General features: G+C 39.7%; 2 protein-coding genes and 1 long non-coding RNA gene across 5 annotated transcripts in view; 2 read left to right on the top strand and 1 right to left on the bottom strand.

The window, feature by feature from the left end:
* The window catches only part of LOC122875000 (bromodomain-containing protein 1-like), a 15529-nt gene extending 407 nt beyond the window's left edge, over positions 1 to 15122 (top strand). Inside the window, exons 2-12 of one of the 2 annotated variants that reach the window (XM_044193659.1) lie at positions 2214 to 3604; positions 4291 to 4447; positions 4542 to 4670; positions 6327 to 6455; positions 7677 to 7989; positions 8957 to 9715; positions 9908 to 10034; positions 10955 to 11085; positions 11751 to 11845; positions 12156 to 12310; positions 13405 to 15122. In XM_044193659.1, coding sequence (XP_044049594.1) covers positions 2232 to 3604; positions 4291 to 4447; positions 4542 to 4670; positions 6327 to 6455; positions 7677 to 7989; positions 8957 to 9715; positions 9908 to 10034; positions 10955 to 11085; positions 11751 to 11845; positions 12156 to 12310; positions 13405 to 13615 — 3579 coding nt within the window. In that variant the 5' untranslated portion in view covers positions 2214 to 2231 and the 3' untranslated portion in view covers positions 13616 to 15122. The remainder of the gene's footprint in view (positions 1 to 2213; positions 3605 to 4290; positions 4448 to 4541; positions 4671 to 6326; positions 6456 to 7676; positions 7990 to 8956; positions 9716 to 9907; positions 10035 to 10954; positions 11086 to 11750; positions 11846 to 12155; positions 12311 to 13404) is intronic. The other variant, XM_044193660.1, reaches the window with a different exon arrangement.
* Positions 15123 to 61642: 46520 nt separating this feature from the next.
* Positions 61643 to 65722, top strand: LOC122875049. Its single transcript, XR_006377732.1, has 3 exons — positions 61643 to 61852; positions 63650 to 63750; positions 65518 to 65722. It is a non-coding gene; the product is annotated as an uncharacterized LOC122875049 (long non-coding RNA).
* Positions 65723 to 90749: 25027 nt separating this feature from the next.
* Positions 90750 to 141891, bottom strand: LOC122875261 (chemokine-like protein TAFA-5). 2 transcript variants are annotated; one of them, XM_044194209.1, is made up of 4 exons: positions 140276 to 141397; positions 122562 to 122711; positions 109578 to 109705; positions 90750 to 93553 (listed from the first exon to the last, which is right to left on the bottom strand). In XM_044194209.1, exons 1-4 carry the CDS (start codon positions 140364 to 140366, stop codon positions 93545 to 93547), a joined length of 378 nt encoding a protein of 125 aa, XP_044050144.1. In that variant the 5' UTR covers positions 140367 to 141397; the 3' UTR covers positions 90750 to 93544. The 2 variants fall into 2 exon arrangements, with proteins under 2 accessions (XP_044050144.1, XP_044050143.1); XM_044194208.1 differs by lacking the exons at positions 90750 to 93553; positions 109578 to 109705 and adding an exon at positions 118780 to 119360 and having other exon boundaries at positions 140276 to 141891.
* Between the last annotated feature and the right edge of the window lie 2288 nt (positions 141892 to 144179).

Raw genomic sequence — 144179 nt, 5'->3', positions numbered from 1 at the left:
GCCACCTTTTCCAATCAAGGCAGTTTCTTGTTGTGTTGGTCGCCATATTTCCTCCCCCCTCAGTTAGATGTAATGCTAGCAGGCTAACGTTAGCCCAGTTTGTGGACGGAGTGTCCTAATGCGTTTAACCGGCGACCGGAAAGGCCGTCGCCTGATGGGAGGACACCGCCTGGTCGTCTTTTTTTGTAACAGACCTGTATTTGGTTAATAACTTTGAAGCAGGTTCGATTAATCACACAGATCAACATTGTGGTAAGGTTGAGCGGAGCTAACGATAGCCGTTGCTAGCAGACACCGTTTAGCACACAGTCAAACGGAGACTGAACGAGTTGAAGCCGCTGCTGTTAGGCATTGGTATTCAACAACAACCAGCTCTCAGCGGCTTCAGGCAGGCTAGCTGTGCCCGCCGTAGGCTCGCTGTAGTCGGTGTGAAGGCGTGATGCTCTCGGCACATTTCATTCATCCCGTGAACGTTATCAGTGTGTTTCCGCCCCCTGTACTGTAACTACATTCAGCAGCCAACTGTAAGCATGTTGATCTCTTACATTAAAGCTGCACATGTCCCATGTGTGCCTGTGAGGGTATAAATGCCGTTGCATAGTTACTGTTTTAGTTGCACAACAGAGGAGGGTTGGAATCAACTGTATTGACCAAGAACAAATGTAACGTTACAGGAGGATACACACAATCAATGATTCGTCGTAAAATCGTTTAGCAACGACATCAGCGACATTTTGCGAATAATTGTTAAAATGATTTACTAAGCAAAATTCCAGACATTCTTTAGGTTCAGGTTTCTTTGTCCTCTATGGGAGTTAACTGAATATCTTTTGGTTTTGTAGTGTTGGTCAGACAAAGCTGGACATTTAAATATGTCAAATTGGGCTCTTGGAAACCGTGATGGACATTTTCACTCTTTCCTGACATTGTATAAATCAAAATCAGTTAATCGAAAAAATAATGGATTCATTAATTTGAATAAAAATAGTTGCAGCGCCAGTGTTACAAACATGGGATTCATGTCTGTTTTTTCAGTAGCTGTCAATGGTATAATACACAGTGCAGAAAACAAATGTACAGGATGCTGCTGCTTACAGATACAAAGATATGCAAACATAAACATATCTGTTTTACTTAGGCAATAAATATTATATGAATAATAACTCTACATACAGAGGTGGTTTTAGGTAGAGCTGAAAAGATTAGCAAATTAATTGACTGGTCGATTAACAAAAAAAAATAGTCTGTTTTGATAATCAATTAATCATTCAAGTCATTTTTAAGCAAAAAATGCCAAGCATTGGATATTTCCAGCTTCTCAAATGCAAGCATTTTGAAACTTGAGTCAACACTCAAACATTAGTAACTTTTAATACCAAACCAAGCCCTACCATGAACTGAAAAAGACACAGCGCTTCTTTTAGACTTGTTACAGTTGTTGTTGTTTTTGTACAGATCACAAATCAAGGGGTCTCACGCTCATCTGGGAACCCTCTTATAGAAAGGTGCTGACGGCGAGCTGCTGATTTCTTTTGAATAGTTTTGTATGTTGTTTATGGCTGGGTATCAAACCTCAATACTTTATTAATACGGACTGAAATTTGTCTGTAGCCTCTAGTATCGAAAGTTTGCATCAAAACCATGGTCAGATTCTGAGTCTTGTTGACATTCTTTGATTGAATAGTTCCTGATTTAAACCAGGAAACTCTTTTAAAAGTATTAAAGTATTGGAAATAGTTTTCGTATCAGATTTTATTTCAATAGAAAATGGTGTTGCAGGTTAACAGTCTGTCGTGTACATGTTGAAATGTTGTAGGCAGCTCATTGAAATCCATAACACTTCTTTAAACGGGACCCTGGGAACAAGTATTTAAAACACTGTAACTAAAATGACTGACTCACAGAGATTTGAAGTTGTGTATTTTATTTCTACATATTTCTCTGGTCCTCTATGATTGAAGACTGGAAGAGGTGGTGATATACTTGTAGAAACACACTAACTGCCCGACATTAATCCTGTAAGGCACCATTGAGGGTTAAGGCTGTTAATCATTAGTACAGGTTCTGTTAGATCCAACACACACTGCTCTGTGTGCCGGTTGTTGCTTCACAGGGTGAGTTAATGTCATGAAAAAACATCGTCATTCAGTAGCTGCTGCCACAACATCACGTCAGCGAGTCACTGATTGTTGTTTCACCTGTTCCGTTTTCAGGGTCTTTACGACTTCAAAATGAAGAAAAAAGGTCGACATCACCGCCCGGCGGTGCTGAAAAGGGACTCCTCTCCCATCAAGCCGTCGCCCAATAGGGAGACGCTGACATATGCACAGGCTCAGCGAATAGTGGAGCTGGAGGTGGACGGCCGCGTGCACCGGCTCAGCATCTACGACAAGCTGGACGTCATCACCGATGACGACCCCACGGCTCAGGAGATCATGGAGTGCAACAGCAACAAGGAGAACAATGAGAAGCCCCAGCAGGTCCTGGTGCGCTCTGTGCGCCTCAAAAACAACCAACAGAAGAAGAATGCGGCGCTCACGGCCTCGCACGGCGGCATCGGCACGCACGGCAGTGCCAGTGGCCTGTTGGAGCCAAAGGTTAGAACGGTTGAATACAATCTGCCAGTGGTGCCGAGGAGGCCGACGGCGTATTACAAATACACAGAGAGGACGGCGGAGGAGCTGGACGAGGAGGTGGAGTACGACATGGACGAGGAGGACTATGCCTGGCTGGAGCTAATCAACGAGAAGAGGAAGAGCGAGGGCATTAGCCAGGTGTCGCATAACCTGTTTGAGTTCCTCATGGACCGGTTCGAAAAGGAGTCTTATTCAGCCACGCAGGGTCAGAGCGACCTGCAGTCGCTGGTGGACGAGGACGCTGTCTGCTGCATCTGCATGGATGGAGACGGAGCCGACAGTAACGTCATCCTCTTCTGCGACTCCTGCAACATTGCCGTGCACCAGGAGTGCTACGGCGTGCCGTACATTCCCGAGGGCCAGTGGCTGTGCCGCCACTGCCTGCAGTGTCCGTCGCGGCCCGCTGAGTGCGTCTTCTGTCCTAACCGAGGCGGAGCCCTGAAGAAGACCGACGACGACCGCTGGGGCCATGTAGCGTGCGCTCTGTGGGTGCCTGAGGTCGGCTTCTCTGACACGGTTTTCATCGAGCCCATCGATGGCGTCCGCAATATCCCGCCAGCGCGCTGGAAGCTCACCTGTTACCTGTGCAAAGAGAAGGGTGTCGGAGCGTGCATCCAGTGCGATAAGATCAACTGTTACACCGCCTTCCACGTCAGCTGCGCCCAGAAGGCCGGCTTCTACATGAAAATGGAGCCTGTCAAAGAGGTGACGGCATCCGGCGCCACCAGCTTCTCTGTGAAAAAGACCGCTTACTGCTGCAGCCACACGCCTGAAGGCTGCGACCGCCGACCGCTCAACATCTACGAGGAGTCGCACCCGAAAAACGGAGCCTGCCACAAGAGGGCCGACAAGAGGGGGAAAGCCCGAGCCAAGGGCTGGCAGAAGAAGAAGAGTAAGAGAGCGGAGCCCGAACCAGATCCTGAACCTGAGACCCCCACCAACTCTGGGCCCAGTATCACCGCTTCGAGGTAGGCAGGCAACCAGGACTCCCAGAATGCATCTCTCACATTAATTATTAATCAATGCTCAGTCGACTCAAGTCTGTTGAACTTCAGCTACATCAATAATTAATGATCAAGTGATCAAGTTTTTGTTTTCCCAGCGTCCTGATCCAGTATTACTGCAGTTCAGTGCACACTAGTGGTTTTCACTGGTCCACTCAGTTCAGTCCACTCAGACTGAGACCTGATTCCAGGTCCAGATTTTTTAAAATTAATTGATGTACGTCATGTTCAATAAGGTTTTCCATAGGCCTGTTCCACAATTCTAGACCCATTAAGACCTGCAGTGCACACTAGTATGTCAACATTAGTAACAGTCAGTCTAGCTTAGCTAAGAGAACCTTGACAATTGAATAACTTTGCATTAATATGGTTAATTGTGGTTTAGTACAACTTGGGTCTTATTTTGTCCATCATTTCTATCAGTAATAACATTGTAAGTTAATATCTGTAACACGGTGATATCACTAAAGAGAAACACAACGATCAGAGAGATTACTGAGTGCAATCTATTACAGATGTAAAGGCACAGACCAAAAATATAGTGCTCCTTAGCTTGTGTTTCTGCTCAGGTTATCCCCTCTGAATACTGAATGAAACAAATGATGAGTATTTATTGATTTAATATCTCCTTCTGTTTCCCCGTGGGTCAGTTTCGACACCATTCTGAACCAGGTGGCGGTTCAGAGGAAGCGTCTGTTCGTTGAGCGGGTGCTGAGCTACTGGGTGCAGAAGAGGCAGTCGAGGAACAACGTGCCGCTGATCCGGCGGCTGCAGGCCAACCCTCAGCCGTCCAAAGCCAAGCAGATGGTCAGTGCTGCTGACACTCAATGGCTTCTGATAGTGGAGCATTATCCTTTTTAATGTAGTTCTCACTGAAATGAAGTTTGTGTGTTTTCTGCAGGACTGTGTGGAAACGAACAAGGCGCTGAAGGAGCAGCTGAAGGAGTGGCACCGCCTCCGCCACGACCTGGAAAGAGCTCGCCTGCTGCTGGAGCTCATCAGGAAGAGAGAGAAGCTGAAGAGGGAGGAGGTAGAGTCATTTCATCATTTACTGCTTCTGTTTCTCTAGCTCAAGCAAAATCTATAAATAATGACAATAGGTTTCCTGTCTGTATATATTAATTTCCAACCACCTGCCAAACAGAAACGCCAACCAGCCACTTCACACAGAAAGCCCAGGGGCCTGTACTACGAAGCAAGTTTAACATACCCAGGATATCTTTTCGTTATCTGGCTTCACTAACCCTAGCAACCGCGATCACACTATGCAGGCACGGTGGTTATCAACACGATCAGTCAGCCCAGATTTTCCCAATCTAGTCATGAGTGCGTTCACATAAAAGGGGTGGCGTTTGTAGCATATGACTACATGGACAAGTCTACTGGCAGCAGGAGACGAAGAGCAAAATATAATATTAGACAAATACGAAGAAGTTAAACACAGCTGGCAAAAAATCGCTGACTGTGTGAATGCCTAAGTTATAATATCACTGCCCCATCATTAGGACACGAGTAGGTCTGACTACAATTACATTTATAATAATAATAAAGTTTATTTGTATAGCACTGATCAAAACCAGCATTACCAAGTACTTTACAACTAAACACAAAAATAAAAATTATTCCCTATGCCTGCCTGTGAATAAACAGGCAGGCATAGGGAATAAAAGAGGAGTAAAACTTAAAAACAACGGATGATTAAAAACCATAAATTAGACACCAAGGATAAAATGTAAAGCAATGGGTGAATTAAAACTTAAAATAGAGCAGTGCAAGATTTAAGTGCAGCATCAACAATAAAGTATAATGGAACTCAATAGTTAAGAATTAAAATAACCTAAAAATTATAAGACGGTAGGAAGATTTGTGTATTCCATTAAATGAATGTGTTGCTTAGATGTATTATAGCGTTTATGATCATTTTAGCCTTATTCTTTGAGCTGCAACCCAAGCGGCGTGACATAGACTTGGGAGTAGGGTTGCATGATATGGTAAAAAAATAATATTGCGATTATTTTGACAGATATATTACGATTAGTGGGAATGATCCTTTGTGCATCAAAATTTTTATTTTCACTGAAAACAAATATTAAAATCACAATGATGTGACATTTGTTGAGGTCTGTATCAAACAAACATGTTTTCTTACATCTGGAGAACAAGATTTGTAGGCCAGGGCATCTCTGCAGCACTTCAGTACTTCATTATAATGCTGTTTTGTCACACATTTTACCTTTTTATCAAAAAATTGCAGCTTCTGTGATTTGGATATTGCACTTGGCCATATTGCGATAAATATAACAACATAATTCAAAGCGTGTGTGGGCTTAGTCCATAGTTGCTGTCAGTTTCACCAAAAACCTCCCAAGTTTCAATGATAAGTTGGATTTGTGTTCTGGTGTGTTTAGACAGAATGTGTTTTGCTCACAAATTTGACCTCTCGACTGTTTGTGTAATTTTTTTTTATTTGCCTGAAACACCCAATGCACTGACTGTCACTGGCTGTTTGTAACAAATAAACACTGATCGCAAAAACAGTAACATTCACACAAAGAAAGTGACACAAATTCACTTGACGTTCAGCACAAACACATAGTCAGGTTTGTAAACACTGACCTGTTCACGTGTATTGAAGCTTTGGGTTAGTGTCCATGCTGAGCTGTTTGGCTGTGTGTTCTCCCGTCAGATGAAGCATCAGCAGTCGGTGCTGGAGGTCCAGCTGACCCCCTTCAACATCCTGCTGAGAGCTGTGCTCAGTCAGCTGCAGGAGAAGGACCAGTACAGTATCTTCGCTCAGCCCGTCAGCATCAAGGAGGTCTGCTTTACTATCCATCAATAACACTGTGATACTGCTATGGTTCCATAATGTCCAGGAAAGGTTTTTAAATGTGCAACAAATCTGGATTTTGATAATGTAACTTTATCCAAGATCACCAGGTTTATAGCTAGTTAGTCAATGCATGTATACATTTACATATTTTCCACTGCATTCATTCAGGTGTGGTGCCAAGGTGATACCCTATGTATCATTTTGCCTTATTTATCTGTATTGTCATACCTGGAGCCCAACTGACTTTTTTTTTCTCAGCCCTGTTCATTTGCTGCTGTAAGCTAAAGATAGAGCTACAGTTGATACTAACACATCACTTCCTGCATGTGTTTTAATGCAAAGGCAGGGGTAGACCTTTATTGTGAAACAACCACAGGAAGTGTTGACATTGCTAGCAAGGTCAGCTAATGAATGCTTGGTCATCACTTGGTTAAATTTTAATCAAAAATAGATTGTGACAGTTTTCAACACTTGTTGTCAGTTTGTGAAAGAATTAAGAAATTCTGCATCAGGTAGAATTTACTGTTTTTAGCAGTTTTTACCTGTTGAAGGTCTGTGGAGTGAAACATTAATAAAGTGAGTTTATGGACAGCGTGGAAGATATTTTTTAGCCAACTAACCTGTCTAAGACTTTCTGGTGTGCAAAAATTTTGCAGTAATTGTTACATTGCATGAATGAAATGGTTTGTTGTTATGTCTCAGGTGTGATTAAGTAGAGCAGATAAAATAACAATATGGACTGACGACAATTAACTTGTAACGTGATGGCTGCTCCACAATGTTATAACTAGACAATGACTACTTTGTAAAACCTTGTGAAAAGTAAAAACTTGTAGTAATGAAACCCTCACTGTGGTCCCATACCTGGAAAAAACACCATGACAAAAACGCTGTCGGCCCTTTTAACATTCTGAACACAGTGGCATGCTGAGAACTCCTGAACGCCTCATAAACCACAAACAGAAATATATTACTGTTACATATATTCATGTTAATGTATGTTGTGGAGAGTTCAATCTTGACCTTTTGTAAACAATATATGTAAGAATGACCTAAGCTCAAAGGTTCATTTACTAGTTTTTGAAGCTTTCCATCATACCTCAAGGTCGTCTTAAGATGAGAGAAATGATGTCTGAAACGATAGTGAATCCCTGTAAATCTTCTCAGACAATCTACAGCTTCCAACGTGTCCCCTGTCTCCTGCAGGTTCCTGACTACCTGGACCACATCAAGAACCCCATGGACTTCTCCACCATGAGGAAACGCATCGACGCTCACGACTACAGGAGTCTGGAGGAGTTCGAGACCGACTTCAACCTCATCATCGCCAACTGCATGTCGTACAACGCCAAGGACACGTTTTTCTACAAGGCAGCTCAGCGAATGCTGGACCACGGAGGAGTCATCCTCCGCAGGGCACGCAGAGAGGCCGACAGAATCGGCTTCGACTTCCCCAGCGGGTTGCATCTTCCCGAAGCCCCAAAACTGGAGGTGCCACCCCCCTTCACCTGGGAGGAAGGTAAATCGATTGACCATTTAAAAAACAGAAAATGACAGTGTTGATAATTGATTAACCGTTTGTCTTTTTTTTCCAGTAAAAAATCTCCAAACATGGTCAGGTTCCAGTTTCTTCGCTGTGAAGATTTGTTGTTTATGTGTTGCACATTGTAAACTGAATCTCTTTGTGTTTGGGCTGCTGGTCAGAAACAGTTTTAAGAAGAGTTCTCCCAACTTGTTTTGGGCATATTTTTTGGACGAAACAACTAATGATTAATCTAGAAATTAGTTTTAAAAAAACTAGTTAAAAGTCAAGTAATTTCCCCTGAGGCTTGTTGTAGATGATCAGTGATTACATCAGCTGTAAATAATTAACGTTAGTTCCGTAACAGTTAAAATGAAACTTCTGGCTGTTGTTTGGTAAATTAAGTCTTTACAGCAGGTGTCTATACTAACCAAAGATCATTTGTTAAAGATAGAAGCTCCACTGTATCGCCACTGTACGACCACGAATGGACTGTAAAACTAGAAATGGCTAAAATATCAGAAGAAATTTTAAGTGTGTTTGCTTGTGTTGAAAATTGCAGGTGCAAACACTTTAAACAGATTAAAATGTCTTAAAATGTGAATACCTTCCATGTGAAGTGTTGTATGGGAGTTGCACTTTTAGTTGAAGCACTTAAAGGAGTTGAAGTGTGTGCAGTGACATGAGCTGAGTTGTCAGTTGAAGTGTAATGGCTGAAATTTCAAGTTAAAGCCCTGTAGGCAGTTGAATTGTTAACATGTAAGCGCTAGTCATTGAACTAACAGTTGTAGAGTAAAAGCTGAAAGTGTAAGAAATGAAAGCAGCTGATGTGTTATTTGACTTATAAGCATTGAGGAGAGTTTAAGTGTCACTTACAGTGTAGGAGGTTAAAGCAGTTGAAATGAAAGTGCTGGAGTGATGTAATGAAGATATCATCATGTGACTCTCTCTCTCTCTCTCTCAGTGGACCGCCTGCTGAGCCCCGCCTACCGTCAGCTGACCCCTCTGGAGGATCAGCTGAAGGAGCTGCTGGAGAAGCTCGACCTGAGCACGGCTATGAAGCACAGCCCGTCCCGCAGCAAGAGGCTCAAACTGCTCAAGAAGACCATCATGGAGGTCCGCAGCGAGATGAGCCTGAAGAAGTCCCTCCCAACGCCGCCGCCTGCCACCCCGGAGCCCGAGCCGACCCCCCCCGAGTCAGAGGAGAAACCACTACCTGAAACCCTGGCAGAACCCTGCATGCCACAGGAGAAGTCTTTACCTCCGCCAACATTAGAGCTGTTAACCTCACTGTCGCAGCTCGACACCTCTCCCAGCGACTCGGAGCAGCCAACTCTGAAGGCCGTCAAACCCAGCATGGACCATACTCCCATGGAGCTCGATGGCGACACCGACACGTCTACCTCAGTGCCCCTGGATGCTCCCAATGGGCACATCCCGGACCCGCTGCTCCTCAACGGCGACCTCCAGACCGAAGCCTCTGGCGCCTGCAACCGACGGACCAACACCCTCTTCCACAAGTCCGAGAGCGCCAGCCCCCAGAAACCACCCAAGAGCCAAGAGGCATCCGTTGTGTCGCCGCTGCCCATGGGCACCAAAACCTTCCTGTCAGTGGTGATCCCTCGACTGGAGACACTCCTCCTGCCGAAGAAAAGAACACGCAGCAGCAGCGCTGACGGCGAGGAGGAGGACGAGGAGTCGCCGATAAAACGCCTCGGCACAGGTACTCACTCAGAGAACAGGTGTCATGTTTTGATTCCAGAGTAAAATCACAGCAAAAAAATCTACCCAGTGACAAAATGTTAACTTAAATGTTAAAGAAATAATTTTAATAATCAGGGCACTATTGTACCCTAACCCATAACCCTACACTACACTGACAAGTTTCCTGTGTTTTTTTTTTTTTTTTCTTCAGGAATAGCTAACGGTTTTGTGGTGGAGGAGGAGGAAATCTCACCGTCTCCTCGCCTGCTTGAGCCTCGCCGGCGCTGTGCCTCCGAGTCGAGCATCTCCTCCAGCGGCAGCGTCCTCTGCAGCACAAGGTGAGTTCAGGAGGAAATATCTAGAGCCATGCAGTTTACCAATAATACAAAGTTCCAGTTTATTCCAAATTGGGACTTATTTGAATAGTTTTGTCCATCATTTCTATCAGTAATGATAACATACTTCTGACCACGCTAATAGCTGAGATCTGGGAACACAGTGATGTGATAGGAATGATGGCGAACACTGTGAAAATAAGACCCCAGTTGTATGAAAACAGAATTTCTCTATAACACACTGCTCTATACTGGAAGGTCTTAAACTTTGGTTTTGGACCACACATGATTTGTTTCCCACGTGTATATTTTTACATATAATGTAGTTTTTAATCTCAACAAAACTTGAGCTAATGCCTTTTTAGAGTGTGGGATTTCCCAAACCGAATAAATACCACACATATAAACACAAAACTGCCTTGCTAGCTCGATTTTGTTGTAACTAAGATATCTGCTGAAAATGTTTTTTTTTTTCCATGGACAGATTTAATTACTACGTCCACGAACTTCACATGTATTTTTAAGCTAGTAGCGTCGTGTCACCGACTCACCTGCGCAGCTGATGGAGGAAGCCGGAACATCAAGGCGGAACAGTTTCCACGTGAAACATTTCCAATAACTTCAGAGCGTTGTAAAGTCAAAATGTATTGAAAAAACATTTACAACATGGTTTTTATCTAACGAAATGTTCTGCATCAATCCATGTTGGCGTTTAACCTTTCAAAAACAACATTTTCACTGTGATCACAAAACTGTTTGCTAGCACCTGGTGGAGTAATATTTTTAGTGATGAGCCCGGTGTTGTGTCATGCTGATTTGAGCACGTTCTAAATGTCTAGTTGACCAATCAGATTGCTTGGTCGGAACTACTTGTTGTACAATAAACAGTTTATCTTATCTAGCTTAACTCTTGTCTCTTTCAGCACCGTCATTGTGTCTAAAAGTGGTAAGGGGCGGCCGACGGCAGCCCGACGGAGCACCGTGGATGACAAAAGCACTCTGAGGACCTGCATCGAGAACGGAGAGTTCACCAAAGCTGCCAAGATCTCTTCGGGTGAGTCGAGTGCCATCTGATGAATGCGCATGAAACGGCTTGGCACGCTTTGATTGGTCAACTCTTCTCTCTGTCTGCTGAAGACATTTACTAAACTTATACTGTTTATGTGCTAGCAAAAATAGTTTTTTATTTATCGCTCCCTTACTTCACTTTGTCTACCGTTCTACCCGTGTGACCCAAAGAGCAGTGAAGTGGGTTATTATTTTGAGATGATGTATAAGTATTTTAAAAGAAAATCTTTAAAATGGCATTTTACCTCCCACCTCGCCACACTAATGGAGGTTTAAGCCGTGAAGGAAGCGGTAAATGAACAAAGAGTCTAGAAACAGGAAACCTATGATGGACATGGTGGAAGTGAAGTTAAGTCCGTTATTTTCTCTGTGGGTTCAGTGAATTATAGGTTCATACCATCAGCAAACAATATCCAATCACTGTTTTTTGAAGGTAATCTTTAAAAAACGTGTGTGTCCTCTCTTGTGTGCATGGCTTTGTGTTCAGATTGGTTTTGTGTGTGTGTGCGTGTGTGTTCAGCTCCTCTCTTGTGTGCACGGCTTTGTGTTCAGACTGGATGTGTGTGTGCGTGTGTGGCTGTGTGTTTAGACTGCTTGTGCTCTGTCTGTTGCAGTGAATACTTGATAACGTGATTGTTGTTGTTCCTGTAGAGGTGTGGAAGCCCACCGCTGCTTCTCCATTTGTTCTGGAGCCTCTTAAACTAGTTTGGGCTAAATGTAGTGGATATCCCTCCTACCCCGCCCTGGTGAGTGAGTGTTAGTCCCCTCTGTGTCTCATTACCCATCTGCCCCTCTGCCATTGTGCGTGCTGTAGCTCGTGATTTGTGCTCACAGCCATGCGGGAGCTTCCAGCTGGCCGATCATGGACTGCTTGGTGTGTGTGGAGTCGGCCGCTTCGCTCAGAGCGTTTTCGGCTCGACTCGGCCTTGCATGCTTGTGTCTCTGAGTGCGGGCTTCTTCTGTGCGGCCGCTGCCACCAGAATATACTCCACACTGTTGTCGTGAGGAGGCCGCTTCACTCAGTCTCCATCCCTCTCTGTTTTTTGGCCTTTGCAGATCATGGACCCCAGAGCGCGGAGGACGGTGTGTCAGCACAACGGGGAGGAGCTTCCCCAGCCGCCCCTGGACGTTCTCAAAGCCGGAGAGCGGATGCAGTTCAGGTCCGCAGAGAAACTCTTCCTCGTCCACTTCTTCGACAGCAAGCGCAGCTGGTGAGGAACTCACCGACTCATTTAAAAAAAAAAAAAGAGTTAAAGTGTGGAAATAATCTGCCTAAAAAGACAAAAATAAAGCAGGGCTGTAATGTGTTTGTTTCTTTGTCTTTGTTAAAACTCTGGCAGCTGCATTTTAATTTAGAATTTCTTTTAGTAGACCTGAGAAACGACTGCTCGAGATGAATGCATGGATCAGCTTTTCAAGATCCTGCTTTGACATGAGTCCTCTTACTATAGCTATATTTTTTTAAAAGATGATAAAAGGCCGGCACAGTGATTGATTTAATACAACTGGTAAAATTTAGATCTGAGTTCAAGAAACCACCCAAACATCTGGCCTCTCAGTTTGCAAAGATAAGGAGTTAATGTGTGCAATGATTTTGTGTTTTTCATTTTGGGCAACAAAGATCATCACTTCAGTTGTGTCTTTTATTTAGCAAGAGATAATTCAGGCACATCCAGTCACTGTTTAATGCACTGACATGCTGAGTCATATAGTCATCTGGGGAAAGACAAATGTATCATCAACATAAATGTGGCAAGTTCATTTATACAGCCCAATGTCACAATTTGCCTCAAGGGGCTTTGCTATCTGTACAACATACATAACAACACCCTCTTTCCCTAGACCCTCGATTCAAATGAATGTGTGGTAATAAATATTTAATTATATTTTTTACAAGCATAGTGTAGTTGTAGAAAAATAAAAAGTGTTGATGCGAATGTCATTTAGGATCTTAATACAGTGATGGGGGTGAAATTGAACATGCCTTGGATTGGAATTTGTCAAAACATTGATTTTAAAGTTTGTTGATTTAAAGAAATGTATTCAGTTGTTAGAGAATTTTCTCAGCAGTTTTTTCTGTAAAGCATCAGGTCTGTAGTTATTGACATTAGTATTTTATACAAAGCTGTGTGCACATATTCAACACTGCAGTGAGACTGGAGCAGTATGAACTAAATGCAGCATCACTGTTTAGTCCAGGAGCGAGGAGCAGTTACAAGCTGTGAGGTCACTGATGTAGTCTGGAGTGAGGAGTAGCTTTCCGTCCTTCCAGTTACACACTGACCTCTGTCTTCTCTCTCCTCAGGCAATGGCTTCCTAGATCCAAGATGGCTCCCTTCGGGATCAACCAGACGCTCGACAAAATCAAGCTGACAGAGGCTCGCTCCTCCTGCGTCCGAAAAGCTGTGCGGCTCGCCTTCGACCGAGCCATGAACCACCTGAACTGTGTCAGCGGCGAGCTGGAGCCGAGCGCCAGACTCGCGCCGTCACGAACTAACCCCCATCACCACCTCTGAAATCCTCCCATCATCCATCTCTTGTCTTTGCCCTTTCAGCTTTTTGTTTTGAACACCGTCACAGCAGAGACATTTAGTTTCTGTCTCATACGCACAACAAACACACACTTGTCATGTTTACCATTTCCTGCTAACTGGAACCGGTTCGTTTTCATGTCTCCCCGCACATCTCTTCCCCCCCACGAAATACTGTAGCTTGTGACGGCCATCTTGTTTTGTCAAAGAGCTATGCAATGAAAACGACTCGGTTAGCGGGTGCAAAAAGTTGAAAGGAAAAAGAAACTCAAATCGAGGCTGTGAGGACCGAAAAATCACGGGTCTAAACCTGTTGAATGTGTCAGAGTTTGACCTCTGACCTCCTTAAATGTGCTGCAAGACTGCTGCAACAATGTTACTGCCACAAAAATGTCCATCAGTGTGCGTGTGACTGCAGCAGCTCCTGTAAATATCCTGTACAAGGCCTGACACTAATTTATTCACTCCCTCAGTTTGTTTTGGTACATGGTGTTCAGATATTTATACAGTTGGAGGTGATGATCCACGTCCTCGCCGGCACTCACGGTGTCGGCCTTTATTCTGGTGCTATCTCTACAGAGAAAAAAATAAACATGCATACTGTATTGATCATTTTTATTTCAGCTCCTTTTTTACGGTTTTTGTAAGTTATTGAGTTCTCAAGCTTCAAGTTCTCTCGTCTTTGGCATTAATTTTGTTTGTGTGTTTGCATGTCTCCATGCATTTTTTATTTTTTATTTTTTTTATTTTACCTAAATGTTTTTACTGGACTACTTTTTTTGTTTGTACATATTTATATAAAATCTATATAGATGCTCTCAAAGTTTAAAATGCCTAAAGTGCATCATTCACACCAAAACCAAAAAAAATCTGCTGCCCACAAGTTTCCCACTAATGTGGGGGTTTTTGTTTTGTTTTTTTAGTTGTCTTTTTTTTCAGGTTTTCGGCCTTTCTGTTTGTGTGCTGTGATGAGTTCAAGTCTTCTGTAAAATGTCACAGAATCATCTTTTCCACCTGAACTGACCTACAGTCAACTGTAGGAGGGAAGAGAATGTGCCTGTACTAATTTATTGTAAAGGAGAAATTGTATATGCATTACTTTATAGAGAGAGTATTGTAAGAAAATACTATGGGCACACGAGGAGCCATATGTAGAGGCCCTTCCTCTTCTGTTGTTTTGTGATTTTTTTTTTTTTAATTTTTTAAAAATTTTTTATTTTAATTTTTTATTTTTGGATTAATAGCATTAAATCTGAGAGGTGAGGTGATAGCGTTTGATGTTTTATTTTGGCAGGGTAGTGATGGGTAGACTTCCTGTTTTGTTTGGCCCCTCTGGATGTGGATGTTGTGTGTAAATAGATTTGGTACTTTAGCTGATTCTCTGGGAAAAACCACAGTTATAGCCAACGGGAGCAGAAACCAGCCGACGGCAGGCCGGTGGGATTTTTATACTAAAACACTGAAAAATTAAAATATGATATTGAATCACTGATTGAACGTGTCCTGGTTTTATTATTCTTTTTATATTTTTTAATTAGATTTAAATTTTAATACAGTTTAATATTTATTTGTATTATTTTTCCATTATCCTGGTTTAAGTTTTGTTTTTTTTCATTTTTTTATTATTCGTATGATTCATCATTATTTTTATTACCCGTATGTCCGTTTTTAATTTTTGGTATATTTCAATTTCATTATTTTTATTAGATTTTTTTCCCCCCCATATTACCATAGTTTTATTTTTTCTAATGATATGTTATCCTGGTTTAATTTTTATTCATTTTTTTATTATTATTTAAAGTTTTTTGGTGAAGTACCCACTAAAAATTAAACACTGTAAATTTATTTCGGACTGTTAAAGACTATTGAGACTAAATACGGTCACTTTCCAGATCAGAGAGGATTTAAATTTTGATTACATTTAATTTATTGTCATTGACACTGACTTAGATTGCATTATAACCTGGATTCATGTTAACACAAAGTTCAGCTGTACATGTGTCCATCCTCACAGAAGAGATTTTCTAAGCTTTCCCAATTTAGGATGGTCTGAGCTCCAGATGAGGATAAATAATGAACATGTAACTTTAAGAAAACACATTCTTCCAAAGTGACCTTAAGATGTTAAAAATCAAGACTATCTTTAAAACGAATTTAAAAAAACCCTAAAACAAACACATTAAATATAACACAACAATAAACTGATGTAAAACTTAAGCAACCTTCCTGCATATCATTGACTGACCACAAGGTGGAGCTTTTGTTCTGTCTCTGAAACAGCTGACGACAGAAGTGAAGAGGAAACACTGCAGTCTCACAACAGTTAAAACTCAGCAGGACGATTAAAAATGCAGATTTTTGTTAAATCAAGATTGTTTCAACATGGATTGGTACGTGGTACTTTTTTAAAGTATCTTTTAGACATTTAGCCTTTTATTTGACAGGAGACAGTAAGGAAATGACAGGAAATGAGGGGAGAGATGGGGAACGACATTCCACAAAGGTCCCTAACTGGAATCATTTTACATAGGATTACATGGTCCGATTCAAATTCACACCAGATGCGAGACATCGGCGGTGTGTCAACTCTACTCTCTAAATGTTTAAGTGTTTTACGTTGACTCCATTTTCCATTAAATCGTCTCTGTCCTCAGATGCAGAAGGAGGACTAACTATTCACCAGGCTGAGTAAAGGCCTCAGTATGATTCAAAGTACGGTGCATTTAGAAAGTATTCACCTCCTAGAAAGTTTTCGTGTTTTATTGTTTCACAACATTCAATTGAGGTAGATTATTGTTGCTATTTTTTTTTTACATTGATCAACAGATAAAGACCTTTTTAAAAGTGAAATCAGATCTCTACAAAATGATCTAAATCGGGTTTTCAAAGTCTGACACCGTGAACAATTTATTTTACTCAACAAATAAAAACAAAATATATTGTGCTTGTTTTAATAATCATATGGTTTAATCAAGTCAAGTCATATTCATTTGTGTTTTATTTTGCCGATTTTGAGGAATTTCAGTTAAAAGTTAGGCTCAATTTGGATGGAAACTGAAATGTTTCAAAATTTGAGAGGCGTGTGCTGGATCCACCCACAAGTTGCAATGGGCCTTAGCTTGCTGCAACAGCAAGTCAAAACCTGTGTAAGCAGCAGAAAATGGCGATTATTGGTTGTGGCGTGTTACCAGTCACACTCTGTTGTTAAACTCATTGAGGTGGAACTCGACCAATTAGTTTTGATTTGTAAGGCTTTCATTCAGTTAAAATCTGTAGCTGCTGTTGGTGTTTCAATATCCCTGTTGGTTGGATTTTCACTGTCCTGTATCTTGTGAATATCTGTGAATATTTTGCTGATGACTCATCATTTTCTTCTAATTAGCAGCAGATATTTTGGGCGTCCTGAGCTTGCCGTCCGGCTCAGCCACACACACACGCAAACTCTCTGGGTCTCTGGGGGTTAAAACGTCTTTGAAGTTGGAGATAATTATCCATGCATGCGGGTAATTAACAGTGTCCGGCTCATAAATAAACACATTTCATCTGCACACACACCAGTAATGCAGCAGACACCACTGGAACAGAGTCTGTCTCCTGCAAAAAGCTCAAAACTGGCTGGAGAAGTCAGCAGTGCTTGGTTCAGATGCATTTTGTAAGGGGTCAAAGCACCTCTGGAACCCTTTTATTCTGCATATTATTTTTCTCCCACATCAGCTTTTGGCACTGTCTGCAAAAGAGGTGTTTCTATTATTTCGTCCACCCTATTTATATCAGTCAGGGTAGGCTGAATAACAGAAACACCTCTCTGTATAACACAATACAGATCAACAGCACTGTGAACTGCAGCCTCCAAAATGATCATACAGTTTGAATCAACAAAAACTGAAAAAAAACTATAACCTTTATGAAGGATTTTTAGCTGGACTATTGTATTAGACTGCATTAGTTTGAGCTTGGTGTACCTGATAAACTAGCAACTGAGTTTATACTGGTGTAGATGACTGATGAGGAGCAGGTAAGCAGGCAAGAAGCTGATCAGGTGACTTGTAAAGGCAGGAAACTTGCCTGTCTGCAACAGGTGGAGAATAATGAGCTGTGTGCCAATTCCATACTACATACTAATTGTAAGAAAGCAAAGAAAGGTTTATATAAATCTTTAAACAACTGAATACCTACTTGTGAAATTTTGCAACTAATACTACTGTTGAAATTTAAATTGACACCGAAAATACTAAACAATACTTTAAAAAACTATTTGCAAGTGGCTCAAATACAGTAATACAGTCTAATAATTAAATCAGGTCAAAATATCAAGTTGCTCAAATTTGAAATTCAGACACCAAAATTTAAGATTAAAAGTTCAGATGAGTGACTGACTTTATGGGACATAAACCTGTTCACACACTACATTATGGGGACTCCCCTGCATTGTGGGGACAGACAGCAGGTCCCCACAAAGCAAACTGCTAAATGTCACAATTAGGACTTGGTTGTGTGGCAGAAACAAGTTCAATTCAATTCAATTTTATTTATATAGCGCCAATTCATAACAGAAGTTGTCTCATTGCACTTTTCCTATAGAGCAAGTCTAAACCGTACTCTTTATAAAGACCGAACGCGCTCTCATAAACATGTTTCTGTGCAGACCTGCAGTCAGACATCGACACAAACCCTCCTCTTGCTGAAAACAAACAAGTAGTCGACTCAGCTCACTGCCGTCTCCGTCCTCGTGAATGGTAATGCATGGCGGCGGCAGCTGCTTGTCACCTTTGAAGTTTTGATGCTATTAGCAGCAGAGCTCTCTTCGCTGAAAACACAACAATGGAGGAGTAATTACACAGCAATTATGGCTTTACAATGAAAAGAAATGTGTTCTCAGGCCGCGTTCGTCTGCCGTTAATTGTTTGGAGGAAACAAAAAGGTTTTGGTCTGGTAGCAGGAACGTCAGCTGCCTCGGGGAGCTGCAGCGGTGGCAGGAAAATGGTTAGTGTTTGTATTGCTTAGGGTGGTGTTACAATGTTCTTTAATCCTGGACTCACACAGAGCTGGAGATAGACAGGAAGAGAACAAAACACAGCGAGGCACAATGATGATGAATTCTAGTTTTTAAACTGAAGGTTTTTACTCAAACATGACAATTTTGGACAGAATTTAAACCACAAAATGTGTTTATCAGATCTTTATTGTCCTTCAAGGGAGACATAACTAACCATCATGAGATCATTTTCACTGAAGAACACATACCTTTGCATACCTTTAAACTTAAAAAAAGTCCCTAAGTATTTCTTCTGGTCAGTCTGTTCTTATAATATTAATAATCATCAAAGTTTTTAATAACTTAATGTAATGTTTAGCTTATGGTCAGTAACTGTGAGGCATTACATTCAGAGAAGAACAGAGAAGCATGAGACTGAGTTAAAAAGCAAAGCACCCGGCTGCCATACATGCCGCTAAAAGCAACTAGATGCAGGTAATTAGTTGAAAGATACCAACTGGGTGGGACCCAAAGTAATAAATATTTACATAAAACCAACACCAAATATTAACAAAATACAAAGCATAAATATTTACATAAGTTATAATGAACTTACACAACAATTAATATAATTACACAAATCAGTACTATTTCTGCATCAACTCCCCATGGAAGACAACCTGTGCAACAACTTGGGGTGGGCAATATGGCCCTAAAATAATATCACGATGTTTCAGGGTATTTCTGCGATAATAATATTCTTGACGATATGACAAAATCCTGACAAATATTATCTATCTATCTATCTATCTATCTATCTATCTATCTATCTATATATATATATATATATATATATATGTCTGGAGGAGGAGGCTTGTTGTTAATGATGTAGCCTGTCGAAACAATCGAAACCAACATGGTACCGAATGACATCGGCACCAACAGGTGCACTTACAAGCTTTTACTAAACAACGCCATAAGTAGGAGACACTCTCTCTCTCTCTGTGTGTTTCTATGCAGAGCATGGGAGGGGTAGAGCGAGGGGAGATTGTCCACTAGTTGGGCAGCCCGACCGAGTAAAGTCTATGTGTGGTCTAAACACTGCTTGATACTTCTGAAACCAAACCACTTCCACTACTGAAGTCGCTCCCCTTTTTGGAACCAACTCTTCCTCCACCGTGGAGCCGGTAGCAATGTTACTTTCGCTTTCGGCCACGCTTGTTGTTGCTGTGCATAACGGTACGATGTCATTACATCAACAAGTCGGAATGTTGCCATTATCATGATATGATTTTTTAAAAATCATATTAAAAATTGTACCGGTCTTATCGTGAATGAAATGATACGGCACACCCCTAGCAACAACCATATCGTCCAAACTTTATAATGAATTCTGGCTCTGGCACAGGAAGATGATGTTACCATTCTTAATCCCGCCTCCAAAGCTCTGATTGGTCGGTTGTTTTTCCAACTAACACCTGTTAATGAACACACCAGGTCTGTAGAGTTGCGAAGTGAGAGAAGTGTTTTTCCTCATTCGGTTTTCCCAATTCAAATTTTTCTCTTAACGTCCTCAATGTTACATAAACACGGGACTCTCCCGCATAACGTAAAAATCCTACAGGTTTACGTTATGGCCACCAGTTTTGTCCGCCAGTTTGACATGACAGATGGCTCTAGATAGATACAATACCCATGAGCCTCAGCGGTCATTTTTATGGTGAAGAAGCCAGTCAAGAGGCGTGAATCAGAGCAGCAGCAAATTCAAAAAGCTGTCGTTGAATTTGTGAACAAAACACTGCAAAAATACATTTATTTATGCTGCACATTTTAAACTCAATTTTCTCAACATTGTGATCTTTAGCTTCCGCGTTACAGAATTGATTGTTTCTTCCTGAAATACGCTTTGGGAGTCGTAGGTAACTCCTTGTTCTAAGTGTTTATGTAAACAGGCTTTGGCTTTTTATCATAAAACCAGGTATTTTCTAATACAGTTGTTCATCTTTTGTACTGATAATTCAACCATGAGAGTTGGCCGATGCAAGCTGAAGAAGTGCAGTGCTACAGGAAAAATTAAGGGAATTTTTACTTCTAGAACCAGGGGTTCAAAGTCAATTTGAATCAGTTATGTGGGGAGAGATTCAGAGACTGGAACCAGGTTTTTTCCACTTATTTCGACAAGCTAAGACTTCACCGGTTCCTCTTGGGAAAAAAAATAAATCACCGGACATACTGAGCAGCATTCAGGTGTCTCCTGATTCTCTGGCAGCATGAACATCCTGTAACTTCACCACAGTTACTGCTGAAACCTGCCACCTAAATGTGTGTGTTGCTCCACACTGTATTTAGTCGAGCCGTTATTTAAATTGGAGCTGTAACGAGCTGGAAGAGAAGAAGTTTCAGGCTTCATTAGAAGCACTCTCTCACCTTTTAACTACTGCTAGAGCGAGCTGCTGGAGGGGGCTGATTGACAACACACTAATTAACCAATCAAGGAGTGCAGGGTGAGCAGGCACCTGTGTGGTCACTCCGAGTGCAATTACCTTCTGCCTGCTCCCCTGCTTCCTGTTCAGCCAATCTGTCGACCACGGAGAGCCTAATGACCCGCTAATAAGACAAGCACTCTGGCGTCCATCTTAATGGTAATCAGCCGACCCCTCCCTCCTCACTCTCCTCTCAATGCCACTGTGATGTGGCCGTTGATCATGAAACCGGTCCTCAACCTTTCGTCACCTCGGCTCGCTGAAAAGCCACGCGGCGTTGGAGAATATTAAGGAGGAGATATGATTTAATTCTCTCTTCTGAAAGAGAAATGAGTCGGGGGAAGACAGCGGCCTCTCAGCACGAAATGAAAAACCTGCTCTTGGATTTTTCCCCTCTCTTCCCCTCTCATCTCTCGATCCCCAGGTCATTATCGGACGTGACAGGATGAAACTGCCGGGTCCAACTGTCTGTCCTGCTGCCTGGAGACAGCTTCACACCAGAGAAAACCTTGTCGCTCCAAAATAAGAAAATAAGTTAGTTAGTGAAGATAAGGGGGAAAAACATCTGCTATAAATTCTGAATGTTATATAATTTTTCCTGGGGGATGAAAAAGCTCTAAAACTCAAAAAAGTTGATAAAGACTTCACAGCAAAAAAAATAATAAAAAGATTTAAAACATTAAAAGAAATCTCAAATCTCCTGCATCACGATCTGTGTGTTCGGTATGTTCCAGTTTTTGACTAACTGTCAAAAGAATCTCACCTCAAGGTCCACTCAGTAGCTGCTCCAGAGCTGTCACTCGTATCACAGGATCTTCCTCGGCAAATGGAGTTGCCTGGTTATCATGAAAATTTTAAAGGTTTCATTCCTCTGAGCAACTTCAGTATTTCTCGTCCATGTTGGTTTAAAGAATAGCTCTGGTGGTATTCAGTGTTTTTCTTCTTGTCAACAAATCCCACGTGCAAACTCAAACCAACAATAAATGTATCCTACTAACAAGCATTGTGTGTTTATCCAAAGCATGATATATCTTATTCCTCTGTGTGACGGCCCTCTGGCCTGTTTGGTTGTGTCTTGTTTGCTGCTCTCTTGCAGCTTCGTGTAATTGGTTAAGCACCACAGTGGTGGGCCGACTGACAGACTGCCATCCCTAGAGCCATGGCAGCTACTATAACATGGTTAAAGAAATAAGTGATTCACAAAATTAATAATTCATGCTTTTTTCATGGTCTTGAATTAATAAATTCATGCTCTATAACTGGTAATTAGTGGGGAGGCATCCGAGAGAAAGAGAGCGGTATGCACAACTGGTAAGCGAGTGCCAAAGGTGAGGATGGCGGGCACAATGTGTGCCCATCACTGTTGGCTGCAGAGGCTTCACCGGCCAGTACAAGCACCTTAGCATCACAAAGCTGCACAGGAAGAGCCATCAGAAACATCACTCATGGCACAGAAAAGGCATCACGATGACTGCGGACCACACACGCTACTTGGACACAAGCTGGGGCCTGATCAACCCAGCATGGTCGCCTGGGCGAGGGTATCTCATGACCCAGGTTACTGATTTCTGTGATCTATCTGCATGTGTGAAAGAACAAATGCGTCTTTTTCTTGCTGTCTATTAGCTTAATCTGTGTTGTCAAATTAGTAGTTCTTGCTCTCAAACTACTTAATTTGTGCTCTCAAATTAATAATTTTGTTGGTCTTGAATTACCTACTTCAGCTGCATGAATTATTAATTTGTGCTCACAAAAGAAGTAAAATGTAATAATAATAATACTCCTGACATGATGCTTCTATACTTCCAAACGTTGGTGTCTTCAGATCATTTTCTAAAAGTTCTCCGTCATCATTGACACTAAACCAGAAAAACTCTTCTTCTGCCTCTTTAATGGCAGTTTGCAGACAACAAAATGGATCCAGTGGTCTTTGAGGAGTTTCTAGGAGTCCTTCAGCGTTCTGACTGTAATAGTTACAGAATTTTCACATTCAAAGCTTCGAATTCAGGATCATCACACATTTCGATAGTTTTTTAAAATTATTCTGGTAACTCTGTCCAGCCCCCAAACCTTCCAGCTCTCACTCTCTGCTGTCTCATCCATCTACTGCTGCCTCAGAAACTGTCTCCATCTCTGTGAGTGCTTATTACGACCCTCTGTGATTTGGCGATATCAGCACCGATTGACCTCATCCACTGGCTGGAGGAAGATGGATCGGGCATCAAACGTTTGGAAAAGTGATTCATCTGCACTTCAGAGCCAGTACGAGGCCAGAGCGTCTGAGCTGAGACCTGACTGGTTTCTGTCCCTGAAGAAAGTTCACGTGTCGCTCAGAAGTTTGACTGAGCAGAACACCGTTTTGGTTCTCTGGTTCTGGTTCAGAGTTGAATGAAATTTTTATTATTTATTTTTTACAGCTGCGACATTAATCTTTCCTCACTCCTTGTCTTTTTTATGCTACTGTCTTTGGTCTTTGGTCTGTCTTCTGTAATGTAATGTGATTATATGTTTATTAATTGCTTGCATCATCTCCTGCTCTGCACCACTTGCCTTACCCCTTTTAGCTTTTTGCTCTGAAATGATTTTACATATTGTTTGCTTTATTGTCACTGTAACAGCTAATGTAACATCTGGCAAAGGGATAACCAACTGTAACTTTCAGAAACTGATGATCTGTCATATACGTTCCCTTCACGCAGCGATTGGCCAGCTGTGTGGAAGTGAGAAAGTTGGCACGGTTTTAACTTCTTCCTTCGGCCATCTATTTTTAAATCAGGGCAGCTAATGTTAGCTAAATGCTAACATGTCGATGTTTTCGCATGATTACCATGTTCACCATCTTAGTTTGGTGTGTTAGCATGCTAACATAGGCTAATTAGCACTAAACACAAAGTGCAGCTGAGGCTGATGGGAATGTCATTAGCTAACCTGATGAATCCTGAGGGGAACATGAATGTCTGAACCAAATTTCATGGCAATCCATCCAATAGTTGTTGAGACATTTCAGTCTGGACCAAAGTGGTGGACCAAATGACGGACACTGTCATCCCTACAGCCATGCCATGCTCTAGCGGTTGGATTCAGATTTCTGAGTGGAGTGAAAGTTTTCTATTTGGCTTCAGTTCTTTTTCACTTTTAGTTTTATTCTTGAGCATGGATGTGGATTGTATATGTGTCACAAAAAAATGTAAATGTAAGGTCTACTTACTAGCCTTTTTGGAGCTTCTAATGGTATCTCGCTGTCTTGGCTCAGCCTGAGCCAGTTCCATTAACTGATGAAGACATGTGATTGAAACCTCAGAAAAATCTAGTAAGTGGACCTTTGAGGTGAGAATATTTGTCACATAGTGTAACTGAGTCACTCGTCTTTTTGGGAATCTGTGAGAAAAACTTTCAATCCAATCAAAATTTAATAAAAATTTAATTATGGCCCCGTGTTTTTTCATCATAAATGAGTCGAGAGAAGATTGTTATGGGGATACTACTGCTGATGTTTCTCCATGAAATAGGTCCCTGCGTGCCCACTGACAAATGCAAATCTCATCTCATAAATGATCTATGTGAGGGGCTTTGAGGTAATTCGCTTTAGAGATAAAAATACCCTCGCTTGATTCTTAGCTCTTAGAAACCCTTCTGGAAAGTTTGGAAGCCAAACAGCCAGCGGCTTGACAGTCGGAGCATGCTCTGTTCAGACATGACATCATGAGATGACATCACCAAAGTTTTTCTCATCACTGCAGGTAAGTTAAGGTGTACGTGTGAACTTCGGTACGTACAAGTGAACGCATCACTGTTCATACCGCCAAGACGTTCAGTGCTGATTCTGACTGTCCTCTGCCATTCAAAAGTTAGTTCAGTCTGCTCAAGCTGTAAATGTTCAGTTAATTACAAAACTAATCTACACACACACTGTTTATAAGCTAATAACTCAGCAGCCACTTATTGCGACAGTGCAGAACTTGACAACCCAGAACTTGAACTTTTAAGAACCTTGTGAGTCTTTGGTACGAGGTTATTTTTGTGTTTCCACTATATTGTTCTTTTGTTGTTTTTTTTAAATCAAGCCTCTGCTGGATTCCTTGTCAGCGAAAACAGTGAACCCACTTTTTTCAGTGTTGTCAAGTTGACTTTCAGCAGATGAGAGGAGAACCTGTTGGGAGGCAGAGAAGAAGTGAATGAAGGGGGGGCAGCTTTTCTTTCCCGCAGTGAAACATATCACCTCATTGCTGGTAATGTCTTGTCATAGTTAATGTTCGCTGCAGTCTGCTGTCATTTAGCGGCGGGGTGGAGGTTATTGTCGGAGCCTTCCCACATCCACTGGTCCAGAAATAGCCACCAAACAATTGAATCAAAATGAAGTTTTATTCTTTTTTTCACCACCGCTGCGGCTCTCCATGCCATCGTCCTCCATCCCTTCCTGTTTTGAATCGGTTAACCTTTCTGTTCGGGGCGGCGCGGTGGGGTCCTGCTCCACAGATTAGCTGCTGATGCATTTATCAAGGGATGACAAATGAGCTGTCCTTCCAGATGCCTGATTACTTGACCTTTATTCCACAGGAGCTGGGCGGTTAGCAGGGAGGGGCAGGGGGGGGGGGGGGTCCTGATGGAGCTAAGTGGTGCCAGTCTTCTATTCGCCAGCCTATTGAGAGGGGAAACGCCTGGATGCAACGCCTCGACGCAGACGTGAACACGAATTAAGTAAGAAGTTATTAAGATTGGCCGCTGCTGAGGCGAGGTAATTGAAATTCTCACTTTCCCCAGAAACAGGCACATCAGTTTCTATTTGAGGCAGAGAGGCTGATGAGTATCACACATTAAAGCCTGGGGAGGAAAATTGTACTTTTAGTGGCCTCTGATTCAAGATCATTACATGAGTGGGACCTGGGTCCCTGAATGTGGCGTTTCTTCTTTTTCCTTCTGCCAGCTCATTTCTGGTTTCGTCGGGCAGCAGATTGTCATTTACAGCTCTAATTGTGTGGGTTGCTGTTTCTGCACACAGCGAGCAGGCCTGCTGGTTATCTTGGTTATCTTCAAAGTCTGCATCCACATGTATAGGCTGCTGTTAATGCAACCAACATACAGAACCTGCAGAACATGAAGAAACCTCAACTCTGCTGGATCCATCTTTACACCCTAACATTGTTTAAGAAAACCACACAGAACCTTAAATTCTAGTGAAGTTCCCAAAGTTTCCAAATCTCTCAGCATCATATAAGTACGTATAAGTAACATCCAGGGGTGGAAAGTAACTAAGGACATTTATTTAAGTAGACAAGTACTGTACTTAAGTACAATTTTCAGGTACTTTTACTTTACTTGAGTATTTTCATTTTCTGCTACTTTATACGACTCTACTACATGTCAGAGGGAAATACATTTATTTGATTGCTTTAGTTACTAGTTAATATGCAAATTCTGATTAATAATATAAAATAAAATCCGCAAATAAATGTATTATTATTAGCAAAGATAATACTTTTTGCAGCTGCAACACTAAAGTGATGAACACATTAATGCATCAATAATTATAATACAATAATATAATATACATTTTTTCTGAAATGGGCCATTCTGCATACTGAGTACTTTTACTTTTGGTACTTTAAGTAAAGTTTGATGCTAATACTTTTGTACTTTTACTGAAGTACAATTTTGAATGAAGGACCTTTACTTGCAACAGTGTATTTCTACATTGTTGTATTGGTACTATTAAGTAAAAGAGTGCTTCTTCCACCAATAGTAACAGCTAAGGAAATAGAAAGATAAAAAATAATAAATACTGAGTAAGTGAACAAATGCAAACACAAAAAAGAAACACTGGTTTTCACATAGACCAAGGTTAATATAGCCGCATTTAATAGTATTTTGGATTTTGTTTCATCATAAAAGCTCTTTCAGACCAGCATTTAAAATGTGAAAATGTCCCAGTGAAATCAGTTCATTTCAATGGAATCACTATGATCAGTGCATTTAGCAAATCTATGTGAATTTTTACACGTCAAGTTCAACTCTGACATGCAAATCTGCGTCGTTGATCGATAGGTAACCGCCTTGACAGGGCTACATTTGAGGGAACAGAGAGCTGAGACTCAAAAATGGAGGAAGCTATTGTAGCTTATTAGCATCCAATTTTATTCAAAGGGACACTTCACCCCAAAATCAAAAATCCATATTTTTCCTGTTACCTGTAGTGTATTTATCCACCTAGATTGTTAGGAACTATTTTCTTTCTACCGATAGTTCCCACATGAAACTGCTCACAACAAATCTGTTGATTACCTTGAGTAACTGGGTCATGATTTCTGGAAAGAGCATCACAAGCCGAGTGCCATATAGTCCCTATATTAAAAAAATGCAGACTCTGTCTCTAGCTCTCTGATCTTGACCTTCTTGGAGATATCGACCATAGATCTCTATGATCAATATCTCCAAAACTCTGCAACCCACACCAAAACACTCTAGATGGAGAAATAGCACTACAGGTAAGAGAAAAAATATGGATTTTTGAATTGGGGGTGAACTGAAATTTTATCACTTCTATGATTAAAGTCTGGTTTAGGTTAGGGAAAGATTGTGGTCATGATTATAAGAAACTGGCGTTGACCGTCGGTCAGAAGCCATGGTTGTGAGTAGTGGGAGTGCTGAAAAATCATCAACAATAATATATATTGTTGTTCCCTTTTTACTCATTTACTTATGTGCAGGCTAGTTCATGAATAGTGTTTGTGGCAGGATAGAGCTGTAGAGAGAGAGTTGTATTTATGTGTTAATTATCAAAATGTGTTTTATTTATTTATCACTTTTAATTTAATCAATCTGTTGATTTTTGAGTTTTTCTATCTCAGGCGAACACATAGATGCGTTTCAGAGGAGTTTTTCAAGTGTCACTGAATCTAGATGAGAGAACAGACACTGATCATCCTGACCTGACGAGAGAGAGAGCCAAGATAAATCCAGATGGTTTACTCATTTAGAAGTCTACCTTTAATAATAATCATAACTTTATTTATATAGTACCTTTAAAACTTATCTGTCTTATGGTGTGAGCAGAACCATCTGCAGCTCAATGCGACAAAGTCTAAGGAGCTGGTTGTGGATCTACAAAGGTCAGTGTGGACATTGTAGAGGATTACAAGTACCTGGGAGTACACATGGACAATAAACTGGACTGGGCTGAGAACACTCAAGCTCTGTACAAGAAGGGCCAGAGCCGCCTCTGTTTCCTGAGGAGGCTGAGGTCCTTCGATATCTGCCGGACAATGCTAAAGATGTTCTATGAGTCTGTGGTGGCCAGTGCTATCCTATATGCTGTCGCATGCTGGGGCAGCAGGCTGAGGGTAGCGGACGCCAACAGGCTCAACAAACTGATCCGTAAGGCCGGTGACATTGTGGGGGTGGACCTGGACTCTCTGTGCTGCTGGAACAAAAGAGTTTCCCTTCGGGGATCACTAAAGTATTTCTGATTCTGATTCTGAAAAACAAAAGTACAAAGTGCTTTACAATGAAAGCAAATACAAAAAGTGAATAAAACATAAATAACATAAAAAACACAAGATATAAAAAGATAAATTTAAATAATTACAACAAATACAAACAAGATACAGTTTGTCTGCCTATGATCCTGAGGAAGGAAGTTCCACCGCTGACAGCAAAGGCCCCATCACCTTTAGTGACAAGTCAAGATTTTGGAACCATTATCAGGGAACCATACAATATAGGCCATATTAGTGACTTGGTTGCTCTATATTAAATATAAAATAGATGAAGTAACTGTAGATCAAAGTTTGGGGGTTTGGCAGAGTATTTGTTTAATGATGTTAGTGTTTAACGTCATTTTATAACTCTCTAAAAAGAGAGGGAGAGAAATAGAGCCCAAAATGTCACCTTCCTCAACCATCGTGTGCTCTGGTTGCATTACAGGTAATGTGCCGGCTTCTGTCTCCTCCTGCTCTCTCTGATCACAAATACTTTGTTTTCATGCAGAATTCACGATATAGTTGTTCTCATTTACATATTTTTCAGTTTCTGTTTCTCAGACAACAGAACGAGCATGAAATTTGATTTTGATACTATGTTGACCAGCAATCATTACCAAGCTGCTGCACTGCAGAGAAAATCATTATTTGACGATCGTGACGTCGTCAAACAAAAACGCAGGTTTATTACAGCAGCCGTGCTGTGAGATCGGCTACAGTGACATTTAAAATGCTGACAGAGAAGGTTAGAAGCAACAAAGGGTTGTCATATTCCTTACAGGGAAAAAGCATCTGTTAAATGAACTCTAAACTATATTATAAATGCACTTCTTAAACGTTTCCAGTGGACATTGAAAGCTGTGTACATTCAGCATTACAGGTTTGTTGGTAAACTTCAAGAATAAAATTTAGGAACTTAATCTGTCGGCTTTAAATGTAAAAAAAACCTTTCCAAAGTATGACATTTGACAGAAACATTTTATTATTTTTATTAACTATTTTCTTTTCTTCAAGTGTTTCTATGACATAAAACATGTAGTATTTAAATGTGTTACTATTATAAGTTTCTGCTCATTCTGTGAAGTCCAGTGTCTTCAGTCACTTTTCTCATAAAGTCACTTTTCTCTTACAATAAAACTTTCCAAATTGTCCGTCGACTAACTTGAGCAGCCGTCTTCACTTTGAGCATGAGGAGTATATTTTTTTTAATCCGGTGGGTTCTGGAGAGTGAGGTCAGGACTTCATCGAGGGCCTCAGGGGCCCTCGGAGCCCCTCTCTCGTCTCTGCAGCAGATGAGGGGATCAGCAGGGTGTGAAATGGCCGTGGTGATTGCTCCGAGGCCAAGGGGCCTCCTGCCCATTCACAGCCCTGTCAGCTCTCTAATAGAGCCGGTGGAGATTGGAGACAAACCCACAGTTACTGACCCCCACCCATCACATTGTTAAAGGTATAGTCAACCATAAAGAAGGAAAAACTAGTGAAAAGTGAGCCTTTTCATTGTATTTATTTGCGTGTTTTTTTCTGCTACAGCATAAACATCTGCTCTGTTAATCATGTCCTGTGTCCTCCTTTGAGATACAAATCAGAACCCAAAAAGGAAAAATTCTGCAGGTTATTTTGCAGCACATTGAACAGCATGTAAACATACCTGCAAATGTCGCTTTGATCTAGTTAGATGCTGGTGTGGTCCTTACTCTTCAATACCACTAACAACACGCTGTCTGTTCGTGGCTTGTTTGTTTCCTTTGTCTCTCAGTCCCCTGCTGGGACTCAGCCTGCCAGCTGCAAGACATATAAAAAAAATCTCATTTTTGAAAAAAGGGATGCCTAAATGTGATCTGAACAAAACATAAAATGTGCAGTTTGCAGGTCAGGCTTCTTGAAGTCACAGTGAAACGGTGAAACAGTGAAAAGTTAGATCGTCTTTAACTTTAGTAAAGTGACATATTTCCAAATTAAACCAGAATATGTGGTAAAGTTACGAGAAGGATTCAAATGAAATCCTTCAGATTTTGATTGGATCACTCAATGGGCGTGGTGGAGCTGTAGAGGACTGTTAGACTCCACCCACATCTCCCTCACCATGTTGTTAGAAAGATGGATGATGAGCGAGAAATTAATACATTAGACCTCAACCATATTCTTTGGAAATGTAAACAAAGTTTTTGTCAGATGATATCCAAACACACACCTCTGACATATGATACCACTCTGGTCACCTGTGGTTTTATATTATGGGCAGGGTTAGCTAGTTGCCCCAACTCAAATTTGTATATTGATAAATGTATGTTTACGCTCCTGAGGTCAAAATGACTCAAAGATATTTCAACGTTTTACAGTAAAAATATATAATAATAACATTTTTGGACATACATTTTGCAACAAGACATAACTGAACAATTAATACTTAATCACTGTGTATTAAAGTTATAATCCTTAAGATTTAATTTGATTTAGCGACACCCGTGGTTACTGTGGTAACAGCAAGTGCGGTTTCTTTGTTAGAAATGCAGCAGAAAAGCGTGCTTTGCTGGCATGCTTGAATGCTTTTAATGTGAAGTAGCAGGAAATGTTCAGTTTGCATTAGCAGTAACTTAATAAAGCTCTGAGACGGTGTAAAGAGAGCGAACAGTAAACAGTGAGGCTGATATCAATGAGATAATATTACGCTTGATTACTTACATGCGTGGTTACCTTTGAATCCCTCGTGGGAATGGCAGACTCCACCACTAACAATAAAAACTATGATACAGAAACTATTATATAAAAACATTTAATAGCTGCTGCAGAAAGAATGTCGACTATAAATAGCATCAAAAATGGGGTTTGATTTCATAAAAATCTTTGAATTAACTTTAAATAATCACTTCAGATCATGTAAAGTCTGTACTATGTTCACTGGAAGTTTTTGGGGTCTTTAATCACTCCTCCTGTCCACAGTGGCCGTGAACTGGTCTCTTAACACAACTAGTCTGTAAGACAGTGGTTCCTGAGGAGGGTGCCGTGGTGTTTCACCGCATCAAAAAATTAGGTGATATTTACATTAACTACATTTTTATATTACATTTATTAGTTTAAAATTAAACGATGTGATGTAGACAGAGTACTAACAGCATTCTGACTTGTTAATGCAAAGAAATGGGGCGCTATTATGAAACAAAAAAAAAAAAGTCTTTCCTTTTGGTTTCTGATTTTTTCTCAAAGGAGAACACAGAACATGTGAGTCACAGAGCAGTTATGTGTGCTGTAGCAGACAAAAACCTAATTAATTTTAGATGGAAATGAACGCACAGACATGAGATGATGAACTATTCCTTTAAAAGAGGTCAGAGTGGATTGAACAGATTGGATGCTTCAGTAGACATTTTCAGAAAACCTTATCTGAAAATATAAAAAAAGAAGTAAATATGAAGCACTTTGTAAAACTAGTTCTTAAACAAGTTTCATTCCAGATATTATTTATTATAATAATAATTCTTATTATTTAAAAAGCAGATTTAAAGTGTCCTTCACAGACAGGAAGTGAGCTGTGCGTGGTGGACAGTAAAGTGGGCCAGGTATCTTTTTGATGTGTGGAGTGTAAATATAGCCCTCCACCCTCCATCTAATTGTAGCTCTGTTGTTTTCATATTGTTGAATCCCAGAGATGTATAATTCATCACGCAAATAATCTGGAACAAAACAAAGTCTCCTCCGAGCTCCCGAGAGGCCGAGCGTCTAATGAGTTCACTCCATAAAATATTCATACCTCTGCAAAATATACTGTCACTTTCCCAGCAACACACACACACACACACACACACACAAGTCCAGTATCGCATTAGATATAATAGCAGGTTGTATGACCATAACTGCCCGTTAATTACTGTCACCCAAAAACACTGCACACTCTTTCACTGTGTGTGTGTGTGCGTGTGTGTGTGTGGTTACCCATGATGCTCCAGTGTCGTTCAGTCTTATTTTCTTGTCAGGTGTTTCTGAACAAAATTCTGATAAAAACACAGTGATGCTCAACTCACTTTGATTCAGAAATATTTATTCCTTATAAAAACAAAGTAATAAATTAAGTTCAGATTCAAAGATCATTCTTGATCTTGGAAAACAGTGATTGGCAAAAGAATCTCACCACAACGTCAGCTGTTCTGGAGCCTTCGATCGCATCACACGGTCTTCCTCGGCAGATGGAGCTGCCCACAATTGTAGATACAGTAGGTAGTTAAAATGTCCAGTTTTCTGAACACTTTAAGGACTTATTAAAGGACCTTGTGATGAGAGTGTTTGGTCAGCTGCTGTTTCAAAGGTCAAGAATGAACTTTCAATATAAAATTTTAAAGCATAAAATTCTGTGTTATGTTATTCTGCATTTTTCTTGCTAGCTAGGATCGAGGATACTCAGCTGAACGCCATGTAGTATAAATACTCCGCCCCTACATCTGGCACATTTGAACGTGATGGCGGAGAAACAGTACAAGTGTAAGTGCCTGTTATTTTCCTCTTTGCAATGAATCGCTGTAATTCAGACGTGCCTACATTAAGGACACAGAAGAGCAATGATATTTAATGCAAAAAGACTGGGATCCTAAACATTGTCATGTTTCAGTTAAGTTTATTTCATCCGAAACCTCTTTTGTTATGTCATAAATTTGTGTCAGTGTGAATATAACGCTAACGACAGACGCTGGCCGCTTTATGCAGCAGATCCAGCTGTGCCGACGTCATCAGAATCAGAATCAGAAATACTTTATTGATCCCCGAGGGGAAACTCTTACACTGACCTACCCACAGCACAGGTAAAGAGGGTATCAGAAACGGACTTGGCTTCACATGGCGCTTCAGAGGAAAGGATATCTCTTTACTCTTAAAACACATTTCCTCACATAGCCTCAAGATGCTTTTGGGAAACAGGGCCTAGGTGCAGTTTCTCCTTGTCCACTCTAGAAGCTACAAAACCAGAGAAGAAGACGTCTGATGTCATCTGACAACAGAAGAAGTCATGTACGGCAGCCTGGATGGGCCAAACCATGGAGCGAGTTTGTAAACAGACGTGTTTTCTAGTCACAGGTGGGTTTAAAGACTTGTCAATCAATCTGTCAAAACAACAGGATCCAATTAGGATTCAATACTGTGCTTTGAATTTTAGGTGGTGGGCGGGGCTACCCTCTTTACCTGTGCTGTAGGTAGGTCAGTTTGTAAAGTCATCTTTTAACAGAGCTGTCAATCAAACACACACCGACGCAGCATAAAGTCAAATGACTTATCGATCAGCTGATTCATAAACACAGCAGGAAAACATTCAGCTGTACCACATTTGCATGATGGAATGAACATTGAATATCTGTCAGCCTCCACACAGACTCTTTAGCATATTTCACACCTTCAATTAGCTCTGACACAATTGGCTACTGAGCTTGCAAAAAAATAAATCTTTGGACAAGGTTACTGACTGTGTGTGTGTGTGTGTGTGTGTGTGTGTTTACAAACTGCAGTCTAAGCAGGTAACATGTAAAGCAACTGATTCAATGAGAAAATGACAAACAGCGAGTCAAACTGAGTGGAGGTTTGACGGTTGTGTTTAAAAAAATATCATTTTTAACTTTTTTAATTACATGACAGTTAAGCGGTGACATGAAATGAGGGGAGAGAGAGCGAGATGAGGAATGACGCAAATCAGGGACGTTTGGTGCCTTAACCCTCAGGCCACCAGGGCGCCCGAAAGGTTCATTCTTGACTTTGGAAATCAGTGGCGTCAGCTGGTAATGACCGACCCCAGTGCAAGATGTTTTTACAGGCCCTTCTCACCTCGAGATGCAAGCACACACACACATACACACAGATGCTGTTGCGCGTGCATGCAACCGTGACAGACAACTTGGATTTTATAGGTCATGCTGCACAACACAATCTAATATGCACAAGGTTATGAACATATATGAACTGCTGTAATACTACCGATAAGTCAGTTTGAAGCTGTAAGACGTATGTGTGTGTGTGTGTGTGTGTGTGTGTGTGTGTGTGTGTGTGTGTGTGTGTGTGTGTGTGTGTGTGTGAGGCTACAGGATTGTAGGACTATATGGGATCAAGGTTCAAACCAGACTATCACAGGATTTTAATCTAGTAAATTCAATTATAAAGAGGATTATTGACCAATATTAATTGCTAATTGGTCCAAGCTGTGTGGTAGGCACAGACAACAAACTAATATAGAAACTATGTGAATATTATAGACTATACTGATACCAATTGTTGACAAAACACAAACAACGCTATGAAAATTAGATCATAAAATATCTTCTTACCATTGGTACATGACTATCAAAAGCATATTTCACACTAAAAAATACATGCAAGGGAAGCCCCAACTTCAGTCATGCAACAAAGAAATTATAACAGGGACCTGTTTCCCGGTAATGATTGATCCTAGAAGTTAAGAGCGTTTTCTACAAATACCCTTAAATTTCTACACTTGTTTCCCAAAGCAGCACTTAAGAGAGAGTGCACACACATGCAGTTAAGAGCTTCTTAATGTTGGCTGTTTGTGGTGCTGAAGACGATGCTGAATACATTTTTAAGTACCTTTGTGTATGTAACTGTAACTGTAAGCTTTGCTATATATTTAAAATACACACATCACAAAGGGTAAGTGTTGTGAATTACACAAAGAAATGTTTTGGGATCGTTTAGTATGAAAATTAAGCTCAATGTGCATTAAACAGCTTTCAGCTTGCTGCCCTTTATGATTCATGTGACTGGGCGAAAGTCAGTTTAAGAAAGTAAAGTTTGAGTGATTTAGCTGCTGCTCGACGTTACACTCATATTAAACCTAAAATGAAGTCGTGGCAGTTCCTCTAAGTTTCATGAATCTGCACATCATCTGTGATGAATGTCATTTTGTCATCATTTCTATATTAGACCTGGTATATGAGCATGTGGCAAACAACCCACGCACCATGAATAAAAAGAAAAGAGGAGATACAGAAACTGAAAATATACCATCAGGAAAATGGCACTTGCAGAAGAGATGAAATTATTAGGTGAGAAGACACAAAGTATGGACTTAAAAACGAACAAAAGTAATAAAAACTTGAGTGAAACATGTAATTTTTGGTTCCTCCAGCAGCTTCTTAAGGAGAGGCATCCAGGAATAATAATCAGTGTCTTCAGTTACAATGCTTTTAAACAGTGTGAAGCACTTTGTAATGTGGGTTTAGAAAAGTGCTCTATAAATAAAGATTATTACATTATTATTATTTTGGGAAACATCTCTTGAGCTTAAGAAGGTTCACAAGATGTATTTTATGATCATCTCAGCCTTAAGATGCTTTTGGGAGACAAGGCCCAGGTTGGCACCTATTGTACTGTACAAAATATCCACACACACACGGACATGTACTAGTAACAACGACAGACACCTGACTATATTTCCACCACTGGTAGTTTGACAAAAATATACTTAACTCAAGGTCCACGCACTAGTTTTCTTCCATAGCTTTTGGCCGTATCTCATGACTTTCATTGCTCAGTTGTCACAGAGAGTGAAAAAGAAGTATTTAGAGGTAAATACGTCATTAATAGCCAATAAATATAGTTATTATAGTAAAAACTGTTAATAAATATAATAAACAAATACTCAATATTTCATAATCAAATAAAACATGAAGACAAATTCGATTTGATTCAACTTTATTGACATTGCACAATTACAAGTTTAGCATCTAACCAGAAGTGCAAAACGCAGTACAGTGCAGAGTAATGTACATATGTATAGAGGTAGTATATAAACAATAATGAGGGGTAGATATTATTATGCTAAGATATATACAGTATGAACAGTATTAAAAGTAGAACAGAGTGAAATGAATACTGATTACATCAAGGAGAAATCTCTTTCTTATAAATAGTATAAATTAAAAAAATAATAATTACTTTGTTCATTAAACCTTTAGCCATCAGATCCTTTTCTCCTCTTAACAGTTTGTCATCATAAAAAAATATCTTGTTATAATGAAAAAGACCCTTGAATCTGAATCTTGAATCTGGGAATTCTGTCCAAAACAGACCAAAAAAATCTGCTCCCATCCAAGTGTTGTCACAACAACAACCAGCTGCATCCACTTCCTGCATGACGGACGGCTGTGTTGTGATTTAAGAGCCGGAGCAGAGAAACTCATCCCAGCAGCCACAATTTGAGCTGTCGACAGAGCCGAGACAGCCTGATAACCACCCCCTCCCTCACCCACGGGCCGATAATATGACTTGACACCTATGGGTGACATATGACTGCAAGGCGGACTACTGAAAGCGTGATAGCATCTTCACTGCCGCCACCTTGCAGACGGAGCTCTGAGGTGAGGGAGGAAGCTGTTATGCTGTGGAGGCTGATACTGTGGCTGTTTATTGTTGGCAGATGACATAATCAGGGTGTGGGGGAGGTAAATTACTGTATGGCAGGTAGGTAGGGTTGCACTCACACTGGTGTGTTAATAAAAAACACTGATTTAAACTTTACTCCAGACAGTGTCCAGGTCACAGCATGAATTACAAGAAGTCCCATATATTGCAAAACACGTCAAATAATCTTTTAAGCACTGGGGAGGGACTTTTTACACAACTTTAAATTGTTGTATTTTGTATTTATTTTAAATCCTTTTTTTCTTTTCAAAATACGTGTTTTACCACTGTATGGTGACGGGACTCACTAAACTTATCTTCCACCCCGAACTTAACCTCATTGGACCTCACGCCCCACCATAACCGCCCATTGGACGCAGTGCATGCATGACAATAGTGAGTCCCGTATGGTTGCCTCTGAACTCCTCTGTGTATTTGGAAGTATCATGGTGTTTTCTGAGTGATGATCTAAAACTGGGATAGAGAGCGTGCTTCACCAGAATTCAAGGGAGTCCTTGCAGCATTTATCAGTGAATGACATGCAAGAGAAATTCGCTATTGTATTGCAGTCGACAAAAAACAATCAGTTGCTACAAAAAATATTAGAGCTGCTGCTCCCGGACACTGGATTCAGAGGGCGAGAGGAATCCGTGTGGATGGCTGGACTATGAATATGCCTTTGAACTATTCTCGTCCTTTTTCATCATGCTTCCAACAAAAATATGGTTCCGGGATGTTTTGTTAGACAAAGAATATGGCATACCCATGGTGCTGTTCAAGTGGCATAAACAGGTGAGAAACTTCAGTGCAAAGTGTCCTGCTCCATATAGTCCAAAGGGACGACAAGACCCATGACCAAATAGAGGAGCAGATCATCAACATAGACCTTGTTCATCGTGCCCTTGATTCTACGGTAAATGAGTATGATAGTTCGATAGCAAGGATGCTGGTCTGCTGTGGAAAACCACATTCAGAACAATACCAGCTTGGTGTTGCCCCTGACCGCCAAAGACCTAGTGAAACAGCAGCTAACAGAGCGCCATGAAAGTTTGGAGGCCCAGATCGCTGAAGCAACAGAACAACTCATGCGCATTGCTGGAAAATGGCCCCCAGAATGAGTCGGGGATTTGTCGCTAATGTTGGCTGTGTGCGCGCTGTGATGTGTAGGTTTATTAAATTTAGTTGGTTTTGTGTGGTAGGAGGGGTAGCTGTCATGCACCCGAATTCTGCTGAAGTGCACACACAGCTCGTGTGATGATTTGATTATTTGTAATGAGGATTTGCATTTTGCTTAAGAAATTAGCTGTTTTGGTGATAACTCACACTCCCTCCGTGCTGTTTGCTCATTGCATTGGCTGGACTAAGTTAGTGTCTAATTTTTGTTTCAGAGCTGGAATTGTCATAGGTAACTTTTGCAGTACTATAGGAGAGAACACAGTAAGTTGGGCTGGTAGTACTTTTTTCCCGACGAGGGAAGGGGGGGTCAGAGGGCCATGGTGTAAGAGTCACGGTTTGCTATTAAACATAGTGTTTGGAAAATGTCAGCCTTTGCTTTTTATTTTCTCCAATACTACCTACCTTTTGTGTGAATATAATAAAATATGGTTATTTATGGTGGAGGGAGCCTCAGGGAGGGTCATGCATTTTCCACAAATCAGTCAGGGAGGCTCAAGGAAAAAATATTTGTAGCTCCGGGGAGGGTCAAGATTAAAAAAAAACAACAACAAAAAAACCCCCAAACAACACGAAGTCACCGCTGAAATTGACTTACATGGCATCGTTAAATTGACTTACATGGCAAACGTTAAACTTCACACACCAAACAAGACTTGCTAATCTGTCTCTTACTGCTGGAGCTTGATGCAATCTTAACGAGGTGGAGGATTCAAATCAAGGACAGTTCTGTCCAATCCGCTGTCGCCTCAAGCAACAAGGTCACTCACGGGTTTCCTAACAACAGGACAGATTCTGACCAGACTCCACACAGACTTATGAGGACCCTCACTGACAAAATACATTTCCCAACACTAACCCGACTTAAATCTAGTTCTAAACTTAACTCTAAAACCAAGTCTTAACCCTCAAACAGCCCTTTGTAGAATTAAGGACTGGACAAAATGTCCACTATTTCCATAATATGCTCAATAGCAAAAACAACCTTTCTTTCCAAAAACGTACGCACTTTCCACAATTGTCTAAACTTTTCAAAACTGTCTGGACTTTCCAAAAATGTCAAAAACTTTCGAAAATGTTACTGCTTTTCTAAAATGTCCACTGATCCGAATGATTCCATTAAATTAATTCAGTGTTGTCATAAAGAGACCCTGACTGTGAATTTCTTTAGACAGATCCTGACAGATTCTCGAGAAGAGAAACATCAACCAGATTCTGCAAACATCCGGACAGAAATCTCACCCAGCTGCTGGAAATCCTGCAGAATTGACTGCAGAATCAGTGTCGATGTGTAGGTGAACACACTCAGGTCACACAGCAGATGACGAGTTGTCAGTGTGTACACATTTTTATATATCATCATGTGTTTGGCAGCTACAGCAAATCTCTAAGGTTTTTACCTTTCTAGTTGTGTATGGACGTATGGAAGATACAACGTGTTACCATGGCTGCTGTAGTAGGGTTTTTTACCTGCATCCTGTTAAAAACAAACACAATTCACATTAAAGAAAAACTGAGGAGAAAAATGGTTTTGAGTCACTTCATATGTTCTTTTCAAGCTCTATAAACGGTGACTTTTGTTCTTTTTTATGATTTTTTGAAATTTAAGGTTTTTTTCCACTGATTGTTCCTCAATCAAAATGTCCTACTTAACTTTACTTTTTCTCTTAAGTATCTAAAAAAATAAAAATAACCCAACCTCCTTCCGACCTCGAGGTCAGACCGCAATCTTCCAGAGAGGACGCTGCCCGTCACTGAATCGAGCGGCGACTGCTGTCATCTTTTCGATATTCAATCGGTGACCTGCTCACTTTATCTGGTTTCATTTTTTCCCCCTCTGTAATGAAATGAAGTGCAAACAGGCCGGCCGTCCTCCATGCATCACTGAGGCCGCTGACGAGAGGATAATCAAATTGCTCATTTTCAATTTTTCATTTCTTTCGTTATTTAAAAAGGCGCTGTCAGCTGCTCGGCCTCAGACTGACCTTCTCTGATTATTATTTGTGCAACACTTTCTCTGTCAATTCTCCATCTCTCACCTCTTCCCTCCTACTCCTCCAACCCTCGTTCATCATCTCCTTTCAGCCGCCTGTCAAACCTTCATCTGGCCTCCTTAAACTGAAAAGTAAATAACCACCACCTCATAAATCTGTTCATTACTTTAGATATCATATTTTAATATAAGTTGGCATTCTCAGGTCTCAGTATGACACATATTGTCTCATCGCTTTGTTTTTCTTGTCGGTTACAGCGGCTGAAATCCAAGACTCATAAACTTTGATTAAAAGTTGATGCAGCCAAACGCGGATCTTTGTTTGATGACTAAAAGTTTCTGTCAAAGTTTGATGAAACAATGAAAAGTCAAGACAAATTATTTATAGAGCCCATTTAAAAACGTTGAGAATGACTTCCGGATGGGAGCCGAAACGTCTTGATTCTGAAAACAGTGTCCAGATGACTACGACTGAAACCTTTTCTACGATAGAACACTCCTGGACGAATGAGGGACTATACCGTCCCATTTAAAAACAGCAAATGTCTGATAAATAAGGCTGGGCGATGAATTCATTTGATTCATTTGAACTTTAGTTTTTATGTATGTCTACATCGTTAAAAGTCAAATTATTAACGTGTACAGGAAGGTTATTTTCAGTCAAACAGTAACGTAGATGATAGTTGGCTTTATTAGCCCATGAACTGTAATGAGTTAAACTAAATGCTCTACCGCAGCACTTTACAGGACTGTTGTGACTCCAGGTATCTCAAATGTATTCAAAACTAACACGTTATTTGAACACAACCGATTTTTAATTTGAACAGGCCAGGAACAGTTTGGATTTGGATTAAAAAGTGACAGCCCTACTGCACACTGATCTGCGCTCTCAGTTTCTTGACGAGGTAGCCTATTGTAATTACAAGAGGCGTAACCTCGGGAGTAACCGTGGGCAGATTCTACTTTTTTACTTTCAGTCTGTCCCTACCTGCCGGGTAGCTAAAGCTAGCTCGCAAGCTGTCTGCAGATGGGCAAGCTAATGTCAAGAAACACAAACAGCAAGAGCAGATGAATTAATGCTCTATCGCTGTTGAAACTGATTATTTAACTGGATGTTCTACTGTTCTACTTAGTTGAATCATCTGGTAGCAACAATCTCTATAGGATAACCTGTATATAACCTGTCCTACAAAATATTTGGTTACAATCATGTTTTAATTTTCCTGCATTTTGCAAGAAAAGCAAAATCGGTTAAAAACGTGAATCGACCCCAAGCTTGAAAAAAAAGACAAGATTATATTTTTTGGGCATATCGCAAAGTCCTGCAGATAAATGAACAAAAATTATGATGACAATCAAATAAAAAATGGGAATAAAAATTAATAATGGTAGATTAAAATAGATATATGGCACTTGAATAATAAAGACAGTGTGAGCAATCAAAGCGACAGGTTTTAAATATACAAGTGGAGGGGGAATATATAATAGTGCGGGTCAAACTGTCTGGGGGCACGGAAAGCCTCATAACCAGTTTCACCCTAATGGGTTATTTGCAAGATTGACTTCTGAAATCTACAGCCTTGGTTTGTATTAGTAATCTGTTCCAGTGATGTGCCAGTGGGTGTCATTCCCTCTTAATATGCGCTCCTCCTGTCTGAAGTCTGATGTTCTGTCAGCGATGTTTCAGGAGGAATCATTCAGATCTTATTTCAGATGTTAAAGCAGCAGGACAGACGGTTTCTCTCTCTGTCGGTGTCTGCAGCCCCGAACACTGATTGACAGATAAATGCTTTTATAACCTCCACCCCCTCCCCACACCTCTGTGCAGGGCTGATGGTGATTGAGTGGGGCGGCTGCAGAGGTCAGAGGTCAGGTGATGGAGGGATACAGTCCATCAGCTCCAACAATCTGAGCAGAGAGGATGAAGCCAGAGTCAAACTCCCAATGGAGAAAAATCTATTAGAGGGAGAGAGATGGAGGGAGGAGGCGGTAATACTTCTATTCTCCATCACTAAACTGACGGTGTGTTCTGACTGAGTACAAAGTAAATTTTACAGGCAGCATTGTTGTATACAAATTTAATGCAAAGACGCAAACTGTGGAAGCAAAGAATACAAGCCACAAATACTTATAATTGTAAAATGTAACCACTACTGAATATTTGTAGACCAAATTTATGACATTGCAATATTTTACTTGCATCTGTCTGTAATTTTCTGAAAAATTCAACTTGTTCATACCAGTCATACATATTTTGATCATTTTATCATTATATTAATAAAATAGACAATGAAATACATAAAGAAGTGATGAAATATGTAAAGAAATTAAATAAATGAAAAACATAAATCTCTCAAAATAAATGAATAAGTAAAAAATGAATATAATTCAATATTCAATGAAACAAATAAGTATCTCTTTATTATTTTAAAGCTCCATTCGAACTTTAATATTTAATTATAGGATTGAATTCATTCTATTCTTAGGATAGGAGCCCCTAGCACCAACACCAGCACTAACTCCACATTGAGGACTCCAGTTCAAGGTAAGCTAGGCACATAAACCAAGCATTTAATGATTCCTATTATTCTGTTATTCTTGTTTAATGGTATTTGGCAAAAGCGCTTAAAAATCCTTTGTGCAGGCTTACAAGTGAGGTGCCACCGCAGTAATGGCGTCTTGTCTGCTTCCGCCTACGACCAGGATTCGTCTATAGCATTTTTATTTTTGATTGATTAGCAATTCAGTCCGATGAAATTCTGAGTAAAGCTAATATTAATTGCAATTGCATTGTATGGTGGGAATAAACAGCTTATTTTCCCTTTAGCTAACAAGCTAAATTGTTAAGCTTTATTTCTGATTTCAAATGGATTATGGATGGTTTATGTTGATGTAACTTCCTGCTGAGTGGTGACATTACAATGACAGGAGTCAGCTGTCCGTCATCCTGATGGTGAAGACGCCTTGTAGTCTCACGTCACCTTCACAATCTGTCAGTGTTCAGTGGAGAGTCTGACACTCGTGCCGCAGAGCTACAGGGAACTAAACTTTAAAGGGCCAATATCGCGCTCCATTAACTCTCCTCCACACAAACTGAAGCTTTTCATTACACTCTGCTGTTTGAAGGTGGATCTTCACCACAGATCATGTTGTTGTTCTCCTGAGGGCCCCCCCCAAAAAATAGGAGAAAAAAAAAGTTTAACTCGGGTCATTCTCTATTTGTTTCAGCATATCAATTCTGCCGCTGTCCAAATGCACCCAACCTCCCCAGTCTGAATAAAGGCCAGCGTGTTTTCAACACCAACGTTTGGAATGAAATAAATTCAAGTCAATGGATTTGCAGCTATCAGTAGATCCATATGAATTTTTCATATAGCATTTAACTGTGGTGAACTTTGCACTGTTGATCAATAGCAAACCGTCTTGACAGTGCTGACCTTTGAAGAAGAGACATGGGGGGGGGTCACTTCTAGGCGAGGGTCACATGACATGTGGTAGCCGAGCAAGCACTATTGTTAGCAAGCAAATCTGCTAATGTGTCATGGTACCGCTGTACCATTCCCAGTGTGTCTGTCTGTTTGTCCCCTGTTGGTTCCCCTCCTGTGTGTGTGTGTGTGTGTGTGTGTGTGCTGCGGGGCGAGACCTCCGGTGAACTTCCAATCAGAGACTGACACACCTGCTACTCATCTGCTGCTGCTCACCTGCTCTCCATCCACCAATCAACACCTGGCAGTATATCTACCAGGCTCTTCTCACCAGTCTTCGCCAGGTCGTCTGTTTACCCAAGTGGCATTACTCCTCGGCCTCTGACTCACCGCTCTAGAAGTTTACCTTCATGTTATCGGAAACCCTGACTAGCTCTCTGACTCCCTGTGTTCAGGTTCCTCCCTCCAAGTTACTCACCGGCTTTCCAGGAAGACCTCACCTCGGATCTCCGCTGCTCCACCTCAGCGCGCTGTCTTCAGCCAGTCCACCGGCTCACAGCGATCACCTCCACACTCCTGGTTACTCATTGTACTTTGTAATAAACTGAAACTAACTACTTCAACTCCCTCTGTGCTAGTCATGCTTTTGGGTCCAGCCACTATGTACCAACATAGTAGGGCTCATTAATACCCACACAAAGTATTTGAGGGAAGAGTCTGTGTAATAAGCTGTCATACAAACATTTATTTTGAAGCTAGCCATAAATGTGATTAAATAGAAGTTAGGACTAGGACGCCAGCTGGACTAGAAAGAAATACTCAATGGCGGATTGTATCTAGAGCACCAGCATCTCCGACCAAAACAAATGGACGCCACGGCCAACCAGACTCCATTGAGATAAAACAGTAATTTTACCTCACAGATCATCACTAAACACACTTAGTTGTTTGCTGCTACATTAATGTTCAGAATCTCGTATAAAGAACCTTTTAAATGTACAAGCTTACAAAACCAAGACTACAGGAACAAAACTCTTTTGAAGCACCTCAACCACATTTTCACGTTTTACTCTTGGCAACAATGGAGAAGTTGATGCATCGACAAATAGCAAATGTGACAAAATGCAATGGAAACACAGACGAAAACATCAGTTTTGTGTGGAGCGCTGAAGAAACTGTAACGTTCCTCAAATTAATACACGAAACAAACATATTTCCATCACGTTTTTGTTCGTTTGAGGTTTGACTTGCGCTTTTTCTGATTTTCTGAAAATCCGTTTAAAATTTGTGTCACCTGTGCTTTTGGTGCTGTGACAATTCAAAATGCCTGCTGTAAAAAAGGCCTGTTGGCTTGTTATTAAGAACTCTCTCTCTCTTTCACGTGAACACACTCAGAGCTGGTTTGGAAAACTTACCTGAGCCAGTTTGTAACCCCGCTTCATGATAGCCGTTACCAGGATCACTGATGTTGAGTTCAGGGAATCCAGACAACCGAAAGAGACACAGACTAAGTTTGAACTCACTTCGTGGTCACAAGTCCCTGGTCTCTTCGTGTCCTCCTCCCTCATTGCTCCAGTTTTAAATTCTCCTCCACGTTTCCTCCTCTTGTTCTCTGCTGCTGCTGCCTAATAACTCACTGCAGTTATAAATATACGAATCAAAGCTTATAAATTAATATCCAGCAGGCTTGTCTGAAACAGTTTGTGGTGTAATTTATCTTCTGAGCTCATGATCGGGTTATGTAAGTAAATATGGGAGCAATCCATAACCGGCGACCTTGTTAGTCACCCCAGAGGTCACTGCTAATTGGTGGGAACGAGCGAGTAAGCGAGTGGCATCCGACTGCAGGTGTCAATAAAATGATTTCCTGCTCCCACGCAGTGCAGCGTTTACTGAACACACATGACCAAATAAAGGAAACCAATGGCTTCAGAGTTCAGAGGTCAAAGGTTAAGAAAAGATGAATAGATTATAGACTAAACATTTTCTTCTCTCTTTTCTTTAGCTAATTTTTTTACTTCAGTTTTATTTTTTCATTATTTTCAGGAGTGAGTGAGTGAATGAATGAATGAATAAGTGTCATACCCAGAGGCCTGGAACCAAGTATAGGGCCCCAACATGGGGAGGGCCTTCAAAAAGCCTGGGATTAAAAGTTTGGTTTTATCTGCAATTTTGAAAGGACAGTGCTAAACAAAGATAAAAATGAATAGAAAGTTGCCAACAATGAACCAAAATCAACCTGAACTACAGAGGGTTAATATTCCTTCTGACCATTTTTAAAATAATAGTCTTAAAATAACTAAAAGTACAAGGCAATGTATTACTATTTATAATGTCTGTTGTAAACCTAAACTTTATTAATTATGTAATAAATAAAGTTTGACTGCCTGAGCTGAATTTAAAATATAAAGACAGTATATTTGTCTTTTAGTGTGAAATGCAGTGAAACAGAAATGAAGCTTAATGCATTCAGAGTGTCAGACTCGTGACCGTTTATTTTCCTGCAGGTGTGACATGCTGCTGTTTTCATTCAAAGGCACACTTAGCATTCACGGGTCCCAACACACACCACCACTGCAGGAGGGGAGGTAATGGTTTATTCAATCACTCGCACAGGCCGTGTGCCATGTTATGACAACCTATTAAATACTAAATTAAATGCGTTTTTTGCCCCTGAGGATGGTAGACGTTTTGCCGAATGTTCTGAAAAGCTGTTTGTTCACCTTCTCTTCCTGCCGTCAGAGCGCCGAAGGGGCCGCCGCCATTTCAAACCGAGATAAATGGCCTGTCTGCACGGATGTAGACAGTGTGACTCGGACAACCCAGAATGCCGCATGTCGGCATGTGAAGGGCCGGCTGATTGGCGGTGAAAATTGAAATGTCACTTGACTGTAACGACGAGAGTCAGTGCCAGTCATTTTTGTGCATCCACATGACAGACAGCTGAGTGAAAGTTACTGCTCCGAATATTAATTTCTACATATGAACACTGTATTACAGCACTGTCATTATGATTAAAGCAACAGCCGGCCTGCCAAAGTAAAGCATTCAGAGGCAGAGCGGCTGTAAAATAACGGTCTGATCTGAGTCAGTGGTGCGGGCGGACCTGCTGTCCATCAGTGGTGCAAACTAACTAAATAAGTAATTTACTCAAGTACTGTACTTCAGTATAATTTTGAGTTACTCGCACTTGAGTATTTCCATTTAATGCCACTTTCTGCTTCTACTTCACTACATCTCAGAGGCAAATATTTGATTTTTCACTCCACTACGTACATGTATATCTGACAGCTGTAGTTACTTTGAGGATCAAGGTTTTACATTTATAATAAATGCTCAGTTTATAAAATGATGCATTATAGATTACACTACCCAGCAGCATAAAAAGTAGTTAAAATTAGCTTAATTCTGACCAGCTACAACATGAAATGCTGCTTACACAGTAACACATACGTAATAACAATGAAATAATATAATGTAACACTGACAGGGGTCATTCAGTTGCCTCATGAGTGCTTTTACTTTTGATACATTCTTCTGCTAATGTGACCGTACTACAACTTAAGTAAGATTTTTAACACAAGACTTTTACCTGTAGAGGAGTAATTTTAATTATTGCGACTTCTACTTAAAAGCAGCAGCGAGCTGGACGAGCTTCAGTGTTGGAGGAAGTATTCAGATCCTTTACTTAAGTAAAAGTACTAATACCACACTGTAAATATACTCTGTCCTGCTTTGAAAATGTTACTTAAGTAAAAGTATGTAAGTATAATCAGGAAAATGTACTTAAAGTATTAAAAGTAAAAGTACTCAATACAGAAAAATGTCTATATTGGCTTACAGGGCAGGTGCTGGTAGGCAGGCTGGCAGGTTCAGGTACAGGTAAAGGGGCAGAGTTCGGTTCAGGTTCTGGTGGCTTGAAAGCCGAAGTACAAAGCACATTGCAACTTTCACTTTGATCTGGCAAGGAGTGAGTGGAAAAGGGCTGGTAAAATACTCCAGGGCTGACAAGGGAAAGTGGAAACAGGTGAACAGGTGGGCGGGGAAGGTCAGGTGACTGGGACTGGAGGGAAAGGGGTTACTGCAGAGCAGGAGGGAGTGGCTGGAGTCAGAGGCCCAATTCCAATCCGGCCCCTACACCTTCCCACTCCGTGACAGAGTGCACTCTGTGTGGAGTCACACTCGCAGCTGTGGAGGGTCTCGTAATTAAGGGGGAGGGGAAATACACCGGCAAGCTTTGGGACGCCCTCGCCTTTTGTAAAGGTAATTGTAATTAAATCTAAAAGATAATCTTATACACAACATTGACAAGACGTAGCCATATGGGTATATGGGCACATGGTACACTCATTACATTCATGGCATAGTAAGTTTGTGAAAGGAAAAATTATTAATTGAACAAATAAAACTCATTCCAATGCTTCTTTGGCCACATTTCTTTTCTTTGCACATTTTTTCGTTTGCCATTCTTAATTTGATTAGATCCTTGGTTTTTTTCACAGTCCTTGAAATTGCAAAACACAGGCAATAAAGTCAAATAATTAAAATCTTTTGGTATTCATGCAGACTGCATCTGGAATAATACACCACACTGTTCATTATAGGGCTTCTTCTGCCTGGAATTTGCTCCCCACCATCAGACAGATCAAAAACAGATTTGCTTTCAAAAAGTCACTAAACAAAAATTGATGAATCTCACATAGATGTTATTTTATTATTGCTGTTTCTTGTCTTATTAATACTGTGTGATTTTAAATTGTTGTCTTTTTTTATTGTCTTTGTTTTTGTGTGGAGCCCAGGAAGACTAGTGACCACTTTGTGGAAGGGATCCGAGTAAAGAATAAATCAAATTAACAGTGTTGTCTTTTTTAGGGTACACAACGGCATGTTTGTTTCAAAATACAATGTAACCATAATTCTGTCATGTGTGCATGAAAATAGTCTATCAAATATCAGTTTGATGTAAGGCAATTTATTACTTATCCTTTGGACACTCGAGAGGAGTGTGGTTTGTAAGCCTGCATCGACGCAGACTCGGTGTTGGAGGGCTTTATAACCTACTCCCACTTAAGGCTTATTGGTTGGTTGGCTGGGTATGGAGAGCGTGTAGGGGCCGGATTGGAATTGGTCCAGTGTCAGGGAGATGACTGGATCAGGTGCAAAAGTCAGAGGGCATCTGGTGGACAGGTAGAGAATAGCAACGAACAGGTTTGGGGAAGTGGGATTGGGGCTGGAGGGAGAGACAGACAGGCAGAATGTGCCAATGTGACCTTCACAATGCTTGTTTTCAACCAGGAGTACAAAATTCAAAATAAAATTATGAAAAAATAAATTAAAATAATTAAAAGGAAAAGCAGCAAATCCTCACATTTGTGAAGCTGGAACCATCAAATGTTTTTACATGAAAAATTACTTGCCAAATAATTTTCTGTCAATTGTCTAATTGATAAATCAACTAACAGCTGTACTTGTATAAACTGTTGGGTAGTTTAATTTATAACAAAACATTTAATAAGCTCTTTGTAAGTTTTGTATGTAAAAATCTTAATTTGTAAAGTAACTAGTAACTAAAGCTGTCAGATAAATGTAGAGAAGTAAAAAGCACTATTTCTCTGAAATGTAGTGGAGTAGAAGTATAAAGCATCATGAAAAGAAAAGACTCAAGTAAAGTACAAGTACCTCAAATTTGTACTTAAGTACCGGAATAAATGTACTTAGCTACATTTCACCTGAAAAGGTCATTTCACCTGTAATCAGAGAGGTGTCTTGCACAGTTGTGACGCTATCGCGTTGACAAAATCTGTCGACAGACAGACGGACGTATAAACACCCGGCGAAATACTCAAAACCACTTATGGGGTTCCGCTACAGTACGTGTCCACATTTTGACACACACACAGACTCACAAGGTGAAAATAGACATCAAATAAAGTCAGTAAAGGACAGTGCTGCTCCCTCCCTCTCAGCATATATAATAAATGCAACAAAATGGCTCTGCACAACTGCTGCAGGGGGCGTGGAAGTAAGGAGACACTGACCAGACTGATCACCGCAGCCATTTAGAGCTGGTAGTCAACACTAACCAGCCACGAGCAGCTGCTGTCAGCCTCTCCATGTCCGTGCTGGAAACACAGAGAGTCCGGTGGGAGCTTTGACAGTCAGAAGCACATTCATGGCCCTTTGTAAAAGGGTGACAGGTTAGTGACGAAAGCTGCCACCATACACGTCACCTTCCTCCAGATCAGCCAATTGCAAAATTCAATTGCAATAGCCGGGTTTCAAGCTGTAGAGGGCAGTCGCTATGTATATTTATAACACAATATGTAAAATCCAAATACTTTCTACTAAAATGTCAAGATTTGGACCTGAATCCATCTCACACTACTAAATACCCCTATACATTGGTTTTCAGCTGAAAAAAAATGGTTTGGGGGTTTAGTTACAGATTGTTCAAGGCTCAGTGTTTATTGGGAGTATTTATGCTGACTAGTAGTACTGTACACGTAAGAGCAGACAGTGGACGCTGTCATTCGGATGGGGATCCTGATGTTGGGGAGGTTAACTAATTTCAATGTTTTCCATCTATTTCTTTTTAAGTATTAATTATTTTGTCTGGACAACCATAATGGAGAAAGTGTCAGGATTATTCTAATACACTGAAATTGACTTCTTTTTGGGGCGGAAGTGTCCTTGTGCAAGATACTGAACCCTAAATTGCCCCCGAAGGCTGTGCGATCAGTGTGTGAGTGTGTATGTGTGTGTGTGTGTGTGTGTGTGTGTGTGTGTGTGTGTGTGTGTGTGAACGAGCATTAATTCTCTTTCTGATGAGCAGCTGGCACCTTGCATGGCAGCCTCTGCCATCAGTGTATGAATGTGTGTGTGAATGGGTGAATGTTGACATGTAGTGGAAAGCGCTATGATTGGTCGGAAGACTAGAGAGGTGCTGTTTAAATGCAGTCCATTTACCATTTACTGCTTTTTAGGATTATTGAAGAAAAACATAGCAGCTCAGATCCAATGACGGTTTCACAATGAGGGCTCCCAAACCAGCCAGTGAGTATGCTAATAACAAAGTACTAATATTAATTAAGTAATTATAGATTTTGATGGTACAATTATAGTCTGAGGAAAAATAATGGTTTCTTGATTATTAGTCTAATTTATTTCACAACACTAGGCTACGGATGGATAAAAAATCACATAAGCATTTTTAATTAGAGGTTTTATTGTATTTTTCCCCCCACAACATTTCTTTGTTGGCGTTTTCTGTAACCAACCCAACACAGACAAATATAGAGAGTCTACACCTTAGTTCCTTCCCGTCTGTATATGAGGTTGTTAACACTAAAATGTTTGGAGAGGCTCTGTACTGATGTGCAATAGCTCATTCTGTTGTTGTCAGAGTTCAGAGGAGAGATTGAAGTGGGCGAGTAGGAGCCCAGTACAGGCGTGCCCTCTCTGGTCTGCGACAATCCCTCGAGATGCCCCGAGCCAAAGTCCTGCTCCCCGCTCCCGGAGCCGTCGGTGCTGCTGCTCCCCGCCAGCATGACCGACTGAGCCATTTGATTCTGTTTTTTGAACTTGTTTAAAACTCAGGTTTTCTTTTGTCCTGAGCTGACGCGTCTTGTCTTGGTGTAGATTTAGTTACTACATGAGTTACTACATGAGTCTTTATTGTGTGTGATGTAGCTTGTCATTTTTGGAAAGTGGGAAAGAAAACTGAAAATTGGGACATATTTGAGAAGTGTGGGCATTTTTGCAAAGTGAGGACATTTTGGAAAATTAGGACACTTTTGAAGAGTGAAATTGAAGAGATTTGGGGGAAGCAAGGAAGTAAGACATTTTTGTAAAGTTGGGACATTTTGGGAAAGTGAAGGTTAGTGTCTAGGGAGTGCAAGATGTCAATGAGTGTCTTCCCAAGTACACTGTACAACTGTTTGTGTTTGTCAGTGTCTGTCCTCAGCAGGCGTCCCTTTGCTGTTTCTTATTAATCACAGATTACTGACCTTTTGCTATGGTTGGGGACACTATCTCATAGGGAAGGGAGAAGGGGACTTCTTTCTTGTCAGCGTACCTGGACAGAGTACCAACCAATGTCCACCATGACTCTAGCCCCCTCTCCACCCCAGTCCGCCTCCCGCTGTGACACCAACATCCATCACCTCTGGATGCAGGACAACATCCATCAGCAGTGAAGCTTCGGTGCCGTGGCGACAGGCCAGCCCCGCCCCCCTGGGTGTAAGGAGGCCGTGTGTGTGACATATTGACCTATTATCTGAATATCTAATGAGGACTCTGTGAGTGTTTCCATTACAGATTCTGTTGCACTTTGACATTTAAACCGGACAGAAAATGTGATGAAAGTTTTGGAAAGAATGGATGCATTTTTGGGAGTTTGGAGATTTTGTAACAGTGGGGACATTTTGGGCAAGTAAGGATATTTTTGGAGAGTGGGGAAATATTGGGAAAAACCCAAGTAAACTTTATTTATAAATAAAAGGGATATTAAGAAAGAGCAACAGAGGAGAGATCCCTCCTCCAGGGCCAACATTTTTTGGGAAACTGAGGACAGCAAACAAAGCTGGAGTATAAAACAGGTCATTACATAACAAACATAAAATTTAATTTAATAAAAAATAAAATACATGTAAAAATAAATAAATACAATATATATTAACTGTTTTGGTTTTTTGGTAGCCTACTTCATTCTTATGAAACCAAACCTATGGCCTCACATGTCTGTAATCTAAATGGTTAAAAAAAATGGTTGAAAAACAGAAACCTACTTTGGGTTTTGTCATTTTTGGGCGTGTGCACAAAAAGGCGTTGCCTGTTAAGGGCGTATAAGTGTGAAAGATGAATCTGATACTTAAATGAATTACCCATTGTTAACAGAAAGTGACTTCATTCAACAAATTGTGGCACTTTTATATTAAAGGTACTAACAGGAGTCCTTGGTTGACATTGTTACACTGGACCTCCATATTTTAAAAACCTCAGACAGCCTCCCTCCCTCTGCTCCAGAACAAGTTTCCAGCGTTAAATCAAAGTGGAAAATTAATGACAGTGAACAGCGTACCTGAGCTCCCCGTCCGCTACCTGCTGGATGGAAAAAAACACTTTATTTAGGTCAGAGCGTCCCCTCTGGTAACAGAGGATCTTCTGGCTGCTGTTTCTGTAACAGATTGTGTGGGGATTTCAACGGGATGCCTCCATGGCAATAGAGATTAGGCAATTAACCTCGATGTCACTGTAATTATTAAGACACTTTAGCAAAAAATGAATTAATTTCCCAAAAGGTGCCAGAAGAAAAGGATGTACTGCTGCTCGGCCACAAAGAACAGAGAGTGATACTATGCCGATGGGTAATTAGAGGAAATAAAGAGTGAAAGACAAAGCAGAGTATTCATGTTTTCAACACGGAGAGTTGTATGAAGTCAGATGAAACTGTAGTCGTTTTCTTCTGAGGCTGAACGGAGCCGGGCTGCGTTCACAGTCTGTCAAAATATTACTTTCATGTTGGCGAAAGTCAAAGATGATTTAAAGGTGAGCTGGTACTGTACAGAGCGTAAAGTGAAGCAGAAACTGAAGTCCAACTAAAATTAAATAGCATGTTTTTTGTCTGCTACAGCATACATATCTGCTCTGTACATCAGTTGTCCTGTGTTTGCCTCAGGAACTCCTTTCCTCCTCAGGAAAAAATCAGGAACCAAAAGGGGAGAAATGTATATTATTATCATCATTTGGTTTCATAATGACGCCCCCAAGTTTTGTATTAATTTGACACAATACCGTTCCGGTATTCATCTACGTAGATGAAGACCTTATTTTGATACAGCCAATCATATCTTGCATAAAGGTCACACTGAGCCAAACAGCAGCCTGCTACACAACACAAGAGCCAAAGTCTTTAATGAGTCACCAAACGACACAGCGGAGGTTCCAGTTCAGAACGGCACTTAAAAAAACTAAACGTAACCTGAAAACCCATAAAATAATGTAATTAGCAAATTATTTGCTAACTCTGGAAGTTACCATTACTACTGTAGCTAGTAACTTAGCCGGACATGCTAACATTTGCAGCTTACGTTAGAGCGTATAAAAATACAGTTTAACCCGTTGCTTACACTTTTGCTCCTCCAAACTCTTTGTATATTGCGTATCTCTCGTGCTACAGCACCAAAACGGACAGACCTGCTGTGCCTAGCTACAGTTGCTTAGTTCTTTAGCTAATGGTCAAATCGAACTGGGGACATCTAATAGACTAAATCACCCAGAAACACAGGAGTCCAAACCAGCTTCTCTGCCATATTCTACCTTTTCTTCGCATGTTTTAATTTTAAATATACTGCTGTGAAACACATTTTTCTTTTTTTTCTCCCCCACACATTTCTTCTAAATATTAAAAACACTTAAATAAAATCACTTTCACCTTTTCTGTCATCATAAATGAAACAGTGGAGACTCTCTGTTGAAATGGTTCATGAATAATTAAAGTTCAAATCATAAAATAAGCTCAGACTCTCAGACGGAGTCTGTGGTGGCTTTAATATTAACATTCTGTGGTCAGTACTGCTGCTTTCTGTTTGATGGACATGTCTGAACATGTGGGAGGACAGAGGAGCCGCCGCCCACATCGTCACCACTTTAGTGGACTGGTATTCACCTCTAGCCTCTCCGCTGGCTCGTTAATTACATCTGAGTGCACCAAGGATTAATGAAATCAGTGCCATCATCACAGCATAAAGTGGTCAGAGGTCAAAGAAAGACCAGAGGGAGCTGTGTTAGTGAGTGGGAGGAGTGTGAGGATCTGTATGCTGTGGGATATGATGGTATTTAATTAGTATGCTAATGTGTAACAGTGTGAATGTTTTTTAGCTCACACTGTTTCCATTAATTCTGCTATTTATGAAGACAATGGGTGAGATGACAAAGCCTGAAGTTAGTGTTGACATGAAGGTTTGAACATTTTAATAGCTTTTACCGCAGGGTGACTTATCAGATTTGGGAAATAAAAACATATCTAAATCTAAAAAGAACAGATTTTGTATTTGAGCCCAGACTAAAGCAGAGGGAAATTCTATTTGCATGTTTTGTTGTAGTCTTTTTTAAATCAGAAAAAAACCCTCAAGCTATGTTTAGTTAATTTGTTTGCACAATTAAAGCAGCATGGTAAAAGTACACTAACAAAGCAAAATGGATATGTGCAGGAGAGGATAAATAACAAGGGGCTTATACAAAGTCTCTCTGATACAAAAACAAGAAATATTAAGGGAAGATTAAAATAAAACAAGATAAAATATAATAAAACATGTAACAAAACGTGTAAAGGAAACATAAAAAAGGGAAGTTACAAAAGACAAAGAAATAAAGGGATTTTTCATTTGTGTCTTGAAAAGTCAATGACTTTATATTTGATTTCGCACTTTTCCAGAGAGAGGGAGTAGAGTTCTGCACGGGCCTAAAACCGAGACTAAGTATGGGCTGGGTTCGCTTCTCCAATTTGGCAGTACTAGGTCGAGACCTAGTCGAGACCCATACCTGAGACTGAGGCTATATTTTTGTTATTTCTTTCTCGAAGACAAAGTTACATGCTTGCTTTGGAAAGGCTTCCTCACAAATAAAAAATAATTCATCTGGCAATAGACCAACACAGAAAACGGCATGGCAGTATACTAGCTGATTAGCCAGAGGTTTAGTGGTGATACACACATTGCAGTCAACTACCATAATGCAACACTGTAGTATCTCAAAATAATCAAGTATCTGACCTGTTAGTAGGTCAAGTTCACCTTTTCCCAATATCAGCCTGATGAACGAGGCTGGTAAACTCAAAATGTCCAAACAGTCATAAAGCTGAACAGAACTTTAAACAGACATGATCACAATGCTCTTTAAGAGGAGTTGTGGAGGACGGTTGGAGGTTTTTATCTGTCACAGCCAGGTCATAATGTTTTCACAATGCAGTGGCCTTTTTTTTGTTGCTTTATTTCATCCATTACTGACCGCAAGCTCGCCAGGCTAACGTGGTCAAGCGTTGACGCAGATGACTGGCAGCGCCAGAGAGAGAGAGAGAGTTTTCTAATTAAGTTACGTTTGAAAATAATCCGACCCAAGCCCGAAGCTATATGTCACAAAATGGGCCAGGTTGCTAAACTCTAAAAGGGACCTCCTTTATTTAATGATATATGGAGTACAATAATAAGGTAAATCCTTTGAAGAGCTAGCAGAATATGAATGAAGAACAAAGAAATACTAATGTCCTTACGGCTGATGGCTCCTTGCTACGTGAATCTGTTATCAGATTTCTTCTGATTAAAGTCCAACTAAAATTTAAATTAATTTTTGATAAGAAATCAAATATACATCTCCTTGGTGTTTGTTTTGAGTTACTTGTACTGTTAAAATGAAATATTACTGAAATATTAGTTTTTCATCATAATATCATGACTTTATTTTAGAAATATCAGATTTTTGTTGCTAAAAATTTTTCAAACTTATTCTCTACTGTAAGAAAAAACTAAAAGGCAAAGAAAAAAACAGAAAAAAAGGAAAGAAGAAAAACACTGTATGGCAGGAAATCAGGACAAAAGGAAGAAAGAAAAGAAGGAAGTAAAAATGAATGGGCGAGCAGTGAATACAGGATATGTTTTCATGGTGTTTGGTTAGTGTTTTTGGTTTGGGTTTATAATCTGAAATTGTATTTTCCTTCTCATGTGTTTGTCATGCTGTAAACCATCACAGTCAGCACAGATGAGACGTGTTTTTATTCAGCAGGTAATGATTTTTCCTCCTCTCATTTGTTTATCCTGGTGATTAGAGCTGTGTGATGGCACTGCTCATTAAATGCTGCTATGCTAATGTGGACGCGCCTGCATTCGTCTTAACAAACACTAATTACGAGGCTCTCAGTGACATTAAAATTCACAAAGACCTTTTGAAGCTCAGACCCTGGAACAGAGGAGGAGCCAAACGCTGCCGTTTTCACTTAGCGACAGTCAGTGGGGAAAAAACTGGAGGTCGGAAATCGTTACAAACAACTTTGTAGGATGAACAAGAACTTTTTGGTGTTTTATTTATGGATTTTTGATCTCACTAAAAATGCTAAAACAGATCAGTGTTACTTCTGAAATGCTTCAAATCAATGAGATGACATTACAGTTTGTACTAGAACTTGTGTTGTTTTGTTAGGTCATGAAATCTGCATTTCTAACTCAACGTGTTGTCACAACCAAAACAGTCCTCACAAACAAAATTTCTTCTGCATACGTCATGTGCACCAACACGTCCTCACAAGTAACATGTCCTTGCACACCAGATTTCCACGCAGCCAAAACGTCTTCATGTTCTCCCAAGCAACATGTCCTCGTAAACATTTCTTAACAACCAAAATGTGCTTGCAAACAACACGTCCTTGCAAACCACTAGTCCTCACAAGGTCCATGTCCTCACAACCAAACTATCTTATAAAAAACATGTCATCAAAATGTCCTCACAACCAGTATGTTTTCACAAGCATCATGTCCTTGCAAGCAGTTTGTCCTCACAACCCAAATTTCCTCATGAACTACTTCCACACAACAAACATGTCATAACAACCACCATGTCCTCGCAAACAATGTCCTGGCAACTAACATGTCCTTGCAACCAAAATGTCCTTGCAAACAACATGTCTTCACAGACATGTCCTTGCAAAATTCAAGTCCTCATAATCAACATGTCATCACAACCACCAGATCCTTGCAAACAAAGTGCTGGCAACTAACATGTCCTCACAACCAAACTGTCCTTTCAAGCAACATGTTCTCATGAAGCAACATGTTCTTGCAACAAAATATTTCTCGCAACCAACATGCACCCACAACCAACATGTCATGCCAACCAATGTGCTCGCAACCAAACTGTCCTCACAAGCAGCATGTCCCTTGCAAGCAATATGTCCACACCACCAAAATGTCGTTGCATGCAACATTTCATCACAACCAAGATGTCCTCACAACCAAAATGTCCCTGCAAACATGTCCTCACAGGCAAAATGGCCACAGCACCAACTTGTTTTTCTAACTAACATATTATCACAACTAATGTCCTCACCACTAAAATGTCCTCGCAACTAACATGTCCTCACAACCAAACTGTCCTCGGAAACATTTCCTTAAATTTTCCCCACAACCCAAATGCTCTTGCAACCAATATGTCGTCTCCTCCAACATGTCCCCACAAACAACATGTCCAGGCAACCACTGTCAATCGAAATGTCCTCGCAAGCAACATATCATCACCACTAACATGTCCCTAAAATGTCCCTGCAAACACGTCCTTACAGCCAAAACGTCCACACCACCAACTTGTTTTTGTAACATTATCATCAGCATGTCCTCACCACTTAAATGTCATTACAACCAACATGTCCAACAGACTAAAATGTACTCACAACCAAAATGTCATTACAACCAAATGTCCTAAATACAAAAATGTCCAAAAACATTTTCTCTGGAGATAGACACATGCTTGTGTTCTCGGTTGATGAAATGCATTTAACTCAATGAGACTGTAGGGTCAATAAAATAGAGAGAAGACAGGTGGATTGATTATGGGTTAAACTTAGACTTTTTAACATTGTGTTTCACAAATCATTTCCCAGCTTCTGGTTGACATTTGTGAGTCTTTGAAAAAACCCCATCTATATATGACGGTGTGTGAACGTGCAGAAAATGCGTTTTTGTTGTGAAAACAGTCTGACAATGTCAAATGTTGATCCTCACATGTATAGATAAATGCACATGTTCTCCAGCAATGAAATGCGCTCTTTGGCTTTAGTTCCCATCTGGATGATTGGCTCGTCCCAGGAAAACTGCTTCAGTTGCACCTTTTCCTCTCTCTCTCTTTCTCACACACAAAAGACATTTTTCACAGCCTATACAAGAGATCTTTTAACACCCCGTAAGCCTGATCATGGTCTTAGATTCTTTAAGTGGTCTGCATTCTGGCAGCTGTGAAGTGAAAAACCTGACAGAGTAAAAACAGCCTCCATTAGTTTCATCATTACCTTTTAAGTAACACTGAGAATCCATTTAATCTGCCAGATAACTGACGGAGCAGCACAGGGGTGAGTGTGTGTGAGTATCAGTGGTGAAAGAAGCAGACAACATCTTTGGGGAAGTATTTAGGTGATGTGCATTAATATTTGGGGTGTTATGTGTTTATGTTTTCTCATACACACCTCACCCTCTGCTGCTTTTAAAGATGCCGTGAGGAACTCATGTGATGTCATTACTGAATACCCTGACTCCGCCAGCTGACTTCTGTCTTCCTCTGAGCTGCACCTTGTTGGCCCTGTTGGTCCCCAAAAATGCAAATATTTGTTGTCCAGTTTCAGGAAAATCGGGCCCTTCATGTCTTATGTGACTTAAAAAGAACATATTAAAGTACCAGATCTGCACTGTAGTGCAACACGGCAGGAAATGGACTTGACATCTGTGGCCGCGCCCCAAAATGGCTGCCAGCAAGCTTCCAGCAGAAACACTTAACCTTGTTCTTATTTATAAAGTTGTTTTATTTTCTGTTTTTATTCCATGCTGTCTGACTGTGAACAGATTAATATTTCCCCATCAGGACAAATCTTTACTTCATCATTTGTTCCTGTTAGCAGACTAACAGCTCTGCTTACAGCCACTCATTTACACTCTCATTTTTCTTTTTTTTCCCTGTGAATTATTATCAGAGATGGCTACATTTATTATAACGGTGGATTATGTTTCCTGGAAGCCATTTCTAGGGGAGTGGTTAGTTCCTGTTGATGAATGTTAGCTAATCGCAGGTGTCAGACGCAGTGTTCTCTATCATTTATCATATCTTTAAAGGACGTCCCTCCGGGAATATTAACCAGACTGCTGCCACCGCTCCACTCTTTAAGAAAGTCTTTAGTAATATTACAGCAGCTCTGTCCTGACATCATATCAGGTGATGGAGGGAGAGGACTCCAGGTTAGAGGAGGTTACTGACGAGACACATTACTCAAAACAATTTGGTTTAGGCACTTGGTTCTACAAACAGATACTGTATATTTGAGACAAACTAACTGAAGAGACAGATAAGTTTGTGTTACTAGTCAAAAAATGTGACACTGCTGTTCACTGACTAATTTATTTCAAATATTTGTTCATCTACTAAGACTAAAAAAGTCTCTGATTAGTTTCTATAACATGTCGTCCGCCTAAAGTCAAAAAGAGATATTTATGAAGCTAGTCACAAATTACCATCAGAGGTGAAACATTTTGTGTCACTGCATGTGTTTGATTTAGTGGTGTATTCACTAAGACTACAGAAGTAACCGAGATGCACTTCATCTGATTTGCATAAAGTGCTGCTAAATAAAACCTGTTGCCGGGCTGTTTGACACGTGTTGCGTATGTCTGGCAATTGATAGAGCTGCTGAGTGTGTAGTGTTTTTTCATCCTGCAAGAGGAAGTATTTATGTGAGGAGATATTAAACATCCTGATGATGACAAAATTAGTGTGTATATACAGTATGCTGCTGTTAAACAAATGTCAAGAAAAATTAGCATTAGTGACCTGTGGGAAACAGAAAGGGAAGGTCTTTTGTTTTGTGTCGTGGTGTTGAGCAAGAGAGCTCCGGTAAAGTAACTTTATCGTCTTCATTTTCATTTGCGTTGAAAAACCTGCAGTCACAGATGCAATGAATCGTACAAATGGGGATAATGCGCAGCACATTATTGAAGTAGCAGAGTGAGGAATGAAAAAAGAAGAGAGGTTCAAACGCTGTCTGCTTTCACACCTCCACTCACCTGGCCAAGCACTGTGTGAAGAGGCCGTAGTTGGGCGAACATAAGGGCCATTTTGCAAGATAAAGACATCATTTTACAATAAATAAATTTGCAATATTTCAAGAATATAGTTAGAATTTGTAGTTGTAAAGTGTGGAGGAAAGATTTACAAGATGATTCCTTAGAATTCGGTAATCGTAAACAGGTGAGAGCTGTCTGTCAGATGACCTGATGTCATAGGTTTCACCAATAAGCAACCTATTAGAGATTTTAGAATATTGAAATGAAAATGAAACCAGTTACATGATGTTTGAATCCAACTGGATGTGTTTTGAAGCAGCGTTTCCAGAAATTATGACTTTATACTCATAAAATTCCAACTTTTATCTTTCTTTAACCAGAACAGTGGCCCTATTTCTTGGATATGGGAAAGAAGTCACTGAATGAAGAAAAGTGAATCACAGATCTTTCTGGAATAAATTCAGACGTGCTGAATTCTGCTCGTCCTGCAGCAGCAGCTTCATCTATCTCTGATCTCTGAGGAGAAACCTTTCAGTAATTGGCTCACATTCAGGATCTCTCTGTTCTCCAGCGGTACTGAAGACTCACCATCCCCTGGAAATTTCCAGCCTGGTTACAGCATAACTGCTGCTCCTACAACATCTTCACAACATCGAACTCATGCTCAGTTTGAAGCTCTTGCTGTGTAAAGTTTTTATTGTCCTTTCATTTCCTAACGCAGTCAAACAGTTTTAAGGTAAACGTTGCAACATTTGAATTTTCCAATTTACTTGTCAGAAAGTGACCTTTTTAAATTCACTACAGCTGTAAACTACCAGAAAAAGGGAAATAAAAGCATTTGGGTAATTAAGTGAAACATTCTTAATCAAACAAACCGCTATTAGCAAGCTGCTGAGGTCGTTCAGAAGGCAGGTTCATGAACTAACTTCCTGTTTCGAGCAGGCATCAGACAGAACGGAGGGATCTCTCTCTCCTCTTTTAATCTGTGAACTCTGAGTGTCGAGCCGAGCCAGGCCGGCTCGGCTCGGCACTCCTTGTCAGCTCATGATTTGTGAGTCTCACAGGAGAAGAACAGGAGGAACTCCTCTAGGTTAAAATCTGCAAACAATGAGTCTTCTGTGGGTGTGATGGATGGTGCACATCCCAGCCCATTTGTCTGTGCTTTACGCTCACCAGTATCAGTTGTTAAAGAAACTTTGCTTAACATGCAGTCCTGAATGTTGGCCGGTCACAGCAGAGCAGAGGGGAAGAAGAGGAGACAAAGCAAGAAAGGAGATAAGATGGATGTTCGCTCGACTCGGGGAGAAATTAAGAGGGCTGGTTTCTAGTATTTTTAATTCAAAGTTTTTTAAGGATCATAGTGACTCAGTATGCTGTTACTCCTCAAAGTCACAGAAAAACAAAAATGCTTTCACAGTGTCAGATAACAGTGATATGACTATCATAGCTGGACTTTGTCCTGGTTAACTCCCATCAATAGAGAAAGAAATCTGTCCAATCAGGTAAGTTTGAGAGTTTTTTTCTTTATCAAATTTACTGGTGAGGTGCAATTGTAAAAGCTTTGGATTTTTTTTCAGTAACATTTTTATTTAAAGTGGTTATAATCAATATTTGTATAATAACAATCACCTGCAGCCATTACACCATTGCAGAAGAGGGCGCAACAAGATGATGTAATTAAGAGTGCCAGTCGAACCTCAAACAGTGAAAAACAATGTAAAAAACATTTGACATATGACATTTTTGTGTGTTTCATGTATTATTTTGAGTCGCCTCATCGCTCCACAGAGATCTGATGTTTTAGTCTGCTGCTATTTTTCATCTCGAGAGAAGCGGAAGTTTCAGTGGATGTTTAAGTCACATGCTTCATGTGCGTCGTGATTTATTCGATAAGTCTGTTTCCGTTGCACTTTGTCACATCTTGCTTTTATAGATACAACAACTTTTCCACTCCAGCCAAGCGGAAAAAACTTTTTTGCGATATTTCAAGAATTTTTCGAATTTCGCAAAAAAGCAGCAAATTCTCACCTTTTAGAATTTGGGAACAGCAAAGTTTCGCATTTCTGCTTCATAAATGATTTAAAGAATTAATCAGTTATCCTAATTGTTGACAATTTTCTGTCTATGAGCAAAGCGATTACTTGACTAAGTGACGCGCTTTGACATTGGTGTATCTTAATAACTTAAGTCGCCGGTGTGTGGGCTTAAAAAGAGTGCTCATCTTTTTATGCCACGCATTCTTCCTTGTCAAAACCTGGTGCCTACATTACCCATAATGCATCTCGACCACCGACAGTTCAATGGAGATTTTAGTGTGTTATGCTAGTAGCGGCCAATTTAGCCTCGAGCCTCTAGCCTGCTGCAGAGATGAGGAGCGGGCTACAGAGGTCTGGTAAGATCATTTCTTTCTAGCTCCGCACCAGACACCCAAATTTTTTTCATTTTCAAACTTGTCTTCAGTCCCAGGACTACAACTTTTTCACATAGCAGTAGTACTACCCAAGACCTGAACACACTGTAAGATCCTATGCTGAATATGAACCAGATGCCCTGCACCGCCTTATTTTAATGTTGCATCTCATCTCAGCTTAATAATCTTTACTATTTACTGTTATTTAGATTGAAATTTTTGTCTTTGCTTCACTCGAAACTTTCTGTTAGCTTGCATGCACAATATGAAGTTTGACCCTTGTATTACATAACCATATTAAACTGTATAAGAAGTGGCATATGTTTGTTGTTCAATCGTCTACTGTTAAATAACAGAACTGCATTCAGTCATTTGCTAAAACGAGAGACGCTGTGTTATTTTTAGCGTTTTGTTCCAGTTTTTTGTCCCTTAAAAAGAATTGTCACATCCGTGTGCCACCGTTGTGAGTTAAAAGTTTAGTGAGAGAAAATGAAAACTCTTGATTTAAACATAGCCTACAATTAGCTCTGAATTTGCATGATGAAACTAAAGCTGTTTATTTTTACCATCTTTTGTACCCAGTTTGTACACACAGTCAATCCATTGGCTCCTCGCTGGAGCGATTTGCTTCATGTCCAGCCACAATCGGGCTAATTGGACCTCTAGAGGAATAATTAGGTGATTCGATGAAAGTGACCGGGCTTTTTGGCTTCACCAACAAACATCGCTTTTCTTCCTTTTGTACTGCGGATCATGGCGCATTGCTGTCGCCGCAGGACAAACCGTCTACACAGGGAAAGTCTGACAAAACTTTATCTTCTCTTTGGTGACACCAAAATACTGAAATGTCTTTTTTTTTTTTGAATTTTTAAAACTTTGTTTCATACAGAGAAAGTTAATGCTGCTCACCACAAAGGACAATGGAGGCCAGCGCCACAACAGTTTCAGGACAGCGTTTCTCACTCGATCTGACTGATCAAGACTTTTCAGGTCAGTTTGCTTCTCTAAGCTTTGGATCGTAAAACAAAATGAAGTTCATTTCAAGTCTTTTATAGGCTACTGAATGTTACAGAAACTATAGAGTTACCATCATTCCTCTAGTTGTTCTGACATCACCAAACTACCGCTACACTTCTCCAAGAGGAACATCGAAAAAATACTTTTCAGTTTTATCTCTATGCATCCAGTAGAGATAGGTTCGAGCTGATCACAAACACTGGAAGTAGTCCAAAAGATAGGAAAAAAAGCAAAGAAAATACACTCCTTTGAAGTAGGGTGGCCATATTTTCAAACCCCCAAACTGGGACCCTTAAATGTACCACACGTTCATGCATGCACACCCATATGAATGCATTGATGCACGCACCATAGGTGTTTTCATCAGGATGGGGGACATTATTTCAGCCGAGTGCACCTTTCAACACCATGGTCGCCTCGAACACAGCGTTTTCGTTGCCGGGTACTTTACGAAGGAAGGAGTAAACCTCCTGGAGCTCTTTAGAAAAGACCAACTTTCTATTCGGCACGACAGCTAACTGTTAGCATACGGTTCTGTCAGAAAGCGCCACAAGCGTTTCTTGCCTATGACTCATAGACTGGCAACAACCTTGACAACGACACATTGATTGATTGACACACATACAGACAAATGTGTGGTGCATTATGTTTTTATATTGGGTTAGGTAATAATGAGTGGGACTATACCAAAATATCAAGTTTAGTAGATAAGTAGTCAGCCAATGGTTCACTGCAATTCAATTTGGTTCAGGTTAGCTTACTGGTCAGTTTTAGCGATTGTTTGGTTGAGGTTAGCTTACAGTTCAGTTTAGCGATACAGTTTGGTGTATATAACCATTAGCAGTTAGTTAGCCTTTTGCCTTTTAGCATTGACTCCTGTTGGGACCAAGCAGCAACCGCCGAGGCTGAAAAATGAAGCCAACACGGAAGTGCCAAAAACTGCAGTTCCTCGAATGGCCACTTGCAAATTGGCTCCAAAAGCGAGTCAATCTCCACAGAGCTCCATGTTAAAATGCCTGACTTCACAGCAGAAATAAACATGTTGACAGCCTGGTACAAAAAACAGTTTTGGTCTCTATAATTTTCCAGTTCATGACAACTGTGCTGGGGATGAATTTTTTTATAACTCACCCGTTTAAATTATATTAAGACTTAAAGTTATGCATAATTAAGGATGTGACTGGTTTGAGTGACAGGTGGGTGCCCTCTCAGGTGGCTTGCCTCTAGGTGGTTTCATTAACCATGCTTAATTCGGCCTCGGCACTGCAAAGATGGCGACGACCGGAGCCACAGGAGCCACCCACTTTGAGCATCACAATGGCTCTTCAGAAACCTATGGGTGACCGTTTTTTTGTTTTATCTATGGTTGGGACACAGACAACGATTGTCCATTCATAGCTTAGCAACAGTAAGTCGGTACAGTAAGCCAACCGCTCTGGTGAGCAGATACTCCATACATAAAACATTTTTATTGCCTTTCCAAAACCAAAAACATAAGAGCTAAAGTGAACAGAATGGATTAAACGGTGTGTTTGTCTGCGCAGCTAATGGAGCTAAACTGATAGCATCCAGTTGATATTCCGGTCCTGAACAGGGCTTTTTTTTTTTTAAACATTACCTGCACCCCACAAAAAATGTAGTCAGCAGTGATTTGCGATCTTCTTGCCTTGGAAGTAATGTCCCAAGTCCCTTAATTTACATCCACGTTTCCCTCACGTGCGTATTTTCCTTGCACCGTAGGACGCTCCCACTGAAGACATGAAGGAAAGCGGAAACCAGGAAACACATTTTTAGAGAAATGAGACGTCCTTTCCTCTCAACCGTCATCTCTTGTTTCAAATGATGGAGGCACAACTCGATCAGCTGCCAGTCAGCTTTGTTCTATAGCTTGTGATGGTTTGTATTTTTCTATAGATACATTGTCTAAATACTTAAAAGGGCACGCAGTTACTACCACCAGCACAGCTTTGTTCTTTTGAAAGTCTTTCTCTGTGTTTGAATATGTTTAAACTGTTTGACAAAGATATGCACATTTATTAATACCTGCATTCACACATCTTTTAAATTTAATAATTATTTCTGTATTTCTGATGATATTTTGTTTGTAAATTCAATAACTCAGATTATGTTTTATGTGTTTTATGTTATGTCTCCTTCTCTCCCTGACTGTATTATTCATGATACGTATTAAAAAGGAAAATAACAAATCACGAAAAGAAAAATAATTCTAATGAATGAAGAAAGGTTCTTTTGTCAATCAAAGCGACAGATTCACTATTTCGAACTAGATGGTGAATCTGAAAGCAAATAAAATCTGAAACTTCGGAGTCGTTATTTGGTTCTTTTGTTTGTCTGTCGGTATAAAACTGCCGCAATGTTGTGATCAGATCAGTCTGAAAAGCTGCAGCATCCAATCACGTCTGGTAAAATACTTCTGTGACAGTTGGTCTCTTGTATCCTCTCTCATGTCTCCTCAGAGATCCCTACTCGATCCTCAGAGCAGACATAAGAGCATTGGAACGGCCTTCATGATGGCGGACCGGAGCGATTTCCAGGTCAAGCGAGGAGCAAGGAATGATCAAATAAGAGAATTAGCATGTAGCAAAGGTCACTACTGTAGGCGGTAAGCCAGGCGTGCTAACGTTAGCAGCTTACGTTGTTTTTGGTTTTGGAAAGGTGATTAAAGAAAGCCACCCAGCCACTACTTGCTCTGAGCTTATTTAACTGACTTCCAGACACCTGAACTGTTTGAATCTGTGTCAGATCTTTGAGGAGCAATTTGATAACTTGTTTGCAGACTTCTGTGTCTGTGAAAGCAGACGTAAATTGTACTGTAGAGACGACTGCCTGTGGTGTTAATAATACAGTTTATCTGTTTGTGTGTGTGTGTGTGTGTGTGTCGGCCCCCGCTGATGATCTACTAATGACAAATGGATGGAACGAGCCGGAGGAGCCCTCTATGGGGAGCCAGCCGTGTGAAGTCAAGTGCAAAATTGATATTTGAGGACAGCTGATGCATTGTGGGAGCCAGGTCTGCTCAGTGTCATTGGCTCAGTGTCACCGCAATGCTACACTGACTCTGTTTCTATCACGGCTTCATCCAGAGAGGTTTCTTTCCCCTCCTAACTGTGTGAGGATGGTGTCTTTAGAAAATACTCTCACGGCCACAGGGAGGATTTGAACAGCATGGCAGACAGTTTAGACTTCTGTAAAATTACTCTGAATTACTGAAGTGGCTCAAATTAATGTCAGCATATAGATGACCTGGAAAATACCGGTGTTTTAGAAGCTACAGCTTCTTTTTCACCCAGAAGATTGGGTTTGAAAAAAACTGTAAAACGGAGGAAATAACAGTAAGATTTCAGTTAAAAATAGACACGTTTTCAACCCTAGAAGAAGAATTCGGACACATTTCTAACTCTTCTTGTTCTTATCATCTTTTAAAGATCATTTTCAGGATAATTTGACTGTTTTTGTATTTTTTGAGCTGCACCATTCCATCAAATGGGAATATTCTTGATGTTTGCTGCATCAGACACATTTCCCCAAATTTCAGCCTGACAGATTGAGAATATTAGGAAACTTTAATTTAAAATAAAGTTAGGTTGGATTGAACTAGGTAGTCCAGCTGAGTTGGAAGGTTTTATTAATAATTCTGATTGTTTTTACCTACAGTACATGCAGCGACACACAAAGGGAGATCAGTCTAGCTCAACGTTCCTTGGCCTTTTTTCTGCCTCATATTTTGGGTCATTTTTAGCAATTTTAGCAATTAGTTATCAAGTCAATTAAACTTTATGGTTATTAGACAATAAGACAATATTACAAATAATAATTCAAAAGTATACAATAAATAACTTGATTGGCTACATCAAAACAAGGTTTCCATCTATGCAGGAGCGCCATCATGAAACCAAAAAGTATAAAATATAAATTTCTACCTTTTGGTTTCTATTTTTTTCTTAAAGGACAACACGGGAAGTGATTTACAGAGCAGATATGCGCTGTAGCAGACAAAAACAAATGTAATTACATTTCTGTTGGACTGTAAATGTGATTTGGTGAAGCCTACAGAAGCAATGTTATATTACAACCCACACTAAGTAGATCAAAATTAACACATAGGTGTAAGATGATTATGCAACCTCATCATCATGACTTAATAAGTCATAAAATATGACTGACAGTAATTTTTTACATGACATGAAATATAAATACTTTGGTTAGAATTTTATAATTTAAAACTAGGTCAGTTAACACAAAAAGATGACATCGTAATTAGTTTAGTCTTAATTGCTAATTTTGAGATAAGACACATGTTTGACTTACTTAGTCATGTTATAGGATACAAAAAAATACATATTTTCAATCTTTTGTAAAGGTTTTGTCCATGTATTTACATCCGTAGTGGGAATGTGCTTCCGAATGCAAATACATATTTGCATAAATAAATAAAAGTAAATATGAAGTAAGTAAAAGTGAACTGTTTCTCTTTTGAAATGATTGATGACACTAAATTAAACCTGCCTTTTGGTGTTTTTCCAGCTGATAGAATAAGAGCGGGTTCGCCGTCTGGATCCTTGGTGTTCCTGCGACACTGAATGATGAAATTCTCCACTGATTTATCTCACACAAAACGTTTATTTATCGCAGGAACTCACTTCTGCTCTGTGTGGATTTAAAACAGAAACCTGCAGCGCCGGAAGCTTTCCTCTCGGGACCAAACAGCCTGCTGCCTCCCTCGGCGGCCGTGATGGATGGTGTAGGAGAGGAACGGGACACGTTTCCCAGGAGGCCGAGCGTCTCACTGCAGGTTAAACAGCACTCAATACAGAGCTGCTTCACATACATTTTCCGACAGTTTAGAGCAAAGTCTGAACCAGAAACAATTTTGCAGTTCGGACAATATCAACAACGCAGCAACAAGTGTTAGAAAAGATTGAAAAATAATTTCTATAAGCACCCTTTATTTCGAGAGCAATTAATGCATAAAATGACACCCAGGATGTTTCACATGTAAATGAAAAACATTTTAAAAAGGTCAGATTATAAGAATGAAGGATGTCGGTCAAAAAATCAGACAAATACAAAAATACCTAATGACAGTTAATGTGGTGAAGAGAGGAAGCAAGAAAACAAGAATGCAGAATTAAATGTTATGTAGCTTCATTTATTTTTTACAGGAACTGTGCACTAGGGATGAACGAGTACACCATTATCTGTATCTGTATCTGTTCAACCAACTAAATAATCTGTATTCATATCTGTAATCGGAATGGGCGGGGCTTAAACCAGACGTGGGTGGTGCTTAAACCGGAAGTGGACAGGACTAACTGTAAGTTGTTTATGTAAGCCTGAAATTGATATGGGTTGATCAGAAGTTGCTGTATTTATTAGAAAACTCTTTACAGAACAGCCACAGAATTAACTATTTAAAGAACATGTTTGGGGTTTTTTTTATAAAAGTTGTTATATTTACGAATACAGATAGTGATACATTTTACTGATACTCATACTCGTAAAATGTAAATTATCTGTACTGGATACTCGTTTCAGCTGAGTACTCAATCACGTTACACGTTACCTTTCTTCCATTCCTCCCTCCTGTCTTTCTTCATTTCTTACAATATGGCATTTCTTCCTTTTTTTCATTCCTTCCCTTTTTCCATTCTTTGAGGTCCTTTCCTCCTGCTTGCCTTCTTTCCTCTTCCTTTCTTCCATCATTGCTTTCAGTTCTTTCCTCCTTTTTCCTTCCTCTTTAAGTTTTCTCCTCCCTCCCTTCCTTCCTGTAATGACTCCCTCCTTCCTTTCGTTCCTTCCTCTCCTCCATTCCTTGCACTCCTTTCTGTGTCATGGTTTTGGGTTGGTGTTCTGTTATTTCCTGTTTTATTTTGAAATAGCCTCCTTCCCTCATGTCTTGGTGTTTCACTTCCTGCCTTTGTTTGCTTTTTCCTCCAGTTTTGATTGTTTGCCCCGCCCTAATTAGTTGCACCTGTGTCTTGTTATCTTCTCTCACCTGAGTGTATTTAAGTCTGTGTCCTTCCTTTGTTCAGTTGTCAGTTGTTGTATCTCTGACAAGCACCCTGGTTTGTTGTTCCCCTGCATTCTTTGCGTCCCTTGTATGTTGCCTGTCTGTGGATTTTGGATTTTCCCTGTTCTTGTGACTGCTTACCTGCTGAGACAATTCAGCGTAAGCCTTTTTTTGTTAATGAAATTATTGATCTGCACCAGCTCTACCTGCTAGTCTGTGTTTGGGTCCTACTCCTGCTTTCCTGCTTGACACACCATAATATTCTGTTTTTCTAACCTCATTTAATTTCTTCCCCTTTTCCATTCTTAGCATTATTTTCTTCCTGTCCCCTGTCTGTCCCCTGTATGTATTCAATTAACCCACTGACAATAAACATTTTTCAGCAGTTTAATGCAAGGCGCCATCACAATAACTTCCCCGTAATTGTAGAGAAACAAAGCATTCACAGGGTCTCTCTTCATAAATGCTCTCTGTGCATGTGCATATATATATATATATATATATATATATATATATATATTACTGTGTAACATGGTGTCAACCGTACACTGAGCTTCACAGCAACCCTGCCACACACTCGCCTCGACAAGCTTCTCTTCTAATTAACAGGTTTATACATGAAAATACATTCACTTCACACTTGTAATGTCACATGAACAACATTTTTTTTATGACAATATAATATTACAAAGATTTTACTGTACGACTCTGGAAAGTTATGGCAGTGACAATCATGCTATCCTCTGTTTGCACCATCTCCAGGTGAACAGTAAGAACACGCTGTTAACTTTAGTTTCCAACCAGTCTCCAACCAGAATGTGAGCTTACATGTATTTATTTATCAACGGAGTGTGTTGCTGGAGGACATGTGATGCTGTTTTGGTTTTTAGTGTAATGTCTTCAGCCATTGGATGAATTTGGATCATTTCCTGATTGTGATTTGTGACCAGCAGCTCCTGGACCCTCACCCACGCTTTATTTATTGATGTGGATTATTTCCATATGTGATGTGACATGGCGTAACATCAGTTCACATTACCATATGGTGCAATGAAAGAAACATATTTTCGCTTTTAAAGCCAGCCTCTTGCTGTTCGCTGCTTGTAGATGGCAGCAAAACGAACGGCGCTGAGCTTGGCACCATGCTGACCTTTTGTAAAGACGAGGAGTGAATCATTTAGGTTTATTTCAGGTCCATCTGCACATTTTCACCGCCAGGCTCCTGAAAGAGAGGGACTAGGAGAGAGGAAGAGGGGGAAGAAAACAGCTGTTACAGGATGGAAACCTTACAGATCTAAGGCTTAGTTTATTTTCCTTTTACAGGAGCTTTGCATGTTCCATTTCTTCCAATCCTTCCTTCATTTCCTCCATTCTTGCTTTCCTTCCTTCCTTTGTTTCTTGTATTTCGTACTTATTTCCTTCCTCTGTCTTTTCCAAACCTTGCATTCCTTCTTGTCTTCCTTTCTTACTTTATTTCATTTCTTCCCTTTTTCCATTCTTAGCATTCTTTTCTTTTCTGCCCTCCTTCCTTACATTCCTGCTTTCCATCCTTCCTTTTCTTGTAGTACTTCTCAGGTGCGTTGCATCCATGGGAGTTACGGGTGTTGTAACCCTCACTTTCACAGAAACATGGTTCCATCACCCTTCTTCCTGAGATGAAACGAAACTAAAATCTGTCAAAACAGCCATTTGGCCAACCCACCAGGCCAGGAAAGAGTAAACTGTCGACGGTCCGTAAACGGGGCCTATGTCACTTGCTGTTGTCGCTGACGCTGTCGCTGGCTGTGATGACAGATTAGAGAATACGAATAAATCAGAGGTATGAAACGACTATTTAACCAGTTAGTAATGTAGAATTTTCTTTTGGAACTTTGTCTTGTTATGCGATGTCTCAGCTAACATTAGCAAGTCAACATAAAATGAAATAGGCTATCCTTTACTTAATTAAAAGTACTTATACCATAATGTGAAAATACTCCATTACAAGTAAACGTCCCCCTTACTTCAGTGGAAGTATATAAATTGTATTATCAGCAAAATGTAGTTATAGTACTTAAAGTAAGAGTACTCATGGTGCGGTAAAATGTTCCCATGTCAGTGTTTCTGATGTTTCTGGATTAATATTACTGCTGCATTAATGTGTATGTTGCATTTTACTGCTGTAGATGTTTAAGGTTGTGCTCAGTTTAACTACTTTAAGGCATCATGGTCTATAAGATCAGCATCTGTGTGTAGAATCCATGTCCTGTGAGAACCACGTATCTCTTAAAAAGTCAACTTTTGCTCTCAGAAAAACAGCCGTTTTCAGCTTTGTGACAATGCATTTTCCAGGTAATCCAAGGAGAGGTTTAATAGTTTAATTAAAAAAGTAGAAGAATTTCCTCAACCCGTAAAGGAACACTTAGTTTTACAAACATTTACATTCAAAATCACCAAATTTGATACATTTTTCACTCATTCACTGGACAGGAAGGGGATCAAAACATTGTAATCTGAAAGTAACTAACTGTAACTAAGTGTGTTTTTTAAAGTCATTGCTTAATACTATGGGATGCTGAATGCTGGTGAATATAGTATCTTGGGGTGAAGGGAGGGTTGCTGCAATATAAATTTTGTATATTGGAATGGAGGCCGAAGGCGGCAGGGCATGCGGCGGTCACCGCCCACCCCTAGAACCTCCACACTTGCTCCACCCCTGGTCTAACTTCCTCTCCTTCCTTCCTCTCTTCCATTCCTTGCATCTTTTACTTTCGTCACGGCTACGGGTGTGTACCGGTATTTCCTCTTGTGTCTCCTGTGCTCCCTTATCTGTCTCTCTTGCCGCCTTCAAATGGGGTCGTGTTTATTGTGTTCACGACAAAAGTCCATATGAACGCCCCCCACATGTGGTATTCACAACCTCAGAAGTGGAAGTACATTTTTCGGTGGATGGTAAGTTAATATATGGTAATTCTTTGTAAATCTCATTTCTTGTTCCTCCACATGGCGTGGAAATACAAAGTAAGTCAACATTTCTTGGGAAGAAGCAAAGAATGACAAGAGAACAACGAGGAGTCTTTTGGCGTCCATGTTGCCGCTGCCTAGCAGCTGTGTTCTCACGACTTACCACTTGAACGCCAAGCATATCGTGTACACGCCTTCCAGCGTCGTGACCACGAGCTCACGTGTTGCATTTGAAGGCAGCGTCTGTGTGTTGTGCGGCCGTGGCGTTACTTCACTCACTCTCCCGGCCCGCTGATCTCAGCTTTACTGACACGCGTGCCATCAATGAGCTCATCACTCCAGCAGTATATCTACCCCGGCGCTTCAGCCATTCTTCGCTGAGTTATTCTCTTGTGTTGTTTATCGTTTATTTACTCACCGTGTTTCCTTGTGCCTCCTTGCCTGCCAGCCCACACTCACACTCTCGCCTACCTCCATTCCGGACCCAGCTCTGCCATTTTCCATTATTCCTTGGTTCCCTGTTTCCATCGACCTTCAACCTCCACAACATCTCAACTATTCTTTCTTTGATTCCTTCCTTTCCTGCTCCCTGCCTTTTCTTCCATACTTTATTTCCTCTTTTCTTCTCAGAAATGAGACGAGGTTGCTTAGTTTTTTTGTTTTGAGTCATTTCAATTGTCATAAAGTCGTTAATTGGTTTGTGTCACACTTGAGTTAAGAAAATCTAGAAGAAATGAAGGAAACAAAGCAAAGACGAAAAGCAAGAGAAAAAAGTCCACTTCAGACTCTCATTGTGTTGTGTTTTCCCATGTGTGATGAGCTGTTGTCTGATCATATGTTCATAGCATTTATAGAGAATATATGTTTCATGGATTCTTGTTGTTTCCATCCCATTGATATAATATTTATTCAGACTGTTTGCATCTGCTGCCAGCTTGGTTAAAGGTTAAAGACATTTCAGTGAAAGGAGCAAAGAGCACCCAGAATTTATTTTAAGAATCAGGTCACATCATCCTCTTCAGGAGAAAAGAGACAGATTGATTTGAGTGGCATGCATACAGAGTGTAGAACAGTTGATTCAAATCAATGAGCTCACAGTTTTATCAGCATGAAAGTAGAAGCAGAAGCAGAGTCCAGAGAGACATCATTCACAACCAACAAACACCTCCATCATCCACCTGTCCACACTGAAACCAGCACAGTAAACCACAAAGTAGAAAAACAAGGATTTTTACTTTCAAATAATCTTTATGTCTGTAGGAAATGCAAAAATGCTTCCCAGTCACACAATTTTTAAAGCAGTTTGACATTTTGGGAAATACTTAATATAAAGATCGATACCACTCTCACGTCCATCTCTTAAATATACTGTAAGGCTACAGCAAGCAGCTGGTTAGCTTAGCTTAGCGCAAAGACTGGACACAGCTAGCCCGGCTCTGTCCAAAGATAACAAAATGCTGACCAGCAACTTCCTGGAGTCTCTTCTGGTTGCCTGGCAACTGCCCAGAGCCAAGAAATTGTCCAGGTAACTCCCAGAAAGAGCAACCTTTAGTTAGAAAAACTCTTTTAAGTAAATGTGTAAATATACATTTAAAAAATAGAGAATCAACAAAAATGACATTTTATACATTTCTGCAAATCATGAAAATTGGTTAGCAGACTGTTGAAACTTGTGGTAATCAACCATAGTGAATATCAAGTCAGTTACATTATTGTATTCATCTGCACTTAAACTGCATTACCACACAAAGATAAGGTAACATTGACCGGATGTTTTAAGGCTGCACTGTTCCTTCAGATGGAAATTTTCTGTATGTCTACTGCATCATTTTAGGCACATTTCTCCAAAATTCAGCCTGATAGATTTGGTAAACTTTGAGATCTTCACTAGAATTTCAAATACGGTTCTGAGAGTTTGAATGAAGTTTGGACAAAGAACATGAGTTTGTAATGGAGATAGTCCTGTTTGATTTTGTCACTGATTTTAGAAGAAAGTCTGTCAGCTTTAATTCTTTTACTGTTACTCAATAAAAAGAGAAACGACTATACTGCAGCAGCTCAACATTAGTCTCATTTCCCTAATTTGTGCGATGTTCCCCTGGTTGTCCTTCAGAGGAAAAAAACGTAAATGAAACCTCAGGCGATAACTCGAGCTCATCCAGCAGCAGTAAAGATTAATCACAGCCTGTTCAGCTCTGTCTTCACACAGTCACATCTGAGATGAGGAAATTATTCCAGCTGTTTTAATGGTGTCATGTGGAATTACATTTATATATTTCAGTGGTGTTTATCACAGCAGGGCACCGCGCTTGTCTTCAAACTGACCACAGGAAAAATTCGCTTTTTAAAAAAAATCCAGTGACGTCAAAGACCGTTTAATTAATAAAACGAGACATTTTAAATTTCACTGCTGAATTCTACAGATGATGAATGTCTCTGGGATGTAATTTAGCGTGCGGAGGAAGTGGAGGAAAAAGGCTCAGGGGAGACGAGTGAAGCTTCATCTGTGGCCTGTTGGGAGTCCTTCGAACAAATCGCCACTACGTCCCTGTCTGCAGGTGTCATAGTGGCGAGCTGGGACCACCGCCTCAGTCCTCACTTGCCTCAGTCCTCACTTGCCTCAGTCCTCATCTAACCTTCAACAAACCGCTCTGCCCCCGACATTAATCATCTGCAGGCGGCGTCGTCTCTCTATTCCCCTGACACGTCTCAGAGGGACCGACCTGTCGTACCCGTCTTACCTCTCGTACCTGTCGTACCTGTACTCCCGCCCCTCCTCCTCCCGGGACCTTGCCTGTTTTGCCTGTTAATGTCGACTCTCTCCTCCTCGTCCTACAGGACTCCTTGATGTTTCTCTGACCTCCTGACCTCACCTGTCCTGTCTGTTTAAGGTTGTCACATGACCTCACGCATATTAACGCTTCCTTTAAACAGGCCTGATGATGCCACAGAGGAAATGCTTCTGTTTGTTTTTGTTTTTATTGATCGCTGAATCTTTAGTTTGATTAGCAGCTGTGACACGTTGAAAACTAAACACTGAGCCATTTTGTCTCACCATGTCGACTGTTGGGCAACAGCAACACATTGACGCCTCACTTCCTCTGATAATACAAGCCGAGGTTTTCCCCTGGAAGTGTCCGTGACCTTCCATCGTGCATGTCGGGTAGTAAACCCCCCTCTGGGTGATGGAGGGACGGTGCAGCGGAGGTGTAGTAACAGGATTACAGGAGGCAGGAAGTGGAAGTCTTTTGTTGCTGGTTGTTCCAGAGCGCCGGAGACCAAAACTGATTGATTCCCAACCGAGTGGAGACTCCTGAATGTCACCTTCCTCTCTGCTTCACTGGACGTCAGAGAGACTGAGAGGGAGAAGACATTTACATTTACACTGTCCAGTCTCCATATAAACACAACATTTAGTCCAGATCAGGCAACCTACAAAACTTGCCAATCTTCATTTTATGACGATATATTATTGGTCCTATTTGGGGGTGTAGCACAAAATTCTGGGCTTTATACATAAGCAGTCTCTGTGGGACCCTTCCTCTCCTGATCCATCCTTGGAATAACCTTTAGTTGCCACTATATGCGTTTACCTTGTCTCATGTCCTCAGTAATTATTAGGAGCTGATGAGGGACCTGCCGCTGCTCCCCACTCTGCGGCTGTTGGGGCCCATGTGGTTCATGATGTTTAGCTTTGCTTGGTAATATTGATAGATAATGTTATTGGCCTTGTTGCTATGATGCTGATTCATTTGTTACGCAAAAATATATTCTCCAAACTATCCTGGTTGACTGCCTCGAATCTAAACAACATACCGATATTAGTTTAAACCTTTCTTAAACAGTGTTAGCAAGTTGTGCACGCAGGATTGGCACAGCCTCTTAACCTGCTTATTCACCCTGATTATGAGACACACCCTTTTTTTCAAGACTCCTTTTTTGAAAAAGATTTTTTGAAGATCGAGTCTTGTTTTTATAAAGAATTAAATCTGACCAGAATGCACCAGTAACAGTAACACAAAAACAAGGTAAGCTCATATTTATCTTTTGAATTAAGTTGTCTTGTTTGAATAGGCCAATTAAACTGCAGCCTACAGGTGGGCCTATTTCTAACATAATTGAACCATCTAAAAGTGAAAAATAGAACCATAGGTTATATTTTAATTAGACTCTGTCTTTGAACACCGTTGCAGGCTCAGTTACCAGATACCAGTGGTATCATATGAATCTTGAGATTGCAACAAATCTGATACCTGATACCAAACATGTCATGCCAGCTTACTGGGAAAGAGGCTAAATATTGCTCCAGATTTGAACTGTCTTTACTGCAACGTCCACGACACCTCAGTGTCAAATGATTGCTTGCAATAACTTTTAGTAGCCACTTCATGAGCTCACCTTGTCTCCCCTACCTGGCTCATCTGCCGCTGCTCCACTCTCAGTGGCTGACTCTGTGTTTCATGATGTTAAGGTTTGCTAGGTGATGTTGATAGACATAATGTCATATGACATTGTTGTTATGATGCTGATTAATTTATGTTATACAATGCAAATATGCTCCAAACTAGATTCCTGGCTGACTGCCTTCAATCTAAACAACTGCTATTAGCTTAAACCATTCTTAATCTGTGTTAGCTGGGCTCACCTTTCTTTTGAAAGTGATAGGTGAGCTGTTTTCCCTCAGTTTGCTTTCTTTCTCTTTCCTTTCTTTCCTTTCTTTCTTGGTACCCTGAGTTCTCTTTCTTGGGGAAAGACATGACTTATTACAGTGCATGTTGGTGCTCCAGTATCAGCAGTCACTCGGCTCGCTTTGCTGCGTTTCGTTTCGCTACATTTAAAAATTCTACAAAACTGGGCTATAGCAACACCACAATTTCCCTTTTTGGGATGAATTTTTATCTAGATAGAAACATAAACCGATAAATAGCCATTTCAGCTTAAATAAGTTAAGTTCAGGGTCATGAATATATGTGATGACTGGTAAAAAGAACAGTTTTAACATGATAATACACTTCAGAGTGTCCAATATACAGTGTCAAGCTACCGTGTGTGTGTGTGTGTGTGTGTGTGTGAGAGATACAGTATGAACATATGAAAATGTACATACATCACGTCCTGCAAACATGAAACTCCTGGGCTTCAATTATTCAACCTGAAAACCCTCCGACACACACACAGTATATATGTACTGCATGCTGTATGTAAAATAATTCAGGTTGATGGAAAATGGCATTGCTCTGCTGTAAGAAGCCTGTAAGTGTGTGTGTGTGTTTGTATCTCATCATGCTAATGTTACATGTAGGATGAGAGTTTTAGGGGAAACTGCTGCATATTTCATGCCTCCTGCATCCATTACAGCTCTCCGCTGATGCCGATATGGTGGCCGTTTATTATCAGAACACTGTGTTTCCTCCCAGTGTTCGAGCTGTTGAGATTTATAAAACGATATCACCCAGGTGGATATGGTCCCATACAAGCACTGAGTGAGTACTTGAACAAATCAACCATTGGATGTGCCAGTATTTGTTTAGTGAAACAAAGATGAAACTGAAATGTTTTTTGGAGCCACAGAAGAACAATTAAAAGTCAGTTAGCTTCAGTTGCCACAAACCAGGCCAGAAATCTTGGTGCGGTCATGGACTCAGACCTAAATCTTAACATCCACATTAAGACAATTCCAAAATCAGCCAACACCTTAATAATATATCTAGAATTAAAGGACTTATGTCTCAGCAGGATTTAGATCATCTTCAGTAGGCTCGACTGCTGACATGGGGTTTTTACAGCTTTCTCTAACAAGTCGATCAGACAGCTGCAGCTGATTCAGTCCTCACTAAGACCAGAAAGGTGGATCACATCACTCCAGTTCTCAGATCTTTAAACTGGTTTCCTGTTTGTGAAGAATGTATTTTAAAATACTGATGTTGGTTTCATAAAGCACTGAATGGTTTATTCCTGATCTGCTGCTCCATTATGAACCGCTCAGGTTGTCTGGGACAGGTCTGCTATCTGTCCCCAGAGTCAAAACTAAACACGGAGAAGCAGCATTCAGTCTTTATGCAGCACATATATGAAACAAACTCCCAGAAAACTTGAGATCTGCTCCAACCCTCAGTTTTTTTAAATAAGGGCTAAGGGCTTAATGCTTTTCTGTTTGCTGCTGTATTTTATTAGATTAAATTTGGGACTATTTATTCATAGCTTGCACTGCACTGTAACTTTTATTATCCTGTTTAATCTGTCTTATTCTAGTTTAACCTCTTTCTATTTTCAATTTTATTTAATCTTTTAAAATCCTATTTATATGTATCTTTTTATATTGTCTTAATGCTGTTTATGCCTTATGTAAACACTTTGAATTGCCTTGTTGTTGAAATGTGCTGTACAAATACTTGCCTTGTCTGTGTTTGGTGAGCAGTGGTGGAAAAAGTATTGAAATCTTTTACTTAAGTAAAAGAAGCAAAAACACAGTATAAAAAAAATACTCCATTACAAGTAAAAGTCCTGCACCAGCAAAATGTACTTAAAGTATCAAAAGTAAAAGGTTGTATTTATCATATACAGTATTTGACTTGACATATTCCAATTTTCTATATTATTTTTACATGTATTTTTATGTGTTTTACAGAATCATCACCACAGATATGTTTTTACACTTTTTAACAACCATGCCTTGCAGAGTGAAAAATGGAATAAATAAAGAAATCCGGGGGGGAAAAGGGAATCACCACAGTTTTCGTTTCTTTTGTTGATCTTCTTATACCGGGATCAGTCTGCAGGATATTTTAGTCTTTTGAGACGGTCACTGTGTCAGATTAGAGGATCATAGAGTCATAAATTCTTCCAGAGAGACATGAAAGACTTCAGATTAGACCCCGACCAATCAAAGCTTGCCATGTTTCACGCCCTGCGTGACATACAGAGGTTTCAGGGAGCAACTTCACTGTTCCACCTGACAGCACCAACATCATCTCTGTAACACACTGAGCCGCCGCTAAAGTTTTTATTCTGTGCAGTCTAATGTTTGACACTGTTTCACAACTTCAGTTTCAACTTCGGTCCTCAAACTTTCTTCAGTTTTCCGTGATTTATGTGTTTTCAAGGACACAATATTACTGCAACTACATGTTTGTTTGTGTTCATGCAGATGATATGTATATGTATATAAATTAGACCAGACATTTACATTTGAAAAGATGTTTGGTTGCTGAACCTTTCAAGGTAAAATTCATCAAGACAGAATTAAGACTAAGCTGCTGATCGATTCCAAAAACAGAAAGAGTCGTTCTATCTGCCAAACTCAGAGAAAAACAACATCTTACTTTTTCACACTGATGATGAATTTGAAAGTCACTCTGACCTTCAGGTTTTCTCAGACTGATACTTCCTTCTAACCTGACGCGCCAGATGGTTTGTTACCCAGAAGCATCTGAGAAGTCGTCCTGTTGAAACTGTTTGGAAAAGGTCAGACACTTTCAAAAAATACTTGGCAGGTGATTGGTCGCTTCACTTCTCGCTGTCGTCACACCTAAACCATGCCTGTAGCTGTCAGTAGTTCTTCATAGGTTGCTGATTGGTTCGGACACAAGCGCATAACTTGAAGCCTGAAAAGATGGATTCTCGCGTGATCTCGCAAATCCACCTTCCTTCTTTGGTTTGTCACATTTCTCTCTGAGCTCTTTTCAGTTTGTCTCCTTGTGTTTTTATATGAACTCACTGTAAGCCTGTATAACAGATACATTACATTTATTTACTTGGTAAATGTGTAATAAATTAAACAGTTTCTTTATTTCTAAAAACCGGTAGAAAACAACTCAGGTTCAGGTTTATTTTTTTGCAGATGTGATGTTTTTCAGGCTGGAATAATGGTTCTTCAAAGACACGTCAACATCTCTGCAGAGAAGGGTATTATGGGTAACTGTAGTTTGCAGGGTCTCGCAGAGCCAACATGCCTCGCAAATTAAAATCTGTGCAAGTAAAATAAAGAAAACAGTCATGCGAACTTCCCCAAACAAGCTGCCTGGAGATGTTAGTTCCAGCCTCCTGTAACCAGGTCTCCATTCAAATGTAGCACAAATTATAACCAAAGTTCCAGAAAATTGGAAAAAGACAAAGCGAATGAATGCACATTTTCCATCCACTACTGCAAATATTAGGAGTTGGGCGCATCGAGATAAACAGCTGGTGGCGCTATTTCTCCATTTGGGTGCCTTTGAATCATTGCAGAAGAAGTGGGCACAACAAGATGATGTAAATAAAGGAGCGTCAGTCAAACCTCAAACGAATGGAAACTATGTGGAAAATATGATGGAAATATGACATTTCTGTTTGTTTCATGTATTAATTTGAGAAAAGTTAACGTCTCCTCATCGCTCCACACAGAACTAATGTTTTCGTCTCTTCAGTGGGCGTTTACGTCACATGCTTCATGTACGTCATGATTTATTCGCTGAATCTGTTTCCATTTTACTGTCACAATTTGTTTGCCAAGCGTAAAAACTTAGTTGCGATATAGGAGCATAAAAACAGGTGGGTGGAAACACACTTTGTGTTCTTGTCTGTTCTTGTGAAACATCATCAGTCACTGCCCAACTACTGTCTAAATTCAAAGTCCACATAAATGTTCATGTTATATGGGAGTTACCATAGATACCAGTTTCTGACTGTAATAGTGATTCACATCAACATCCAAGCGATCGAAGTACGACTGGGTAACTTTTTCTGAAAGCTCCGATATTAATGGACTGCATCCAAACAGCGCTTTCATGCAAAGCACTTTACAATTCAGCTTCCTTCTCATTCACCCATTTACACACACACTGATGGCAAACGTATAACACCTCACATCAGCCAGTCTTTCATTCAAGGTGATTGAACCCATTGTGGGACTCTCGAGGGACCGCTACAACCTGTGAGGCGAAGGTCACATTTGGACATTTGGACAATCACAACGAAGACGAGACAGAGACACTGCAGGGTTTCACTGTGTGAGGCGGGAAGACAGATAAAGCATTTAGAAAGTGAAAATCCCATTTCTTTCATCAACTCAAGTTCTATCACTGACATAAACACTTGCACAGAAACACAGTGAGATTTTATTTTTATTTTTACTGATGAGGTCAGAGACAGTGCACAGGGCCAAGCGTTTTTTTATTTTTTTCATTTCACTTAACAATACAATGATGCCTTAATGAGAGCTGACAGGATGGAAATGCATCACAGTGACGTCATACTGCACCGGGTGGAGCTAAACCATGAGACCGCTGCATCTTATTTTCTGTCCACTTCATTCAGGGGGAAGGTTTATTTATAACGCTCAAATACTTCAATAGACTTCAGAAAGAAAAAAAATCACCTCAGATACATTTTTTCAGACTTTCCATTAAAGGTCCTGCTGAGCCAAACACTGGCGAGTGATCAGTGGGTTTGTTCATTATCTCGATCCGGAGGACAATATCTACGCAACTACCTATTCATGGATGTTCATGACCCTCACAGGAAGAATCCTAATGATTTACTCATGAAGAGTCATGCCAGTCTGTGAAGACCTTAAATGTAGTAATTTTTATCATTTTAAACACAGTGGTGCTTTGAGCTGCATGCTAACACTGGCATGGCAACATGCTCACAATGAAAATGCTAACATGCTGATGTTTAGCAGGTATAATGTTTACCCTGTTCACCATCTTAGTTTAGCGTGTCAGCATGCTAACATTTACTAATTAGCAATAAATAGAAAGTACAGCTGAGGTTGATGGGAATGTCATTAGTTTTGCAGATATTTAGCCATAAGTGTTGAAATTTGATGGTGGCGCTAGATTCAAAGTCAGCAGAGTTATTTCAAATTATCCTGAAGGCGACATGAATGTGTGTACCATATTTCGTGACAATATATCCAATAGGTGTTGTTGATAAGAACCACATGGTAGAGCTCGAGGAAAAATCATAAATCACCAAAGTCATTAGGATTCATCCTCTGGGGACCATAAATATCTGTACAATATTTCATGGCAATCCATCAACTAGTTTTTGAGTTATTTCAGTCTGGACCAAAGTGGTGTAACGACATTCGGTAATATTTTTCTCTCAGCCCTCCTCTGTGCTCTCGATCATCCAGCACATGAGATTTTCAGAATAAGAGCGGCTCTGAGCTTTTCTAAACAACACTGTTCCAGATTCCCACACTGGTCTTTATTGCTGAGAAACACTGCTGGAATATCAAACGTGAGGACACACACACACACAGCAAACCAACCCTCTTACAACACAGGTCACATTTTAATGGTGGCATGTCAGTGAAGCTGGCAGGGCTTAATAGAGCTCTGCTGAGCTTTGCCAAGTTTGGTTTTAACATTCACAGACTGGTTCACAGTCACAGAGAGAGAGAGTTTACATCAGGACTGTGAGGGTCCAGATGAAAACAGCTCTTATGTGTTTGTGGTGAGAAAAAGCAGCTCGGCCAGATATCTTGTTCTTTAAATCAAAATATAAAGTGACAGCAGAGAACAGTCTTTATTTATTACAGCCAGTGGCGTGTCCAGACTCTTTTGACTGGGGTGGCCCAAGGGGGGCATTGACTTATGCAGGGGCACACAGACACACACACACACACACACACACACACACACACACACACACACACACACACACATTATAAACCAAAAGTAGGCTAAGGTAAGAAAATAATGCACATTCAAAAATACAGTCACAGTACAAAGTACCGGCAAAATTTAAATAAATAAGCCTGTGTGGACAAAATATTGTATTGACAAATTTCTGCAAAACTTCAAATCTACAATACTCTTACAGAAAATGCCACAAAAGCTATTAGCTACCTCTTGCAACACCGCCCAAGATGAATTTGTCATTTATAACTATTCTGGACATTTAAAACAGTTTAATTTGCCTGTTTTTGTGTTGTCTAGTAAACATAAAGTTAAAACATTTTACAAACGAAAGCCAATTTACTCGTCAAACAGCTGGATCAAACTAAGGTCTCGCCTCTGACTGGGCAGATTTAGGAAAAACGGGATGATTCTGGTTTATTACAACTTTGGTTTTATTTTTGTAGTTTTGTCCATTATTTCTATCAATAATAATAACACCACACAATGTGGTCACACCAGCATTTAAAAAGGTAAACATTTCTTGGCAAAATCCATTCATTGCCATGGAATTTGCTTGCAGGGGTGAAGTCAATCCATGCAAATCTTCAGCTTTGCTAAACTTTGGCTCTGGCACTGATAGTGCTGATGTAACCAGTGGCCTTCTATGTTGTGATGGTTAATAATGAGTTAATTTGTTCTGACAGAGGCAGATAGTGAAGCAGAACTTCCATATAAATAACACTGCCTGCTCCAGCTCAAGCACAAATCAAATAAATAAAAAGCGAACAGGAGTGTTACCTTAGTTTCCTGTAACTTTAAGCTACAGTAGCAGCGTTTCAGTAGCAAGTTACAGTAGCAAGTGCCATGCTACGAGCTATGGTACGATCTATATACTGACGTGAAGAGAGACATTGGGGAGAACAAAAATATACACAATAAACAATGAGAAATAGTAGTCTGGATTATAATAATAAAAGGACAAAAAAAGGACACCCACATCTCCCACAGGAGAATTGTACAAAAGGGGAGAGGTGCAGGGGGAGAAGAAGACTTTGAACTTGAGTGTACACATAAATCTGGAGGTCTTCCTTGTCAAGTATTAACTATATTTTGATAGATTTTGTGTAATTATCTTAACAAGAGGTTGCTGCTTATTAGCTGTGTGTCATCATGCAGTTTTATTTCCCCTCCTCTGTCGGAGTATAAACTGCTCCTGTAGAGTGAACAGAAGTTGATTTGACAGCGCAGCACATCACCCAGTGAGCGGAGGGATACCCACAGCACTCTACACCTCAGGGCCTGCAGTGTAGCACCACCGGCCACCTGTAATCCTACCAGCTGACGCTCTAAAGCGAACTGCCCCCCACTCATCAACACAAGTCCTGTCTGCCAAATTAGACCCAGTTCCCAAACCTGTCGCTGTGTCTCAGGCACAGCATATTCCTCCTGTCATGGTACCCCTCTCCACTGATGCCTACAATGCTTCATAACCAAGTGTACGGCATCCGGCACACACACACATACATGCAACCCTCGTATACACCCGAACATCCAAACCAATGCCCTGTGCTCATCCATGACCTGTATGTGTCCAACAAGTGCTAATTAAAGTTTATTTGGATTGTTCTCTCTGAGTACTTGTCCTTAAAGGAGCTATCAAGCCAGCATCCCAGAGTTAACACCTCTATTACAGCTCTACAATCTGAGACTTTGCTTACAGAGAGTTATGAGACGGGATTACCACTACCATTACATTATTATTTTTTTAAATCCTATGTGGAATCTGCATTGTGCTCTCTCTCTCTCTTTATCTCTCTCTCTCAACCCAACCGGCAGCAGCAGATGGCCGCCCACCCTGAGTCTGGTTCTGCTCGAGGTTTCTGCCTCTTAAAGGAAGTTTTTCCTTGCCACTGTTGCCAAGTGCTTGCTCTTAGTGGGAATTGTAAATAATATTATACCGTCTAGACTTGCTCTAGGGAAAAGTGCAATGAGAATTTAATTGATGATACAAATACATCTTTGAATAAACTATACACACTTTTTGTCCCATTAGCTAAACAGAGCTATTGTGACTCAGCAGCGCTGGCATTTTCCCAGCTGGCTAGTGTGGTAGCAGTTAGCTTGCCAGCTACATTAGTTCCCCAACCAGCACCATGGGTAGTCACTCCGTCACCAAGCTTCTAGAAACACATATTTCACAAAGACACATGGTTGAGTTTAGTTGTGCCACTTTGTGGTGTAAAGAAGTGGAAACTCGATGAGTATGACGCGAGAAAAAACGCGAGCAGTCGGACGATCAGACAAGTGCAACTCACAGTTATTTTCATTATCAATTAATCTGCTGAGCAATTTCTCAATTAAACACACACACACACAAAGGGAGTCCCAGCAGCAGAGGTGTAATAAAAGGTGTTAATGTATTCAGGTTGTTAGTGATGTTAAATGGAGCCTGACGACTGGCTGACATCAGCTCAACTCCCTGCAGCCATGAGGACAGAGAGACGGGGGAGGGAGGGGGAGGGAGGTATCACAGGTGTGATATTACTGTTAAATTTAAGAATTACATCAACCAAGATATTCTGATTAACACAGTATATTGATTAATGTATTTGACACTGAATGATGAAACTGTAATGTTTATTACAGTGATTAACTGTTTGGTCTACAAACATTCGAATATATAGAAAAATCTCCATCTCAGTTCCCCACACTCCATGGGGACGTCTTGAAATGTCTTGTTTTGGACAACCAACATTCAAAAACCCATATTTATTCAATTTACAACAATATAAAACAGAGACAAGCAGCAAATCCTCACATTGTAAAAGCTGTAACCAGTGAATGGCCGGTGTTTTTGCTTGATAAATGACTGAAATAATTAATGAATTATCAAATTAGTTGCTTTGTCAATTTTCTGTGGATCATCTTACTGATTAATCAAATAATTGTTTCTAATTTTCTCTCGCTGGTTTCTGAAAGAAAAAGTATGACTCAATGCAAATTATGTTCACCCACAGGATTTGTGGACTGGGCCCTCATAGACTTTGTTTATACGTACCTTAATGTGCTCATCATCATCATGTCAAGTCTGCGAGTTCACTGGGCTGCGAAGGGGTTAAAATGCACTATGAGACGGGACTTACAACTTCACTCATTTGCATCTTCTTGACCGTTGTCATGGCTCAGGTACTTCTGGTAAAATTATTTGTTGTTGGGTCAAACTGTGTGTTCAGACAGAACGTGAAGCGGATTTTATAGGCGCCGTGATGCAAATTTGCCCTGGGCGGCCAAATTGATTTCAAAGAGTGAGAGTTGCAAATGTTTGCAAATGTTTCAGCTTGTGCAAAAAAATTGTGCAGATTTATGAATCTGCTTCATAAAAGCACAGAGACGAAAGGAAAAAGGAGAGAGACTGGAAGGAAAGAGTTCTTTTGAGTTCAGATGAACACAAACACAAACGTATCTCTCTACGTCTGTTGCTAGCTAGCTTAAAGCAAACGTACAATTGGTAGAGTACATTCGCTATACCAATGTCAGTAACACAGCGGCCCAGCGGCCAAATTCACATGGTGTATCACCTCAAGGGATTTAATCACCACTGTGCCTTATCGCTGTACCACCTACTAGGCCACAACACAAACTGAATTTTCACGAACTTAACAAATTGGTAGACAGATAATAAACATTGTCCCATCACAATCCCAACGAAAAGAGTTCCTCGCTATCATCTGCAGCACGCCACTTTCATCTTTTCGTCCTTCCATCTCCCTGGTGAATGCCCTCTGAAATGGCTCATATTAGGTAAAACCTGCCTTCTAGATGTTTGGCAACCAATCAATGACAAATGACAACCTGTAACCGTGTCACCATGTAACATCTCCAAATGCTTTTGAACCGTTCTTAACTTAAACCTTATAGACTAATTGTTATAATCATGATTATTATTCCTTTCTTTTATAATATCACATCCTTTTTGCTATAAATTATGGCTTATCTTCCAAGTGAAGTCTGGTGAAGTCTGCAACCAAAAGTCTGAAGAAAGTGGTCTTGAGGCCCCTTGTGGACTTGATGAGGGAATGTGCCTGTTAAGCTCGCGAGTCTGCAGGTGCGAGACGTTTGGACATTTGGATTCATATGATTCATATAAAAGACAAAATTCATTGCTAAAGTTCTGACAGTATCAATCAGCTGCTACTCTAAATTTACTTTACTTTAATGCCACACTTCCTGTCAGCTCTCACTGTTCCTGATTTTAATGAACAGATGAACACGTAATGTAGTGGAGGAGCAGATTTCTGGTGGTTTCCTCTTCTGTGTGTAAAAGTGGGCTAATAGTGCTGAGGGGGAGAAGTAGGCCAAAATATAAACTTAATAAATAAAAGAGGATAATGTAAGAGCAGTGAAGCCTCAGAGAGCTCAGCCTACATTCTGCTCAGTATTTTTAGTTCATCTGTGGACTGAAAACTGACACATTCACTCAGCAGGAAAACGCCTGAAATGTCTAAAGGCTTCTGCTTGACAGGGAGACGATTGAGTCTGTAACACCCGTCAGTCTGCCGTCGTGAGGAACCAGCTGTGGATATAAATCACCTGTTTACAAACATGTACATGAGTGTGTTATCTGAAGGCCAGACCTTGATTATATTGTTTAGGTATCAAATAATTATCTTGCGATTAATTATCTCATTATCTGAGGACATCAAACCATATCTTATGGCATTATCTCAAAACATTATCTCAAGGTTAAATGTCAATTATCTTTTTGTAACCACATTAGTTTAGCTTTTCATAGCTTTATAGTTTTTCAGTAATCATAGTTTATGGATGTGTAAATTTGATGTCACCACACAGACTTTTCAGGACTTCACCTTTATACAAATAATTGCTTTCTTCAGCTCTTCTTACTCGAACAATTTACTCGTTCCATATATGATTAGTACGTCATATTGTTGAAATAATCCTCTCTCACAAATTGTAACTATTTAAGCTAAATGACTTACAGTTTTTGAATTTTGGCACTTTTCCAACTCCTTTTATAGTTTATACTTCAACTGCCACTTCATCTCCTTTCAGAACTTATTCTTCAACTCTTTTTAGTGCTTACACTTTAGCTGATATTTCAAACTCCTCATACCATTTACACTTGATGTGATTCTTAAACTACTTTCAGTGTTTACACTTCAACTAACAGTTTAACTGACATCATCTTTTAGTTTTTACACTTGAACTGACACCTGACCTGACACACTGACACGTTCAGCACCTACACTTAACCTGACACTTCCAGCTACTTGTGCTTTGACCACTATTGAAAAACACCTTACACTTTAACTAACATTTCAGCTGCTTTCAGTACTTGGGCTTCAATTGCCCATCAACTGCTCTCAGCACTTCAGATACTTTAACTTCACTAGGTATTTAGTGAACCTAGACCTAAATTGACCCCTCAACTTCACTCACCAGTTAAGACTTAAACTGACATATCCAGCTCCTTTGGTCTCTTATTCTTCAACTGACATTTCAACTCCTTTCAGTGCTTGGACTTTAACTGACACTTCAGCTCCTTTCAGCACTTTCACGTAAGCTGATTTTTCAACTTTATTCAGCACCTACACTTAATCTGACACTGCAACTTAACTCATCAGTTTCATTTAAACTTCTTAAACACTTCCAGCTCCTTTTATTGCTTACACATTAACTGACATTTCAACTTCTTTAAAGTTGTAATACGTAACATTTCAGTCCTGGTTGATTGGGTGACACCCATGATTACCGAACAGCAAGTGTGGTTTAATAGCCTACTACAGCAAACACTCATCAAACAGCTACTTTGACAGAAATACAACAGAAGAAACTAGTGTATGTGTTTACAGTGCAGCCAAACAAACTCACGTTGTTTTAATAAATAAGTCAGTCAATAATAATTGCAACTGTGTTCTTATTTCATGCTGCGCACAATGCGAGTAGTTTTACACACAACAGTAGGACACAGTAAACTGCTAAGGAGTTGGAGGTGTGCAGACTCCCTGAATGTTTAAAACTGATCTGATGTCAAAAAATGGCGAAAATGACAGTTGTTTTGTAAATGTAATAATGATGAATGATTCATTTGTTGCTGTGGTTAGTGCTTACTACAGCAACAAATAGCCTACACTGTGTTTCCTAACAATAAAAGCCAGTTGAATGTCGCAATGCTTTTGATGTTTTGTGTGAAGCACTTTGAATTGCCTTGTTGCTGAAATGTGTGATTCTGGAGAAATCCAATACCATGACAAATACTATGATATAGAGCGAACAACGACACAGCAAGTAATTTAACTAATGTTAGCTAGGTTGTGGGTTAGCAAACTGTCACTACAGTTGCTGCTGCGAAGCTAACAGCCAGAGAGAATGAGGCGGTTTCCCAGAGCCAGCACACCAGCTCCAGACAGCGATACTCACAACTCTCCTGCTACTATAGCTAACATCACAACAACAGCATATCTTGGCAAACTAGAAAGTAAGCTGAATGTCCGTGGGCAAGTCATTTAACGTCACCTGACACACAAATCATGGCTGGAATAGTGTTGTGTGGCTCGGTCCGAGCCACTTTGTTTTCCAGGGCTGTGTACAAACACCAGATTTTTTTTCAGTGTTCACACACAACGGACAGCTAGCGGACCGTGAGGAGATATTCGCTAAATTTGACAAAATGATGTGTATTGGATTAGAATCACAAACTTCACCTTTAATGAGATAAAATTGTGCTGGATTGCATGCTGCATTGTTTTCTGTGAATCCATCGAATTTGGGAATTTGAATCTTACGCAGGAATGGCGGACTCCGCCACTAACAATAAAAACTACCATATAAAGAGCTAATTAAAGAATGTAAATATATTAAATGGGGGTTGATTTCTTTAAAACCTTAAAGATTATTACTGTACGTGCTTGAATTTCCACTGACCTTCAACTTTCAGCACTTTAACATAAACTATATTTAAATTATTATTCAAATGATGTAATGTAAAATATTAATATAATTTGAAAATATAATTGTGTTGGTAACCTAATACCTTGATTAATGATGCCTTCAAATGGAACTTGTGAGGTTGTATTTTCAACATGGTAGGTCAAGAATACGATGTTCAACTGGTTTACGTTGTGAGAACACTGTTGGGCGTTGCCTCAAAAATAACATTATGAAATTGTGAACTCAGAGCGATCAAATCTTCCAATTCACAAAGTCTTGAGTCATTACTGCGTTGTTCTCGTAAACACAGCGCCCCTGAAGGCACCTTACATCATGATATTGAGAAAACAGCTTTAGGCTTGCTACCTCCTCTTGTCTTCCACACAAAACTCTTTAATCTGTCATCAGAAGAAACCCTTTGAGATGAAAGACAGATGAACTTGTGTTTTCTGTTTAATGAAAAATATGGTTCATAATGGCAGAGCATCAAAACAGAGACGGTGACTTAATCTCCTCCGGTTGATGGAGACCGAGATGAATAAGGCAATGACCTACATAAACACTGCATTCTGGGATTTGGTGTACTTAACCTACGATAACTGGAGGAAAGCTCAATGCCACTTTCTCATAAAAAAAGATTTGAGTTGTAACTAATGACTGATATTGATGTTAATGAATTATCTATTAATGCTTTACAGTTTAAATCCTCCTCCAACATGACACATGATTTGTCTTTTTAGCTCTTTAATTCAGGTCTCTGATATTCTGGAAAATAGTTGCTTATTAACAACTTATTAACAATTACAACTGCATACTTGATGGATTATTGTAAACAACCATTGTTAATGACTTACTAATACTACTTACTACTACAGACATAACCAGCCAAAAGGGATTTTTCTCTACCTAGCAAACCAAAGTTTAGGTATTAATAGTTTATAATTGATCTATGAAGCATTAGTAAATTATTAATTAACAATTAATAAAAGCATTAGTTTCAACTTATGAATGCTTTATAAAGAGTGCCTTATCAGAAAGTGGTATTAAAAACTTTTCCTCCGTCCCTGCTGAGAAACAGTACGACTGTCAGAAACTGCAAGTGAGCTTTGAACAGCAGCCATGTTCAAACTTCTGCAGCTGGCTGTGAATCCAGTTTATGATGAGCAGAATGATGTTAAATAAGGTTTTCTACAAAGATACAACATATAAAATTGTTAAATATAGAACTTTAGGCTTTTGAAAATACATTTAATGCTTCTTTCCCCCCAAACAGACATGACAGCTTGGCTTCTGGTGTGAAATGGTTTGCTTGTTGTTTCATTAAAATCTACCATGCTGGCTGCATGTTGTCCAATTGTGGCACTGGAAAATGTAAAATCTGATTTAATGCATAATTTAGTCTGATGGAGAAGAGCCAGAAATCACTTAGAATTCTGCAGTTTTTATGATAAAAAGTAGAAACTTTGCACACTGATACCAAACATCTTGGAGAATATTTTGAACATAGTGTGAGTGGACATGTCATCTGTCCACTGGGAGGCGCTGTACTTCATGCTGTTATTTATATCAACTCATCAGAAGTGACATAAATCATTGAATTACCAACAACACTAAGAGTCTACAGCCATACTAGCGGCTCTGTGAGACTTTAGGCACAGCGATACTTTAAACTAAATGCTATCGTCAGCATGCTAACATGCTCACAGTTATAATGCTAACATTTTGATGCTAAGCAGGTATATTGTTTACCTTGCTCACCATCTTAGTTTAGTTAGCATGCTTGTGTTAGCATGCTTACATTTACAACTTAGGCTGATGGAAATGTCATTAGTTTTGTAGGATTTTAGTCATAAAGTAGTAAGTATTGGACATATTTAAATTTTCACTTGATGATGGTGCTAGATGAAAAGTTAAGAGATCACCACAGTTATTATAATTCATCCTGAGAGAAACATGAATGTCTGAACCAAATTTCATGACAATCTGTCGTCGAGACATGTCACTTGAAACCACAAATGTCAACCTCATGGTGGCGCTAAAGTAAAAATCAGGGGATCACCAAATTCAGTAAGATTCATTCTCTGGGTACCATGAATATCTGTACCAAATTTCATAGCAATCTATCCAATAGTTGTTGAGGACCAAAGTGGTGGACCAACTGTCAGGCTGCCATCCCTTGAGGCATGCTGCCAGTATGACTAAATATATCTGATCATATCTGTTATTTATATTTTGATAAATTCAATCATCTGGATGTTGTTTCATATTGTGGCTATTTCATTCATGCTTCGCCATCAGTGGCTCATTCATCAGTTGTTTGGCTATCAGCTGACTAGTAACATGCGTAAATAAAACTGATTTGACTCGATGTGAAAGCATATGCAAAACAAAACAATTTTCATGTTTAAAATAACATCAAAATGGGCCCAAAGAGGCTCAATATAGAGTTTTACAATAAATGTTATTGTCTGAGGTTCATTTAGTGTCTGTGTAACTGTATGAACAGTTAATTTATGTTGTTTTTTTATAAAAGTACATTCACCTGGTTAGGTGTTAGATGATTTTCCTGCTCTGGCTGACTGCCTCTAATCTTTAAAATACATCTTCAGGTTTCTGCTAAAAGTGCACAATGTTATATGCTCTTACCATAAAAACGCCTGATATGATTTTTCACCTTTTCCACCCGACTGATGTTCAGCACATGAACAGCTGTACTGTCCCAACAGAAACATCAACAGCTTCATCCGTCCCCATACAGATACATGTTTTATCATTAACTCATATACATTTTTTCTTTGCTCAGTTAAGTCACTTACTGTATAATATCACAATGTGTTCATTTCTTTACATGGTTATAGTGGTGTAGGGGGGCTTCTGAAAGTCTCTGCCCCTCTAAAACTGTCTCATTGTTGGCTCTGTTCATCTTTGGTCTGTAAAAACGAAACAGAGTTTTGTGCCAAACTAAAGAAATCGATCCAGCAGCTCATCACAATCCGCTTCAATTCAGATCTCCTGGAAAATAAAGAGTCACTTTCTTCCTAGAAAGAAGAACTTTAGGCTGCAGTTTCCACAGGTCACCCAAGCATGAAGCATGAAGTGCCGATGCCTCGCCCTGTGGCTCTTGTGATTGGTCATCAGCAGCTGCGGCGGTGGCGGATGTTCCGCTTGGCGATGATGGGCGATGGACGATGGGAACCAGTCTTTCTCTGGGGGGCGTCTGTCTTTGCCACCGCTGTCAAGAGACCTGAAGGACAGAAATAAGCAGCGTTTGAAGAGAATCTGTCACAACCAATCAGAGCGTCTGCTGGTCTGAGCAGAGTGGCGACCGCCATCGAAAAAACATTCATCTACATAAGCCTGATGAGGTCATGTTTCAGTATGAAAGAAGTTAATAAATTAAAATTAATATTTTAAAAGAAATTAGAAAATGTGTTATTTTATACAAATCAAATCTTTTCAGTTTGAAAGGTCTTATGTACATATATATATATATATATATATATATATATATATATATATATATACACACACACACACAAATACCATAGTGTAGAAAGATGCACATTCAAAAATGTACTTAAGTAAAAGTACCAAAAGTAAAAGTACTCAGTATGCAGAATGGCCCATTTCAGAATAATGTATATTATATTATTGGATTATAATTATTGATGCATTAATGTGTTCATCACTTTGATGTTGCAGCTGGTAAATGTGGGGCTGATTTAAATGATTTTTATTCTGCCAAGTAGCTTGTGAATTTCCCCCCAGGATCTTTATTTATCTTATTTTAATCTATAATGATACCTCATAATTTATTTGATGATGATATTTTGTATTATTAATCTGAATCTGCAAAGTAACTAAAGTTATCAAATAAATGTATTGTAGATTGTTCTCACCACACACAGTTCTCAGTATACACAGGAACAAAGCTTGTTCCTTCAGTGCCACAATGTGCACAATGAAAACCAACAAGGACGTCAACAACTTTAGTTTAGTGCACATCACCCAAAGAGTCTCTGCACACTTAATAATATGTGTCTGAAATATAAACATCAGCTGCAAAAGACAGTGAGACTATCAAACAGAATAAAATACCGACACAATTTTAGTTGCGCTCATTAGATCAAGTGCAATGAATACTGATACAGTGCAGTCTTAGATATAGAATACATATACAATATACATCTGTTCATTATGTAACTTCAAAGTGGAAATGAAATATATAAAAAAATAATACATATAAAAAGCATAAAAATAAAGTTATTGATTAAAAACCCTCAACAGCACTTCAGTGAGTAGAGACCTCTGCTTCATGTTTTCCTGCCAGCTGCTGTTGTTGAGAGTCTCAACTTTAGCAACTGTGCTGGTCTTCATTAGAGAAAACGAGCCTCACACAAACCGCAGAATTAAAAACCACACAGTCCTTCATCCAGTTAAAGCAGCTGAGCTGGAAGTCAAACTGAACACAGTCAGAGTCACTGACAGGATGGGAATTTATACAATAACATGGCTCTGCATGTTAGAGACAGAGGGAGGAGGTAACAAGCAGAGAAAATGAGGAGCTGAAATATCGACTCTACAGAGCTGCAAAACTTAAAAAGAGCTTCTCAGTCACTTTTAAAACAACCAGCCCAAGACAAGCACTGAAATATGTCAACCAAACCTGCAGTCAGCAGTATTGAGTGAACTAAGATTACAAACATGAATTTTATTTTATATTACATTCTGCTTGTTTCTGGATCGACAACATGCTGTTGCTGAGTTCATCATTCAGCTAGAACAAACCCATGCAGATGTTTTCACATAATTATCAGCTTTTACTTTTTACTTTAACAGATTCCAGCAGCTATAATCGATATTTTTATTATAACAAAGTATCAAATGACAATGTGAAAACAATGTGACAATGTTAAAGGGGTCTCTCGTAGTGATGAACCTACAAAGAATTATCACCTGAATCTGCAGCTCCCCTCGGCCTTACAGAGCTTTGTAGTGAATTTCAGCTCATTATTTATCTGTCCCGCCCACAACTTCACTGTTTTGGTTCACTCTCACCGCTCTCATAGCGTCGTTTTTGGCCGAAACAGGCAGCTGATTTCAGAGAAAAAGCTCTAAAAACCTGCTGTTCACTACCTGCTCACCAGCAAACAGCAGACAGACACAGTTAGCGACTAGCTGGTGAACATAGTGGAGTATTTTACAGCTAAAGAGACAGATATATCTCTCAGAAGTTGGTAGAGATCAAAAACAGAGCTAAAAGACAGTGAATATCAGACTTAAATTCATCAAGTGGACAGAAATACGACTCCAAATTAATGATCACGTTGCCCCGTAACTGCTGGATGTGTAAATAACCAACAGTTCGCTAACAAGTTCAACATATCAACTTAAAAGGTGATTATGTCAATGTCCTAACTTGTTTCTGCTGCCCCCAAGTGGCCAAAAAAATCAGTTATTGCAGGTTTAAGTACCAGTAAAGTTAATAAAAACATGTTTGTCTGACAGTCTCTTTCAGCCTAACAGATTTGGTGTCTTTTGACACTTTGAGATCTTCACTAGAATTTTAAATAATGTTCTGAGAGTTTCAACTACAGTACATGAGTCGGTAATGATGGAGCCACAGGTAGTTTCAGGTAGAGTTGAAGAGGTTAAATCTGCACACTGCTGTTCATCTCTTTTTAAAAATCAGCTTGGAGCAGATGAAAGCGTTCAACATTTCATTTCTAGCCTTCGTACATGATCATTACAGTCTGTGGAGCGAGGGTGTAATTTGACTTTGCAAAGGTGTAATCAGGTGTCGCAGCAGAAAGCACAACTCATTTGTGTCTCGCTGCATCGGCTCGCCTCAATTTCTTTTGTTTTTTTTACAACATAACTGTCCTTGAAAAAAGTGTGTGACTTTACCTGTCTGTATGTTTCTGCATGTTTGTGTGTGTTTGTGTGTTGAAGCCTCCTGTCTGGTCGAGAACCTGCAGAGGTACTTTGAATTTATTTTCGGTCACACCAGGAGAAAAAGACAGAGGAACAAATCACAGTCTGCTCAATCAGACAGAAATCCAATTCTCCTTGGAGAGAAGAACAACTATTTACCTTGAATGTGAACACAGCATGATGCATATGAAGATTGAATATCCTGTAAATTGTTTTGTTTTTTTAGAACAAGAAAGATTGCATCTGCTTGTTTCCACCTTGTTTCTGCTCAGAGAGAAACTCTCAGAGGTCAGTTTGACTGAAACCTCCCTGTAAACAGTCAGAGGTAGTTTGAAGGCGGAAACATTACAGTCTTTTCCTCTCGTTTTACTTCAAACCGAAGATGTCCTGAGTCAGTCAGCAGTAGGGTTAGGTCCTGAAAGGCAGGATCCCAGATGGCAAATATCCAAATGCATTAAGCTGTAGAAATAATTCAGGTAGAAGCTCCTCACTTTGTTGGTGCTGACAACGTCACTTTTTTTTATCACAATGAGAAATGTCACCAGCTGCAGATTTTAATCAGCTGGAGATAATTAATGTTAATTCCATAATGAGCTCTCTGCAGCCGGTATCTCAGCCAACGATTTTTTTTTTTTGTGAGGGAAAAACTCTGTAACACACCACTGTACTAACTATGAGAGCACTATTAAAAGAATCTTCCAGTTCAACTTTTATTCATATCAGATCAATAATCGAAGTTGATCCACCTTATGGTTGTGTATCAGGACCTCTGGGATTTGGATGAAGTAGCTGGTGAAAATTATGGTGCAAAGGTCAGTAAGCTCCAGCTGTTATTTCAATGTGTTACATGCAGATTTAATCAACATGTCATATCGCCTGCTGCCCTGCTATTTTTCAGGTTGAAGTGACGGGTTGTCAACGTTATTTAGACTGACACACAAAACAAAAGATGATCTTTTCAGTCTTATTTATAAATGAAGTTGCTTGTAAATTGTGAAAGCTAAACCTAGTTAAGATCTGGTAAGGGATTCAAAAGGATTTGGATTCGATGCTGGTTTCAGATGTGATCAAATTCTATCAAAGCCCAACCCAGCAGGATTGGGATCAGGACCGATCCACGCATGTTTTGATAGATTAATGTGATGTTTTTTTTATCTTAAGCACAGAGACGATGCAGATAAGTTATTAATATATTTGTCTGAGCTGGTAGTGACTGTGTCATCTGCATATAGTGTTATACTCAGTGAGTATTCCACCAAAATATTCCAAAGATTAAATGGTGACTCCCGATGGCAATGGCCAGAGGCTTGATTGATATGACAAATAATTAAGGTGACAAGGAAAGTCCTTGTTAAGTTCCTCTTAACCTGTTGAACCTGAGGCTGTTTTGTTTCTTTTGTTTTTATTTTAGTCTTTTTTTTGTTGAATCTGCACCTTGTAAAGAAAAAATGCTGCATTTGCTGGCAGTCACTGGATTACTTTTGATACTGAAGACAAAGTCTAAACATGAGGATAGTGAGGCAACATTTGAAGTTGAAAGGATGTTGATGCTATGTTTTCCAAGCTGATGTACTGACATTTATCCTCAATTTATATCAGAGACAGTGTTATTACTGTAAAGATTAAGTTGTGCTGATTCCAGTAATACATGTATGAAGTTTAATAAACACTGCAGCCTTTAACACCTGAATGCATTGGGGGAAAAGTGACAAACATGCTGGATTGTGGGATAATGAGGCACAAAGGGTCTGCCTGTTGTGTCCTCCAGAACAAGACTGAAGACTGAAACTGGGCAGCAGTTTTTCTGTTGTGTGATTATTTTAGTGGTCTGAGGTTGACCTGAGCTCAGTGAAAGCGTGGAGTGTTACTTCTTTTTTCTACAAAAAAAGTTCCAGGTGTGCTTTGACTTCATGAGTTTAAGCAATGCATTTGAAATGTTCCAAACACACCTTCACCTCCATGTTTAATCAGATGTGAGCGGAGCGTTTAGGGACGGTCTGAATGTTGATACTGTTTCAGAGTGATGTATGGTTCTCAGTGTAATCCAACTCGTCCTTGTCTGACTCCTCCGGCTCTTTTAGGATTCCAGCTGCAGTCAGACAGGATGGACATGAATAATTCAGGGGTGAGCGGCTCAGAGGTGCCGCCGCCACCGCCACCGCCGCTGCCGCTGCTGCTTCTTCTTCTTGTAAGTCTTCACCTGGAAGCAATTACAGAGAGCTCTGCCTCCACAGAGGGGACAGAAATGAAGTGTCCCCGCTCGTCCCCAGAGCTTTATGTTTTTAATCAGTCTCAGAGCCTTCAGGAGGACATGTCCACACTCAATGAGGTGCAGACTCTACATGCGGGGTGGAGCTACTGTGTGTAGTGTAGTTCAGCATTAAAAACACCAAAGTTTATGATTCAGAAGAGCAAATTAAGCATCATTATGTATTTGGTGGTGATGTGTAATGCAGCTAAAATGTAAAGTTAACATTGTTTAATCAATTACAGGTCCATTAACTGATAAATCCTAACCACTGTTTTCTCCTGTTTGAGTAACGTTTGCCAAAAAACTACAGTGAGTTTAGGAAATTACTGAGCCTTTTTAAAAATGAAACTATATATTTGTGAGCTGTTTTTAAAGATTTACATCTTCAATGGGAACCAATGGGCTTGGAGCTGAGAGCCACAGACAGAGTAGGAAGTCAGAAAGTATAAAGAGACTGACTAACGCATTGTTGGTTTGGATCTGCACAGTAAGGAAAATATAGAAAATCACCAGCCTTATTCTTTACAGAAGCGTAATCTTGAGGCATCCAGGTGGCCTTAAGATTCATATCATATAATCACAATGAGCCCTGCGACGAGTTGGCCACTGTCCAGGGTGTACCCTGCCTAAGGCCCAAAGTCACTGGGATAGGCTCCAGTCACCCGCGACCCCTAACGGGACCAAGCGGTAGAAAATGGATGGATGGATGGATAATCACAATGTCCCTGGTTCAATTCCAGTCAAGGATGGTTGTTGCATGTCATATTCCCTCTCTCTACCACATGTTTTCTGACTCTATACCGTCCCTATCCAATATATGCAAAAATACAGAAAAATATTGTAAATTAAAGAATAATCTCTTTTCTCCTACCTTCGCCAACTACAGACAAATGTCCAACCTACCATTTCTTAGAAAAAACATGGAAAAGTTAGTCTACGAGCAATTGACAGACTGCTTAAACCAAAACGCCTTACTTGAGAAGTACTAGTCTGGTTTTAGATCAAGGGATAGCACTGGAACTGCTCTGCTGAAAGTTTGAAATGATCTCAGAATCAACTGTGATCGAAACTTTCTATTCTTGTTCTTCTGGACCTCAGTACAGCCTTTGATACTGTTGATCACAACCTTGTCATTGATAGGCTGGAAAAATGGGAAGTGGTCTCAGGCACAGCCCTAATCTGGTTTCAGTCCAACCTATCTTATCACAACTTTTTTTGTCTCAATTTGTCTCAACCCTGCAAAATATTAACAAAAGTAGTGACCTAAAAACAACAGCAACATAATAAATATAATTAACAACAACTGTTATTTTATCATTATTTATGTCACATTCTGCGTCTGTCCCTCTCTCCAGCCACATTTCCACTTCCCAAGGCCCCTTTATTGCCCTTCTCTATCTGTCCACCAGATGCCCTCTGACGTTTCCCTCCAGTCCCAGTCACCTGAACTTCCCCGCCCACCTGCTCACCTGTTTCCACTCTCAATCCACAGCCCTGCAGTATTTATAACCAGCCCATTTCGATTCATTCTTAGCCAGATCGTCAACGTTGTTACTGTTGCTTTGTGTCCTTGCTTTCGTGCTGCTGTTACTTGTTAACCTGTAACCTGTACCTGCATCCGGTACCCTATTACCTGGACCTGAACCTGCCTGTCTGCCTACCTACCTACCTAAACCTCCCTGTAAGCCTATATATTGCTTCAATTTGGCAATAAATCATTGAACTGTCCACACCAAACAACTAATCGCACCAGTAAAACCCTGTAGGGCTCCAACTGTCTGAGGTGCATGGCATCAGGTCTTCCTCCATTATGGACTCTGATCTACTGATTGCAACAATTCCACTTGCTAAAGTTTTGTTGTACATGCTGGTGGTACTACTGTAGCTACTTAGAGCTTCAGTGTGAAACTGACTTCATTCTCTGCTCTGAATCATCAGCTCCAGATCAGTTAACAACATAAAAACAACTGGGCATCGTCAGGTCATCTCAGCTTCAGCAGGACAGACCTGACTGATCAGAGCTTTAATCAGATAATCAAACACTTACCGTCTCCTGCTGTCGACTTCACAAAAGCAGCTGCGGCCACACAGTTTAAACCTGTGCTCTTGATTAGCTCCTGCTAAAGCCTGATGGCCCAGAATCAGAACGCAGCACCTTTCCTCCAATGGGAGAGAGTTTTGAGCACAAACTGAGATGGAGTAACCCTGTACGCGTACTGTAGTGTCCTTTTGTTCTGGGTCTGTTTTTCCTGGTTTGGTCTCAGCCGCTTAGTTCCAGTGAAGCGAAATATTTAATGCAACAGCATGCAATGATATTTTAGACAACAGTGTGCATCCAACTCTGTGGCAACAGTTTGAGGAAGGCTGTCTTCTGTTTAAACATGACAATGGAGTGTCAGAAAATAGGAGTGTTATACAACTTTGATGCCCTTTCTTAATTTCAATGCAAGCTAATAAAGTACAGACTAACTTTAGAAACAATCTCAAATTGGTTTCTGTAATTGGAGATGAAAGAAACCTGATTTTCCAGCAGCACAATAATAACCTCTCTGACTCCTGCTGCATGCTTGCTCAGTGCGAAAACAGGTTTTTTGAATATTTACAACTGGCTTTCTAATCAGCTTCTCACATGTTCACATTTGCAAAAAGTCAAAAGTTTCGCTGTGACAGCAGAGCACCTGAAGATTAGATTAGATTCAACTTTATTGTCATTACAGATGTACAAGTACAAGACAAAGAAATGCAGTAGGAGAGATCATTATAGGCAGAGGTACAGCCTTGTACTTAAAATAATTAGTTAAAGGAAGCTTGACTTAGAATCATATTCCTTTCCTGTCTATATGTAGGAATACATGTATGTATTCAATAACCTGAATATCAATTCAAATAGGTTCAGTGATTCTGACACCAAGTGGGGAAGCAGATTAACTACCACAGGACAGGTTACAGGTGAGTCCTGATGTTTTGTCCTGCTTTGATCAGAGTGCAGGTGAACAGACGCTGCTGCAGAAACACAGTCGGATCCACTCAACAACCCAAAAATGACCAAACAAGCTTGTGTGTGCCGGTGTGGCAGAGAGAGAGATGATTTGAAAAGCTGTAACAGATTTATGTAGGTAACAAATATATATCGCTCCCATTTTACAATTAATTAGTAAAAAACTCACCCATGGCTGAGCCAACAACTGAGCCGCAGTTCATCCTCCAGAACTGAACCGAACAACATACTGTAGCCTATATAATTAACTCATATTAAGCTACAAATTCATGATTTTGAGTTTCCTGTTTCTTTCACTTCAAAGTCTGACTGAAACTGAAACTGACACAATGTTTCCTCTAGAAGTCAGTTTCTGCTGCTGAACTTTTGGTTGTAAAATTCAAACACATTTGAGCTGCGAATAAACTCTTTTTACAACAGTGGATTTTACAGTAACCAGGTTACTGCAGTGCCTGTAAACACATATCCGGAGTTACCTGACCTCTTGAGTGCATGTTAACATACTGAGTGATCGGTTGGAGCAAATTGTACCGCCTCCCAAACAGTAAGCAGCTAAGAAGAAGAAGATGATAAAATGTGCCACTCAGTCTGAATATCAAACTCACTGTTTCCTGTTTGATAACGATGATGATTTTGATGAAAATGTAAACACAGGCTGTGATAATAATTTAGTTTTTATCAAAGACACAAAAAGTTCAGTAAAATAAAAGCATCAAAACCAGCCAATCAGTGGCAGGCATTAATAAAAAAACATTACTGCCTGCAGCTTGTTAACACAAACTCAACTAATAGCAAACAAACAAATTAATACAAGCATGAACGACACAAGAACGAGATATCATCGGAGACTCTGAGGAGAGGAGACCATGTTGACCATGAAAAAATATTACAAATATATAAAATCAGGGACATAGACAAGAGAAATGAGCTTCAATGTGTTGTTAGTTACACATCAGTTTAAATCATATTACTGCTATACAGCCTTCAGTTATTGACTGTGTGTGTGTGTGTGTGTGTGTGTGTGTGTTTGTTATCTGCTGTTTCCATGATAAACTCTGTGGCTGGGAGTAAACTGGAAAGCAGGCGGCCTTGTTTCCAACATAATTGCTTTATGATGAATTGCGGCTGGTGATGAGAAACAATGAGCTCTGTTACTATTTATTTCACTTCTAAAGCAAAAACAAGCCAGAAGTCGTCTCATTAATATTGCAAAGTTGCGGCTTCTTAAAATATTAAAGCCCATTTTTTATATTCTTGGAGCTTATAGATGTTTAAAATCCTCCTGAGTTAGTACAGTCTGACTCTGAAACACACAGTTGAGTTTTCAGGTGAAGAGACATCAGTTTCTCTTTGGCTACACTAGCAAGAAACTGTTTTATTTGTATCTGCCTCTACTGTAAGAGCTGCTCCACCTGGAGATGACATTGGTTACAACTCAGGAACTAGACTTGTGAAGCAGGTATACCGGAGTCAAAACACCTGACACAACTCAGGAAGCAGAGAGCATTGCTGAATCTGGCTCACAGAGGTGGTTTAACAGGTGTTTGTACACTTGGGCCTTTTTAAAATATTCATTGTTCAGTTAATGTCTTTCATTACCTGTGAGCTCTCAATTTGACTTAATTATTGTTGATTTTAATTTGCTGCCTGTGTTAAGCACTTTCTTGGCTGGGTTTTGAAAACTGCTATTAATAAAGGTTATTAATATATTTCAGTAAAGATTTTTATAATTGAACCACTGGTCTCTCATACTGCAATACACTAAAAACGATAAGAAAAGAAAGACCACTAGATGGCAGCATGAGAACATAGAAAGTGAAGCTATATTTTATATTAAATAGCAAGATTAAGAGTCTATAGCCATGCTAGCAGCTCTGTGAGACTGCACTTAGCTACAGTGGTGCTGTGAGCTAAATGCTAATGTCAGCATGCTGACATGTTCTCAATGTATGCTAACATGCTGATGTTAGCATGCTAAAATAGGCTATTTGGCACTAAACTGAAGTACAGCTAAGAGCCAGGCTGCTAGCACGACTTAATGTTTTTTTAACATTGTCATATTTTTGCCAAATTAATGACGTTTAAACAATGTGATCAAAAATGTGATGCAGCTTTACCTAACGTCGGATAGAATTTTGTGTGTGTGAACCAAATTTGGTGTCTATTAGAGAGAAAGACAGTGGTTTTCCAAAAATTACAATTTACAAACCAAGACCAAAATCATGTAGCCTTAAACCAACCCTGGCACCAGTCCTAGAAATTACGTTTTTAAATTACTTGTTTACCCAATTACATTGTACTGACAAACGTAATCGTTGCCTGAATTATGTTCACGAGCAATGTTTTTTTTTATTGAATAAAGCGTTACATTTATGTACTGCACTGGAGTCTCAGGGAGGAGGTTGAGGTGGATGAAGGGTATACAAAGTGCAGGACTTTGACAGCAGAGATCAGGGTTTGCACTCTAAGTCCTGTTTGTGGTTCGATTTAGGCAACAAAAGCACTTTGGTTAAGGTTAGGTTAACCTTAACCAGTTAAACAGACTTTTTGTTTATTAAACCAAGAAGTTGATCTTTCCTTAACCTTGTTAAGTGCTGCCGGTGCCTAAACATAACCATAAAAAAGTTTAAGCTGTAGTCACTATAAGCAGATATTGTACTGCGAGATTGGATATTTTGGCGGGAAACAAATGAAATACGTTGTCAGTGAACATTTTACAGAAACGTTCAGTATCAACATTTTTGCATTTTGCCAGATACGTTTTTATTGTTGCAAATTACTTTCATATAGACATCATTTCTAGCTGACAGGGTTTCCTCGAACACAGTAAAAATTATGGGATTTTGGTCTATATTTCAGACATTGTCAGAATTTTGATGCAGCTTGTCTTTGCTCTCCAAAGCTCGACCATCTGTGTGTCACTGTGTGATCTAGGACCATTAACCAAAGTTTCTACATCAGGCCCATTCAATTGGCGGCCCGCGGGCCACATCCGGCCCAGAAGCAGCCTCCGAGTGGCCCATAAGCATACATAAATCTGATATGACAAAATAAGTAAACTACATATATGGTGGATGGAAGTAACGAGTAACGAGTGAGCCGTCTCGCTTCCTTCTCATCTCTGTTGAGCGTTCCACATGCGCAGCACCGATCAGGCAGGATGTTTACGGATGTAGTGACAATCATATCTTTCACAAATCAATGTTGTCTCACGCGCGCTCCGATCACGCTTAGTAGCTTTTCAAAACATCTGGCTATTGACAGTCACATGTAGGGAAGTGCTCTACTGAAAAGATGTCTCTGCCAACCCTGAAACGCAAATTTGACAATGAAATCCGTCAGTTTAACCCCGCCTGGACTGGCAAGTGTTTGTTTATTTTACCGCCGTCTCCAAACGCCTGCTATTTTTTATTACATTCATTTGCATTTGTTTAAAATTTGTCATTACCAAAAACTTTAAAAAAAGGTTTTAAATAGGCTGCTGAAAATGTCTGGCCTATTTACATTTCCTGGTTTTAAAATCTGACCCGACTGAATTTGTAATTGAATAACCCTGTTCTACATGTCTCTCTCACGACTGTCAGCTTTCGTCTGGGACAGACCAGAATCACACAGTGAGAGGCTTTAAGAGAGGTTTGGGATAAGAACATGATCTTACATGAGGCCTAATGTTAAAAAGTGTTGTGTTTCCCTTTGAGAGGATGGTGGGAGTACTTTCATCAGACCATAAAGGATCCATATATAACAACAGGTGTCTCCATCAGTCTGTACAGACATCAGACTGTGTGAAGAGTCTTTCTATCGTTATATATCACCAATTAAAACCTCTACACTTTCTGTACGTCCCTGTAAGTCTGTAAACCACCTTAGGGCTAACTGTACGTCATTTGTTCCTCTGATCCTGCTTTCTGAGTTTTAATGAACGCTGACTCCTCTCCTCGTGTAAACACAGTTCGGCTCATGTCGGCTCGCCCACTCAGCTCTGCGTCTCTGTGATTTAATTTGCCTTCATTAGCAGAGGAGCTTGTTTGTGTGAAGCTCCTTTTAAAAGATTTTCTCATCTATGTATTCAGCGCAGAGCTGGAGGCGGCAGACTCAACAACGCGCCGCCATCTTTCAACCAAATGAAGACAAGACATGAGAGAGTGTTGTTGTGTGGGAGAGCTCGGGGAGACGCTCATCAGCTAGAGGACGAGCTCAGAGGATCAAACATATTCTCCCAGAATCCTCAGCTTCCAGTCAAAGTCGGGATCATTGCTCAGGGTGCAGAGAAACCTAAAATCACCATTCAATCATGATATCATGCTGTTAGGCATGTTTTAGGATTATTTAGACTTTAAATGTTCTTAATATCTTCACTTAAATAAAGATTCATTATTTATTTTAAAGGGTTAGGGATTTTAAGGGATTTATCCATTGGTGCAAGCATGGACACTCTGTTAATTAATGGATCTTTCTAATGCCTTTTGTGTCTCGTTTACAGAATTATCAAATTCAAATTAGATTTATCCAAAGTCCATCATATAATCCTAAACTAATAACCTTTAATTGCTCCCTAACTGCTACTTATCATCTGGCAATTACTGTATGAAATGCCACATTAAATCTACTTCGATTCAATGTAAAAGATAAAACATGGAAACCTCAGAGGTGGTGAATCCTTCTTATAGACTGCAATATAGAAATGCTCATAACACCATATATAAAAACATAGACATACTGTATATTTCACAATCAAACAAAGTTTAAAAAAGGAAGGTAGATGAACCAGTAAAAACAAAAGCATTTTATTTTTCAAAGAAATACAAAATCCCCCATCATGTATCTGATTTCAGATGTCCTGCAGTGCTGCAGCAGTGTCCGTGTGTGTCCTCAGGAGTGTCTGACTGAGTTTCATGACGGCGAGCAGCTCCTCGCTCTGCTGTCCATCTTTAAAACAACGAGTTCCCAATGGAGGAGGAACTCTCAGACAGGGCAAAGAGGAGGGACATTTGTAAGCGTCCTGACGTGTGAAAGTCAGCGGCGGTTTGACAGACTTCATTACTCAAAGAGCCGACCGACTCGTCTCAAACCAACCAACCAGAACGCAGGAAAGAGAAAGAGAGTGAGCGGGGGTTTGGTGTGTTGATGCAGGACGCTGCCCGTCAGCTTTCAGACACTCTGAGGAAACTCTCAGCTCTGACATGCAGACAGTCGTCTTCCTGCAGTGATCTGATTTCTTAAAGATCATGTAAACTAGACCTGGTCTCTGTAATCAGAGTAGGGGATTAGAGAAACTTAATTTCTCCTGGAGAAAGCTGATTTACTGACTATGAACGCACTTAACTGGAGTTCTAATCAGCTTTTTACATGTGAGCATGTGCAGGACACAGACTTCAGGCAGGGAAAGTGTCGCAACTAATGATTATTTTCATTATCGATTAATCCATCGATTAAAATATAAAATATCTGAAAATGGTGAAAAACGTACATCCCAGAGTCCTAGGTGACGTCTTCAAATGTCTTGTTTTGTTCGACCAACAGTCCAGAACCCAAAGATATTCAGTTCACAATTTATATAAAACAGAGAAAAGCAGCAAATACTCACATTGGAGAAACTGGAACCACAGAATTATTGGAGGTTTTGCCTCATAAATGACTTAAACAATGAATTGATTATCAGAATTGTTGTGAAAAGTTTCTGATGAACGACTAATCAATTAATTCGAGACCTATTTAGCATTTGCATTTATAAGCAGTATATAAACATTTAATTACTGTTCATAATACACTGTAATGTAGTTGTAAGCAGATAGAAATGTTTATTAATATTTTTGTCAACGACTATAACCTCGTGTCAGGCCCCCATATGTGTGGGCTGCTGTATAAACAGATAATGAAATACAATATAATGAAACACGTGTAAATGGAAGGACTAAAATAAAGTTGTTCGTGTGTCCTATAGCAACCGACTTTTTCAGCAAATCTTCAAACCCTGTTTCCTCTGGATAATCAAAATCAATTGATCAATCAATATGACTGAGAGCTCTCACTTGATGTAGACGACCAGATTGCTTTTCTCACAGCATTTAGGCTGCAGTTGTGCACATGTACAATATGATATGACTGAATGCAACCTTTTAATCATCGAATTAATTGCATTGTTACCTCTCAAGGGCGCCACTCAAGTCTGAAGTCAGTTTCCAAAGAAACTCTTCAATGTTTGAACATGAGAAGTTTGATCTCCAGCTCCTTTGCAACTGAGCAAACTCAACTAGCTAATGAAGACTGTGTGTAATAATAGAAAGCTCCAGAAAAAGTTAGGAAGTGTACCTTGTTTGGAAATGGTTTTGTCATCAGCTGTTTCCGAGGTCAAAGATGAACTTTCATGCTGAGTTAGAAATGTAAACTAAAGCAGATTAACTAAAACAGTAAAGTTTACAGGTGAGTTTCTATCAGAGTGCAGGTGAACAGACAGAAACAAAAACAGAACCAGAAACTAGAAACTCTCACAACTGAAGCTATCTGAAGGTTTTCAATAGACAGTAATGAAACATAATCTGATACTCAGCCTCATCAGACTCATCGATCTTCAGCTAAACAGAGAATGACAGAGAACTGAAAGAAGATGAAGAGTTGTGTTTTAAAAATCAACAAATCTTGAATGGGGTTTGGTTGATGTGACAATATCTGCTGCATGAAGAGGCTTTTGAAGCGACTGCAGTTAATCAGCCGCTGTGAAGAGTGGCAGATGGAGAAGAGAGTGCTCATGGGTAGCAATTATTCAATCAACACACACACACACACACACAGGCTGTGATTTTAATAAGGGCCAGCAGCGTCCTCGTTAGAAGATGTTATTATGTTATTAGAAGCTGATGTTAAAATTAGATCTTTGATTGAAATTAAACACACAGAAGGAGTAAAAGAAGAAAGGAAGGACACTAACTCAGAACATTTAAAGCATTGTTTTCTTCTTCCCTTTTATTAATATTATTTAATATTGGTCTTTCTGTCTACTCAGTAAAGTAACATCAGTTACATGTCTGTCTTTCCCTCCTCTGTTGCTCCTTTTTCCTCTTTTCTAGAAAGGTTCACATTTTTCAAGTCTGTGTTAAAACAATAATCAGGCGCCCATACTGTATGTACATTAGAACAGTTTTTGCTTGCTGTAATCGTTCTTCCTGTTCATACTGACCATTAAGAGATCCCTTCTTAACGCGCTTCCACTGTAAGACATCATTTAATGGCTAGTACGGACAGGAGAATGATTACAACAAGCAAAACCTGTTTCAGGTTCATATATTCATATCATATGTGAATATTGTTTTAAGACAGAATTGAAAAAAGTGATCCCTAAAGGGGTTTTTAGAGGTCTAAGCACTAAAAGTGTTCAAACCCCTATTGTTTTTGCTCAGATCAATATAAGCATGATTATTGTTTTCACCAAATTTGAACTTCTGCGAAGGTTTAAATGTGGAATTTGCAAAGCAGAGCATGAAGTCTTGCCAACAATAAAAGAATGAGCCATGTCAACCACAAACTGTTCTAAATTCAACAAATGACAACAACTGTACTCAAAATCTACTCCAAATCTATCATTTCAAATTCAACAATTGGTGGCTCTGTAACCTATTATCTCTGGACTTCAAATGTCACGGTATGCCTAACCAGTGTATCCACCAGTGTTATATTCAGTTTGGTGCAAAGCTCACAATGCAATGCTACAATGCAATTTTGCTATTAAGCTCTCCAGTACTTTGTGTCTCCAGTATTCTAAAACCGATTTTTTTAAAAACTCACAATGTGTCGCTTTTTCTTTAAATTTGATAACATTACTCAGCTTTCCATAGACTCATGCTGCTCTCTGCTGTCCTTTCAGGAATGCATAAATATCCCACAATATTTGGTTCTACCTAAAACCTTCCTGCAGTGCCACAAAAAAGGGAATTTCAAGGCCCCATGAAATGGAGCATTACTTCAGTAATGTGATACATTTCCTGTTGAAAAGTGTAAACCAATAAGAGATCAGTGACATGGCAGTCACATGTGAATAAGGTCAAACAGGTTCAGGTTCATTCTGCTCCAGTTCGGTTCTGCTCTCACCGTGGTGGTCTTGACTCGGCCTCCTGGTTGCGTGCAGGTCCAGCCCGATTGATTGACCAGGAGATCACAACCTTCATCGTCCAAACACGGAGACATCTCACACCACCGTCGACTCCAGACGATACGAACTGAGGAGGAAGAGGACAAGAGACAGGTGAGTTTGTTTTTATTTGTTTCATCTTTATGTTTAATTTTATTTGTAATCATCCCTCAATGACTTGCAATGACTTGTGTGACCCATTTCATCCATTAGTGTCCTCAAGCTTTTGCTTTATCATAAATAAATGATGATTTTATTGTCTTTAACTTCACTGTTTTTAGATTGTAAACAATGTAGAAGTAATAAACACCCACTTCTCAGATAAACTAATTAAAACTCCTCTGTACAGCCTGAGATGTTACTGTGTTTTTACAAATTTACACACTCAACTCCAATTAGGCAGTTATTTTCTCCTGTTAGCATTATATTGTAGTAGTTCATTTCTTGAGCTTTTACTTCAAAAGTTTACAAACTTTTTTTGTAAACAGTGTCACAGCTCTTCTCACTCAGATTTATTGGTCTTTCTAATAAGAGAAAGATAGTATCACAGAGTATTGTAGGGCCACTGTTTGGAAAAAGAAATGTTTTGAGAATAAACTTTTATTTTTAGCAAACGCTGTAAAAGTCTGACTTTATTCTAAAAATATATAGAACATTTTTCTTGTAAAAATACATCTTTATCACTTAACATTAAAACTTTTTTGTCTTAAAATCATGACTATTCTCAATTTATTACCTTTTTTCTTGTAAAATTCCAACTTTATTCTCAGAAAATTGACTTTTTCTTGAAATTACGACTTTATTATCACAAATGTGTGACTTTTTTCTCTATTACAGTTTTATTCTCATCAGATTTTATGACTTTTTTTGTCAAAATATCACATCTTTATTCTTTACATCTCCAAAGAAAATTGAAAGCTGTGAGCTCACAAATCAAAAAACTAAACTCAGTTCAACATCAGAGTACTGCTTCTACCTCCTCTTCATCACAGTCAGATATTTATAAAGAAATAGGACATTCTCACAGCGACATTTGCATATTGTGGCTCCCTGATTGGCCCACAGAGAGAGAGGAGTGGTGATGAAGAGGAGGAGGAGTGTGTTAAGTTTGAGTTTAATTGAGCAGGAGACAGCTAACAAGAAATAAACAGAACCTCAGGACATTCAGTGAGGTCAGGGGCCGAGATATGCTGACTTTTAGTCCCTTGTATAGGTCAAGCTCTAAAAACACCGGATCCTACATTTCCCATAATGCAACTGGATATAGTCTCTTCATCAGACCTTCCCTGCCTGGTAAACACCCACATTTAAGTCGTAGAAAAGGTTTCAGTCGACGTCATCTGGACACTGTTTTCAGAATCAAGACGTTTCGGCTCCCATCCGGAAGTCATTCTCAATTGTGAAAAAATTGGACGGGAACTGGAAATGTAAGCTACTCTGAGTTACATAAGCCCTGCCCTCAGGAGGGAATCTGCCTGAGTATCTGTTAATAGCTAGTTTCACCTGAAACTGACCTAATAGTTTCAAGAGGTTAGGTCAGTTTCATAGAACACTCCTGGATGAATGAGGGACTACACCGTCACCCACATTTAAGGTTCAAGGTTCAAGGTACATTTATTTGTCGCTCTATAGGATTGCACAATGAAATTCAAGTTGTAGCCCCCTTCACGCTACACACACAGAACATATATACAAATGTTTAAAATTAGTAGAATATAAATATAAAATCAATATATACAGTTACTTATATACACATATATTATACAAGGTATGATATGGTAACAAACTCCACTTCTGCAACTTATAACGCAGGTTTTCTGTTACAAATTTGTAGTTAATGATGACATCACTATGACATCATCAGGGTTATTTTCTCCTATTATACCTATAACTAGACATTATAACTCTTTTCATAGGCTAAGTAGGACTAACTATGACCAGTGAACTGAACGTTATGTGTAAAATTGGTGGATGATCCCTTTAAGTAAAGGCTTCTGGGATAGATATCAAAACTCCAGATAATCAACATGTTGTACTGAGAAGGTCAAAGGTCACAGTGATGGAGCAGCTGCCTCTGTGACTCCAGATCGCAATGTATGACACACAATAAAATAAAAAACATACTGTTAATTTATTCAGCAGAATATGGAACAAACATCTGGCAGCAATTAACAGTATGTGCATCTCATTAAAGTTGGCCGCTGGTCCCCGAGGGGAAGCATCAAACATTACAATACAAATCAAAGAAGCATTTCCTGAAACAAATACATGTGATTAAACTAAAGCTGGAGTCTTGTCATATGATTACAATGATTGACATTATATTAATATGAAAACTCATTGCCCTCAATGGACAGCATTGGCTCTAAAATACTTTTGTATACATTTATAATATCAATATATATACTTAATGCATTATTTAACTCACAATAATTAATAAACTATACATAATAATGAGCTTGCTTAGTTGACCATTGTGCAAAACAGACTGTTTTCATATCTCAGTCATTATATACAGTTCACAATGAGTGTCTAAGTTATCTAAAGGAAAAGTCAAAGAGCCTATTTACTGAGATTTCCGCACATTGACATGAATCATCATTGCAGCATAAAAGATCAATGCCACGTGTTTTTAAAGAATCAGGTTATTCAGGAATTTGTCATTAGATATGCAAATGTATGCACATTTTAATGTAAAATTACATGATATAACGCAACGTAATGCAACGTAACACAAAATAGCATAACGTCGCACGACATGATGTACCATAACATAGCATGGCATGACACAATGCAATGCAACACTAGGTAATGAATGTAACGTAATACATCATAACGTAACACAATGCAACATAGCATAGCATAGCATAGCATGACATGGCGCAACTTAATGTAACGTTGTGTAAAATAACTTAACCTAATGTAACGTGACGTAATGTAACGTAACATAATGTAACGTAACATAATATAACGCAACGCAGCACAACATAATGCAACACAATGTAGCATGACATGATGCAACACAATACAAGGTGACGTAATTTAACGCAAAGCAACACATCTCAACGCAGGGTAGCGTAACACAATGCAACATGCATGGCATGACATGATGTAACATAATGTAAATAAAATAAATAATATAGTGCTTTTTAATCCAAAGTACCTATCGCAGATGTTCTCTGTTGAAAGCCAAAGTTGTCTGTCTCTTTCTGTCATCTCATTTGAAAATCTATTCTTCACTCAGTGGGATTTCCTGCTGTTTGGGCGACATTACTGACCCATTCATTCCCGTCTTTCCAGCCTTGCTTTCATTCCCGGCATTAAATTACACTCCGTGAGCCCGGGGAAAGATGAAGAAAATGAGAGTCCGTACAGGCCTGTAATACATAATCAGGTAATCAGGTCTCCCTTTCTCTCCCTCCCAGAGCAGTGGTGTGATTGTAATAGCCCGTTAGCCCCCAATTATCAAACCAATTTCCTATTGAACAGCAGCTCCTCTCAGCCATGATACTTAATTAAATTCTCACACCTCTATCAAAATGAAGAAAGAGAGAGCCGAATGAGGAAATACTTCAACTACTTATGAAAAGGTTATTTTTAGTATTTAAGTTTAGGTTAAGATTTAAAATAACAAATAGCATAAAGGTTATGTTAAAGGAATATTCTGACATTTAGGTCAAACTTTTTGTTCTTGGTCTTCTCCAGAGTCAGATGAGAAGATGGATATCAGTTTCATCTCTGTGCGTTCAGTACAGCGATAGGTCCAGGACATGTTTAACCTAGCTTAGCACTGGAGGCAGGGGGAAACTTAGCTTAGCACCAAGAATAGAAGTAGGGGGTCCGCTAGCCTAGATCCACCAAAAGAGAAAAAAATTCACCCTCAACAACTCTAAGTCTGTCTAACAAGCAAGTTACCAATCCATCCTGTTGACCTAACTGGACCTAGAGGTTAACTCTAAGCTAACGTGTCCCAGAAGCTCTAAGCTAACTGGATGCAGAAGCTAATTTTAAGCTAACTGGACCTAGAGGCTAACTTTAAGCTAACTGGACCTAGGGGCTAACTCTAAGCTAACTGGACCTAGAATGAACTCTTAGCTTAAAGGGACCAAGAAGCTAACTTTACAAAATGTTAGCATTAGAGACAGATGGCTTGCTCTAAACCTGGGGAAACTGCTAGCTTATAGCACAAAGACTGGAAGCAGGGGGGAAGTTATTTATTGAGCAAGTGTAGAAATCGAGACATTGTGGTTTTAGCAGCAGTTAGCGTTGGAGCTATTTGTTGACAATAACTTCTGGGTGCAAGTTTGAGCTCTGTCCTCACTCTGTCAGCTAAACCCAGTGAGTGATGTATTTCTTTCTAATTAACATTACTTAAACAGTGCATTTGTTGGGGACTATTTAGATCATGATTGATTGCGATGGACTCTGATAGATCCGGATAGATTCTGAAACATTCTAATATCCTGATGCTGCAATCATGATAGATGCTGATAGATTCTCTCCTCCTCCTCCTCTTTACTCTTCTCATCCCTCTTCTTCTTTTTCTCCTCCTCCTCCTTGGCTGTTTCCCCCCCTCATTTACTCATTCACTTCTGCCTATATAACAGACACTCAATAGTTTGCTCGATAGTGAGCAGTAGACTAAGACTTCGGACACTCATCAATCATGATCATTTTGCGTCATCACAGACAGGTGTAGAGTCGCACAACAGGAATTTTTGTATCTATAAAATGCAAAGCATTGCATTGTGGGATTGGTATGAGAAAGAAATGTACATGAGATGAACACTACTATATACAGCATAAATTTCACACTCAAAATTTGGACACTCAAATAAAATGTCACAGGGTAACTATGGTGCGCTATATATGACTGTGGCTTAGTGGTAGAGCGGGTTGTCCACCAATTGGACCGTTGGTCAGCAGTTCAATCCCGCCTCACCCCAGCCCACATGTCGAAGTGTCCTTGGGCAAGGCACTGAACCCCAAATTGCTCCCGAGGGCTGTGCCTTCGGTGTGTGAGTGTTTGTGAATGAGTTGTTTTCTTTTAACTGATGAGCAGTTGGCACCTGCCATCAGTGTATGAACGTGTGCGAATGGGGAGTATGTGATATGTAGTTTAAGCACTTTGAGTAGTCGGAAAAGACTAGAAAGGCGTTATATAAGTACAGTCCATTTACATTTGCAAATAGAGAGTGATTTTGGTTGCAGCCCTTCTCCTTCGTCTTCTTCTCCTCCTTCTTCCTCTATTTTTCAGAGGTGGCTGATGTCCATGTGTCCAGCAGACGGGTCAAAAAATTAAGCGTGAAAACAGCAGACAGTGTGTGTGGGAACAGAGAAAACTCATTAAATGATGGAGCAGAGATACTAAATGCTGACTGGACATCTGCTGATGATGTCATTAACAGATGTTAATAAGCCCTTTGATGCCCTCCCTGCTCGGTGTGTCTGTGTCGTCCTGCTCAGGCTCGTATGGAGACATTTCACCACCTCTCTCCCTGTGGCTCGGCGGTGCAGCACTGAGCGCACTCAGATTCCCCCTGAGACACAATATAAGGTGCAGAGCGGCAGGAGACAGCAGCACCCTGTTTGTTTCTGAGAGGACGACGTGTAATCACAGCTCCTCCGACTTCCTGCTGAGGACGGGGATGGAAGCCGACAGCGGCAGCCACAGTTGTTGTTTTATCTCTTTCCTCCATCGTCCCAGGACGCGCGCCGCACACTTCCCTCCACAACGCCTCCATTACCTCGGCAGCATCTCAGCATTTTATCAGATGGCTCACAATGAGGCTGTAAATGCTGCTGTTTCCTGGAATCAGCTGGAAACGTTCAGACTGAACACATCAACTCAGAGAGAACAAGATGTCCAACCAGGAACTGTAACACCTCATACTGATACATTAACTGATTAGAACCAAATCCAAGGTCACTGTCACAAAATCAGTGAATGTTTTGCTATAAATTGCAGGTATATTGACACATATAAATGACCTATAGATAAAAAAAAGTCATGATTTCCTGTTTTTAAGCTCGTTATTGATAATACAGCTTTCAAATTTCTTAAACTGTAAAACTGTGGGGGAAAAAATTCCAACAACATTCTTGATTTTCCTGTGAGTTTTTGTCCAAAGTGACTTAAATTTTCTTCTCTACAATTTGGTGTTCAGTGTCTTAAAGGCGGGGTATGCAATTCTAATCCAATACACGTCTTTTTGTCATATTCAGCGAATATCTCCTCACAGTTCGCTAGCTGTCCGTTCTGTGTGTGTGCTGGGAAAACTCTGGTGTTTGTCCACAGCCCTGGCTCTGTAAATGTGAAATAAACAAAGTGGCTCGGACCGGGCCACACAACACTATTCCAGCCATGATTTGTGTGTCAGGTGACGTTAAATGTCTTGCCCACGGACATTCAGCTTACTTTCTAGTTTGCCAAGATATGCTGTTGTTGTGATGTTAGCTATAGTAGCAGGAGAGTTGTGAGTATCTGGGCCCTCCGCTGCTACAGTGAACCACCTGTATGTCAGTCCTCCTCCCTGGCCTCCACACCTGTACTGTGACCTCACACTTCTGAACACTGCTGTTGGAAGTCGTGTCCTGCAGTTTCATCCAATCTGAAGTTAATTCCTGGGAGATGAAACTGGATGAAGAAAGGACACAATGGAAACCACTTTGGTCCAGACTGAAATACCTCAACAACTACTGGATGGATTGCCATGAACTTTTGTACAGACATTCATGGTCCCCGGAGGATGAATCCTACTGACTTTGGTGATCCCCTGACTTTTCCTTTAACAGCATCAACAGGTTGACATTTTTGGTTTTGGTTTTGAGTCAGTTGGTCCTACAACTGTTACCATGAAATTTGGTTCACACATTCATGTTCCCCTCAGGATGAATTGTAATCACTTTGGAATTTGTCCAATAATTCGGTTTATAAATGAATAACCGCAAAACTAATGGCATGCATCAGCCAGCTGTACTTTGTGTTTAGTACTTTGTGTTAGCATGCTAACGTAGTAAACTAAGATGGTGAACATGGTAAACATTATACCTGCTAAACATCAGCATGCTAGCATTGTCGTTGAACATTTCAGCATGCTGATGTTACAGTAGCATTTAGCTCAAAGCATCACTGTGCCTAAGTACAGCCTCACAGAGCCGCTAGCATGGCTGACTCTCCGTCTTGTATGTAAAAATGAGAAAACGGGCCCCGTTAAGGGGGCCAACAGGACCCACTCTTCTTGTAGAGCCTGTTATTTTCTTCTATAACATTAACTTCATCCATTTATTTAATTAAGAAATGGCATATAGTTATTGCCTTTTTACAATTTTGTGTGTGTTTGTTTTCTTGTAATTGTATCCTTTTTTCCAAAATTGTGAAATAAAGATGCCAAAATATTGTACTGTTAGAGTTAAAGGGTTAATATTATGTGTTTCATGTCTTGGTTTTGAACATTTTGGGACCATGTTGGAAGTAAGTGTTCTCACTTTAACATGTTATCCACTGGAATCACTGTCTTTCTTACAATAAAAACAAATTAAAGTTTTTACATATGACATATTACATTTCATGGGATGAAATGTCTGAAAATCACATGTGCTTGTATGTGACTTTGACTTATCCAAATAAAGTCACAGGTGCTTTTTTTGTAAGGATCCACAACAAACCTAAACAACCATTGCAGTTTTAAAAGTTGGTCATGAGAAAATTTGAAGTTCTCCTGATTTTTACATTTGGTTCAGGACAGAGCAAGAGCTTTTATCTGTACTGGGATTTAATCATCATCAATATAACACTTTTCTTGGGTCAAATCTTTAGAGTTTATGGAAACCTCATTCACCTGCAGGTTTCTTACTTTCTGACCAATAAGAACTCAGGATGGACTCAGAATGATTACATGGTGTTTCCAGAGGGAATCAGTGTGTTTTCAGGTTTTAAATATAGAAAACAGTCAGAAACAGAAAACAGACTTTCGCATTAACAAACAGTGTGTAGTGGAGACGCAGTGGATTAATCTCAGGTATCAGTGGACACCTGAACACCTGCGAGCGCTGCATCACTGCGCTGATTAATGAAGGACCGCAATGCAGATCCATCCGCCGCCGCTCATTTATCCGAAAAGAGAGGAGGCCATTTTGTAATCACTTCATTCATCAAAGATGGCGTCCAGAAGGAGGGACGCTGCTTTGTCCCCCGAGGACAAAAGGAATGGAGAGGAAAGAACGAGGAACAAACGAAAAGGAAACGAGGCGAAGAACAAACAGATGGAAGAAAATAAAAAATAAATCTGTGCTACAGTCTGAACAGGAAGTGGACACAGAAACCATTATTCCTCTTTTAAAGAACAGAGAGAGGATGTTGAGCCGCAGAGGGAAAGAAAATCACCCTTTAGTTCTCCTTTTTCTTATCTTTCCTTTTGTTTCCTTTCTTCATTTTTTGCTTACTCTCCTTTTCTTTTTCCTCCCCTCTTTTTAATAATTTCTTTACTTTAATTTTGATGTTGTCGTCCTTTACTTGTTCTCATTTTACATTTCCTTTCCTGAGGGTCTGTTTCACTTTAGTTTCTACAGAAGCACATTGCATTCAACAAAGAACAGGAGATAAGGAGATATTTTCTCTTAAATATGACTTAGACTCATAATTAAACAGATTTTATAAGTTCCATATAGCTTAGGATCTAAAAGAAAACATACGTATCTTAAAATTCTTATTATTATTATCTCACAATCACAAGATACAAAAACGATCTCATCATTACAAGACAAACATCTCCTGATTAAAAGATAAAGATCACATGAATATAGATACAGAAATCATGATAATGAAATAGTTTTCATACAGATATAATTTATAAGATACATCACTCTTAATTCTGAGAATAAATATAATTATGACATACAGAAGTCATAATTACAAGAAAATGTCTCAATTTTTTTTCTTTGGTGAAAAATATTTGCTTCTTTTGTAATATTATTTCACTTCGTCACACTAATTTATTTCCTTTCCTTTCCTCCATATTTTCTTTTCCTCTCTTCTGTCTTCAGGTCTGAGGTCAGAGCAGGCTCCAGAAATCACTCTGAATGCCTCAGAGTCCCTGAGCACAACGCCACGCTGCCCTTTTCAGTTCCTCTCCACCTGATGAGAAACAAAAAGGTCTCGTCTGTGTGTTTGTTTGTTTCAGCACACGGGCTCGGAGCCTCGTGGCCTTTTTTATTCATCGCTGTCGATCTGATATGTCTGAAACAAAACAGCAGCAGGAAATATTCTGAAACAGTAACATCTTTTCATTTTACTGCTCAGATGAGGTGTGAAAAGCAGAGGAGGTGGTTGAGAAGCATTAAAAAAAGTTATTTTTCAGGATTCAGCTGAGTTCTCACATTATTGTTTAATGATTTATGTGAACAGCAGCTGCTTCAGAGCCCGACAAAATCTTTATAAAATCGAACATAAGACACAGACGTTTTACACATTTTAAACCAGTTAACGGGACTTTTCCATCCTGATGAAGTTTCTGTATCTGTAAACATGTTGGTTCTGTCTTGACGATAATTCCTCTTAGTGTGACCATCCCTGCATGCTGGGATTACCACCACTCAGGATGGGACCTCCGCACAGGAACCAGGACTCAGAATCACGGTTAAAGTCAGCCGAGGTATTCGAGCCGGAGCTTTGAGATGTGAGAGGACAGATAAGACCTGACTGCAGTCTGATCCTTCCTCTGAGCGCGGCGGTCGGAGCTCTGCTGGTGGATTTAAACAGCAAAAAGCAGAACAACAAAAAGTAAAGCGAGTGGCCGCCTCAGATACAACCTGACATAAATACCAACACGCAGCTCTCACCGGCAGCAGAAAGGTCAGAGATCCAAACAAAGCAGCTGCTGAGGTCTGAGTTTTATTTAAGACTTTCTGAACTGTGACCACACACTTTAAAAATAAAAAGTTTTTAAGATTAGTTAAAGTAAGACACAACATTTTTCGTCACAGAGAAAATTCCTCTGCCCGCTTGATATAGATAGTGAAAAAATAAAGATATACAGATATACATACCTATAAAGTAAAACCAAAATAGAATACAACAAAATAAAAATGGAAAAAAATTAAATAAAGGGAGGTGTAAAGTACAAATGAAGGTGCAATGCATTAATAAAAATGTGTTGTTCCAGTTACACTGTTCCAAATTAGAAGCAATTAACAAACTGTACTGAAAGATGTATTTATGTTACTATGTGAAAAACTATACAAAAACAAAACTACAAAAAGATGCATTTCTACTCCACTACATTTCAGAGAGAAATACTGTTCTTTTTAAACTTCACTACATTCGTTTAACAGCTATAATACTTTTCAGATTAAAAATGCACTTACGAAACATAGATATGTTTATAAAATATGAAGCAATATTACTGATTAAACTATAAAGCTACATTCATTTTGTAAAAGTATATACTCTTGCTGATACTTCTGTACTTTCACTTTCAGTGCAGGACTTTTACTTGTAATGGGGTATATTTAATTTGTGGTATTGCTACTTTTACATAAGTAAATGTTCTGAATACTTCTTCCACCACTGTGCATTCAGGTCCCATGATGATTGTTTCCGTTTTTTTGGAGATACTTTTGTTTTGTTGTTTCTGTTTTTTGACTTGTCTTTGTTTTCCCCAAAAATGTGCTTTGGGATGAACAAAGTTGTATTTTATCTGAACTACACCAGTTTTTCTCCCTGAAACACTGAAGAGACTTTAGAGTTTATGTTTTGCAACAGAAAACACAAACTGACATAAATATCAACACGCAGCTCTGTAAAGGTCACAGAGAGACTCAGATGAAGGCTAAAGTTTGCACTGAATACTTTACGAGACACAACTCTTTCTGCTGGACAGTTACAATGATTTGTCATTCACACTGATCAATGCTGAAGATCAGAGTGATCAATACATCAAATCAGTCTGCTCACCCTGAGGCAGACATTTAGCTCCAATGTGTTTTTTTACTGAAGCCTTGACTACCTTTTGCATCAGTAACATTTGTATTAGTGTTCTCTAATGTACGTTACACTATATGTCCAAAAGTATATGTCAACTATCCCAGATAGTTAGAATGTGTGGGTGTCCAAATACTTTTGTCAACCAGCGGCAACTCCTGGACATCCACTGAAGAAGTCGCTAAGAGTTTAAGCAGGTTTGGTTTTTAGTTTTTTCGGAGACATTCAGGGAGGAAAAAACTGTTGTTGAGCTGTTGTTGAGTCTCTGAGCTCAGAAAACAGGTCGCAGCGATCAGCAGCGTCCTCACATCGAATCTGCTGCTGAAAATATCCTCCCAAAGCAGCAGAGCACGTTCAAACGGCTCGGATCGCTGACAGCACAAACTTTAACCTGTTCAGCCCCAACACTGTCTGCAACACCTTGAGTATCAGCACTGCGCTGACCGGCTACAGACAAATGGTTTCTCTGCAGCTCCATCTGTGAATAATATGAATATAAAGTATTTATCTACAACACCAGCTTCATCTCTGTGTGTCCAGTACGTGGTTAGCCTAGCTTAGCACAAAGACTGGAAGCGGGGGGAACTGCTACCCTAGCGCCATCAAAAAATAAAAAAACACCTTCCAACAACTCCAAAGGTGTCTGATTTACATGTTAACCTTATAAGTTAGACACCAATCCACCCTGTAGTCTAACAGTAGAGTTAGTCTGAGCTGATCAGGTGAAAATACACTCTCACAATCGGCAGAATAAAATGTATCAAATAAATGTTCATTTCTGGAAACCACGGATACGTGCAATCTGTACATTTCCAACGTTAAACCTCTACATTTCAAACGCTGTGGTTGGTCTGGTTAGCTTTAGGCACAAAAACCACTTGGTTAGGATTAGGATAAGATCATGATGCGGGTTAAAATACCCGGTGTTTTTGCCAGAAAAATGGCTACAAATTCTCTGGTGCTTTGGCAACTTCCAAACATCTGTCCAATCAGCTCTTAAAGATCTTAACTACGTCTCTATGATACGTATTGTTGATATGATATGTAAAAGATGTATTAAAAGGTACAGGTTGTACGTATCTGTGGTTTGCAGAAACATACAAGTGATAAATGTATTTCTGGCAACTGGGCTGGGATATGATAATTTTGGATAGTTTGTCCTAATTGTAATTGTCCTGACTGTAGGAAATCAGTGCTGATGTCAGGAAAAACTAGCATCTGAAGACAAATCTGAAGGAGAAAATATTTGAAGTTCTATTCAATTGAAGCTTTATTGAAGAGAAAGCAGCAGGAGAGAATGCAGAGGTTCTTTAACTCAGCTGAACAACTGTTCACTGTCTCTGAAAATCAGCCTGGAGTCCCTCCAGCTGTTGCCATCATCTCCAGATGGCAGAAAGAGAAAGGAGGAGATAACTGGTGATGAAATGCAATGCAACTCTGGGATGTTCCCATCTGGGCTGTGACTTTCTGAACCTTGCAGTCCAGATGAAGAGATGTGGAGGATTTAGAGGGAAGCTGCAGGTATCTAAACTACAAGTTAACCTCGAGCTGTGAACTGGCCTTCAGTCTGCATGCTGGCAACATTTTAACTCACTATGAAACAACAATCCCTTAAAATACCCTTTAATTTACCCCTAAAAAAACACTGCAGTCATCCAACTGGTCTTTGTGAACATTTTCAAGAATCAGAAACTGTAGCACAAATGCTTGTTAGTGGCAAGAAATATATAATGAGACAGGAGAGAAAGTAATGGCAGTAATCTGCCGTAAAACTCAATAATCTTCTCACCTGCCTTAATGATATCAAATGCTGGATGTCCCAAAGACAAATTTGAGATCATATTCTGGTCAACGTCTGAGAACTGTTGCTCCTGAGTGTCTCCACCAATCAGCAGTCATATGCAAACAAGCTATTTGGAGGGATTGTTGGCAGCAGCTGCCAAGAGGACGGCAAGTGTCTTACCGTCGACGCAGGCCGGTCTGGCTCGTGTCGTCCCGGCGATCTGTCCCTTCCTGCAGGCGCAGCGAGCTGTCTGGCGGGCGATGGTCCTCTTCGGCTGGCTGCTGTCCCGGTCCAGATTGACGATCTCACAGGTCCCTGCCGCCAGCTGACCTGAGGGACACAATTATGTAATTAGTAAATTATGTAAACATATGTTTTAACTGTTTTTAAGTTTTATATTCACTCACAAATATTTTGTAAACTGCAAAGTTTTATTTTATTTACATTTCTTTTCTGTTTCTGTTCAACTCACTTTGCAATGGCCTCAGTTTGAGAGTCAACAAATAGCTACTTGATTTTACACTTGTTAAAAGTAGAGGTCAAACAGGGCTGGTTCACAAGATGATGCAAACTGAGGAGCTTTGGGTGACTGTATGAAACCACTGAGTGGTCAAAACCTACAGGGCACTGCTGAACGACACAGAGAAAGTTGAATAAAAGAATGGATGTTTAGCTCTCAGTTGAAACTCTTTGACAGCTTTGACATCATGTCCGTTTCTTTATAAGTCTTTACTGGACACAATTTGGTCACCTCACGGTATTATTTCCACATGGGTACCCAAGCAACATGTAATCAGTGTCTCCAAGTCTGAATGAACTTTGCTCTCTGCCTTTGGAGGGAGATCTGTATCTGTGTATATCTGGAATATACATAAATATAAATGTGGAAGTCAAAACAGCCCTAACACTTATTAATATCAGTTATAAAAGCAAAGGCCTGTTGATGTCATTATCCAGATTATCCAGTAACCATAGCAACAATACTGATTCCACAAATTACACTATGAGTTAACTCATAGTGTTAACCTCTTCAAGAACATCTTAAACCTCCTCGAGGACAATATAATAATCTCATGGACCCCAGGAACCTTTTCAAGACCTCTTAAACTTCCTGAGGGCCATCCAAAACCTGCTGACCTCTCGAACCTCTTCAAGGACAGCTCACAGCTTTTTAAGGAACTCTACAACCTCCTCAAGGATCTCTCAAACCTTCTCTATGACAGCTAAAACCTCCTCAGGAATATCTAAATCCTCCTCAAGAACATCTAAATCCTCCTTAAGGACCTCTGCAAATTCTTCAAACACAGCTAAAACTTTTTCATTGAAATATAATACCTCCTCATGGACCTTTCTAATCTTCTTAAGGGCCCCTGGTACCTTTTCAAGACTTCTTAAAAATCCTCAAGAACAGCTAAATCCTCATCAGGGACATCTACAACCTCCCCAAGAACACCTGGAACATCTTCAAGGCCATATGCAAGCGGCTCTGAGGCTGTAGGCTACTTGGGCACAATGCTTTGGGCAAAATGCTAATGCTAACATTGCAACATGCTCACAATGACAATGCTAACATGCTGATGTTTAGCAGGTATAATGGTTACCATGTTTACCATCTTTGTTAGCATGCTAAAATTTGCTAATGATGGAAAAGTCATCTGTAACAAAAATGTCATGGCAATCCATCCGACAGTTGTCGATAAATTTCACTCAAAACCACAAATGTGAACCTCATGGTGGTGCTAGAGGAAAAGTGAGGGCAAGTTAATCAAGTCAGATTAACCATCAATATACCAGATTTTTTGCCAATCCATCATGCAGATGTTGAGAGATTTCCCTCTCTGATTCATCCTCTGGGCACCATGAATGTCTACAAAGCAATCTATTATCTGGACCGACTGACCAACAGACCTACATTACCATCCATAAAGCCATGCTGCTAACAGAGAGTTTGAAGAATTACTTTGGACATCTAAAGATAGCCATGTGACATTTTTATCAACTGAAGGAAGGAATCAGTGGAGGCTGGAGGTCTCAATAATAAAAATATTCACATCTGAAGCAGAAGCTGAATAATGGAGGGATGAATATTGGGTGAATCAGAGAATGCAGAAGCCAAGTTGTGGGGTGGGGGTGGGGGTGGGGGGGGGGGCTGTATTTGGTCGCTGTGGTGACAGCAGAAGCCCCCCCTGCATGCTGATGAACTGTCATCAATAGATGCATGGATCGTCCCCTCTTCAGAAAGAACTGGACCTACAACAACCAGGACCACAGAGTAAGGAGAACAGAGGGAACAGTTCTTCAGAAAGACAGAGGGGAGTGGGGTCAGAGCGGGAAAAACAACAACAACAACAACAGCTCATTTAAGACAAGTCTTTCTAAGAAGCACAAACTACTCTGAAGGTTCAACATCGTGTCTGATTGAGCAGCTGGTCATTTCTGTCAGAGGACTCGTCTGAAAACTCTTTGAATCAGTCTGGAAAATGACAGAAACTTTGTCCAGAAGGACAAAAGAGACGAGCACCAGGAGATCCAACAAGATCTTAACAAACGGGGGGGGGCAGATTTCCATGAAGCAGAGATCTGGATAGACACTCTTGAGGGACCACTACGACCTGCAAGGTGAGGGTCACTTGACCATTGGAGGCAGCTGTTGGCATTCTTGGGCTACTTTTACTTTAAAAATGAAATCATTGGAGAAGCAGACTAGACAACTGTCCTCGAAACTCAATTAAAACAATTTCACAATTGAAAAGTAAAATAATTTCACAATTCTTTTTAGATCTTTTACCTCCATTTAGGTTTTAAGCAAAACCTTTTTTATGTGAATCAAATAAATCATGAATTTTTTAAATCTTGAATGTTGTGTTGACTCACGTTTTGATCTGTACAGCCAAAACATACGACTTCACACTGCATAGACCGTAAACACTGAACCCCCCCCCGACAGTTTTGTCCATTGACAACACATTTTAGCCTAGCTTGCTAGTGCATGACCCTCGCCTCATACAGTCCCCTGAGACTCTCCAAAAATGATAAACCCTGACCATTTTATTCTAGACACTCTATGAGTGTTCCTGTAGCGCCACCATCAGGATAATATGTCACTTTTGACACAACATTTCCATCTCACATAAGTTTCACCAAGGCTGGAATACCAACTGGGCAAAGCTCAGAAGTCCCAAGCTTTCAGGTCAACTTTCTTTATGTTATTTCATTAACTCCTTGGCACCAAATGACACAGTTTGAATAAAAAACAATCACACTCCTTCTCTGAGTCATAACTCACAGGCATTTTTTTAGATTCAGTGTGATTTACACTTTCTGGGTGTATCATTAACTCTGATCATCCATTGTGAATAAACGTCCATTAATCCGCTTAGAAATCATAGAAAAATGATGCTTGTTATAACTCCAGAACCTGCCTGAGACTTATCAAGTTTTTAGGTTTTCTTCAGTATCAAAGTAATCCAGTGATAGTTGTCTGCACATGGGTACATTGCAAACAAGAACTGCTCAGAGATAGTTCGACATACTTTTAATGATGCAAATTTTTCAAAATGTAAAAAAGTTAAGGAGAAAAAAAGAAAAAAAAAAGAAACAGGGCTCAAGTTGTAGCCCAAAGAGTAACTATCTGAGTCCATGGCAACATTATACTTCCTGTTTACATCCCCCAACACATTATGAGAACTGTAGTTCCAAAAGTAAAAAGAAAGCCAAAGAAGAATAACAGAGTGTCAAAATCCATTAATATTATCTATGCATTATCAATATATTTTTTATAGCTCAGCATGTCTCATCAACATGGTTCTTATATTCCTGGAACACTGACACTCTCCTCTATTCATTCATATACAGATATTTATTGTGTGTTGAAAACCTGTATTACTACAGATGAATCCAGTTATGTGCTACACTGCTGTAATGCACTTTTAACTGGGCATCCCAAAAAACCTTTTGAGAAACTGTAAGTTAATTTAAATCTTGTTGTGGGAAAAGCTTTTTCTAACTTTAGTTAAGGGGAAATGTAAGAAGAGAACCTCCTTTTTTAAACACAGTTTTTCTGCTGAGTATAAATCGTTATTTTACAGTTATTTTTACAAAGGCTCTGTCTTTCAGCTGTTTTTAAAAAATCTATTCTGTCATTTCTGCAGCTGTAGCTGTTTGAAGTCCTGTGTGTTGAAGTGGAAAGCTGCAGCACTCGGGAGCTGAGAGGTTTTGATGTGGCGAGCAGCGTTTGCTGTCAGCAGCATGTTTGTGAAACATGAATAAAGACACAGTGTTGTTGTTTCTATCGGCTCAGAGTCATCGCTGCTGTCCATCAGGTGAGTTATCATTCAGGAGGATTAATGTCTGTGACGAGGGCTATTTTTTTCTCCCAAACATACAAGCTCCTCCATTTCTACAGGAAAATTACATAATCAAAACAATGTATCACAACATCAAATGTCCTAATTAACTTGTCAATGTGGAAACAAATGACCTTCCCAGAAAAGAAAAGGCTTAAGACAGGGTTGCTATATTACTCCAACTATATTTACATAGGAACTCCACCAATTTTACACAAAAATACTACTATTTTACTATTACTAGTAATAGTACTATAGTACTATTCAGCCCTGGAGGTGCTTTCTGAAGTGCATGTGCATGTGATAAACAAAACGGGGACCATTGATCGAAACGTGGCTCCATAACGCTACAAGAGGTTTAATACTCCACAGGGAACTTGTGGGAACAGGGAACACTTCTTATGTAGTGATGCGTGCGAGGGGCACCTGTGAACTGTTTCACTAATCTGATATAAATGAGACAGTGACCAGTAACACTCAGTCATCAATGGACTGAAGGCAATAAATCTTATTGGCCTGTTAAAGTCACATTAAAGTTACAGTTGTTAAGATTTCAATCCAGGTTGATTTGTTGACACTTGTGGTTACTGTGGTAAAAGCAAGAGTGGTTTAATACTACAGTGAATATTCCTATGAGCAGGTACCTTGTCAGAAATACAACAGAGGAGCAGCTAGCGTCTGTGATTACAGTGCAGCCAAACAAAGTCATGTTTTAATAAAGAAGTTGAAGGTGTACAGCCTCCTTGTTCCATTACTGTGCTAATGAAAGATGCCTATAACGACGCTGGATTACGTGCTGCATCGTTTCTTGTGCGTGTGGAGGCAATTTGAATCCAGCAAATCCAGCGAAGGAATGGCGGACTCCGCCACTAATGATGGAAATAGAGGTAATTACTGAATGTAAATACATTGAATGGCTCATGAAAATCTTAAGGATGATAATTTTAAACAGAGGATTCAAACATACTCTTTAACATTGAAATAGAATTCTGTGCTGACAAAAACAAAACAAAAACAAAACAAAAACAGAAATATATAAATACACCTGTATATACAATAACTCTGTACATCCGTACATCCACAAATGAAGATCATTTTTAAAAGGGGTCTAAAATAAACCCAGGACTACAGAAAGCTTTAGATGAGCTGAACCTCCTTTCACACCAGGGAGCTCCAGTTTAAAGGATTTACTTAAAAAAACTTAACAGCAAGTGGTTGTATTTCATAAAATCCAGATTTAACAGGTTAAAGTTTCTTCTTAAAACACTAAGACTGTTCAGATCTCCATGTTGAGACTCTTTGCAGTTTTAATGAAGCTCATAATTACATCTGACAGCCTGCATTAACACGACTGCTGCTTTCTGTCTGATGTGCTCTCCCCCTCCTGTTAGCCTTGAGGCTACATGGAAGCTAATAAACTATCTCATCGCTGACTGAGAGCTGCGGTGATGAGGGTTATCACCTCCTCCTCCTCCTCCTCTCTGTATGAATACAGACAGTCAGAGCTCTGTGGAATCAGCAGATTATGTACTTTCATGTTTGTAGGGTCAAAGGTCACAATCTGAGAAGTCAGCGATACGACATACAGGGGAGAGGACACTTTAAACTCTGAGTGTAATCATATCTGACGGACACAAAGGTCAGAGGTCCGAGGATGGCAGCTAATGCACACAAAACCACAGAGAAGTGAGAGACTGACCTCTACAGTGAGGAAAGGATGATGAGAGTATTTGTTGAAAAACTAAATTAAAGTCAGAGGCTCTGACAAGGCCTGAATGTGCAGATACAGTCTTTATTCAACTCTGTCTCCTAGAAATTATGTTAATATTCTGCAACAGCAAATATGTTTAGCGAGAGAGAAACATAAAGCCGCCCAGACAGTTTGTTTTATCATGAGGAAATGTTTTCAAAAATGTTCACTGGCAATATATTTCATTATTTTCCCCCACAATACCTGCTCATTGAAACTGAAGCATGATTACCTTGTTTAGATAACTCGAAGCTCTCAGTAATGTCTCAGGAAAGATGGTGTTCTCGGTTAAAAATTGAAAAAGTCGACTGTGACTTGAAGCACAGAACATCTTTACTTTGTAAAAGGAAATAGTTCGACTTTTTGGGAAATACGCTTATTCGTTCTCTGGCAAAGAGTTAGATATGATGATCAATACCACTCTCATATCTATTGGTAAATATAAAGCTACACCCAGCAGCCAGTTCGCTTAGCTTAGTAGAAAGACTGGAAACAGCTAGCCTGGCTCTGTTCAACAGTAACACAATCTGCCTACCGGCACTTTTTAAGCTCACTACATGTTATATCTTGTTTGTTTAATTTGTACAAAAAGAAATGTGTAAAATGAGAATTTGACATTTTACCAGGGCTGTTTTTTGGCTCTGAGCAGTCGCCAGGCAACCAGCTGAGACACCAGGAAGTTACTGGTCCCAGCCAAGAAATGGTACGACACATAACCTCCGAGAGATATAACATGTTAATTTGCGACTAAGCTAAGCTGTTTCCAGTCTTTGTGCTAAGCTAAAGCTGCTGGCGACCCTGCAGTGCTTTTTTAAACTTCACAGGTCTACTTTTCTATTTCAATGATCCTGAACCCCTCGGAGATGCTGAGATCGAAAAGCCCCGGAGCTTTCTGCAGTAATTGGGATTCAGTCTTCATGTAGATGATGTAAGAGACGTTGCTCACTAACAAGTATCCCATGGTAACCAGAGACAGCAGCAGAGCAGTGGTGGGTCTCTGTTTGCTCGTTAGCTGCAGCTCATCACCGGCCTTTTTTAGTTCTCCATCTGCTGCAGCACACCAGGATGAAAATTATATTGTTTGTCCGTCAGTCTGAGCAGAGCATGCTGGGAGAAGACGACTGAACAGCACATTCACTGTGAACACGATTAAAGAGACACAGCAGCAAAATTTATAAGAATAAAATAAATAAATAGGAAATCTGACGACTCGATACTGCAGGTTTGTTGTGGAGCTGCACGTTAAAACTGTTGGATGTCTTTAATGAATAAAATGAATCAGAGGCTGCAGGAGTTTTATCAGCTGAGGGTCAACACAAATTTTGAACCAGTGTTGCACTTAACTGCATTTGAACACATGTTTATACCATGAGCTTGAAACATACTAGTTTTTGACAGACTGACATGAAACATGCTGTGGATATTCCTAATGAGCCCATGACTTTTCCTCTAGCGGCAAACTAAACTAAACTTGACTGAGTTTTCGGTCACACACACAGAAGCAGATTTTCCTTCTCTCTGTTCAGAGCTGTTATAACGCTTTTCAGATGTAAGTCGTCTGATTCTCCCCTGATGAAAAAACATATGCAACCCCTCCTCTATCATGACAGGAGTGGATGTTGTGACTGAGAGACGATTCACCCTCCTGTGAGATCAGGAGATGTTATGATGGGAAATAAAGAAGTTGTTAACAAAAGCTTAAGAGCTCATCAGACATAGATCCTCAGAACTGAAAAACACACTAAACAGCTGATCAGCAAGTTGTTTTCTCAGCTTCAAGTTCACAGGATCTATGCTGACTTTCATTTTTTTCCTGCATCAGTTTCTATCTCACTTTATTTGTCTGCATCAAAGACACTTTCAGTATTTTAAAACTAATCCTGAGAAACCCTGATGCAAAAACTAAAGAAAATGGGGATTGTTAGTTATGGGTAATGATTATTGTGACAATAATGTTATTAATTATGTTGAATTCTATGTGTTTTCATTTGACGTGCATTAGGTCTGCACCTCACTGTGTGCATGATCTGTGTTTAGTTTACTGTTTATGTATTCATGTCCAATATAAAAACAGTGGCACCACACTTAGCTTTAAGCTAATTTGCTGCCACAGTCCCTGAAAAGGACGTGCAGCACATAAAAAATAAAATGGTGTAATAAATAGTAATGTGATGTGTTGAGCAGCAGTGTAATTTTAACGATTGTGCTGAAGGTTGTGAGGACACATTTGTGTGTCATAAACTGTAACTTTTCTTAAAAATAAATAAATAATCATTAATTTCCTGCCGTTGACATTAAAACCAAGTAGGATTTGCACACCTGAATACATTTACTTTCTTGTACAGTCATAATTATCACATAAGCCATAATCTTTTTTATTCCACAATGTGTTTCTACTTGCTACTCGTTTGTCTTTTACTTGTGAGCCACATTTTCACAACATTTCATTGTTTTTTTGGGGGGGGGGGGTCTAAAAACTACAGGTCTACTTAGGATCCACAATAAGGTCCCAACAACATAATGACACGATGATGAGAAAACGCGATCCGCTGATGAAGACTGTGAGATTCAGTTGTTTCGTTGCCATATGATGGAAAATTAAGTTTTTCTGGATTTGAAAATGTTTCTATACTTCAGCTGAAAACAAATTCAATCCTAACCATCATAATGTTTCACTTTTTTGCCAACAGTCAGATTTTGTTTTAAAAGATGGAAAACATTTTATATTGGTGTGTTCTGTGTGATCTGTGTTATCACTTTGTGTGTCGTCCTGATGTGCTGGGGTAAGCATATTGTCTCATTTCCGGTCACTGGTGATTGTGTGTTACTGGTTGCGTATTTTTGCTGCTCTGCTCTCACAGTTAATTTTGTTAGATTCTTCATTACAATAACTAACTATCTGCTATACATTTGAACGTACAACGTACATTTGAATCCTATTTAAAACTGCTGGCTAAGGATAAGTGTAAATACAGTAAGATTATATACATGTCGGCGGTAACGACTCCCGATTATGCCAATCGGAGGTCACTAAAATAAACGTTGAGTCGGTGTATACGTATGCAACGACAATGTTTTAGTTTTCTCTGGGCACCTGCCAAATCTGACCAGTGATGACATGGATCTGATTAGGAGAGACAGCATTCATCCCACTTTGGATGGAGCAGCTCTCATTTCTAGACATCTGGCTGAGTTTATTAGTGGACCTAAACCATGACAACCCAGAGTTGAGACCAGGAGGCAGAGTTGCAGTCCTACACGCTTCTGTGTGCTTCCGGAGCAGTTACCCACCCAAAACTCCTTAGTGATGGTGTCAAAATTACCACAGCTGAAATAACACAACAAAATAGGAGAATTAAATGTGGACTCTTAAACATCAGATCTCTGTCATCTAAAGCTTTGCTGGTGAACGTTTTAATATCAGATTATCATATTGACTTATTTTGTCTTACTAAAACCTGGCTGGGTCATAAAGAATATGTTAGCCTAAATGAATCCACTGCGCCCAGTCATATTAATACTCACATTCCTCAAGACATTGGCTGAGGAGGTGGAGTTGCAGCCATCTTCGACTCAAGCCTAATAATCAACCCTAAACCTAAACTAAATTATAACTCGTTCGAAAGCCTTGTTCTAAATCTTGCACACCCAACCTGGAAAACACAGGAAAAAAAGCCAATTCTATTTGTTGTAGTGTACCACACTCCTTGTCCTTATTCTGAATTTTTATCTGAATTCTCAGTTTTTATCAAGTTTAGTCCTTAAAACAGATATAATAATTATTGCAGGTGATTTTTATATTCATGTGGACGTTGATAATGATAGCTTTAGTACTGCGTTTATCTCATTATTAGATTCGATTGGCTTCTGTCAGAGTGTACATACAACCACTCACTGTTTTAACCACACCCTCAACCTTCTTCTGTTATATGGCATTGAAATTGAACATTTAAGTCTTTCTACAGAATCTGTGCTTGGACCAATTCTATTCACCTTATATATGCTTCCTTTAGGCAATATTATTAGGAAACACTCCATAAACTTTCATTGTTATGTGGATGATACCCAATTATATCTATCGATCAAGCCAAATGAAACTGATCAGTTAGTAAACTTTAAGCATGCCTTAAGGACATAAAAACCTGGATGACCTGCAATTTTCTTTGACAAAACTGAAGTTATTGTATTTGTCCCCAAAAACCTTATCTTAAAATATAGTTATTCTAGATTACATTGCCCTGGCTCCAGCACCACCGTAAGGAACCTCAGAGTTATCTTTGATCAGGATTTGTCCCTTAACTCCCACATGAAACAAACTTCAAGGGCTCTTTTCACCTACATAGCATTGCAAAGATCAGGCACATCCTGTCTCAAAATGATGCAGAAAAATTAGTCCATGCATTTGTAACTTCTAGGATTATTGCAATTCCTTATTATCAGGCTGACCAAAAAAGTTCCTTAAGACTCTCCAGTTGATCAAGAATGCTGTGGCACGTGTACTGACAAGAACTAGGAAAAGAGATCATATTTTTTCCAATATTATCTTCTCTGCACTGGCTCCCTGTAAAATCCAGAATAGAATTTAAAATCCTTCTCCTCACCTACAAAGCTCTTAATGGTCAGGTGCCATTGTTTCTTAAAGAGCTCATAATACCTTATTACACTGCACTCCCAAGATGCAGGGTTACTTCTGGTTCCTAGATTCTCCAAAAGTAGAATGGGAGCCAGAGCCTTCAGTTATCAAGGTCCTCTCTTGTGGAATCATGTCCCAGTTTGGGTTCGGGAGGCAGACACCATCTCCACATTTAAGAGTAGGCTTAAGACTTTCCTCTTTGATATAGCTTATAGTTAGGGCTGGCTCAGGTGAGTCCTGAACCATCACTTAGTTATGCTGCTATAGGCCTAGACTGCCGGGAGACTTCCCATAATGCACTGAGCTCCTCTCTCCTCCTCTCCCTCTCCATCTGTATGTATTCTTATCCAATTAATGCATGTTACTAACTCAACATCTTCTGTCTCCCATAGTTTTGTGCTTTCTTGTCTCTCTCGTCTCTTTTTCTGTCGCTTTCAGCAGGTATTTTTGCCTCGGGAGCTGCAGAGTCTGGATCTGGCACCTTGTGTTCCTGCTCGACTACCGCTGCTATTATTATTATTATTAGTCCTAGTATTATTCCTACCACTAACATTACATTATGATAATAATGTAATGGTAGTGGTACCATTACATTATAATGTACATTATAATGTACATTATATTGTAATGTATAATGCACTCTCTCTACCAAACCGGCAGCAGCAGATTTGTACATTTTATTTATTTGACTTTGTTTTTCAGCTGAATGAATCACAGATGAAACTCTGCATCTGTGTCATAAGGCTTGCTCACATTACAGAATAATGAAAGTACAACAAGTTGTTTTGTCTGCTCTGACTACTGTTTTCTCAATCACAGCTGACATGTAATCTATTCATGAATGAGAGGAAGGGAGACATTTGGTTGGTATGAGCTTTTATTATCCATCAACTTTTTTAAATTTCCCTGCAAATTGAAAATAAGAACAACAATCACAGAGCAGGAAAACTGGAGTCAATGTGTTTGAACTGAGTGAAGACAGAGGAATAATGATGAGGCTGAAATTGTTTTGACACGACGTGGCGGCTGTTTATTGATCCTATGATGGCAGTTAATGAGTCTTTGCAGCAGGAGACAAATCCCGAATCCAACATGAGGCTGGACACAAAGTCTCCGAAGCCGAAACAAAATCTACCACAGCGGACTTTAATACGAGTCAAGGCCGTTACTGTTGGGCACGTTTAACATGATGACTGAGAGCAGCTTTAAGACAGGAAGTGACACGAGAGGCACTGAAACAGAAAAATCCAAGGCAGACTGTGGGTGCTAATTCTGCTTCCTCCTGTCCTCTGGCCCATGCATCTCAGAGGAGACGAGGACTGAGGAACCACAGGTGTATCCTGTGAAAAAGTTTGTAACATACGGTAACACCCCTTCAATAGGAATCTGTTTATTGATTGGTCTGTTGATAAAGTTAGTTCCTGGGTTCAGCCAGAGAGTTTACTGTGTAGTTCCTGACTTTATTGCTGTAGAGATGCTTATTCTGAAGGCTGTGAGTGTCAGGGCTGATTCTTCCATCACACAGCGGTTGATCATCTTGTCTGCCTGCGTGTGCCATCCGTCCTCTGCAGCTGATCCAGAATGCAGCAGCTCAGCTGGTCTTCAACCTACCCAAGTTCTGCCACACTCCCACACTGCTGGCTGCTCGAATTCAATTAAAGACACTGGTACTTGCCTACCGTGCTGTGAATGGCTCAGGCAAATCCTACATCCAGGACAAGATCAAACCATACACCCCAGCTAGTCCACTACACTCTGCTATTACCAATCAGCTTGCTACTCCCTCACTACGAGGGGGCCCAGCTACCACTCAACAAAATCACGACGGTCCATGTTTGCAGCCCTGGCTCCACAATGGTGGAACGAGCTCCCCATCAACATCAGGGAAGCAGAAACTCTTCACATCTTCCATTGCAGACTGAAAACTCATCTGTTCAGACTGCACCTTGACCCATACATTTTTTTTAACTCTTTCTCTAGCTCTTATTCTCTCTAAATGTAGCACTTAAAGTAGTTCAGCATATTTGATGAAGTCAATGTACTTCCATGATTTCTTTTGGGTTGTATCCACATGGTTGAAATGCACTTCTTGTAAGTCGCTCTGGATAAAAGCGTCAGCAAAATTAATGTAATGTAATGTCTTTGTCTCAGCGAGCCGAGGGGTTAGGACATTTATTGTTGTGCAGTTGAGGTGTGATTAAATTTTTTAAAAAGAGCTTCATCAGTCATGCTCTCTGTTGAATCACTCACTGACGTTCCTCCCCCAGATGAATTTATTCAAATCCAATTACACCGTCTGCAGCTTTTTGCACCACTAATTTCTGTTTGTGTTGTTTTTTTCTTCTCAGCTACAGCGTGTTCATAATTCCCATGAATATATGCTCGACTTAATGGAGCATTGAGAATTAATTTGGTCTCTGAAGGCTTCTTGGGTAAGCTTTCTACACCACAGGCACAACAGTTTATCTGCTGCATAATAGGCTTGTTTCCAGGATCTAAATGAGCTTTATGAGTAGGCAGAGAAAAGAAAAGAGAAACTCAGTAAACAGAGAGCGTGATGGAATTAAATTCAGTCTGCAGTTTTTGCTCATTAAAGCTTTTCACATTGAGATGATCAATAAAGAAGAGACGACAACAGACACCAGCTCCTAAAATGTATTGTTTATGGTCTTTAAAAGGGTTCATTTGATTTCCCATTTGGGATTTACGACTACTGTATATTCCAGTATGTATGTTAACATTCCTGTATGTGTAATATCAACAGAAATATGATGAACCACTAATCTGGTTTAATAAAGCGATAAAAAGACTGATCTGATGTTTCACCTGTTTAACCTGCTGATGTAATATGAACTGACAGACCTCATCTCTCTTCAAAATAAGAGTCTCTGCAGCATCACAGAAAACCTCAACCTGCTCAGCTGACTGCGTTTGAGCTATGACTGATGAATTTTAATCAGCAGCTGCTGGATTTTCTGATTTTCTTTTTCCTGCTGCAGCACTAATGATCTGAAACATCTGCATACGAGGAGTCAGAAGCAGCTGCCAAACAAAAACGGCTGAGTTTCTGTTTCAGACTCTCAGAGAGCAGAAGGGCTTTTATTGTGTGTGTGTCGTACACCAGAGACTGAGTGAAGCTTTAAATCTCAGCCTGAACAGTTTGTCATCTGTCTGTCTGAACAGGCTCACAAGCATCGCTCCACTTCAGATTTTTTATTTCCTACCACAGTCTGGTTACAAACAAAGTTACATCTATGTGAGAATCTTAAGTTTTTCACTGACTTTTTGAAAGAAAATCTAATTTTGGACAGATTTGGACATGTATGAAGGTGATGATTGGTTCAAGTTATCACCGAAATTGTCAGCCAACCCTGTCTCCTAGAAATTACATTTATTTACAACCAATTTGCAACAGCAAATATGTTTTAAACGGAAATATTGTTAATTAATTGGCAATTTGTCTACGTTCACCAACAACATATTTAATTTATTTTCCACCCAAATATGGTAATGTTTAGGCACTGGCAGCACTTGGTTAAGGTTAGGGAAAGGTTAGGTCTGGTTTAATACAGAAACATTTGGGGCTCTTAATGAAACGACTGATGCTGTTGTTCTTCTTGGGAGGACGGTCTCGCCAAAGCGATGTTTTGTGGTTGGCTGCTTTTGCCTTTTTTCGTCAAAGTAGGCAGATCTTGAACGCATTAATGATCAGACTAATGAGACTTAAAAGAGAGATTTAGTACTCCAGTGATTAATTTCAGTCACTTGCATAAAGTGGTTGTACTTGTGAAAGACAGATTGAAAAAAGAGGCCGAGATATCCTGACTTTAAGTCCTCAGTAAGCTACAAAAATCCTGAATCATACATTTCCCATAATGCAACTAGACAGTATCTTTTATTAGACCCTCCCTTCCTGTAAAACACCCGTGTCTTTCAAACTCCACACCTCCATGTTGTACTACAGGATTTCTGTTATAAATTAGTGGTCTCCAAATTTGTGGTAACCCTGATGACATCACTATGACATCATCAAGGTTATTTTCTCCTCCAGAGCTACAGAGGACATTATAATTGTTTTCACAGGCTGAATAACACAGCAACCCTGTCTTACACCTCTTTTTGAGGGGGGAGGTTGGAGTAGCCGGGCAGTAAATTTATTAATATATTAATATTAATATAAAGGTGTAGAATATCTCTCAAAGTTGTTTAAATGTTAATTTCTGTGTTCTTGTTTTCTTTTGACTGTAACATTATGTTACTTAAGTTATAGGTAAGGTAGATTTTAAGCGGGCTGCCAGGGTTTCACTTGCTGTTTTGAACTTTGGTCACAAGGTGGCAGCGTTGAGTAAGATTATTGTTATTCCGCCAAATGCATCTTGGTCTTTCGTCCTGTTGAGATTTGCATTGCAGGCAGTGTCCATCCAGTTCTACAGGCTACATTTCTACATTAGATTGACTTTGAGATTTAAAAACTAAAACATTGGCTTAGTGCCCCTTTCATCCTGAAGATTTAACAAGTAGCTGCATGAGAAACATGACTACCTCCTTTACATCTCGTCTGGAAAAGAACTGAAGGTTCAAACTGGAATAGAAACAGTTATGAAATCAAAACTCAGTGTGACTCTTTGAGTCAGCATGTGTGTTTAATTCAGCGTTTGTACTCCAAACTGTTCTCTTCACTTTACATTTAAAATGTTTGAGGCTATTAATGCTGCTCTCCTGCAGAGTCTCACTCAGGGATAAATCCAACATTACAGAAACCTCTGATAACGAGCTGTGCACAAACCAGCCCTGACACCCAGAAACCATCACACAGGATCATTACAGCTGCTGAGGGGGGGAGCAGAGATGGTTTGGTATTATTTTATTCTCGTCTTCTTTTAGCTAAAAGCTGAGTGGACCTTCTACATGGATCTCTGAGCTGTTTTACATTGATTCTGTTAATGAGGCTCCGATACTAAACTGGACTCTTCTGACCTTCCGGACAAAAACAAAGCTTTATGTTGTACAGATGGATCTGTGCTGTAGATTACTGCTGAGGATTATAACACACACACACACACATCACTGCACTGAAGGCTGCGTTATGAGGCTGCAGGTGAATATAGATTCATGTTATCCATCGCTGTGACTTCTGTCGAAGCCACATAAGCATCCAAAATGAAAACAACTCAATCAATATTCAGCAAAACTTATAATTCAGGTAACCACAGGTGTAGGTTTCAGAAGTGGAGGGGACACGTGAGATTATTTTACAAGAAAATCCAAATCAAATAACATTACAATGGAGCTGTTTATCATGCTTTACAAGTTAATGGTAGCCACACAAAAAAAACTTGCATGTAAATTGCAGTATTATTAACTTTTCCTTAATAGAGACCTGATAATTTATGATATATAAATATAGTATTTGCTTCGAGAGAACTTTTTTACATTCCAACATTTTTTTACTCTTCAGTTTATGTAAGGATTAAACAAACAAGATATGAATTTGTGAGTTTTAGAGGTGCTGATAGGTGAAATTTGTTACTTTCTGACAGAGCCAGGCTTTATGCTAAGCTAAGCTAACCAGCTGCTGGCTGTAGCCTTATATTTACCTCGTAGACATGAAAGTCGTATCGATTTTCTCATCTCATTTTCTCCAGAGTTGTTCAAGCAAAACAAGCAGCGGTTAAGAGGAACTTTCTTGTATTTTATCGATTTGAATATTAAAATATCACGATTCAAATATCACTAGTTCCATGTGTCTTTGGTGACCATTTGACAATAGACACGTCCTATTGGCTTGAGGTTTTGAGTGGCATGTTAGCTGTTTAATTTATAAACTAGGAAAAATATGCTCAGTGATCAACTCTGCTGTAACATATCCAGGTGAGATGAGTGTTAACCTCGACAACAGTGAGCTAACACGGCAACACTACAGCTAGCTAGTTAACTTTGAACATTATGCAAAGCTTCAGATCCACCACTCACAAGTGTTCACGTTGACTTACTATAATAGTGCATTAGTGAATAATATATTTTAGTGTGTGTCCTTTTGACTTCGCACATATGTTAGCAGAATTTTCTTGGATCCCGTTTCAGGTGTGAGTATTTCCAAATTTTTTTTTTTTTTTTTTTGTAGTTTTACAATTTAAAAAATGTGCATCTTGGGTGTTTTAGCTTTGTTTAAGATTAATTTCCTGTTGTGAGCCGCCATCGTTGCTTGATTTCTGAAACCAATCATAAATAAGAATCACATTATAGCCTACCATCAAAGGTTAGTCTTGTCTAACTGTGTGTGACATGTGGATGTGGACATTAATACATGTGCTCGATTTGTTATTATTGAACTAATTGTGAATTCCTCAGTAAAAGCTCAGACTCTACTGGTTGTTTTGTATGATGATGTTTTACTTTGGGGGCACAAAAAGAGCAACTAATGCTTTTGCTTAAAATGTGCTTTTAAGAAAAAACGTCAACGATTTGGCCTATTTGCTGATTTTCTCTGTTTTTTATCATTGTACATTTTTCACTACTGTCTGACAAGAATAAACAATTCATCATTGTACTGACCCTACTTTTATTTCTAGTTTATCTGTTTTCCTTCTTTGCAAATGGTTTGACAACAGAAATGCATCCTTTGTCAATCAAATATAATTCAGTGGAGTTTGAATGAGAGGGAGAGCAGACTGCAGTGTGTGTGTGTGTGTGTGTGTGTGTGTGTGTGTGCAGCACGGTGAGAGAGAGTCAGGTAGAGAGAAGTAGAGTTACAGTTTTTCCTCTCTCTATCATCTGTCTCCAATCTTTCTGGATTCTTCCAGTAAAAACCAGCGAACCTTCGCTGGAGCTCAGCCCGCCAACTGCGCGCCTCAGCCCGGACACACAGCCCGGCCCGGCCCGGCCCGGCCAGAACCCAGGACTGGTGATACTAGTTTCATATCATCCACTGCTGCGCACATACGGGACGACAGGTGCGCAAAACACGCACGAGTGCGCGCACACATATAGATTTCAACCCAGTCCACAGAATGCCAAAATCACCTGAATAAATACTGATTCTTTGTCATTCTATGACCTGTTGAGGCATTTTGGACACTCAGTTTGACCTTCCACACACACACACACACACACACACACACACACACACCATCCCAAAGTCTGTGACCAGACTACAGAGCCGTACCTTCTCTCAGGATCTGGTTGTGGATGACCAGGAGGAGCAGGAAGCAGACTGCAGCGGCAGTCAGAGCCCAGGCCAGCCGGATGAGCTGCATGAGGGAGAGCCGCGAGCCGCACGGGGAGCCAAAAAGTCCAAACTGTGATTATCCGCAGGCTGGTGCCTCCTCACTGCGCCACATCCATCCCGATCCGACCCAGAGGAGGACGGAAGCGAGAGACGGGTGGCATCTCCGGGATATGTAACCACGCACGAGCCTGAAGTGACAAATCCAGAGTGGATGAGATTTTAAGGAGCAGAGAGGTTTTTGTTTTCCCTCCCCGGACTCTCCGGGTGAAGCTGCCGGGGTCCTCGTCGCGCTTCTTCGGCGCCTCAGGGTGCGCAGAGGCGGACGGCTGCAGCAGCGGATGCCCGGGGTGATCTCCTCCACCACAGCATGTTCATCAAAACATAAAATCTGCTCCGAATATTAAGTTTTCTCCAACTTACAGCTCTCTGCGCTTCGGATCCATCAGGAGTCTTCGTCCGCTCCTCCGCGTAAATCCCCCAAAAAGTGGAAAAACCGACACCGGGTCCGGTTGGAGCTGCTCAGAGGGCATGTTGCACGTTTCCCCGCCGGGTCTGTCACCCCGCGGACAGGCTGGTCGGTGCCCGGCTGGTGGTGAAGAGCGGAGGTGGAGGAGAAGGAGGTGCAGCTGCTGCCTCCGGGTCTGAAGATCCGCCGCGATCTGCAGCGTCCACACCGCCTCTCTCTCTCTCTCTCTCTCTCTCTCTCTCTCTCTCTCTCTAATCACGGACTGACGTCACACCGGTTACAATAACGTTTGTCAAATCCATCCACAGGCTGTGAGACGTGCCAGTAAGACACCGGGACTGTTGCGGTACAGCAGGGGCGGAAAACCGGAACCTGAGGGTCACTGAGGGCATCCTGGTGCGTGTGTGTGTGTGTGTGTGTGTGTGTGCGTGTGTTACAGAGTGGAGGAGTTTTTAATGCCGATCCTTTTGGTGCCTCTTAATAAGACGCCTTTTATAAAGCGTTTATAAACTGAAATTAATATTTCATTAATAGTTAGTAAATAATTTACTGATGCGTCACAGACAGTTCTAAGCCATGCGAATACGTTTTGTGTTGCCAGGTTGGGAAAATCCCTGAGTGGTTGAACTGTTTAACCACTGACCTGTAGGATTGTTTTCAAAACACTTTAATTTGAACTTATTAACATTTAGAAGTGCAAACTTGATGGCTCATTAGAAAGCAAAGAGTACTTATTAATGTATAATCAACATTTATTAATACCACACAGAAAGTTTAAACACCAGCCATGGATTTTCACAACCTGGCAACCCAAAGCAATTGTTGTTTTTGGGGCTGCAACTAACGATTATTTTCATTATCGATTAATCTGACGATTATCTTCTCAGTTAATCATTTCTTCACATTTCTACCCATTTTATTTTAGTATTATTCTTAATTGTCTGATTTTATTTGCCTTTGCTTTTAAGATATATTTGAGGTTCAAATCCTGCCAGTTAGTCCAGACATCATCATCACATCTAACTTCTGCACAAATTTGCAGCGGTGGAAAGTAACTAAGTACATTTACTCAAGTACGGTACTTAAGTACACATTTGAGGTAGGCCCACTTGTACTTTGCTTGAGTATTTCCTCATACTTCTACTCCACCACAGCTCAGAGGAAAATATTGTACTTTTTACTCCACTACATTTATTTGACAGCTTTTGTTACTAGTTACTTTTAACAGATTCAGATTATTACAAACAACAATCAACTAATAAATTATGATGTGTTATTATAGGTTAAGCTACACCACAGTATATAAAGCAGTTAAAATTAGCTCCACCTTTGCCAGCTACAACTCCAGTGACACTTACATATTAATGCATCAGTAATTATAATCCAATAATATAATATTTTAATATTTCTTTAAGTACATTTTGATGCTGATGCTTGTGTACTTTTATGTAAGTCATTTTGAATTCAGGACTTTTACTTGTAACAGAGTAATTCTACACTGTGGTAGTACTAATTTTGCATAAGGATCTGATTCCGTCTTCCACCACTGCGAATGTGTGTGTCTGCAAGTTTTATTTTTTATAGGCACAAGTTTAAAAAATATCATCTTTTCGCAACTTCAGCAGCTTTGTAGAAATATACAAACCAGCTTTATGTCACTTTTATTAGCTTCTACTAATCCAGCCGGCCTCAGTCGTCCTGCACGTCTGGATTTAAACCAGAAGTGCTTTGTCAGATATAATCCTCCTTTAAAATAATGTTTCTGTAAACAGTGTGTGCTGTTGTTAGAGAAGGAAAATGTAGATCCTCAGCTGTTGGCGAGCAGCCCTGACAACATGAATTATTGCAATATTCTACCAGCCAACAACTATTTTTATGTTTTCCCTGAACTCAGACGTTGTGATCCAACTCTACAATCTGCTGCTCTTTACATTCTGCTCTAATTACTGTGTGTTTTTTTTTACCATAAAGGAATAAATCAGAGTTTCTATAGAAACTGAAGCTGCAGACAGCAAATTACTTTTAATAACACATTGTAATGTATCTTTGAATATGTCAAATTATATATTTTTACTTGCAAAATATGTTCAGATGTTTATTTGTAAAAAAAAGTATTTTGGTATATTTGCTATATATTTTCTGGTTCTAAGAAAAATTCTTTATACATATGTAGTCTGGAGTCTGCCACCAGAATAATGACAGACTAATAATAATAATTAATCAAATGATATATATAAAGAAACAGCTATTTCAGATTGACTAATTAGATTTGTATAATTATTATTAATATAATTATTATTTAAATTATGCATTAATTACCAAAAATAAATATAAAAACATAAGGAAAAATAATAAATACAATTATTATATATAATAAATAATAAGATAAGATACACCTTTATTGATCCCCAGGGTGGAAAATCTAGTTGTTACAGATTAATAGAGAAGTTAAAAAAAAAATATATATATATAATAAGAAATAAAAACTTCATAAGACAAGATTACAGGTTAAAGTGACAGTGATGTGATTAATAGCAGCAGAGTCAGCAAGACTATTATATGTAAACAGTGTACACCAGGATAATACATATGATTAGGTAGCATACTGTTTATCTGTATTAATAATGAAATATAATAGATAGTGTATATATATATATATATATATATATATATATATATATATATATAGTACAGTATAGTATAGTATGGGGTATAAATTGAAGTGAAATGTACACTTAGAATATCAGATATGTTATAGTATGACTATAGTATAATATAAAAAATGATGAAATAATAATAAAGAGATCATTAAATTGGACATTTATTAAAAATATTTCCTTTTTCTGTCTTTAAATTCTGACCTACTAAGACATTTTATAATCTTATTGTTACATGCAATAGGGAAATTATTATTTATTTATTTGCCTCATAATTTCAATGGCTGAACTGTCGTCTCTGATTTTGCAGCTCAGTCGATTGAACCAGCTTTTAGTGAATCAGCTGAGACTGCTTCCTGCTGAGCGATGAGGCGTTCAGGGTCAGACCTCTCTGTCTGTGCTGCAGACACCTCTCTCTCTCTCTCCACTCTCTCCATCATGGTGTGTTTACCTGCACTCTGACTCTGACACGCCTCACCTGTCAGTCAACCTGCTGAGACAACACGTGTAGAGCATATGGAAAGGATGATACTGCCTGTTTGTGTGTGTGCTCCTGTACTTCTATCTTTGTGAGGTCCATTTTGACTCATAGACCTAAAAAGTGAGGACATTTTGCTCAGAGTAAAATTCCAAAATAAAGTTGTGCTTAATCAAATTACAATTACTGGGTTTATTTTGCTGTACTTGATGGGCTCTTGAAGGTGACAAGGTATATATT

The sequence above is a fragment of the Siniperca chuatsi genome, linkage group LG4 (genome assembly GCF_020085105.1).
Source record: "Siniperca chuatsi isolate FFG_IHB_CAS linkage group LG4, ASM2008510v1, whole genome shotgun sequence".
Classification (NCBI taxonomy): Eukaryota; Metazoa; Chordata; class Actinopteri; order Centrarchiformes; family Sinipercidae; genus Siniperca; species Siniperca chuatsi.
The sequence above is the reverse complement of the archived record's forward strand: the minus strand, read 5'-3'. Positions and strand labels throughout refer to the sequence as shown.

What these genes read in the sequence shown, in the direction of transcription:
- LOC122875261 (XM_044194208.1), bottom strand. Translation starts at nt 140,366, where the DNA reads ATGCAGCTCATCCGGCTGGCCTGGGCTCTGACTGCCGCTGCAGTCTGC. An exon ending in CAACCAGATCCTGAGAGAAG is followed by an intron (nt 122,712 to 140,275) that starts GTACGGCTCTGT and finishes TGTGTCCCTCAG; the next exon opens with GTCAGCTGGCGGCAGGGACC. An exon ending in CAGACCGGCCTGCGTCGACG is followed by an intron (nt 119,361 to 122,561) that starts GTAAGACACTTG and finishes TAAATCCACCAG; the next exon opens with CAGAGCTCCGACCGCCGCGC.